The sequence below is a fragment of the Sinohyriopsis cumingii genome, chromosome 1 (assembly GCF_028554795.1).
Source record: "Sinohyriopsis cumingii isolate HCF-2022 chromosome 1, ASM2855479v2, whole genome shotgun sequence".
Taxonomy (NCBI): domain Eukaryota; kingdom Metazoa; phylum Mollusca; class Bivalvia; order Unionida; family Unionidae; genus Sinohyriopsis; species Sinohyriopsis cumingii.
In genome coordinates, this window is record NC_142961.1 from 59105298 (window position 1) to 59219172 (window position 113875).

The window sequence follows — 113875 nt, forward strand, 5'->3', positions numbered from 1 at the left end:
AAACTTGAGGTCATCGACATGTTTGTCTTTGTGAATGTGATCATAACTGTGTAAGTGTATGCTTATATAAATGATCGTATTTGTTACGTGACAATCTCAATGACGTAAACGGAGGTAATTCTATAAAAGAAGTTGATAACTAATCAAGGTCTACTGCCCCACATGACTTTCTTCATGCAATGCGTGGGTGCCAGTTGGTAACTTTCACACGTGGGTGAAGCACGTGATATGAGCACAAAGTCCTCATATGGGTAGAAGGTTGTGACCTCGATCAGTAATAAAAATACAAAACCTCTGTTATAATACTACTTCTCGTGCGGCTGAACACACATCAGTAACTTGAATAGCTAATTATCGTTCATTGGCCATATTCTTTTTTGGGTCGTTACCATTATTTTGTCATATATCTTAGCTGGATCTACTTAGTGTAGATCCAGGTCAGTGTGTGTGTGTGTGTGTGTGTGTGTGTGTGTGATTTGGATTTTTAACGTAGCTTTAAAACAATTTCCTTCATATCGCTACGATGTCTGCAGTGTGACAGTTTATGGTGATGTCTGGCACTGGGGTATCATGCCGCAGACATGTAGCATGATGTCACATTATCCTGACACCAGGCCGACCAGTCTTAACACTAACCTCTTAATGCTGAGCGCCGAGCGAGGCAGCTGTAAGTACCATTTTTATAAGTCTTTGGTATGACTCGGCCGGGGATCGAACCCACGTCCGACTACTACTAGGCCACCGGAGCGGTGGGATCCAGGTCAAAATTTTTCCTTGTGAACATTTACTGTGCTTGAAAGAAGACTGTCCCAAATTATTTTGCAGCCATGCTGCTTTGCTCACTTTATTAAATACTGATAACCACAGCAGTGTACAATTGCTTTAATTGCAAATCCTACATATATTGAGTTTTATATTTCATCCATTCTTCTAATGTCAAAAGTAGCTTGTGCTTTTGGCAACTCCATCAGTAGTCAGAGATATGTCTCTAATATATATCACAACACGGTTAAAGCGCTGCTAGATTTCTATAATATATCGCTTATAGTACAAGAAAAGTCAATCAGTCATTTTGTCATTTTGTTTGCGCATATAGCTGTCTGTTTTTGTTTAGCAGCCTAGTTGTCCTTTGTCTTCCTATCCATTTCTCTATCAATAGACCACTACGGTGGCCTAAGTGGTTCAAGCGTCTGTCTCGGACGTGGGAGGTGGCGGGTTCGAATTCAGTCCGAGCCATACCAACGAAAAATCGAACTAGCAGCTGCCTCGCTAGCCGCTCAATATTAAGAGGTTAGCGTTAGAACTAGCTGGCATGGTGTCAGGATGATGTGACTGGGAGTAACAATATGCTATGTGTTTTGCTAGACATAACTATAAACTGCCACACTGCAGACATCGTAGCGATATGAATAAAATTGTTAAAGATACGTTACAAATCTAAATCACACACACACGCTCGCACGCACGCACGCACGCACACACGCACTATTGCATGGACACTTAAATATGTAGCATAAAGTTTACACGAATTTTGTATACTATGCTGACGCCGATCCCATTTTCCAGTGTCAGTTTGGTTCCGGCATTGTAATTGTAAACTCGGTCAAAACTATTGTAATGGACTTTAATATTCCGCACCCTTCCTATCAGTCAGTAAGGTAAACACCGCAGTCTGGGAATAATTTTAACGTCCCCTGAAGCTATTAATTATGCTGAAACGATAAGATCTCTACAGCGGTAAACGGCGCATTTTGTGACATTTTTACAATTACAGACCTCACCTCTGTCTGCGTGGGTTCGAGTCTAGGATTCGGCCAATGTGGGTTTTTGAGAAAGCTTGCCAGTAGCTTCTCGTGGGTCGGTGGTTCTTCCCGGGGTTTTCCTGGGTTCTTCCTCCACCATTAATACTGGCCGCCATGCATAGCATATCGTGTGCTGAAAAATGGCGTTAAACCCCATAACAACAACAACAACAACAAAAACTATCACATCCATGTAGGGTGCAGTAAATCTACCTACCACAGATAATTACCTTCACCAGGTATCAAATAACAGTAAAGAACTTGTTATAAATGTCTCTTAATCACTTAATGGCAGTCGTCTTTTATGCAGAAACACAAGATATTATATATATATATATATATATATATATATATATATATATATATATATATATATATATATATATATATATATATATATATATATATATATATATATATATATATATATATATATATATATATATATAAAAATAACATGGTTTTGAAAGTGTTGGTATAAAGCAATTTGATATACCAATACGTTTTATTTATTATGTAAATCAACATACTTAGCAATTCTATATCTTGACGATATAACTTATATGTATTTATAATCGGCTTCTGAAATCCAGAACCTACGACTACGTTAAGGATTCGGCGTTATTTTGATAATGTGAGATCGAATACGGCGCTGATTAATCGACTAAATTGCTGAGCCCTTTTGGGGGTGGGGGTGGGGTGGGTTTGACAGCAAAGATAAACTAATGGTAGTACATTTCTCCTCGCATTTTGAACCAATTTCAGGTTAAAATATTTTCAGCAGCTGCAGTTGATGTAAAGCAATTATTTCTTTTACATTATCCGTCTCAAGAACTCCAGACATACGGCTGTGTGATATTCACCTAGCATCCCTGCGGGTTCGGGCATGTAGAACGTGGTCGAAGTGTCCTCCTCTGCAACAGTGCATAGCAGCATACATTCACCCATCCGGGTACTCTGGGTCGTCGGTAAAAACACTAGTGTTTGAACTGAGGGTTGTAGGTATCCGGATGACACAAACATCACAAAAATCAGACCGGAAGCAGGTCGTGGCAATTTAAACTGACGAGGTGTGTTTATCCGTGGGTGTGTTTGTGTGATTTAGACTTTTAACATTGCTTGAACAATTCTAGTCATATCGCTACGATATCTGAAGTGTGGTAGTTTATAGTGATGTCTTGCACTGGTACATCATACCGCAGACATTTATAATCATGTCCTACGCAGTCATATTAACCTGACACCACGCCGACGAGTCCTAATACTAATTTCTTATTACCGAGCCCTTAATGTGCCAGCTCAACCGCTGATTTACGTAACTGATTCAGCAGTACCAGCTGGATTGTATATTCATCTTATGACTTCCACTTCCTTTTCAAATTCCACTTTCCTGAAAAAGGGTTTTGTCCACACCGTCAGCTTCACTTGCAGAAGACTTGACGTTCCTTGCACGCACGTTAATGATTCGGTGTTATTTTGATAATGTGAGATCGAATACGGCACTGATTAATCGACAAATTCTTGTCCTAAGCCACATTTTCAGGGCGATTCTTGTCTTCATCATGAACAAAGTGACTATATCCAGACGCTAGTAGTCCAGTTGGTGGGATCCGAGTTCTCATTCATTTATTTTACTTTCACTTTCGTCAGTTTTCTTAATCACAGCACTTACTTGGTTTCGAGTTACTGGACTATATCGTCTTCATTCTCTGTAAAATATTCATAGCCAACAGTCAGGACATGCCTCTTCACTCGCGTGTCCAATTCTGTAATTTCTAATTTCGAGGGAACACAATTTATCGACCAAGTCCTCACCTATTTAAGTTATGTATCCTTTGTTTCCACTAAATGGTGGTAAACTAAATAAACAGAAAAGAGTGAAAACCATCATGTTTTGTCAAATTCAACAAATAACTTATTTTCCTAAATACAAAGTGAAAACTTACAAAGAACTTACAGTATTGTGAATAAAATCTCAAATAGTCCCACACGTTATATCACAAGTCCCAAATGTATGAAATTCCAATTGAATTCCAGTAGTATTCCATATAAGTCCCGAATTTGAAAGTCTCAGATGTGCTAATGTGCCAGTGACTTGGAGTGTGGCGAAGTGGTAACAGTTTTTTGATATATTACAATAGTATAATCAAGAAATGTCGTTATCTGCATCCAGTATAATTCCAAATTTAATGTTCCAGTCCAAAAATATTACTAATGAGTGTTTCCAGTGAATACCAATTTGAATTTTAAAAAAATCCACCCAACTGAAAATTTAAACACAACAATTATACTAATTCTGCTTCAAGATGTTAAGCAAGCATGCGTAATTTTTCACGTTACCAACATTATATAAGAATCTAAGACATGAAAAAGATCCACCATGTAGGTCAGCTTCCTCTCTTAAACATTCAAAGTTGTCAACAAATTTTGGAATTTCCAAGTGAAAATCTGATGTCTTAGATCCAGAATAAATATGTTTACCTCCATTCATGATCTGAATATTTAATTCACACTAATAGATAAATACTAGCTATGCATTGTGTTGTTCACAAAATAAATGTCCCTGATCAGGTACACAGTGAACTTGTCTTTGGACAGGGTCAAGTACAAAATACGTGTGTATATAAAATATAATCATTAAGAAAAGGCAACTAATAATGCAAATTAAATGTATATAGCACCTAACAATAATTTCTTGTTGTTCACTGTTCCTGGTACATTCATTAGCTCTTCAACAATTATATTCTAAACAAGTATTTTGCATGTTTTCTTGCTTTCTTCTTTTTTAGTTTTAAAACAATCCCGCATTATTTCAATATCGTAACAATATTAACACAATAAGTCAGATCTACTACTGAGAGGTGCTATCGTTGCTTGGTGGCTTTATGATATTCTTTTTCATTAGAAGAAGCGTTGACTCATTTGTAATGGTTTAAAACAATATAGCCCTCATGTGCTTACACTGCAAATGATTAGTCCTTAGTATTTCGAACCCATTGCTCTTGTTCTGGGTGAAAAACTTTGAGGAAGAACGTTTACAAAAACATTCCAGTGGACTTTTTGCCTTGAAAAAAAGTGGCCAGATTTTGGTTGATTCTTGCCATCGGTCCAAAATAAGTTCCCCATTTATGTAAGAATTGATTAGGTCAGCGTATCTGCGACCTTATCTGATAGTCAACATCTTCTTTAAATCAGAACAGCTCTTACTGGCTTCTATTACCACTTGGTAGGCATTCAAAACAAGAAATTACGCAGCTGTAAATGTTTAACAATGTCATATCCAGAAAGGTATAGAGGTATATATGTCTTCCTTCACAAGATCAAAAGTTTGCAACATTATGTCCTTTTGCAGTGTACAACTTTGTCTATTTCCATCATTTTCAGTTCCTCCTGATGATACATCCCCTAAGTTTTCAGTCTCTTCTCTGCTTTTCGTTGATAGGTAAACTTTTACTCGTCAAATGTCTGTTATATCCTTCTACCTCCAACCTTACACGTCCTAGCTCTTCTTTTTCTTGTCTGTTGGTTTCACTGAGCGCTTCAATTTGCTATATGTTTTCTTCGCTTTTTTACAGGCTGCTCTCTCTCTCTCTCTCTCTCTCTCTCTCTCTCCGTTTCAACCCCCTTTTCTCCACTCATGTTTGTTTCAATGTCCTTAAATTGTATAAAGTTTGTTTGTCTTTTCATTCTTGACGTATCTGTTACAATGATTTATTCTTCTGCAATCTGATTAAAATCAAATCTCCGCAGTTATATATGAAGATCTGACAGCGACAGCTTAGGGGTTATGTTCTGGTAACCTATGTTATTACCATAATCGCTAATTTTATCTGCCAATTTGATAAAGTCTTATATCTTCGCGTTTGGAGACAGAGCAGTGTCGATGAAGAGCGTGAATGTGCATCGAACGATTTGATTCACTTTCAGATTTCTGAAAGCTACATTTCCAATGTCTCAATCAATGGTCACCAGAACAGAACCCCTAAGCGTTCTTCGTCATATCTTCGCGTATGATGTCATATCTGATTTTAACCAGATTGTGGTCTTCTACATCTTTCATCGCTTCACCAGTGACGATGCTTCCTTGGATTGCCATTGCAGTCCTATAATTGGTATTCATGGTTTATGTTCGCAATAGGAATATATCATGGTTATAGAGTATACGTTATGGCAATTAGCTGCCACAATGACCGTCATACAGTGATATTTCAATGCAGTCATTGCAAAATGCTTGAACATAACATTAGTATTTGTATCGTTTGCGCTAATGCACACCATGTTACCGTCAAACATTCACACAACTCCAGCATCCCACCGCTGGCACCGAAATATTTATGGAGTACAAAGGTTGCAAAGAATCACATCCAGTAATTAATCATCACTCATTCTATTGCAGAGAAAGACTGAATAACGGTCTTTTTGACAAAAGGGCTATAATTCTCTTGCTTTATGTGAAGAGAAAAATCTGTAGAAAGAAACAAAGTCCGGATTTATTACCAATATAAATATTTGCACTGAAAGGTCAAATTCTAAGTCAATTATAAGCCAAATTCTAAGCGCTAGCCTGATAATTTTGGTCAGACGGGCAGTACACTGTATTTGGAAATCTCGTCTAGCATCACTGTACGTTACTGCTTAACGTTATTGGAACTAATACTACCCTACAGAAGACAAGGAAAAATATTGACATCAACACATAACAAATCAACCTTTGAAACATCAAAGGCACAGCAGGGGTGAATTGGCTAATATGTTATAAACATACCTGTTCTTACCTAGGTCACAAGCTGAGGTTAGGTGCAATAGTTTTCTTCTAAGAAAGCAGTGTATATTTTTTACCTTTCCTATTCTACAGTAAATCTTTGTTATGTATATTTAATTTGTATTGTATGTTTGATTTTTTTTTCATGACTATAGGTTGCAAGGGCCTACCTGACTAGTAACATTTATTTTGTCTATCATTGTAGGTTACGTATTAAGAAACTTAAGTGTAAACATGTTTGCTTCAGCTTGTGTTATACATTCAGTCTTGATTCTGATCTTAGATGATTCCAGAAACAAATTTTCATTTGCGATGCAGAGAGTTTCCAGAAAATGGCAATTGGGACCAAGGTCAAGTGGATGGGTATATACAAATATTTACTTCAAGATTACTTGTTCCCACCTTTACATCCAAAGTGGACTCAGTCTTATTGTTCTGATCAGTTTTAATGTTAGAGTATTTATTTATTTATTTAAATTATTCACTGGAATTACACAGCGATCTTTGATTTTCGGAATAAATAACTATTTGGGGGTTATTGTGTAAGAACAGTCTAGATTCTATCATACTGATACATTAAGACTGTTGGCACATTAACAATTTCGAGGCTATTGGCACATCAGCAAGTTCAAAATTATAATGTATTCGGAACACCATTGGAATTTATTCGAACTCTTTACATTGGGACTTCTGATAGAACTTTTATGAATATTTGGGATTTAATTCACAATACTGTAAATTCTTTTTAAATTGTTGCTTTGTATTCTGGGGAAATAAATAATTTGTTGAATTTTATAAAACCTGTTAGTTTTCGTTCTTTTCTGTTACTTAATTAATGACCGTAGATTCGTAACAACTTAATATTTTGTTAATAACAGTACCAAAACATAGAGCAATGTTTCCACTCCATTCATTTATGGAGGATAGGGTTGGGTAGTATCAATGTTTCCACTAAATTAATATTTACGGTTGTATGGGGGTGGGGGTTGAGGGGTGTAATATAATGATAGTGACAAACATAATGTAAGAATAAAGTACATTCTTTTTGCATCCTATTAGTCAACGTTGATTTTCATAAATTATTGAATTTAAATAAATTAATATTCCATTTTTAAATGCACAGAGAGTATATATGTGAAAACCTTGATTCATCTATCTTGCATACATTATTTTTGGCGGGGGTTATAAAAGACAAAATGCAAGTGTTCTTTGCAAATTCAAAACAAACTTTTTACGTTTCATTTCCAATGAAAGAACACTTTTATTTCTTAAGTTAATGATATGCGAACTAAAGGAGCAGTGTGCTTTACCAAGTAAGTACAATGAATGAGCTTCTCTATCCCACTCAACAAACGGAACTTATGATCTTAACAATACACTGGGAACCTCGTTTGTCCAAGTTTAGGGAACAGGTGTTTTTTGGTGGGTTACGTTAGGAATTTTCAGTCACCCTTTACACACACACACACACACACACACACACACACACACACACACATGCATACACACACATACACACACATACATACATACGTACATACATACATATATACATACATACATACATACATTCTAGTACAGGCAGTGTCACACAAAGCATTAATATTTTACGTGTTATGTTAAACAAACTTAGCAAGCATATCATATATTGATAGGAACATACTAGCTTTGCTTTAATCGTTGGTTACAAAACCCAAACCCTGTTCAGTTCCTTACCTAAATGTGGGAGACTAATAATAATCACTTTTTTGTTTTTCGTTTCATTTCCTCTATTTTGTTGTCATTATAGCTCACAACACTTACGCATAAGTGAATGTCATTTATAATGTGAATTGCCAATTACACGTAGATATGCTTTATAAATGTTATTTTGTATGTGAATTGCCAATTACACGTAGATATGCTTTATAAATGTTATTTTGTATGTGAATTGCCAATTACACGTAGATATGCTTTATAAATGTTTACTCTACTCATGTTCATTTTGGAAGGATCTATTATCCTTTTCCCATCAATATCAAATATCTACTATAATATATCTTTGTAGTCAACGCAGCTCAGGAACTATTCAACAAATTCTGGTGAAATATTGTGTTTACATTATCTTTTAAACCTGAATTGACCTCATTTGAAATCCGCCTTGTCCACACATTTTGATTAAAATATGACCCTTGACATTTAACTTCGTAGCGCCACATCGGATGTTGCTAGTAACCAATACTTCTCTGTAGCTGTAACACATAACTGAATGCCATTTAGTAGGTGAATTGCCTATCACATGCACGTGTGCTTTAGACGGATTCGTCTCTTCAGGTCCAGTTTGAAGGAGTTGGGACCATTTTGTTTCTATAAATATCACATCTTCCAATCATCCGATCCTTGTAACCAGCACAGATCAGTAGCCATGCACCTGGCAGTGGACATTGTCTCCAGTGGCGTCACTCGGGTTGGTGTCACCCAGTGCGGTAGCTCATGGTGTCACCCCCATGGCCATCCTTCCGTAACAGACCATACAGAATCCTTAGTAATGTCATTTTGGTGTCACCCCCTCTGATGTTGTCACCCGGTGCAGTCCGCACCCCCCGCATCCCCCTAGCGACGCCACTGTTGTGCCTGCTAGTCATGTATTTAACTATGATCGGTTATCCGCTTATGAAATCCGACTAGACCGAGCAGTGTGTGCTCTGTAAAATTTGCAATTTTTCATTTTGGTGTCACCCCTCTGAGATGGTGTCACCCGGTGCGGTCCGCACCCCCACCCCCCGCACCCCCCCTAGCAACGCCACTGATTGTCTCATTGACCTAGATACTCCACCCCGTTTATGGTTTGTGTCTCGTCACGTGTCACTCTGGATATCAGTATGGCCCTTGACGTTAAACTGCATATCTTCGCATGGGGTGATGGTGTTTATAACCAGTACATCTCCGTGGCCGTTGCACAAAATTAAATTTCGTTTAGTAGGTTGTTGTTGTTGTCGTTGTAGGGTTTAACGCCATTTTTCAGCACACGATAAGCTATACATGGATGTCAGTATTAATGGTGGAGGAAGAACCCAGGAAATCCCCTGAAAGAACCACCGATCCTCGAGAAGCTACTGGCAAGCTTTCTCACATACCGACATTGGCCGAATCCGCGTTTAGTAGGTGAATTGCATCTTAGATACAGTTTTCCATTTTAAAAATTGCTTTCTCAGTTCCACATTGATGGAGTTAATGCCCATTTTCCAGCAGTTTTTATATCCACTAAAGCATATTCTTGTAACAATGTACATAACTGATGAACATACTGTGTTGCAATTTGATATGAAAATCTATCTAAAAATCCTAGATTTGCCTTTTATAGTTTTTATCTCAACAACTACATTTTGAATAGATGTATGATCCATGACAATTAATTTGATGAGATTTTACTTGTAACTAACGTAGCTGAAGAAACAATGAACAAAGTTTTACACAATTTGGCATGAACATTATCTCATATATATATATATATATATATATATATATATATATATATATATATATATATATATATATATATATATATATATATATATATATATGTGTGTGTGTGTGTGTGTGTGTGTGTGTGTGTGTGTGTGTGTGACTTTAGAATTAAGTATGATATATAAAAGCTACGGCTTCCTGTTACTCGCCCTCTAAATTTTATTTCATCAGGCTGACCTCACTTAAATATGTTGGATTTCAATACAATGTAGCATCAGACTGATGACACCCTGAGTAAATCTGATTTGCTGCATTTCATTTACTGGCGTTAGAGCCTCTGATTTCCCGTTTGTCTGACTGCTTTCTGCCAGAGAACATTACTAAGCTTTGATGCATTTCAGCCAAATTTGACATGCAGTTAATGATGAGACATTTAATGAGTGTAATTTCAATGATTCCACATATTTCTTGTACAAGCCCTATGGCACCTAGTTTTCAATCCTCCTCATCTTTCTTTCAGCACATGCATTTTATTAGAGAATAAGGCATGCGCCTTATCGATGGCGAGACCTTGAATGTGCTGGCTTTCCAATATTCCGCGTCATTTTTTCGAAGAACTATTGTCGCTGAGAACATTTTTTTTTAATGCAAAACTTTAGTGTTTCACCAAGTTTGCACGACAAATGTCGCTACCGCAACCAGTTACCAATGCAGGAAATAGATTGAAAGACAATTCGGCTGTGAATTTGTAAAAGACATGGGATTTACGTTTACATTTCATAAACATCCTGCCAAAGAAAGAGCCATTTCGATTTTTATTAAAGCCATTAAATATTAGATTCGTACACAGGTACACGTTCTTTGCGTTCGCTCCTCTAAATTGTATTGACAGTTTTGTTTCTAATTCAAGCAAAAATTAAACACATTAGCTTGATTTCTTAAGTTCTCTCAATGCAAAGATATAGTGAGTAACCACCTGATACCTATAAGATATAGTGAGTAAACTAACCCAAGAGCAAACAGTTTTAGCATTGTAAGCGTAATACTAGTTGAACTATTTTGACTTGTTTACTTCCTGTTGCATATTGAGTTTGGCTTTAAATCTAAACTAGAATTAAATAATCTGATTAGATGATTCGTTTCATTACCTTCAATGCTTTTTAATATTAAATTGATAAGTACTTATCAAATGGGCACCTTTTTTGCTTCACGTTCGTAAACATACCAAATTTAGTTATGTTATCTACCATGAACACCTACTGTGTTAAATACTTTTACATGCTAGCTCGTATCATATCAAAACGTTTACATATAAAAGTATATAGCTGTATATCTGATCTGTTTCGTTTTAATTTTTTTTAATTTCTTGTCGGTTCCACAAAAAACACGGTACTTATATTTGGCAGAGTTGGTTCATAGTAACCAAGTCTATATTTCACGTGGATATAGTTTACATTTTCACACTTACCAGACAGTGTGAGACAATACTAAAGACCGAATTTGGTCTCAACTTTGATCTCAGCTAATCGATGTTCAGCAAGATGTTATATATTTGTTCAAATGTATTACTTAAAATAGAGATCTTGTTTGGTTGACAAGAGTGAGTTATCCCAGACTTCTGTTGATATGATTATGGGCAATAACGCTGTTATTGAGATAGGGTCGCTTAATATTGGTCGTGTTTTATCGGAAAAAGCTCATTACTAACTACTTCAAGTAGATAAAAGATAAATATGGAATATTCATTCTATGAAAAATAAAGATATCAAACACAAAAACTTATTTTTGTTTTACCAATGAATTATCAACCTCGCATAATCTCCCCTCTATCAATTTAAATAAGAAAACTACAAAGGAAGTTTTCCATATGGAATCCTGGTAGGGCCAATCGCTCCTTCGCTCCATCGTCTGGTATTTGACCATGGCGATGAAGTGGTGGAGCAATGAAATTACCATCGCTCCAGCGCATCGCTTCATCGCTCCATCGCATTGGTAATACTATACGATGGTGCAAAAGCTATTGGCCCTAACAGGATTCCATACGTTCATGTAATACTGGTATTCATAGACTAAACTGACCTCTTTGACCGAAAGAGCGTAAATAATCCTAGTTATTGACATTTTCTTTGGAATTCCAGAACTGGAAAACCCCTGGTTCAGAAAAGAAAGAAAAAATGTTTTAATTTAATTAATTTGGCATTAACCTGACTGCGAAGATAGGGAGAAGTTTGTGTAGAATATCCAAAATGGCGCTGTTTATATTAGTTGCTTTAATCTTATTCTTTTGTCTATTTTCACGTCATGTGTTTAAAACACTGATGCAATGCTATTTAAACTTTATGATAATACTTAAACGTTCTTTTTTTGCTTCAAAATCTTGCCTCGATACAACAGCGACCTCAAAACAGTTGAAAATCAGCTAGAGTCCTTTTTCATACGCTTTTTGCACGAAATTAAAAACAACTTTTTATTGATATTGGACCCGGGTAATTCCACAGAGTCACAATTCGCTTCTGATTGGGCTACATAAATGTAATTTTTCACTCGCTTCTTCAAGGAATCATTCCGTGGATAGCAATGTGATTTATGGCAGTCAGATCAAGCCAAATAAAAAAAGATAACGGCTAAGATATTGGGTAATTATTCGTGATTTTCTGAATTACAAACACTAGACGTGATCAGAAAAAAGTACCATTTGAGCGATTGGACATGGCATTAGGTCAAACAATGTTTATTTAACAGAGTTAACTTAAAGAAGAACAATGAAACAATGAAAGCGTATCGGTACTAGCATGGCAAATCAGCGAAATCAATGTAATGGCTGGCGTATCGAGACCGCGACAGTAAATATAATGATCCAGTATTACTTCTCCGTTTTAGTATCGTGTTGAAATGTGCGTCGAAATTTATTTCATTTAGGATGTTAACTATATATCTACATACGAACACAATAACCTTTTCGTACATATCAATAAATTTCAATGGGAAATTTTTAATTTGCTTGAGGAAAATGTTATAAATTTATCATTAAGATTAATTTATCATCATGATTATGAAATTAAACTTTGATTTTAGATCAGATGCAGCTTTTAATGAGCGATGGAGTCTACCCAGTCTGTGGTGGTATATCGTATACCTATTGAAAACGACGAAGGTCGCCGATTTCCTCTTAGTAATTACTGCAGACAATTTATACACATTTTCAGCAGAACACTCGTATGCATAAATTGTAGGCTTACACCTAAAACCATTTTCACTGGATCATTGTCGTCGCACAGGTACTACTGGATGGAAACAGAGATTTCACTGGGCAAAAGTTTGGCTGTAAACAGAGATTTCACTTGGCCCAAGTTTTATAGTGGGCAATTGTACTGGATATATTATCAAATTAATATTTAAAAATCGAGCCATGGTGTATGTCGTTTTCATCACCAATATTATCAATAATTAGAGGTGCTATAAATAGTAATTTTGCCTTTACAAGTGCGAAACCTAACTGCGTCATTATTTAAAAGCAGAAAGAAAATAGTATGAGGAAACAAATCAGAAAAAAATAATAAAGGACTCATCGAACATAATTCACGCCGCTTGGAATTAAAATCTAGCAATCCCAGTGAAATAGTAGAAAAACTAGAGCTGAAACTACTGTTGAATGAGAAACAAATGCTGTTAACTATCTGGTTCAACAGCAACCAAGGATTCAACCACAAACGAATTAAGGTGAAATAAGGACCATGAATTCAAGCTTAAGACAAATGATACAATAACAGTGTGTTATCAATATAAACAAAATGAAAGGGTTGAGTTGGAAAATAGATCGCCTAGAACTAGTGTTTTCTACGTTTTCCAGGTTACAAACATTAAATGATGTTCTTGCATCGTATCTTTATCTCTAAACTGTCTACCATATGTAGTATTGCCACAGTAAGTCAGGCCTGGCTGTATTTGCTAACGTAAGTAACGGTAAGTAACGGTACATGCTACCGTAAGTAACGGTACATGCTACTACCTTTGACTATTGACCCAGACCGAACAACTACGCCAAGCAGTTACGCTCATTCATTGGCTGTCATTTTAAAGGACAGGGCATCAGTACAGATATAGGAGGCAATGATGGCCATGCATTGCATCCGGACTCGTCCCTAAACGTTTCGATTGCCGTGCCGTTGGATTCAAACAGACCTGGTCGGGGGGGGGGGGGGGGGGCGTGCTCTGCGCAATTTTTCCTCACTTAAATCCAACTCAGGCGCATTTCATGACATTTGACATTATTCCTCCGCCCCACCCCACCCCGCCCCCCCGCATCAATACCTTCAGGTCCTTTGATGATGCGCGAACGGCAAGGCAGCAGATCTGGATACACTTGAGCTATAACTGCAGACTTTGTATACAGGTGGCTCAAGGCATAGGGTCGTTTTTCAGTGGACTGAAACATCAGTGGAACTCAGCGGCCCACTGGGTAATTAGGCATCCCATTTTAGAATCCACTGCTCATCTCCATGTCACGAGGAATGAACAGAAAAGGTGCAGTAAACATTTTCAGCTTCACTTTAACCTTGATCAGCATAATGCGGCAGGCGGGGATCCCATTTTAACGGTCGAAAATCTGAAAAGAATGCAAAGATGTGGCAACTCACCATCGGTGCTTGGAACGAGCGCAACAGCAATGGACAGTACATCAGCAGATTGACCAGAGAGAAGAAAAACACTAGTTAGTTTCGAACTGCCCGGAATCATAATCCAGACAGCAGGCTTAAGTGAAACTCGCCAAGTTAAGGAAGGGCAACTACACTTTCTTCTGGAGTGGTCGAAATAAAGAAGAGCCATGGGAATCTTATTGCTTGGTTTGGCATCAAATCTAAAAAAAAGTCAGCAAAATTACAACTCTCCTAAAGGGTGTGATTGACTGACTAATGCAAATGTGACTGCCACCGTCTCGAAAAAGGTACACCACTATCATTAGGATAATGTATCCACCATGACCAACACGGATGAGATCAATGTCGATTTTTTTCTGAAGACCTAGATCTCGTATCGCAGAAGTACCGAATGAAAGCAAGCTTACCATTTTTGGTGACTTCAATGCTAGAACTGGCACAGAACACCAGACATTACCAGGTTCAATGGCATTGGCACATGCAACAGCAACGGACACCTACTACTAAGAACATGTGCTAAACACGCGATCTGCTAATCATCAACACAATCGCCAGAATGTGTCTTGAATGCACCCACTCTCAAAGCACTGTCATCACGCTGACAACGTCATTGTCCGGAGAAAAGACAGGCTGGATGTCCGAATGAGAAATGCATTGGAAGCGCAAAATGCTTGACTGATCGGATTGATAGTATTCAGTCTCAGTATCCAGACTCATCTCAGCAGACCACCACAAGACATAAAGTCCCCAAAAGCTTAATGTTTCCAAATTGAATAAACAGGAGAAAGAAAAATAGGCATTCGTCAAACAAACTGTCAAGCTAACTAAAAACAATCGATATGAACTCCGAGAATGTTGAAGAAACCTGGGTATCCAGCAGATACTCTATGTACTCAACTGCATCCCAAACCCTGTCACACAGAGACTTCTGCATAATATACATAGGTTACAGGAGGCCTTTTTAGAAGACAGCACATCATCATCTATGAAGGCAGTATCGAACAACATCAAGAGGACTGTCCAGGGCAGAGAGTTGATGACTGAGAAATAAGAGAGATTAATAAGACAGACGAGATTCTGTCTTATGCAGGAAGGAATGACACGAAGAACTTCTACGATGCTTTGAAAACAATCTACGAACAACAGTCATCAGAAACAACTCCAGTACGGAGTGCTGACAACATCACGCTGCTCACTGTAAAAGAAAAGCTAAGACAGGTAGAACATTTCAACAACATCTTCAATCAATAGTCAATCAAAAGTGAGGAGTCAAGTAGAAATCATTATATCATTTATTGATCCTCCAACGCTGACTGAAGCTGAGAAATCTTTTGACCCGCTTTCAGACGGCAAAGCAGCTGCATGCCATACCGGCAGAAATATACAAAGCAGGGGCACTGTATAGTTTTTGTTGAATCACATTAATATAATTCCAGGTTCGAATTCACTATAAATTCCGGTGAATGTCTCTATCCAAGAATAATTATCGCAGCACTTTTGAATTTTTTACCACAAAATAAAGGATTGATCTAACTACTTTATTGGCTAGATTACAACTCTCCCAAACAGGGAAAATATGCGCACGTCAGTTCTTACGCTGATGTTATCATAATACATAGAGTGACAAGAGAGTGTGGAGCCTGGAGCTGATCTTGCGTGACCTGTAACTGTCACATCATTTGTAGCAACAGGATGTTAGGACCGTATAATCACCACACACAAGAAAGAGGCGGAAAATAAACACGTGATTTTAAAGTAATTCTCACGAGAAACTATTATTTTATGCGCATCGCTGTCACGCAACGAAGCTACAATTTCCATTCGCTCAAGTGTATTTCTTGCGTTGTTCCAAGATACTTTCAGAGTTCGACTAAAAATGGCATCCAATGCAAACAAATTAAAAGAGATCCGAAACGAACGAAATTATCGTTTTATGCCGCATTTGTACAACCGACAGTCGATAATAGTATTGTTATCAAACCAGTGGAGCCTTCATCATCTACAGATGAGGTACCGGATACTCGTAAGAAAAAACGTAAAATTTTTGTGCAGCAGTAGTTGAAAACATACGCTGACTACGTTTTCAAGAGAAGTTAAGTCGAGTGGCAGCGAAGATCCCTAATGTATTGTCATATATGTACAGAGGCTTCAAAAAACTCTATGACCAAATGTGCACACAAAATAAAACTTTCAGAACAGTACACTGGCAAGGCATGCTTGGTAAACGTAACACAAACTGCCGATTGAAGGTCCACAACACCAGGCAGATTTTAATGCAATTTTACAAACAAGACATAGCAGTGAAAGTGCCACTTAAGTGTATACATTGGCTGAGTGTAGAAGACATCCATTTTTAAAAACACAAATCTCTTCTTCATTTAATACACGACTTAACGGCTGCAAAAATTGATGCCATTGGCATGTTGAAGAATTCTGCCAATCAGTATGACTCGCCTATTACCAGTTCAGAGGTACTGGAGAGTCTATCAAACGTTGTAGAGGATAGTCTTATACGTGACCTGCAAAATTCGTCATTTGTGACAGCAATGGCAGATGAAAGCACTGACATATCCAACAATAAACGGCTTGTCATATGAGCTCAGATTATTTCTGATGACATGAAACCATCAACATGATTTTGAACAAGTATAGAATGTTCGGATGCTTCTGGCATGGGAATTGCATTCAAGGATTTAATCACATAATATAACTAATATTTTTGTCATGCATTTAAACAATGTAATTATTTTTAAAAACTACTGAAGACTGATCGTCGGCTTGAATAAGACTCATATGTTTGGATTTTGACTCACTGTATTTTGCCTTGATGAATCAAATTACTTACATGAAGCCATTTGTGGATAAAACACTGGAAGTGTAATTATCTCATTATACCACTAGTCTATATGGCCCCATAAATGTAACTGTCCCAATTTTTAACGTCTATTTGGCCCCTGAAGTGTAATTTTCCCACTTTACTGCTAGTCTAAATGGTCCCTGAAGTTTAATTTTCCCATGTTACCGCTAGTCTATATATATTGGCATGTTTCAGGAGCATGATTCTCAGGCTTTGTGACTCATCATAATCAACAATACATGCAAAATGTAATGAACTTAAAATTAATTATTACATTCAGTTAGTTTGATGAGATTACTGTCGCTGTTGTTGAATGATGGTCTTAAAAAGTCCGAATGGATATAGTATATGCTGGCTTATATGCCATGTACAACTGCAAACAACACGACCACGATCTGCCGTAGCATAATACACCGGTAGATCAGGGTCAATACTGTTTGTTATACTAATTACTCCTAAAAAGAAAACGATCTTGCATTATGAGACGGCAGAGCATAGTCTTACAATTTGAACTTGGGTTCTACATAATAAGTGATTATATACGGTAAACAAAGGTTTATACAGAGACAACAAGGTTTGTAAACCTTGCTTATGTATAGACCCTGTCATTGGCAATTAATCGGTATCGCTTTGTGCTTTGTATTAAGAAGAAGGGGAAATCCTGTATTTATTATTTATTATTTAGGCTGATTGTAACTCATCTCAGGACAACCTTGTACTTGTCAAATCATGTAAAGTAAGTGGCATGATGTAATTAGTCGTGATATAACAGAAATACACAGGGAAAGAACATGTAACTGCATGCGTAAGAAAATAGTTAACATAATGATAATTAATTTTTAGATTTGAAAAACTCATTAAAATGTCCTTGAATTAAAAAAAATTAACGTCGTAAGTCTCGTTTTATGCCATTCGATACTTGTCATTCAACCTGTTTATCCCCCAGGAGATCGTTTTCTACGCAGTATAATAAAGGACACACGGTACTAATGATATGGAAAATGGGAACCAGTCTGGAAACGGGTGAAGATAAAATAGAATAAATATAGGTTTGGCTGGCCAGAATTGGTTGATAATTCGAGTTATATTTTAGGAAAAATAATCTTTTTGAGAGATTATCCTAATTGTAACAAAAAATAGAGACATTGTTTAACTGATGAAATTTCAGTCGTTTCAAACACATGTTGGTCCAGAAAATGCCGCGGCTCATATGATATCCTTTTCTCTACCCATGAAGCTGTCTTCCAGGTTGTGTGTGTGTGTGTGTGTGTGTTTTGGATTTTTGACGTAGCTTTAACAATTTTGCAGTCATATTGCTACGATGTCTGCAGAGTGGCACTTTATAGTGATGTCTAGCACTGGGGCATCATGTCGCAGACATGTAGCATGATGTCCCACCCAGTCACATTATCCTGACACCAGGCCAACCAGTCCTAACACTAACCTCTTAATGCTGAGTGCCTAGCAAGGCAGCTGTTAGTACCATTTGTATAAGTCTTTGGTGTGACTCGGTCGGGGTCATCCAAGCTTCAGCTATACTAATAAATATAGGTTTGATCATGAGCACTCAGAAATTTAAAGTTACTGCATTTTTAACATCAGATTCGACGTGTCAAAAGAGAAGGAATAGAATATATATATAAACCAATGTCATTAATAGGAAATAAGTGTATATGATAACTCTAGCTGGACACAGTGTCCGACAGAGATGAAATGGTTGGTATGTTTGGGTTGTCCATGTTTCTAATATGACTTTTGAAATTGTTCATTCTTTCACGATAGTTAATCGATACGCCTCTATAATGTGTGTCTCAAACCTTGCGCGTCAATGCATAAATGACGCTTCCAATGACCCATCCTAATGACTGGTTGTAAGTAACTCATGCAGATGCATTTTTTTTTCGCGCATTGTTTTCTATCACTAATGTCATAATTATTTGCCGTGTTTCTTTGCATTTACCGTTTGGAAAACCTTCCATACCAAATCTAAGATACACGACTCAATTTATCTACAGTTAAATCAATATAAATGTCAAAACGTAAGTGGAAACAAATATGATGTATTCGGTCTAGATACATATGTCAAACTTTGCTTATCAAGGAGGCATTTATTTTGATAATACTTGACAATTTGAAGTGTTTTTTTTTTGTTTTTAGGCTGGTTTTATACCATGACCTGCAAAACAGAACTTTTCAACACAGATTTCAATACCAGCTGTTCAAATGAAGATGACCTATCAACTAACATAGATTGCAGCAATAGTATTCCGCGTGTGAATGAAAAATTTTGAAGGTTATTATCTTCGACTTGTCAATGATATCTGTTTAATTTGGCATCGCTAGACCATAAACATCTAAAAGAATCGTCCGTTTGGGTCATGCAGTGAACAGATGTTATTACTTTATCTCAGCAAAATGATTGAAACATGACTGCTTTGTAAAAGCTCTATCAGTCATTAACATATGACTTTTGATATCCTTTCCTGTAAACTGTATGGAGATTTCGTGGAATATTCGCTTCCATGGAAAATCAAGATCCACATTCGGTAAATTTTTTGGTTTGTTTTGATTACTACCTTCTTACAAGTATCTACAAAACTTAAAAGTTCGTCTTAAAACCCCACCGTAACCCCGCCCCCATAAAAAATCAGCATCAGCAAGTCATGACCCCATACCTTTTCTTCTTCATACACCTAACCCAATCCATAAAAGCAACCCATCCCCCAAGCTTTCTCTACCACGCTCTGAGCGAAAGGCATTTCCTACCAAAACTTTATGGTCAACATGATGGAAACGTATCGAATTTTACCTATACTTTATAAGAGATAAGTCAGAAGTCATAGCATATAAAACAAATGTCAAAAGCTTTTTCATGGAGAAAATTTCCTTAAAGACGTTACCGTTATTGAAATTGCATGCAGGATAAATTAATACTTACCGTCAAAGGGATGCTTTATGGTTCCCTGATTATGTTTGAGATATGCAAAATTTGCTGCAGCACATGGGATTGAGCTTAGAACGAGGAGGCAGAAGCTTTTGAACTTAACCAAGTTCGCCGGCAGATATATGAACACAACAAACCTTGTATGATCTTTATTCCCGCAACATAAATTTCTAACTACATCAATTATATACCAAAATCCTATGAACAATGTTCCAGTGTTGTTAATACTGATGACATCAGAAACTAGCGAATGTCAAAACAAGCAAAAGTAGCGTGGTCATGAGAAAATGGATTTAGAAATGGAATAGCATGTAGAAAATTGCGTTGGTTTTGGTTTCCTGGCCATCCATTTATATGGGTTTTAGACGTATCACAGGACTCATTGGAGGATTGTTTTGTTGTCAAAGTCAAGTTTACTAACCAGACTTCAACAAAAGTACGCCATACACATAAAGTGACTAAAATGTTTATGGACTGCCTTAAACATCATTAAAATAAATTCGAAAGGAACTTTAGGCTTGAATCACAGCAATTAGTAAAATACTCTCTTTACATAATAATGTTTTTTCTTTTTAAAAAAAACAAATATAGTCTTATTTAATTTGATTACGTGCAAAGTATATATATATATATATATATATATATATATATATATATATATATATATATATATATATATATATATATATATATATATATATATGGAGTGAGAGAAAGATAGATATATAGACAGACAGATAGATATATATTATAGATAGATATATAGACAGAGATAGATAGATAGATAGATTGATATGATTTTGCAGCTAATAAAAGGAGAGCGGTGAAATAAATTTTCATTGTAAAGAAATTCAACTATTTCAGTTTCAAGTATTCTTAGTTATCATTAACAATGCATTCGTTTTCTAACTTTATAACGATTTATCACAGTCTTACATGTCGGACTTTGCACATTGCAATGAAGACATGCTTACTTTTCGTAATCGTCCGGTGTTTTCAGTATATATTTTACGTATGTTACGTATGTTTAGTCTCTAATAGTCACGTATTATTAAAGACAATTTTTTGTGCAACTGAATTTCATTCAATATTAAGAGTATTTTATGTTAAACCGCTAGCACATATGTTGTATTTTTTATTATCGAGTTCATATAAATGCGGCAGGAAGAGGCTTGTTGATGGGTGTGATAGCTCGGATATTTATATCAAAGTCATGCCTTTAGGAGAATGTAGCTTTCGATATAACATTGTCATATGTAAGTTTGCTTGAGATCACATAGATATTGCGTCATAAAAGAAAGGTAGATGGTGGTCTGGATTGCAATTCAATAATCTCGGTACAGAATACATGTTTCGAGCTATTTTTGCCTCAATAACAAGTTAAGGATTGTCTGACAGTTATATGGTCTATTGAGTTTACCTTGTATTTGGAAAACCTAATTTACTAAGAGGTTTATTTACGATCTTTTTTATTTTTGGTGTACGGAAACGTTTGCCAGGTTTAATGACGCGTGAATATCGTGGGCTTCACCGAATAAATTGACCGTACTTTGCCGAGAATGGCCATGATTAATCTACAGCCGGGAATTTCCCCAGCTTGAGGTGATATTTTAAAGACTAGAATACAAATTTATCACTGGATGAATTGGGGTTTTCTTTTCTTATACCTTGTACCATATTTGTATGGGGGGGGGGGGAGCCATCTATGATAGTACGGGAAGGACGATAGTGTATGGGAGCAAGGCAATAGATGCCGTTACTCGAAGCACGGGTTAGATTCCTGGTCGGAACGAATTATTGTATCTGACCTTTTTGATGACATCGATGTCATTCCATATAAATTTGGATTAATAAAATCGCTTACTCTAGCATACAATGTGGAATCTAGTGTTAATCGCTTTCCTGTCTCTTTGGTAACTGGTGTCGATTCAAAGTAATAATCTATGTATATACATTGTATTTCTGAATCCAGGTGATGTGTACATGTAATATTAATTTCCGACTGCTTAGCGAGTTGGTTCTTTCGATGGTTCTGGAGCAAAGAAGATAGACAATATGTGTTGGTACTCATATCATACGTTCGATTCCTGCTTTGAACAAATTATATCTCTTAACCCGCTAGATCATATCAGAGATATGCGTTTGCAAACATAGATAAATTTATTTTAACATTGATAGGATATAAATTTGGAGTACATTATACAAACGAAACAGAGCTATGCTAACAGCCAATGCTTTCGTATGCAGCAGCTCATGGCAACTTGATAATCAAACGCAGTGAGAAACTTTTATTAGAATCATGTAAAACAAGGAGTAATCAGTACATTTTAAACGGGATTGGAGAGACTTGTTTGTTTTCATGTTTGCAAATGATTACACGTGAACATAGCTGTCAGGTGACAAGTTTAACGTTTCAAAGCGTTTTTATCTGTTTGTTTTGCTTGTAGTTTTATTTTCTTTCCAAGAACCAGACAGTACATTGTATTGTTGTTGTTGTTGTTGTTGTTGTTGTTATTATTATTAGTAGTAGTAGTAGTAGTAGTAGTAGTAGCAGTAGTAGCAGTAGTAGTAGCAGTAGTAGAAGTTATGTGGTGACCATTCCATTTTCTGCGTGATATGCAGAGATTATCTCATTTAATTAGTCAAGTATTCTTTATTCTGTTTTACCATGTGTAGTATATAGTTCCTAACGCTAATTCAAGTATATCAGTGTCACGTTTGCTTAGACCCAGCTATAAAGTCATGTATAAACTAAAACTACTGTCTAGGAAGTATTACTGCGGCCATGTGTTTGACGTCTAAATATTGTCGCAGGCTAGTGTTAAACTCTTACGCAATGTTACCGTGACCCACCAGGGACCGGAAACTTGTTCGGAGAAGGCGACTGCTCGCGTCAGTAAAAAAAAGGATTGTCGTATCACACCTATGTGTTACACCTTAGTCCTAAGATCAGAGGGAAGTCCGCAGGGTGAGCGAGGCGTTTTCTTATCCGTACCTACGTTGACAAACAGCGAAAGGGACATTGTCTGCTAAGTTTGATTGGATCGGTTCACAGCGATATCCAATAAGAGTTGAGATAGAGGGTGTGTTTACAATACTGGCTGAATGATAACTTTCATAACTCTTAAGGGAAAATTTAGTTGCGCCGGGAAAGACAGCTGTGAGATAGGTTTTTTCCGAGAGAGCAACTCGTAATTTGGTGGTAAAACTTAAGAGAGGCAGATTCTAAGGAAAAACCTCAAGCGAGCAAATTTGCGTCAGGCAAAGTATTAACCCACGCCAGTATGAAGTAGGGGACAAGGCGTTGTTGCTGTTGCCCCAAGAACACAACCAACTAAAGGTTTCTTCGAGGGGTCCGTACGTCGTAACCGGGAAATGTCGGGGCCCAAACCTATCGGATACGGCTACCGACTAAGGAGAAGCTGTACCATGCAAATCTCCTTAAGAGATACCAAGAAAGAGAGACCGACATCGATATTGTCGTCGCATCGATCGTCACCGAGGGCGCCGAAAGCGACACGGAAGGTGCGAACACCGGCACGAGCTGTCTGTTAACGAGGGATGAGACATCATCGGACGTAGAGTATGACTCTATGTTGACTGCAGAGCAGCGGGAATAGATGGAGACGTTGCTGGCGGGGTATTCCGATGTGCTTACGGAAATACCAAGGAGAACGTCACTTGTCGGATTCGGATTAAAGCTGGTGACGACCGGCCAATACAGCGGAAACCATATCCTTTGCCCCACGCGAAACGACAAGTGGTAAGAAAAGATATCGAGCAGATGATTGCTCTGGGAGTAATTGAACCCGCCGATTCTCCGTACAGTTCTCCTCTAGTCTTAGTGCAGAAGAAGGATGGCACCCACCGGTTTTGTGTCGACTACCGGAAGCTGAGTCAGGTGACGATATTTCAAGTCGAAATGATACCTGACCCAGAAACGCTTCTGTATCGAAAGCGAAATATTATTGAAAGTTGGATTTGTACAAGGGCTATTGGCCAATTCTTGGAATGGAGGAGGATATGGCAAAACTTGCTTTTGCTACTCCCGATGGTTAGTCATCCCGTTCGGAGTCCAGAATGAGCCCAGCGTCTTCACTAAAATGATGCGCTAATTGTTGAAACCCTTACGTGATAGGGGTGTTCACAACTTCATGGATGACCTCTTGCTAGCCACCGAGACTTGGGGTGAGCCCCTCACTCCGCTAGCTGTCGTTTCGGAACGGCTAAGTCAAACGGCGTTGACGGCTCTTCCAAATGTCCCCTTGGTTTCCGGACGTTGGACATTTTGGGAAACACGCTGAGTCAAGGCACGCTGTCCCCAGAAAAATCGAAGGTAGAGCAGCTGAGAAATACTGCGCGCCCCACCATGAAAATTAAGATGAGGTCATTCGTGGGATTGGCCGGTTATTACCGGAGGTATGTGGCCATTTTCAGTGCGTTTGTGGTGCAGTTATCTGACCTGACCAGGAAACTGTCCCCGAGTAAAGTTATTTGGACGGATGCGTGTGAGCACGCTGTCTAACGCTGACGGATAGGCTGACATTAGACACTGTTTTCCGTCTACCGGATCTGTCCTAAGACTTTGTGCTCCGCACTAACACGTGTGACACGGGCCTGGGACCAGTATTACTGCAAGTGGACTAGCGGACGCTTTTTCCCGTACCATACGGCAGTCGGAAACTGTCTGTTGCCGAGATGAACTACTCCGTATCGGAGAGGAAATGCCTCTGAATCGTGTTCGGGATATCCGGTTCTAGCGGTACTTATACGGGCGGAAGTTCATATTGGAGACCGACCAGCAACCCCTCGCGTATCTCGCGCAGGTGAAATTGCCGAATGGACGCTTGATGCGATGGTCGCTGTTCTTACATCAGTACCAGATACAGATCAGATAGGTGAAAGGAACCGAGAACGTAGGCGCCGATTTCATGAGCAGGAACGCTGCAACGGCATAGATCGCGTAGTAGATATCAATATGTTGTGTGTATATTCGTGTTCGTAGTCAGTGTGTAGCTCGTTATGATTGCGTTTATATTATTGCGTGTAGTAACGCCCACTTGCATTTGGAACAATTTTGGGGGAATAAAATCCCGATTTTATTCTCAAGCGTTGGGGACTGTCACATTTGCTAAGTCCCAGCTTTAAAGCCATGTATCAGGTATAATCTACTGTCTTGGAAATATTACTGCGGCCATGTGTTTGATGTCTAAAGATTGTCGCAGGCTGGTTTTAAACGCTTACGCAATGTTACCGTGACCCACCAGGGACTGGGAACTTGGTCAGCGAAGGCGACCGCTCGCGTCATTGAACAAAAGGCTTTCGGTGTCACACCTATATTTTACAGCTAAGTCCTAAGATCAGAGGGAAGCCCGCGGAGTGAACGAGGCGTGTTATCGTCCGTACCCAAGTTGACAGACAGCGAGAGGGAAATTGTTAGCTAAATTTGATTGGATCGGTTCACAATCTTTTCAATGAATGTGATTGCGTGATGAAACGAGAGTGTTATGAATTCAAGTGAGTGATGAAACGAATGTGTAAAATGAATTGCACTGAGTGATGGAACGAGAATGTGCTATAAATTGGATTGAGGGATGAAACGAGAGTGTGCCATGAATTATGATGAATAATGGAACAAGAGTTTGCTATGAATTGTACTGAATGATACAACGAGAGTGTGCTTTGAACTGGACTGAATGATGGAAAGAGAGAGCGCTATGAATTGCGTCTCTGGTACTGCACTATGGCGACAATTTGTTATCTTCGACAGTAGACACCATTCACACCATATTTTTTCAAATCCAACTACCAGTGCTATAATATCTAAAAAGAAAAGAAATTTGGTAAGAAGTATTTTTTATTTTAAATTAGCAATGTGCAGTCCTACGAAACTATGGAATCCCTCTCGTACGTTAGCAAGATTTACAAAACTTGTTTGGCTTCATTAAAGTTTACTGTTTAAACTTTCAAACAGTGAATAATACTGGTACTCAAGTGATAGCCTATACTCGGCGACACATGCACTAGCATGACAGTAGCACTCCTAACTTGGTAATACATATACTAACGTGACAGTAGCACTTCTTACATACACTAACAAGACAGTAGCACTTCTAACTAGGTAATACATACACTAACATGAGAGTAGCACTCCTAACCTGGTAACACATACACTAACGTGACAGTAGCACTTCTAACTTTGTAACACATACACTAAAGTGACAGTAGCACTTCTAACTTGATGACATACTCTGATTTGGCAGTACTACATTTAACTGTGAGACATACACTGACATGACAGTGTTACATTTAACTGTGAGACATACACTGACATGACAGTGTTACATTTAACTGACACATACACTAACATGACAGTACTAAATCTCTGACACATACACTGACGTGACAACAATATATCTGTCACAATACACTGACCTAGCAGTACCACTTCTAACTTGATGACATACACTGAATGGACAGTACTACATCTAGCTGTGATACATCCACTGATGTGACAGTACCACTTCTGACGTGGACACTCATGTACAAAAATGCCAGTACCACTTCTAACCGTGCGACGTTTACACAGTCTTGACAGTAACACGTAAAACTTGGTAATACATACATCGACTTGACAGCGCCACTTCTAACTTAGCGAGACATGTCAGTGCTGCTTATAACTTGGCGACTCATAACTGACATTGCAGTGCCACCTCTGACTTGGAGGAGACGATTCTCTGTGAAAAATCAGAAGCTGTTCATCGCCAGGTTTATTGTTGTCTTTCGTTTACTTCTCTTAACGCTTCGATGTTTCTCGAGAATGTTTTTAAACACAAAATAGATCATTGATATTCATATATATTATTCTTCCTGTTGATTTGTTTCACACCACCCAAAAACAGTATGTATTGTAGATAAAATTGTAAATAGTTCAAAATATTTCTGACGAAATATTCAGTTGAATTTTTTGCTGAGCCATATACCGCGGTATATCGATTATCTTACTTTGCTGTATTGCTTAAGCAATGATAAATCCCAGGTCATGGGACGTACAGAACACTCGGTTATATTGTTTATGCAATGATAAATCCCATGTCGTGGGTCGTACAGAACACTACAGTCCATGAGACATATTACAGACGCGAAGTCTGGAGGTATGAGCTGGCACTGTCATTACAAGATGTTTCTATAATATACATAATCAAGACTTGATTAAAACAATGCAATGTACTTCAATAAGATCAGTTTCCAGTTACAATGTGTTGACATGGTTACATTGCAATGCTGCTAAACTTCTTCCTGATATTTTGCTTGAACATAGCAACCATAATATGTAAATGTTTTGTCATATCTAATTAATCATGTCAAGAAACTGCAACTATCTCGTTTTATTGACGTCAAAGACGTCGTCTTGGTCACAATACGCAATAGAACATTTCGCTATATCGATGACAGCTTTATACTTGCTTTCATAGTCAATGGGAGAGAGCGCAATGTACTTTGGGAGAAATTATGTTTGCCTTTGTACCCGGTGATGAGGGACTGTACGGTCTATTACACATTTACTAACATCATATGATGCTAGGCTTTAGAAAACCATTTGGTTTTGAAAGAGTGACAATAATCTACATTACCGTAAGTAATCATTCATGAGAGCCGTCAATTATTCATAATTGTTAATATCCTACTCTATGACTGAACTTGAAGCTAGTCTTGACACTAGAAATAGTTCCCTTTTGTTAAGATCACGATCGTCTGATTAATACTATCATGCAGATTCTGTTGTTTTTCTGGAATATTTTGTTCTTGACCTACTATTAGTAAATAAATGTCTTTAGAACATTTGTACTTTATGATACAGTTATGGTGTCAAACTGAACGATTGCTGTAAAGATCATGACATGGTTTTCATATCAGAAGAATAAGCAATCACCTTCGATCGATTAATTAACTATTGTAATCTAAGAATTCATTTCAAGTTTGTAAAAAGATATTTCGGTTAAGTAAATGTCCTCAAAATGAAAGCAGGGAGAAACTTGGAAGAAAAAAAAAAGGATAGCTACTGATAAGTTATTACAAAAGTATTTTCATAATAGGTGCAAACGTTTTAATAATTATGCTAGAAACATTCAGTTTGAACAATACGTTATTGAATGGCATGTTACTGAATGTTTTGCCCCAAATAACCGCAAATGGACTTCATTTGTTACCAATGTGTATCATCTCTTGGGTTTTTTTAGGGAGGTGGGTGGGTGGGAGTAGATCACAATTATTGTTCTTCCACAGCAAAAATTAGACAAAATCACCTCATGCAAAATTGGGATTATAGATTATCTGAGTCGTCTAGAGCCACATTACATAAAATGATTGCATATTTTGGCTTTTCTTCATATTTATAAAAAAAAATATTTACTCTTCCAAAGTTTAGAACAGCTCAGATTAGATCAAGAGTGTGACTTCTGAGAAGAAGGGACACTATGATACTGGAATACACTTTCAATGTATTCTGTCTTAAATACATATTACTGGAAAAGCATTTCTACATACATGTCATTAAATCAGAACCTGTGTGGTTTTTGTTCAACTAACCAAAGGTAAACATTCTTCCTTTTAGCTCAAACGACTTGTTTGTATATATGACACTTAACTGCTAATGATACTGTTTGCAACTTTTTTGTATAAACACATTGTGTTTTCAAATACTTGATTATGCATAATGTTTACGACGCATTTATTATGTCTGCAATCCTATGTTTTACACGTACTCAGATCAGCTGATACATGCATATGGGTTATTTTCATTCGTAACACTGTATTTGAGACAGGTAACTTTGTCCTGATTAACTGTGTGCACTAAACATTAGCATTCTCGCTAAACTGATTAAATGTGTACACTGCTGTATGTCTTAGCAATAAACTTCGCTAAATTAGAATACATTCTAAATGTTCTGATAATCATTAAGCGAGATAGATAGAAAATAAAACTTCCCGTCTTTCTGTCTAGGCTTAACAAAAACCTGCACCATCCTCCTCATTGTGAAGGATATAAATATAATTCACATCGACACAATGAAATCTGATCTTGACAATACTGTAATGTCCAGTATGAGATCCATGGGTCATTATCACACTTCATGTCGGGATTCCCAATATGTCAATACCCCAATTTCCAACTTGAAAGCTATGATTCATTATCATACGTCACGTCGGGATTCCCATCATGGCGATACCGTAATTTCCAGCTTGATAGCCACTGGTCATTATCACACGTCATGTCCGGATTCCCATCATGGCGATATCGTAATTTCCAGCTTGATAGCCACTGGTCATTATCACACGTCATGTCGGGATTCCAATCATGGCAATATCGTAATTTCCAGCTTGATAGCCAATGGTCATTATCACACGTCATGTTGGAACTCCAATCATGGTAATACGTTAATTTCCAACTTGATATCCATTGTCATTATCACGGGATTTCCCAGTAATCCTTCACATGCCTTTTTCCAGACATCATTTATCTTAATCGTCCACATTTAGGTATCATGTGTTAACATTTTTTTATCGTATTTCCCTTCAAACAAGTCGTCCATTAACTTCATAAAATTTGATATTTCCAAATGTTACTGTTTTGCTTGAAGATGCCCATTGATTCATCATACTTTAGTTATATGGACTTTATTTAAGTTTACGATCTTTTGGGGTCTCTAAAAGAGTAAACTATCTTAATTTTGAGTATTACAGGTGCAAGATAAGAAAATTTAAACATGACATGGATTACTACTTAAATATCTGCTTCTTGTTAACGAAGGTCATTGCACATCATAAATATGCAAACATAGATACTCAAATATCTTTTATTTGCACAGCTGTACTTTCCTGCGAATCTTTTAAGAAGTCACAAAATATCTAAGTAGACCTGTATTTGCTCATGTTCTCTGGTTACATTATGCATTTCATGCATGCATTAAACGTATATTTAATGCCTTAATCATCGGCTGTTACTAACAGTCTAAGTCTATAATAGTCATTGGATGTTACTGACTAGTCTAGGTCTATAATATTCATTGGATGTTACTGACTAGTCTAGGTCTATAATAATCACTCGATGTTACTGATTAGTCTAGGTCTATAATAGTCATTGGATGTTACTGACTAGTCTAGGTCTATAATAGTCATTGGATGTTACTGATTAGTCTAGGTATATAATAGTCATTGGATGTTACTGACTAGTCTAGGTCTATAATATTCATTGGATGTTACTGACTAGTCTAGGTCTATAATAATCACTCGATGTTACTGATTAGTCTAGGTCTATAATAGTCATTGGATGTTACTGACTAGTCTAGGTCTATAATAGTCATTGGATGTTACTGATTAGTCTAGGTATATAATAGTCATTGGATGTAACTGACTAGTCTAGGTCTATAATATTCATTGGATGTTGCTGACTAGTCTAGGTCTATAATATTCATTGGATGTTGCTGATTAGTCTAGGTCTATAATAATCACTCGATGTTACTGATTAGTCTAGGTCTATAATAGTCATTGGATGTTACTGATTAGTCTAGGTATATAATAGTCATTGGATGTTACTGATTAGTCTAGGTATATAATAGTCATTGGATGTTACTGATTAGTCTAGGTATATAATAGTCATTGGATGTTACTGACTAGTCTAGGTCTATAATAGTCATTGGATGTTACTGATTAGTCTAGGTCTATAATAGTCATTGGATGTTACTGACTAGTCTAGGTCTATAATAGTCATTGGATGTTACTGATTAGTCTAGGTCTATAATAGTCATTGGATGTTACTGACTAGTCTAGGTCTATAATAGTCATTGGATGTTACTGACTAGTCTAGGTATATAATAGTCATTGGATGTTACTGATTAGTCTAGGTATATAATAGTCATTGGATGTTACTGATTAGTCTAGGTATATAATAGTCATTGGATGTTACTGACTAGTCTAGGTCTATAATAGTCATTGGATGTTACTGACTAGTCTAGGTCTATGCCAGTCATTGGATGTTACTGATTAGTCTAGGTCTGTACTAGTTATTGGGTGTTACTAATCAATGTTCTTTAATAGTCTTTGGATGTTTCTGATTAGTCTACGTCTATAATAGTCATTGGATGTTACTGACTAGTCTAGGTCTATGCCAGTCATTGGATATTACTGATTAGTCTAGGTCTATATTAGTCATTGGGTGTTACTAATCAGTCTATGTTATTTAATAGTCTTTGGATGTTATTAATCAATCTAAGTCTTTAATAATCATTGGATGTACACTTTTCAATACATATTAGCTACAGTCGGCTATATAGCTGCTGCGCGTTATTTTTGAAAACTTATTCATAATGACTACATATCGCTGTAACATCACAGTTATATACAGATATTTCGTTGCTTCAGCGCCAAGTTTTCTCAGCGTTGTAGGACTACACGGCCTGACCTACTTGGATGACGTGAGAAAATGTATCTGAAAACCCATTAACTTTAACATAGGTCAGCACACTTCAACTGAAAATGAGATCACAAAAAGATGCAATTCATTTTACCACCAGAGACACTTGTATTTAGAAATGTTGAACTTGTGTTCCAAATTAACATGGTGATAGCATGCTCGCTCAGTTAATAACGCGTAATGCAAAATTGTACCCTGGATGACATCATTTTGTGGATTTCATACAAAAGGTGGAAATACATGAGAAATTTAGATCTGACGGATTTACATGCTCTAGCAAACTGTATACCATACTGTACACGTGTTTATCACACAATTATTAAATCATTTTAGATGGATTAGAATTTAATATCTGAAATTTATTTCATTATTTGCAATTATTTGTTTCAAAAGCGGGCGGTTTGTGGCGACTTAATCGTACGGATTTGCTGTATGCTAACGAAGATACGAGATTCACAAAACATGGAGCGGGGGCGGGGGCGGGGGAGGCAAGTGGTCGAAGGCGCTCGCCTTTACATATTACCGACATCACACTTCTGTCCACACGGGATCGAGTCTCAGGCTCGGCAATCATGGCTATGGATATTTTTCCAGGTTCTTCTTCCACCAGGTATACTGGCCTCCATGTATAGCTTATTGTGTTCTGAAAAATTTCTTTAAACCCCAAGCAACAACAACAACAAAACATTGATGTTTCAAAATATATTTCCTATTCACGCTCTTTCTTATAATTGTCGAATATGTGAAAATATTAAGTTATTGATCATCTGAATATTTCTGTCTTCATGTCGTTTTTATATTGCTCGACCATTTCACTTGTTTACTTTTGCGTCAAACCACCACCATCATTCCTTTAATAGTCTTGAGTTTGGAACATTCATTACTAAAATTAGCACCTGACTCTTTTGGTGCGGAATTGAAACCACATGTTTCAAACACCTGCAGGTCCAAAAAATGCTCATATCCTTTCCACTACACAGAAGCTGACATCCAGGTTTCTGGTAAACGATAAATGTAGGTTTGATCATGAGCACTCAAAAATTTTAAGTTACTGAATTTTCAGTATCATGGTGTTTGTATAGGTTTACTATGGGAACTGAATTAGTACCATGAGTCCTAAAGACTGTAACATAATTACTGTAGCAAAATTAATTTTTTTTTAAAGTTTCGATTGTTTACATTTGACCAATGTGCTGATTTATAATTCCCAATAAATATTATTATTATTATTATTAGTAGTAGTAGTAGTAGTAGTAGTAGTAGTAGTAAAATTGACTTTATTATTAACAAAAAAATCCCTACTCACCTTGTCAGCAAAAATAAACCATTGTGTTTATAACATTTTACGTATTAATTTCCAGAATATTGTATGCCTCAGCTTATGTTTAGGCAATTTTAGCAAGCTTTGAAAACTGCGTAATACGTGAAGTGGATGTTTACATTACAAGTGTATGACTGCTCCCTAGTGGTTGATTGCTAATAGTTCATTGGTTACGATTGTAACCACTCACCATTTGTGAATGAAAATGGGTGGCGTGAATGTTATACTGCATGCACACCATCAACATATTGCCCTAACAGCCAGCAACCTCATAAAAACACCATTGCCCTCAATCAGGCAATATCTCGATTTCTCACCACACCTGGATATTCGTTTGTGTTTATAAAAAACAAAGATATTAAAGGCAGTCATGTGTCATCTGACACCATCTATTTCTTACTAAACTGCAAGTGCTAGTTTTATCATTGGTTTCTAATTTATTGTCATCATCTGTTTGTTTGCACAATATTGGATATTCGAGTTAAGAATTCTGCCACCAAATTTAAATTTAATCAATATGAATAGAACGTTCCTTTTGTTGTGAAAACCTTTGTTGTAAAGGCATACATTTGTATGATTTGCTTGATATTGCAACGACCTCAATATTAACTATTGTGCTGGAACGCTTTACATTCTATGCTATACAAAGTCTTCATTGTGTTTGCTGTAGATAAGTACATTTAAATGCAAAATAAAGGTCGAACGATGTTTAGAGTTGTTACCTTTTAGCAAGGCAGGAATAGATAACAACCTACCCAAATCGTCTGCTTAAGTAGGTCAGTGATGAAATGTTTGTTTGTCTATTACATTTTTCATCCTGGATATAACATTTCCATCCTGGATATACTATTTTGATGAGCTGGCTGTATATTAAAACTTGCATGAAGTTACGTTCGAAGGCAATAGTGCATATAAAGCTTAATAAACGCTTTTAAATTTTAAAATTAATTTATAAATGCCGGGTGGGAATAAATATATAGTATGTACGCTGTATCAATGGTATACCATAAGATGTGTCAATTTTTCATTAAAAGACAGAGACAGACAGACAGACAGACAGACAGAGAGCGGCATTCGGAGATTTTCATATTGAATTATTAATATTCGATTTTTTAGAACATACTATATTTGAGAAACAACAACAACAACAAAATATTAAATGCAACATATTATGTGTACCACATAACAGAGAAATTTGCGGTATAATGTCGACATGATTTGCAACTTTGTATCATTTATAAATACTGTATATAAATCCCAAGGAAAGCGCACACATACCCTTACGACGAATCGTATTCTTGTAGCTTACATGGTGAAATTTCTATTTGAAGGTTTTAATCCAGCCCAATTTTCTTTTCTCTCTCGCTCAACATTTCTTCGTGGTTTGTCCGTTATACATGAGAGGGGAGGGGAAACAGAAACCAGAAAGGATTGTGATGAAAATGTATACCATATTAAAGTCATTTAGAGAACGGAGATTATAAATACTTTTAATCGTTATTTTCATACGTCACAAATTCATCATTGATCTCGAATCAACTACACATGGTCTCGTGAATGTGTATATATGTGTATTATTGCGCCATGGGCGGATCAAAATTGGCATATCAAATTGCTTTATACCAACACTTTAAAAGCCATGTTATTTTTAATGTGTGTGTGTATATATATATATATATATATATATATATATATATATATATATATATATATATATATATATATATATATATATGTATGTATGTATGTATATATGACGAAGTAAACTAGTTGGTATTGACCTATAAAGGAGAAAGTCAGCCGCCATACATTGTTTAATGTAAATTTGTGTAACTGTAAATTTTATCCCGGATATTACATTGTTTAGGTAATGCGAGCAATGATCATTGCAATAATTAACACCAAGAACGTTTTTAAAAAGAAACTGTAGTAATTATAAGTGAGTGAATGAGCAAGTAGTAAATGGATGAATAATTTAAAAAGTGATTGGTGTACGAACTTTATGATTTTATTTGCACGTGATTCTCTTTATTGTGGCCTTGGTCCTTGGCTTTTGCAGCTTGGTGTCAATGTTCTTAGGTGGGTTATCCAGCAAGATTCCTTTTTCCCCTGGTTTAGGAACTCTAGTTCGGGTTGTGATCAGTCGCAGTTAATGTTATTTCACTGAGAGTTTGGACAGGGTAGAGAAGTGTTCTACCCGATCAACCTTTTCAGTTTCGCTTTATTTTAGAAGGTAATTGCAGTTTGCTTGTTTAGCACTTTGTGTTGTCTTTGCTCTCAAGTCTTTGTCTTAGTCTCGATTCATCAGATTTTCAGAGAAGTCTTAAGACCTTTTTTTAATGTTTCATCGTGGAAGCAATTACTGCGTATCCTCTGTGCCTGACTATATGGAATGGTCCGAATGCAATGCTTTGACTAACAACTGGATGGGAGAAGATTAAGGTGTTAGTTAGTTGGTTATAAATAGTAGTTCGTGTGGAATTTTGTCTACTGGTCTGACTGTTATCTCCAGAAAGTAATGTTAGTGGTTAAGTAAGACTGTTGCTTTTTTGGCGAATTTACTGTAGCAGCAGCTTGTGTTTTAGATCGATAACCACGCTTCTGTTAAATAATAGCTATATAAATGATATAAATAGCTCAGAATAATCTAGTGCTTTAAATCAAAGCAGGTCATCTATAAATTTGAAGAGATAAGCTGTTTGATTTGGTTTATTGATCTCGGCATGCCAAGAAAAGTTAAAAGCAGAATATCGATATATATAAGCTGAATTTGCACTGGTCATTACAGAATTCGCTAGTAATGTGAACCACCCAATAGTATTTGTAGTGAATGTGCTGGAAATGATCTAATGGCGTATCTTGCAATACTAGCTTGATTATGGGACGGGACATCACGTGTTTCTCCAGGCGATTTCTTGACGTCAGATACGAGAGTTTTCATTCATCTTATCAACACAGGAAATGGTATTGGGGTTATGGCTTCTGACATTGAAATGCAACACTTGTCGATCGAGTCAAACTTTCTTACAATTTTTTGTTTAATAATTGGCATACAAGCTAGTCATTAATGGTTAAAATGTGAAAAAATGAAAGTCAGTTTGATGATTGTAATGTCGAATCTTAGCGTTGGATACGTGGAACGCATTCTATTTGAATCATATCTAAAACTGGTATAGACTGCACATATTACTTGAAGTTTAGAAACCTCACATGAATCCATGCTTAGAATTGGTTGCGTACTACAAAATTCAAAACTCTAATTCAAACAAGCACAGTTTAGACGAAGAAATGTCCTTTCATCAAATCAGTGACGGGGCCCCCGGGTGACCTAGTGGTCTAAAGCGCTCTCCGTTACAGATCACTGCCATCTCACCTCTGTCTGCGTGGGTTCGAGTCTCTGATTCGGCTAATATGAATATGTGAGAAAGCTTGCCAGTAGCTTCTCGTGGGTCGGTGGTTCTTTCCGGGTTTTTTTTCCCGGGTTCTTCCTCCACCGTTAATACTGGCCGCCATGTACTGTGTGCTTAAAAATGGCGTTAAACCCTTCAACAACAACAACAACAAATCAATGACCGTTGTATATATATGGCAACAAAACAGAATGATTCTCAAAATATTTTGAAGGAATTTACGAAGGTCTCTAACAGTGGCATTAATGTACCAAAGGACTGTAATAAAACAATTGTAATGTAAAAATTAAAACAAATCATTGACGGATTTCTCAATTAGAGACTCCTTTCCCCCTTTGATAAGCATGCATACCGTACCTCACCTCAAACAATTCATATGGCATCATGGAATATACATACCAAGTCGTATGAGAATGGTTGACATGCTTGAATTATTGAGACCCTTACTTGCACAGATTCCACGACCCCACCGGTTACCTACACTATGGCAACTGCAACTGCAACAATCACTAATAAAGCAAGGGTACATTAACAAAAATAATTTGCACATGAGCATAATATCCGAATACCAAGAGGTGCATGAAAAGCTGACATGTTGTGATATTAGATTAATATGAAGAAAATCGTCGTCGTATTGCATCTGCTGTTGCTACAGAAACGGCTGAGTATGTTCCTGCAAAAACACATCATTTACTTGCACCTGAAGTCAGATTTCATAGGCGTAGTGGTGGGTTAGGAAATCACATGGCAATTATGCCACCCACATATAAACCAGGTAAAGACGCTCGACAAATGTTAACAAATCTGATTCCTGGAATCTTAGCGGTGTCACTCTGGCGTTAAAGCAGACATAGTCTTAAGCACGCATTTGGTTATGCCATTTGACAAGAATGGAGTTAAGACTACTACATCGTGGATTCACAGTGGTGCCTGCGTAATCCTGAATCGCAAAGACAACAGCGCCATAAGTGATGAAAGTGACAGAGGCATTGAAACGATTTTACAAACGTTGGAGAAATACATCAATGCAGGATCGGGATGGATTCTCGAAACATATGGCCAAGTCAAGGTACATATCTCCTCGCATCAAACGTTTCGTGGATCCAGTGACATAGCAACATCAGCGTGGGCACCGCCAAGGTCATTTATAATGCTAAAAGACTTTGACAATCGTTGTTTTGAATGGACATTTGTATTGGCGTTATATCCGGTCAGTGATAAGCAGGACCTGCTTCGAAGATATCAACAACAGTGATATCGGAATTTTCCTTGCAGGCTACCAAAGTCACAGTGAGCAAATTTGAAATACTTAATCCATTTATGGATGTTAATGTACTCGCTTATGATAAAGGCTTTCATCTGTTTGTATTATTTCTACATGGACAGCATGGACTAACTCAGGTTGATTCATTACTGTTGAGTGAAATGAAAGAATCAGAATCGATAGCGCGTTACATATGGATAAAGAATCTTGCTCGACTATTTAATCGACACAGTAAGCATAAGGGTAAAATTATATATGGAGCTGTTGCATGCATGCTTTTAAGACTCAGCAACTGTTCACCAGCCATGACTTTTACTGTAGTGGTATTGGTGAAAAGCCGCTGAGAACAAAAATGTCAGTAAAACATTCTCAAACTTACCGCGGTTCAACGAAAGATGAATGTCCCTTATATAATTTACGCGGATTTTGAATGTCTGCATGTTGCAGATGCGAATGCGTCCAGCTCTGCTTTCAAAGAAACAACTGCTTCTGATATTGATCGAACAGTGCAAGTCGCTGAACAAATACCATGCGGGTTCTGTTATTTAGTAATTCGGTGTGATGGAGAAACAAGCAAACGATCCTTTATCGGGCACAGAGCGCTAACTCTCTAAACACAGTTGAGTTGTTTCTTAAATTGATGGAAGTTACGGCAAAATACATTCGATATCAATATATTTACCAGCAGTCATTCTTATGACGGATGATAATATTCGTGAAATTAACATCAGCCACTTATTGCTGGATCCGTGAAGAAGCTTTCATTTCCACCGATGCCAAAGTATGTGATAACTTTCTCATAACTGGTGTGTACAGATGTGTTGCACACAATGCATGTAATCTACAGTTGAAAATTTACACAAACGAAACAAAACTCCCTGTGCTGTGGTGCTTCATAACTTCAATGGGTACTTTTGTCACTTAATGATGCAAGCAGCAGCCGCAGCATCAGACTCACTAATAAGCGCGATCCCCAACAACATGGAAAAGTATGACATTTAGGCTTAGTCAACAGCAGTTCATATATTCATTACAGTTTATGAATTCGTATTTGGTCAAATTAACGAACAATTTGACGGCGGAGAACTTTGTAATCAGTCGTCGATACTGTCCTAATAATACGTATTTGATGATGAGGAAATGTGTGTATCCATACGAATATATGGGTGACTGCAATAAATTTGAAGAAACTCACTTGCCACCGATCAAAGTGTTTTATTCATCGTTGTCACGTGAAAGTATCTCAATAAAATATAACGAATACGCAAATAAAGTTTGGTCAGCAGTCGAATGCAGAAATCCTGGTGATTATTTCGATCTGTATCTGTGCACTGATTTGTTGTTGCTCGCTGATGTATTTGAGAAACTTCTTGACACTGTCATGCACTTGTACAAGCTCGATCTAGCAAATTACTTTTAGTCGCCAGGTATGGGTTGGGGTGCATTGTTGTCCAAAACCGAAATCGAGCTGGAATTGCTCAATGACATTGACCAGCATCTGTTTATCGAATATCAATGGCAAGTCACATATACGCTTTTGCCAACAACCCAAACATGGAAGGATATGATCACAATGACCCATACTTTATCTAGACGCCAAAAATCTTTATGTTGGATAATAATGTATTTCCGTGGATCGATCCGGCGTACATGTGCACGATTACAATATCAACAGTAAGACTGACAATATGTTGTTGCATATCACCACCGATGATGTATACGCGGATACGGCTAAAGGTGTTTTTGGGGATTGTGCAAAACGATCTCAAACACGACTTGTACGTGGGATGTCTTCGAGGCCGATATGAATTCGCATACACGGCAAATATGACACGGTTCCAACAACATCGCTTGGACGTTTACTGATTCACTAAAGCGAGTTTGTCCCTGCTTGATTCCAAGCGATGGATATTTCCTGATTCAACCACCACTTACACGTTTGGTACTTACGATTGATACAGGTTAGTACATCACCGTGTCAAAACAAATGCTGGTGGAAGTTATGTATTTGCTGGAAAAACTTGCAATTACTTTCGCAGAAATGCTCGGCTGGCAGTCTTTGGTCCACTAGGTGACGGTCCCAATCGGTAACGTGTTGGTTGTCCTGGAATATCAATCAATTCTGAAATCGTAAACACATGGAAGGACCATATTGGGTCAGTAGCGCGATGTTGTCCACCTTCTAGCTTTCCAGGTGCGTACCTATGTTTAACCTCTTTGCTCGACAGCGAACACAACTTTCAGTAATCGCTGCTCTTCCATAACGTGTTTGACCTCGAGTTGGATTAGCAATACGTGTTTTGTCATGACATCGCATACAATATGAAAACATCATTGTTTTAGATTTCTCTATTATTCAATGGCATTGCGAAAAAAGAAATTTCACAGATGCTTTTGGTAAAAACAAAGATTTGAGAAATATCGAAGATTTTTCCCTCATTGACTTTTCTGCACAAGCAACAACTAAATTCAGTCATGGCGATGTAACCATTTTTCAGTTTGTGCGTTAATCATTGGCCCAGCCGGATCAAGAAAACACAACTTTTGTAAAATAAGTTTTATGCGATCTTTAATACATGATCAGGTGTACGTGATTGCGCCATCGGCTTATGATTCCGTACAACCGATTTTCAAAACGCATTGAGTAATATAAGATCGTTGGAATGGTAACAAAACCACGCGAAGCGGAGCATCATTCGATTTCTTTTGCACCATCGACAAAGCACATACCTTTGACGATTTGGATGCCAATAAAAACAATCTTGCCATGTAAGATGATGTGATGCTTGAGAACCAAGTCAAACCCAGAAAAATATGTTCACGAGATCAGCACAAAAACACTTACGTGATTTATTTGACTCAGCCATACACACATGTGCCTAATGTGATCCGTCACAACTGTAACATGCTGATGATATTTCATGGCCTTGACGCGTATGGTAGTGTAAATATTCATTGGCTAATATATATCTCCTGTTAAGACACATACAAAAACAGACAATACTTGCATTATACTACGTAAGCCGGAGTTAACTAGAAAATATATAAAATTTGAGACACGTTTGCTCGGATCACCATGGAACCGTATAGTTATCCCACAATTGATTTGACAAGATCTTGCAATGGTAAATATCGAGCGGGTTTAGATGCTCCAATTTAATGATAAAAATAATCATATCAAATGTACACCAGTAATGTCATACTAGAGTATGGGAAGTTACACTGTAAAGCTGCTCAAGAATAGAAATACTTGATTCAAGATGTGATAGAGGGCTGCAAAAAGGTCCAACATATAGTTTAGTCGCAACAGACTGCGCGAGAAGACCTCACAGCCGAATTTGAACAAACATTTGCTTAAACCACCAAAGGAAATTGCTGAACGTGCTCAGGATGTAAAAAAGGCCACCACTTTGTCAAATGCACCACCTATTTAGAAAAGCCGCAATAGTGACTGCGTGGAAAACAGAGATGTTAGTGACGTTGGAAAAACCGTTGGTGTGCTCACAAAAGGTATCAGTCCACTTGATGAGGACGTTAGAGAGGCAGTGCCTGAATATCACATGCATCACCCGAATACAACCCATAGATGCAAGCGCAGCCTCAATTATTTACCGAAAAAGCTAGCAGGCAATGTTTTTAAAACCTGTATATGTCGCTCTTAACAGACCCGACAACTGGAAAGAATACCTGATACAATTTGCGATCAGAGACACGTGATACATATACTGATAAGGGAGGACCTAAAATGTTACTAGGTGAATTCATTTTGTTCAAACGTTTAATGCATTTATTGAATGAAGAATTTAACACGATGACGCGCTACGGAAAGACGTTTTAACAATTGTGACCAGTGATGCACCCACAACCACAACCACAACCACTTGCTAGAGACACCTATTCTGAATATGTTACGGGGGAAAATCTGCTACGTATGTAAAATGAACAATAAAGACGTGCTATATGTGTACCACCAAGACCTTGCCTTGCAATATCCCAAACCGTTGAAGAGTTTACTGGTATTAAAGAAATTCAGTAATGTATAGCCTCATCATGGCAGAGTTCAAATATATATCTGATCCAGTATTTGACATGTGCGCGCATGTGTTGGTGGATTGAGGCCAGAGAGAGTTTCAATATTATTCGTGGGAAGCCAAACACCCCAAATCAATTAAAACAGAATCGCAAGTGCAGGAAACATCTTGATTTTTCCTTCCATGGGAGGCATTCTTTGAAGTTGAGGGAAAACTGATATAGAATGATGTAGTTGATTACCCCGAAAATGACCAATTGGGATTTGTCAACAACGTTATCCTGGCGTTGTTCAACAGTGAAGGTTATTCCATGATGGAAAGGAAATCGGATAAAGTTTAAAGAACGCTCTACAATTCCCCTTAGTCACAATTTTGGGTTTTGAATAGATGTTCTAAAGGATATATTTGCAACCAAACAAACAGTCACTTTGTTTCATAAGAACTCCATCGATACAATTTGATGTATAAGGAGGTACTGATAGTAAAGTTGTAATAGATGCACTAACCTTGTGGTTGCCTGAGCTATCCCCTTCATTGACTATAGAATCACGATGGTATCGGGTATGCAGTCGGGAACCACTTCAACGTTGTCATTTCTTGCACAGAGGAATTTCAACCAACTGGTATAGCAGGACAGGTTACGTGGCAAATAAGTACCAAATATGGTCTTACTGCACCAAAACATGTATGATGTCGTTTCAAATGTACTTCGAGATAATAGCCAACCCATAGCAAAATTATGGTTGAACCCTTAGGGGTTACTGCAGTTCCTTTGCGGTCGTGCGGTCGTCTGTAACCCTCTGAAGAAATTCGGCTGAACTATGCAGAAGCCACTCCTCATATTGCATATGCATACCACAATATGTGTGTAACAAGATAACCAGGTTGGGATAGGATTTATAACGAAACACTAATGATGGTTGATACAAATACAATGTTTATTGATAAATGATTCAAATGAAGAAAAAAAGAATTATGAATAATACATGCGTGTATAAGATCCAATTATTGGACAAATCAACACAATCCGCACGAACCTAATAATATAATATAAATGTGAAAACAAGTTAATGACCTTACATAGTATAAGGACAATGGTTATTGATTCACAGTAAATTCACACGACGAAAAGAATGATGATTTTTACTCCATTAGTAAAATTGACGTACTTTGCTCATGTAGTAAAAATGACGTATTCACTCAAATAGTGAAAAATGATGTAATTTGCTCAAATTGTAAAATAATGTAAAAATGGGACAGCTATCATACAATGTATCTTTACAGTCCCACAACACTAGGTATAACAAACCCCAAAATTAGTCAACGGCTTAAAGAATATATGTATCGAGTTACACAAAACAATCCGTCACTAGAATACTTGGCTAACAGTCACGCTGGTCAATCAAGCAGTCAGCTTTACAGGTGATCATCGACCATCAATCAATCACTTGATTAATCAGGTAATCAGCGCCCACATGTCGGTCAGCAACGTCCGATCACCCGATACTCAACCAGAAAACACTGTTCAATGAACTCGACGGCTGCTATTCAACTAGCTATGTCGTCAGCTCTAACGTCAGCTATATGGCTGATATGGTCAGCCTTACAGCTGATATAGTCAACACTATGGTCAGCTCTACAGCTGCTACCCCACCAGTTCTGATCAGCTGAAATTAACTCTAACATCGTGTGCTAACAATGATACGGGCATATACCTTAACACGTAAAAACATTATATACGGTAAGCTATGCTAATTAAATTATTGGCACAACATTGCAAAGCAATAAACGGGTTCAGAAATGAACCTACCTGTGTCCGATAAGAATCCTATGGTAATGAACGTTTTTTTTTTAATAAAATGCAACTTTATGGCTAATATATATCTCCTGTTAAGACAAATACAATTACAGAAAATACTTGCATTATACTACGCAAGCCGAAGTTAAATAGAAAATATAGAAAAGTAAACGTGGTAGTAAATAGCAATAACCAACAATATACATAACACATTAACAATGAACTCACATACCTCTACAGCTGAAGATGTGCAAGTCCTTAAGGTAGACTGCTCATTGACAAGACGTTTCTGTAGTGCAATGTTTTCGACCTACGGTGAGGTATTTAAACTCAGACGATTTATCCATACATCATCTGTGCGCTTGATGAAAATCGTTTTTCCATCGAAAGCACTTCGCACGTGCGGCCTAGGATGAGCCGAACTCACTGTTTCGAAATATTGTACAATATACATAAATCACCCTCGGGTATCGTTCTACACAGAAAACGAAACCTGGGTACATGTATTTAACAAATAACAAAGGGATTTATACAATTCCTTGACAATGTGGTCGTTCAGCGATCGACAACAAAATATCGACACGGGTCTTCCAAATTCTTAACAAGACTTTCGTACGCTGTACGCGGTTTATTACTTTTCATTGGAACATCTTGCTTTGACAGTCTGAGGTTGACTTGTATTTTCATGCACATGTAGCTCCTTCTGCGGCTCATTACAGATGTTGTGCTGTGATACTTTCTGACAAGACTATGTTGTTGGAGGGTGCTGGTAGTTCAATGAGGGCTATAGATGTACCTGTTGAAAATTGATAATTAAACATGTTACGTATTTTAATAATGATGTCCAATCGCTATGTGATGGTCGACCTTAATGAAAATCAGTTGGAGAAAATAAACAACGCAATCAAATGCAATTGTGGGGTCACACTGAAACTGTCTGTGCAAAATTAAATGAAAATATCCCCGAGTGGTTGATCATAACCCGGCTAGCTCAGATTTATACAGCCGTTCATAATACCATCTCAGCGACATTAAAATTATCCTAGTCAAAGGTGAGGCAAAAGCGACTGACCAGTGGAATATTTGCATTCCTCGCAGCAAATCCAGCGTTGTTGGCACCAGCGGCTCTGGCGGCTGAAAGAGATACAGCGTTACGGAATGTTGGAATTGCGCTGATAAAGGTGGTTGATGTACGTATGAAATTGGCAAAGGCCCTTGTTTACCAGGCACGAGTCGTCGAATACCCTCGGGCAAAGAACTACGATTACCCGTGGTAGAAGATCACGCCGTTGACCAATCTTGATTTACTCACGATGGCAAAATCAATAAAACATTTTTCGTGGTGTCTTTATACAAAATGAACTTGCATCAGTGGTGTCACTTACTCGTGAAACCGACATTGTCAACCTGAATTCATCAGTATGGCCAAACATTAAGTGATGTAATGCTAATTGCAATTACTCTCAGCCCTAAATGGAATTCCGAACCAGGAACAAAAAGGCATCATAGTGGTTACTCCGCTCTAGAACATTGAATCCGTACACCAAAGTGCTGGAGGAGTCTCTAGATGACTTCTCTTTCTACACTGTCATAGGCTTTTTCGAATTCTAAAAATTCAAGTACAAGGGAGACTGGATTTCGAGTGACTGTTCGATGACGATCCTGAGAGTAGCCATCTGGTCTGTGCAAGACCTTTCTTGTCTAAATCCCTCTTATTCTGGGCGGAGTGTTTTTAGTCTACTGTCTTCTTTAGCCTTTAGAAGATGATGAGCGTCAGATTTTGCTTGGTACCAACAGTGGCATGATTCCATACAAGGAGTGCATTGTCAAAGGACTCCCTTCCTGAGTGTCTGATCTCGCTGTTGTGTTGAGGTCAGTTTTGAATACTTTTAGAGGTATTCCATTAGGTTCAGCTGTCATTTCATTTTTTTTCGGGGGGGGGGGGGGAGGAGGGGCTCGTTGTTGTTGTTGATGAGCACTCTCTCTCCGGATTACATGTCTGGTTTCTCAGTTGGCCGTGACCAGTTGAATAGTTTAATAATGTGTTTAGTCCATCTGACCCTCTGCTCTGCTTCCTCTGTGTCCACCTTTTCATACATGCTTTTTACTGGTTCGGCTTGACTCCTCTTGCCATATGTCAGTTTTATGACCTGTTCGATGGTCTTTGGATCTTTCTTGTCAGCTGCTGCTTCGGTTTTTGTTGCCTAATAATCATAGAACTCAATTGCATATTCACTGACTTTTTCCTTATTTCTTTATTCAGCACCAATAGTCGTTATATAAAATTGCAACAGTATAAGTAATGATAATTCTGTAAAATTACTATCAGAAATATTTTCATATGCTGGCTACTAAACATAGCAAGCATTTTTCTATATTCGATTCTCAGATCAACACAGACACGCATACACCTATCAGGAAAGCCCCAATAGTTTTATTTTACCTTCTTAGTTTCCTAACACCATTTTGGTTTGTGCCTGTATTTTTAGCATATTAAAATATCAACAAACAAGCCACCAGTATAGATGACAAAAACAAGCAACCAACATGCATAACATAAAGTAATAACCAGTATGCATGATAAAAGCAAACGAAATGAAAATTGGCTTTTTCATGTGTACTATGCCGTTTATGATACAATTCTTAGTAGCTTTATTAAACAAAGTCTTTAATACTGGTATGTCTCCTAGATCATGTGGAGAAATTATTATATTGCCTCTACGTAAAAAAACTAAATTGAAACATTCTAATAATTTCAGGAACATATAATTGATTAATTTTACGTGTAAGATCTTATACTTTATTTTAAACAATCTTTTATTCCAATGGACTGAGAGTAATTGTGTTCATATCCAAATTATCCTGGACTAAGATAAAAGAAACACCGGTGGCTCATAGTATCAAGTCTATTATGACTATGTTTTATTACCAAGGGAAATTTGGGTACATTGGTTGAGTAAATGCCTTAAAGTATTTCATACTATAGTAAGACTGATATGATGCTATGGTACTGAAAGTTCAGGGACGCGCGTATTCATTATGAATTGAAGTGTTCAAAGCCGTTTCTGCAAACGCAATGTGAATAATTATGTTGCCTTTGAAGAATTTGGCAGGAAACCGTTTTTGTGTTACATATTACTCTAGGTGTGTTAAATATTGGTGCAAATTGTTACATATGGATAGAAGCAGATACCCAGTAAAATGCTACAAGATGCTTAAATCATAAGATGGTTATGGACATGTTACGTGGGCATAACGTGTTAGACGTTTATTATTTAGCGTGGTTCTGGCTTCGCACGGATATCGCAAGATGTTGGAAATTTTAGTGTATTTGTGACAGCATTCTCTCGAAGAATGAAGGATTGTACTAGTCAAAACTGTCATGATAAAACTGAAGAGTCATCAGAATGTAGGTATTTTCAAAATTATAAAACGTCATTAAAGGTTGAGAAGTATATCCATTGGTTTACCTATTTGTGATTGTAAAGCTCATTCGAAATTCATGTGTTCTAATCGTAAACTAGTCTGCTTTCATAAAACAAATTGCCAACCAGTACGCATTGATAAACAAATTACAAACCAGTATGCATTGATAAAAAAATTACCAACCAGTATGCATTAATAAACAAATTACCAACCATTATGCATTAGATAAACAAATTACCAACAAGATGCATACTAATACAAATTACCAACTAGTATGCATTGATAAACAAATTACGAACTAGTATGCATTGATAAACAAAATACCAACTAGTATGCATTCTAAAACAATTTACCATCCAGGATGCATTGATAAACAAATTACGAAACCAGTGTACATTGTCTTATGTTACGTGTTTAGGCTCCAATAAATAGGAACACAAGAAAGAGTGAAAATAAGTTTTGAAAAATATAATACTTTATTTGCCTGGAAAAATTATGTAAAAATGACAACAAATATGAACTTACGGTTTTAAGAATGAAATCCAAAAATAATCCAAGAATAATCCACGAATAAAATTTTAGAAGTCCTAATAATAAAATGTTCTGATGAATTCAAGTTCGAGTCCCGACGAAGAATCCAAGATGGAAGACGATGACGTATGCTGTAACCTATAGTGTGTTTAAGTATACAGTTCCTTCTAGAGCCAGAAATATAACTCCGGTTTTGGAAATCCTAATAAAATTGTATAAGAGCTGTCTTTGTTCAAGAGTTTCGTATGAGCACACGTATATCTCCAGGATAAAAAAGAATTAATCCTCTTGAATCTAAATAATTTGAAATAACTCCAAACGACACAATACGGTCCAGTGTAAGAACCCAACTGAAATTATTTCTCCAAAACAAAAGTTACATCGTATTCTAAAATTCAGTTTCGAAAATCCCCAAGTTGAGAAATCAAAAAGGGGGTCACGTGATCGTGTTTATATCACGTACTCCTAACATGACCCTGACGAAAACCAATCATTTTACTCTAAGAAATAAATTTAAAAAGATTGTTTACAGCTAAATCACGTGACCCCATCATGACCTCGACAACAACTAATCATTTTAAAATACAAATATAACTATTTGTGTGTCTGCTACTAATTTTGAATCAAGGTCAGGATCTAGGTCAACATTTGGTGCTTAATCAAAGAACAGTCATGGTCAAACTATGTTCTGGAAAAAGTATAATTTCCTAGCAAACAGAACTACATTATTTTGACATATAATGAAATTTGAAGAAAATAAAACGCTTTTAAAACTTACAAACAATTAAATCAGATATAATAAAATCAAATATACATAACAATTGAGAAAACAAATTACCAGCCAGTATGCATTGATAAAAATTTACCAACCAGTGTGCATTGATAAAGAAAATTACCAACCAGTATGCCTTGATAAAATAAATTACCAACCAGTATGCATGCTAAAACAAATTACCAACCAACACGCATCGCATTGATAAAACAAACTAATAATCAGTATGCGCAAAAAGGCACGTACATTTAAAGAAAGTTGAGGTTCAAATGAATTGCCTAGAAAAGTCCAGCATATATTTGACTTTACTTAATTCTGGATATTCTAATCTCTGCATGCATAGACAGTATATTGTACAATACACAATACATGCGTTTACATTTACATGCGTGTTGAAAATATCACGATTTTATCTCGGGTTAATTTGGTTGATACAGAGGCTAATGCTGACTTGAAGGTAAATGCACCACAGCAGATCGATATGGTCTTGTAATATATAAATGTTACTAAAGCATAAAATCCAGATTATGAAGGCAGCATAATAATTTGTGAACTTGTATCTTAAATTAAGCCTTTTCTGTTTTTGATGTCAAGGTTTTCTTTCGTTGTGTCAGTTTGGAGTTATTTCGAATTATTTGGATTTAAAAGGATTAATTATTTTTTTCTGGAAATATACGTGTGCTCATACGAAATTCTTGAACGAAGTCATTTCTTAACAATTTTATTCGGATTTTCAACACTGGAGTGTTACTACCACTTCTGTTGCCTAGTGGTTAGAGTGTCCTCCTCGGAAACGGGAGGTCGTGGGTTCAAATGGCGTGCTCAGCGTTAAGAGGTTAGTGTTTGGACTGGTCGGCCTGGTGTCAGGATAATGTGACTGGGTGGGACATCGTGCTACGTGTCTGCGGCATGATGCCCCAGTGCTAGACATCACAATAAACTGCCACACTGCAGACATTGTAGCGATATGACTGAAAAAATGTTAAAAGCTACGTTAAAAATCCTAATCACACACACACACACACACACGTAAGTATTACTTGTGTTTCTACAAGGAACTGTAGACCACAAAACAATACAGATACAGCATACGTCATCGCCTTCAATCTTGGATTCTTCGTCGGGACATGAACTTGAAATCATTAGAGCATTTCATTATTAGGAAATTTTATTCGTGGATTATTCTTGGATTAATTTTGGATTTTATTCTTTAAACTGTACGTTCTTATTTATCCATTTTTACAGTATTTTTCCAGGGAAATAAATAATTTGTTAAAATTTTCAAAGCTGGTTGTTTTCACTCTTTCTTGTGTTATTGTTTATTCGAGCCTAAACACGTAACATAAAAGAACTAGATCTACTCCACACCATTGTGGCCCGGCAAAAGTTTAGGTTAGTCAAGATAAGTGTTCTGACATCTGATCTTTGAGCCCCATAGTTAAACGTGTATGTAAGGATCAATATACCAAAACAATATCGATAGCCTGAGTATGAAGCGTCCCAGGGGACAAAGGTTGGTCCAGTTATAAAGCAACAGTTGAAATTTCAATGGCGTATGTCGAAAAAATCCATTTTCACATGTTGAATGAAACTGTTTGTGTTGATCGTACGTTGAGGTTTTAAATATCCTTTTTTTTTTTTTTTGTTTTTTTGCTTGAAATTTGCTATGGTCAATGAGGCCAGCATATTTACAATGGAAAGAAATTAAAACATTTCGAGAATTTTCTTGGTTATAATTGGTCGACAACAACCAGAGTTAAACAGGCCACGACCAAAACTAATTAGCCTTCCTTTCACAATAATAAATTAGGAATAGCAGCAGTGCTCTCTGATAAGGAACTAACCTCTTATGTTATTTATATGTTGACAAGGAATAATTAATGGGTCTTTTTTGTTTATAAGAACACAATATGAAATTAAGCGTGAGAAAATATACGTGTCCCTGGTATTAAAACCAATTGGAAAATCTGCACTGCCTGCAGCAATCCGAATACGTCTCGCTCATTTCATATGTTGTACAACACCGATTTACCATTGACTTACCAGTTTTAGAAGATTATATTTAAGTATATTTAATACATTCAAATCATATTTGCGATGAACTTCATTTTTGCAGTTCACGTTTTTATAATTTGTAAAGATTAATAACCATTTAGCTATCATGCTGTAAAATGTATATTAGCTTGCGACTTTTATAGGTATGAAAGCGAGTAAAATTAAGGAATTATTTGCGTCATTGGAAAGAAGGCTTCTGATTTATTGCATTCCTTTAATTCCCAGTAATCTCTACGTAAACCACTAATGGTGCATACAATCTCTTATTGTCAGGAACGAAGGATTCTGACCTGAATATATAATGATTCATGCAGTTTGTTGTAATATCCAATATTATTTATTATTTGTTAGCTCAAAAAGGTATAAAGTTTCCTAGAATAAGAAGAAACATGCGTAACTGAAATGTTTACTTCTTTTTGTCCCTGAAGAATATCAGAACAAATTCTACGTTCCATCTTCATATGACCCCAAATAAATTGTTCACAATTATTTGTGTTTCCCAAGAAAACTTTTGGGGCGGCTGACAACACACAGCTTGGACTTAAGCTATTGCTATAAATGTCATTTCTGATTTTTCTGGATTCGCTTGGATGTTCACAACATTGAATTACTTATGGTAAGAAGTGCTATTGAAACTTCTGATAACATATATATTTTTTTATTTTTCATGTTGATTTCATTGAATTGCCGACAAGGAAATATTGGCTTAATTATACAAAAGTTAGAGCATAAATCTGACGTAAAGTTGAAAATAGATTTCGTAATGCAGTTACTTATGGTTCTAAGCATAAGCTATCATGTATAAATAATTTGTGATAGGAATACCTTTAATATAAATTAAAAATTAGCCTATGTACATTTGTTGGTTGATATTTGTTGTCAGCTTCCCCAAAAGTTTTGTTATCAGTACTTTCATGTTCCATAAGACATCTACCCAATCTGACAGCCGTTATGGCCATCATATGTTTCATCTAGGCTGAATTATGAACTGGGAACGTCAAGTTGATTTAATGAAAATCGCAGACATGAAAGCTGGAGAGACTTTTAGCTTTCCACTTCAAAGGATTACTTTCTCTGTTCTAAAAAATAATTAGTGCAAAATCTACAGAGAATTAGGGGGAAAATTCCTGTATAACGTAAAGGGTTTTAAAGGGCATTAATAAACCTAAAAATAGACTTGCTTTATCGATTTATTTCTGAACCTGTCAAGTTCCAGTATGTTTATGTGTATGTTTTTATATTATGGTGAAAAATGTCTAACAAGCCTTAATATAATTTTTTGTTGCTGAAAAAAATTATTTGTTGTTTTAAAAATAGGAAAGTTAAGACAATTTATGTTCCATGGTTAACATGTTAAGGACAAAAAGTATAGTGTTTAAAACAGAAGATATGTCGCCTAAACCATAACAAGCGAACCCACGTGTTAAACTATGCACACTCCAATGATGACGTACAAGTGTAGCACGTTTCATCCCTAAATATCATCAAAATTAATGATCGGAAGAAAAATTGTGAATGAAGTCCTAAAACATAAGGCTCTGACATTGATCTTGAAGGTAAGAGTCTTCTTGTAACTATTACAAACTTTTCAAGTACTTCAACGTTATAGAGCTTGATAAAAAGTGCAATGGACGGAAAAACAGATGGAAATACATGTTCAGTGTATATTGCTATTTTAAATGGAAAAGAACTAACACAAAAATATTAAAAACTTTCGGTAAGAATTTCCTTTTACGTAAAAACATGTGTATGCTAAGGAGGTTTACTTGTTGAACACTCGGAAATACTTTGACTTTATTTTCAAGGAATAATAAAGCCTAATTTATTTTGAGTTATCCAGATGTTGCCACTATATGGTGGCTCAGTTGATAACATGCTATGCTCTAAGACGGGGAAAACGAGGCCTTGGAGGATTTGATCATACTCATCACTTACCCAGTATAAAACCCAAAACAACGGATGTTTAATTGAACCAGGAAAGGAATCGACGTTTGACATGAATTATTTATAATAATAAATATTGCCAATCTGTGAAAAATTAAATATCAATGATTGGCTTACGATAACCGATCAATAATTGATTTTTTATTCGGTTGCATATGTTATCGGATCGTTTATAATGGTTTTGTTGCTTGTATCCTGTATAGGGAAATCAGATTGCCTGCACATTTGCCCTCTGTTCTGTTGTTGCCGCATGTGTTGTATTAAACATCAAAATACTATATTAACTGAAAACTGTTAACCACACAGTGTGTGTGAGTGCGCGTGTGTGTGTGTGTGTGTGTGTGTGTGTGTGTGTGTGTGTGTGTGTGTGTGATATCTGGATTTTTAACAAGTTTTCAGTCATATCGCTACGATGTCTGCAGAGTGACAATTTATAGTGCTGTCTAGCACTGGGGCATTATGCCGCAGACATGTAGTATAATGTCCCACCCAGTCATATTATCCTGACACCAGGCCAACCAGTCCTAACACTAACCTCTTAATGCTGAGCGCCAAGCGAGGCAGCTGTTAGTACCATTTTTCTAAGTCTTTGGTATGACTTGGCCAGAGGTCAAACCCACAACCTCCCGCATCCGAGGCGGACGCTCTAACCAATAGGCCACCGGAGCGGTCGTTAATCACACAGTACTTTTCCTGCACAATTCTGTGACAAAATTTCGAACAATTAAAAAGAAAGGAAAACTTTATTTTATGCTAAGCAGTGAATTACTTGATTTTCTAATTAAAATAATATTGATATTTTACTGTAGTGAAAAAATAACAATATTTTTAGCAGATTTCTTACGGTAATGTCCGCTGTTTACCGTTCATGTTCTACTGTATTATGTGTACCTGCGCACAAAATTAGTTCCACATCAGATTGAAAAAAATTAACTGATATTTCCAGAATAACAAACTACAAGTTTCAAGGATAACAGACAGGGATTATTAACAGGACAATGACATGTACATAAGGAATAAGAAGTTCACCGACAGAAAATCAAAGGGAGGTAAGTATGTTCGGACCCAAAAAGTAGTTCCTGTAGTGAAAAAATATTGAATTAGCAGATTTCTTACGGTAATGTCCGCTTCGCCACATGTGAAAATACTGAGTTTTTCATCCACTCGATGAAATATATCCGTTATTCACTCGTTTCAAGCAAATATCATCTCTATAATCTTTTTATAGTTTATTATGGAAACTCAAAATGAAACCCTTGGTAGTTTTCTGACCGATATTTAATCGTTTTATCGTCACACTATAAATATAAATAAATTAAGTTGCATTGTAAACATAGGTCAAAGTCAATTACAAAATATCAACACATACGGCTTTTCTCTGGTTCTTTAACGTGGGTGTGAGTCTTCATTCTGCAGCTTTTTCCGTTATCTACGTGATGTTATATATGCTTTATTAAGTACATTATTATTATTATTATTATTATTATTATTATTATTATTATTATTATTATTATATGTATGATTAATATGTAGCATGTGTATGTATCTGGGATTAGCCCACGTTCAGGTCCCTAACCTAGCCTCGGGCAGTTTGTTAGCTGGCCGAGTCTAAAGATTGTTTTGATGCATGTCTCCGTTTTTAGGCGAAGGCGCACTAATTGTTAATAATATAACTTTCATTATTTGAAATTTCATTGACGGGTGTGTTGGAAATAAAAGGCACTCGTCATTAACGCTTAATCGCCCGGATTTCTTTGAAAGCATGATCGATTAACTGAAAATGTAACACGCACAAGCGGTGTCTATGATCTTATTTACGTGATTATGAATAGGTGACCGATACGTAAATGCTACCTGGCAAACAATTAAATGGATAAAAATAAATGTTCTCGATCTCAAAAGTCGGCTTGTCAAATAGTCTGATGCCTGTCGGCGTTTTCAAGGTGACTAGATGATAACTGAGAAGTACATTGATAAAATCAGTGTTCACAAATCTTTCAGTTGCGAGTATAAATTACGAGTCTAGCTTTCATTATTCGTGATGTAATTGATGAAATGAGTCTGCCATATTATTTAGCCAAGAAAAGGAAACTTGACGAATTTTCTAGCTCTAATGAATCTGCTTTACAGAAAAAATCAACCATATTGAATGAATGAGAATCCATGGCTAAAATACCTGTCAGAAAATGATTTAATGTTTTGCTGCCATTGCAGAAAATATCCCAAAACTCCCAAAGCAAACACGGGATAGCATATAAATTTTCCATAGGGACTGACAATTACAGAACCCTATCAGATCCCATGATTTAAGCAGAGCGAGTATGTTAAAAAATTAATTGCCTTACCTACCACTTTAATCAAAAGATTCACGCAAATTTTCTAGATAACTGACTCAAAGATTAAAGATGCGTGAGTGTATGTCGCAAATGTTCTCCACCTTTTAATGATTCACCCAAGGTATGAAGTATTACGACTGTATTAATTCTGCACCATATTCGCTCAACCTCTTGACTTTGGGTCAAGGTCACATTGCTGTAACCAATTTGTTGATTGTGGATTCCACATGCAGACACTGTATTTTGAATTAAATAACAAACAGTCCTTGAATTTCTAACAAAAGTACTGATGAATAAAGTTCTGACTAAACCTTAGAGGTATTTCAAATTTGAATTCACCAAAATTCCAAGTAAATATCTCTGGCCAAAAATATTATTGAGGACTTTGTAATTCCAGAGAATAATAATTTGGAATAAATAGTTCTAGCCCAAATCAAATACTCATCACATCAAACTATTCTGCTTCAAGATCTTACAGCACGAATAAATAATTTTTCCAGCAAAAAATAATATATAGAAAAACTAAGACACAAAATAATACCCCTGATGAGGGCCAAAATGTTATTTCTAAAACAATCTAAATTATAATTAGAAGGTATGTTAAGTATACTAAATAACATACTAAATAACACGATAAATATGATAACATCTTTGTCTCAGAATAGGATAATGTTCTCAACTGTGAACGTACACTCACAGAGAAATATAAACAATGTATTAGTTGTTAACAGAAGTAAAAACAAATCAAAGATTCTGGTAAGATAGACAATGAATTTTATCTTGGGCACGGTCAGCTACAATTGCAATTTTGCAGAACTCACAGCATATAAAAAATGAAATCAAATATCACGACAATGCAAATTAAGCATACATAACAGAAGAAAACTCATCAAGTTGTATGGGAAGCACAAGCAGATAAATATGAAAACAAATTTGATATAAAAACCTTAAGGCGGGATTTATATTGCAGTGATCATAACCCGAAAGTGATACGGGTAAGTGTGCTTGTCATCAAATGAATTGTCTTACTTTCATAATGACCCTTCCCAGATATCAACAAGTCATTCAAGGTGTTGACGAAGTATAAGCAAACGAAAACACTTTAACCAAAACCATAATGTAAACTTTATATGACTGTGGCGTGTTGCCGAAGGAATTGCTTTAGGTTTTTTATATTTTCAAGTATGATGAGAAGCTTTCAAGGACTTTATGATATATTAGCAAATGCAAAAACTAACCAAAACCATATGGTACATTTCCAGCGACCTTGACCCCTAGGCAAAACTTGCATGTAAGCCTGTTATATAATGCGTTGTCTGAGGTAAATAATGATTCATACAATGCATAATGAAAATTTATGAAGCAAATTAAAAGCTAACTGTTACATTCGGGTTTTAAGGACACGCAAACACCAAGTAAGAGTCCTACAACTTTATGTAAAATAAAGTTAAGATCTTCACAAAAACAAAAACCAGTGTTGCTTACAGTACCAAGACCCATCTACATAACTGCCTGCACTCCCATTCTGCTATCGTTTTAGTTAGGGTTAGAGATTATGGTTCTTATTTAATTTAACATGTCTGCCTTATCCAAGGGCATGAACTGGTCCAGGTTCAGTTAGCCATGAGAAGATAAACAACAGAACTGAACCGGTTGACAGTCTTTTGTATCAAATATCCAGAATGCTGGGATTAATTTTCTGGCCAACTGTTACTACTAACAGCTAGAAACTGATACAAACACTGAGGGTGAAATCATACTGATAGCACTAATACCTCTACTGTTGACAGCGTATATGCTGCCGTCGGAAAAGTAACTACTGTGTCTTGCTTCTCACAGAAAGGGCTACAAAATAAAATCTGAGAAACGCAATAGATGGTAAAAAAGATAACAGTAGCCTACTTTCGATGATATTTGCTGTTCTCACCAAGATGCGTGCGTATACAAATGTGCAATACCCTGGGACTAACAATGCCTGAAGAATTTACCTAATTGAAAAACTAAACTGAAGTCACTAGTTTTTTTTTCTTCAATAATGCGGCCAGACTCTCATTTTAAGTCTGTCATCCATGAAGCCTTAACAAAATGAAGAATAATAAATTTCATTTGAGACCATGGAAAGCAATGTTTGGAAGGTTCTAGGCATGGATCAGATTGTCATCCCAAATAGCCCTGCAAAATACATGTAACGTAATCACACAGAATTAATAAAAAAAGATGTTCTAGCTCCCTGGTCAAATGTCAAATCCTATCACTTTGTGATTTCGAGTGTTTCTGGAAATGACCTTTCATGGGACGTGAAACAGTAATAATATATTTTTCCAAGCCCATCATGGAAGATATGCTGGCAACAGTTCAAGTCTGAATCCACCTTAAACTCTCTGTAAACATCTTGGTGCACTGTTGCAATCCTTTAATGCTCACACCAGACAACAAAGTTTACATAATTTTGCAAAACCTCGTGTGGATGTTAAGGCACTTGTCACTCATATTTCAAAACCATACGTTTATTGGAACGGAATATTTAAGTTATATCGATAACTTTTGTTTGAAACGAAACGCCCATATCAGAAAAACTTCTAGATTAAAAGGCGAAATAACGGATGGTCATTGTTTCCGCATCGTTTTAGTGAAGGACTCAAGGTGCTAATTCAGCTCCCATGCAAACGCTACGATATTAAAAATTCAAAATAACTTTTAATTCCTGAATGCTCAAGTCTATATTATCAATATAGATACAGCCTAGAAGACAGCTTCTCTGCAGAGAAAACCATTATAGCCGCGGTATTTTCTGGATCTGCGTGTGTTTGAAACATGTGTTTCCGATTATGCTTCAAAGATCAGGTGCTAATTTTGGTAATGAGATTTCCTAAGTCAGTACCGTCAAAAGACTGAAATTCATAAATAAAACATTGTGTCTATTTTTTGTCTCTTACAACTTGGATAAACTCTAAACATATTCTTTTTTCAAAAAGTTTTCGTTCATTATCGACTAGCCACATCCATTTATACTATAATGTTCGTCGATATTTAGACTGGTTCCCTTTCTTCCATGTCATTCGCACAGTGAGTCCTTACTTAAAGGAGACTAGAAATCAAAATTTTCCTTTTACGTATGTAATTCTCTACAGATTTTAATCCGACTGTCATGTTTATAAATTAAATATCGTAAGTGGGTAGTGATTTTATTGCATGGAAGATACCACGATTCCGTAAATTGCCGAGTTTTTCCGAGTTTTGATGAGACGACAGATCACGTGGTACCGTGACGCAATACTAGCCAGTCCTCGAATACAAACATAAACATTGGCGAGCGAGGCAGACGGAAGGAGACCACATTTGGGTTGCACATTCAAAACTTGAATCTGCAGTCTGATATAATAGTTTATGTTCTGTACTGGTCAGTGCTTAAAGAAATTTATTAGGCACAGGCCCCGGGCTGGTGACTTAAATAAACTCAAGCCCTGACTGAAATTCCACAAGCCCGGAGGAGTTCATACCTGTCAACTCTCAAGCCGGGAGAAAAACCTCCCGATTTTGGGGGTATTTCCTCATCTACATCCCGATCTCGTAATATCTCTAAATTTTTCGCAGCGAAGTCCCGATTTTTACATTATATCTGTCAATTTTTATTTGTCAGAAGAAAAAAACCCAACCCCAAACCATTTATAATAGATATAACGTATGCAATCCACAGTCTAAACTGCCACACTGCAGACATCGTAGTGATATGACTGAAAAAAAATGTTAAAGTTACGTTAAAAATTCAAATCACAGGCACACACGTCTAAATCCGGCACTGGACGAAATAATTAATATCACACTGTTCACACAACAGTTTTTTTTTTTTTCTTTTTTTCTTCTTCAGTAAATAGAACGTGAAAATTAAACATTATTCAAGTAAATTTCAGATGTTTTTAAACAACTACAACAATACTATAGTATAAAAAAATTAAAAGAATAAAATTGTTACCAATTAGCTTAAATGAATGATCACTGTGAAATTTTCTCTGCGAACAAAATCGCATCTCCATTTCCGCCGAAGAAACTCGGCCAGTTAACACCTGACATTCCTCTACCGTATATGTAAAGTTTAATTACCATGATTAAATTACAAGGAATAAAACAAAATATACCATGCAGTATATGTGGCCCTAAAGAACTAATTCTGAATAAATATTTTGTTCAACAAACAGTGTTACATGCATCAAGACTTAAATCTGAAGTCCATGGCATCGTAAGTAACAACAAAATAGGCATCGTTTATTTTGGCAATCAATTGCTGGTGCTTGCACATACACACACTGTCGAACATGGTTTCTTTGAAGTATGTCCGAAGGTCAGTCCTTTTCACAAGATCAATGCAAGGATAAGGAGTCTGTTCATTAGTCACACCGGCTTTATTGTTTGCGTACTTAAATTAAAACTTCAGCTATTTTGCAATTTAGCCAGAGCTGACCAGAATAGGCAAAATGGGCTTGTTCTGGGGGAATAATAAGGCGTATCACATGGAGAAAAGGTACGTCCCATGGGCGCTCGCACATTGGGGCAAGGGGTTGGGGGTTGGGTCAATAGTGTCTCCCCCGCCTCTATTGTCAGCCATTTAATGTGAAACTTTGATCTCTTTTCTTTTAATCGCTGCTATTTAAACTGCCCAAGGAATAGTTTTATATCAGTTCCAATCATTACAGATTACCGTTTATACATACTACATGTATACAATGATTTTTTTTTTTAAATTTGTAATTTTTATAAGATTACTGAAAATTGTGTTTTCTCGAAAGACGACCGGTTTAGAATATTATTTTTGGCAAAGCCTCCATTTGATCAAAATCAAATCTAAATTTCACCTTGGACAGTAGTGATTTGATTTTGATTGTGCCGTGTTAAGGCGTGTATGTCAACATCTTGAAAATACATTTACTCATTTCACCAGCGCGATCAAATTTTCCTCAGGCAAACACTGTTTGTTTCGACAAGCCTGACGGGCACCTCACTTTGAATACAGGATGGGCCGGAACTAAAACCAGACGGGCCCAGGGTGTCGGGCTATCAGATTGATTTTTATCACTGCTGGTGTAGATAAAAGATCTGTGAATTGATTGTTGCATTTTGTGGTCACTTACTCGGCCTTCTGCCTATTTTCGTAACTCGCACGTTTAACACTTTTCCCAGGATTTAAAATATTCAACGTTATGTCTGGAACAGCGCCAACTTTTAGTCTAGGCCTAGTATTTGCATATCCTTGACAGTCCTTTGAGAAATGTAACGAGCACATAGTGTTGCTTTGAAATCGACTCGTTTGTAATAATGTATCCATTCTTTCATTATGCCTTTATCTTTCGGAAAAGAAAAAACAAATGTTGTCCACAGGCTTTTCTTAATGTTCTATTACACCTGTAAGCAACGCAAAACGGTATTGTCTTTTACTCTGGCAACTCCTACTTGGGCTGCTGGAGTCGCTACTATGACGTCACATCCCGAAAGTAACCGAATAGGCGCTCAGATTTTGCATACGAGGTCACGGAAATTCAGCTCCTAGAAGATAGGCCAATATTTCAATATTGGCATTACGGTCGCAGATGATATTTCAGAATAAGGTTTTCTGCTATAGTACTTTTATTATTATTCTATATTTCCATTGGTTTCTGGTCTCCTTTAAAGACACCGCCAACGTGAATCCCCAGGAGCCCCTGCATTTTCAGCAGTTCCAGGGGATATTCTTGGCCATTTATCCGTACAGAAACTTACCTCCACCCCACCACCTTTTATGGATCCGCTTCTGGTAATTGTTTGCCTTTGTAAAAGGATTAGTTTTGAATTAAATACGGACCCATTTCGCCTTGAAAGTTTCTTATTTGCCATATGATACATGTCTTGTGTGGATGTGTGTTTAGTTGAAAGGGCGTGAAGGTGGACAAGGTTAGATTCTCAGAAGGTGAAATATTATAATTCTCTAACGTATATGACACTAATCTTTGTCTCTTTTATTTAGCATCATATTATCACGTATTCTCCTGTAGGATGCAGAGAAAACATCGTCCGTTCTGTTTGGTGTATATTTGTAACTTATAATAAGTACTTCTTATGCGCTGGTTTCTACCAAAGAAATCCGTATAAATGGTGCATTGAATGGAAAGTTAATTACTTGTTAACCAAGCGAGTGAATTTGCTACAAACGAACACTAAGTTCCATCCCGTTATGGAGATATGCACTTAGTCGAAACAATATGTGGGTTGGTACGTGCATTTATGGCGATTCAACTCGAGGGCTCATTTTCTGTGCTCAGTAAGGACCGAATTATAACTCTCTAACCTGTAATAGTGCAATAAACCGATGGAATGTGCTATTTGATTTTACATCTCCGTTTAAAGTTTTCTTAGATTTTAGTGATTATTTGAGCCCAGTAATTTCAGGGAACAGACGTGCAGTTTTCAAGAGGCTCTATGGTAGCATAGATTAATTTCGTAAAATAGACCTTCCATAATTTCATAATATAAGGAATTCTCAGGATATTCTAGTGTATTCGTGTTAAGTATTTTGAGATAGCAACTATTCTTTGTATTACGTATTAGGTCTTAGAGTCATATTTCGTGCTGTATCGAGTAAAGTACAAATATTTGGATTGGAAGCCTCTCTGATACGTAATGCCAATGTGAAGAAGAAAAACAACCCAAGCAAGTGTGAATCAAGATGCTAGGGAGTAAGGATGATGCCCCCCCCCCCCCATCCTGTCATAGTGCTTTGGTTATAGTTATCTAGGAGATGGTTTTGCCCGGTGCGAGTAATTTATAACATAAAATATGAAATTATAGGACGGAATAACGGAGACCCGAGCAAAGCTATAGAATAGAACGCGTGCCCCCGTACGTAAAATATAAAAATTTAATCAATTACATGAACAAAAATGTAATTGAACATGACATTTGAATATTTCTCTTAGAATTGAGTTACAAAATATTTATGCAGTCTCAGATTCTGTGCCTCTCAAATTCGTCCAATCCCCATCCCTTAGTCGATTTATTTAACAAACAAAAAATTACTTATTCATTTCCTTGATGTCTCTCATACTTCCTTTCGGCAGAAAAGCTTGGACTGACTCCTTTCGTCAGGGACATTACTTAAAACCTTCAAATGGCCCAATAATTTCATTGTTTTTTTTAGTATTCTATCTTGTCCTTCGTAATGCTGCCACTCTTTCGAATCACAGATGGACTGATGATGAATGTATCCGGAAAAAAATATGTTGGATACTACAGAACACATGGCGAATTTGTCTCAGACCAAGAACTAAAGTTTATAAGTATCATGTTTAACCTAACTTGCGTCATTTTCTTTCCAACCATAGTTGACTCGCCCCTATTAATATTAAGTGATTCATCATCATCGTCGTCGTCGTCGTCGTCTTCCTCTTCTTCTTCTTCTTCTTCTTCTTATTATTATTATTATTATTTCGTCTTTCCGCTACCTCCTCGTGTAATGCAAATAAGTTCATATCTTTGTTTCTGGAAGTGGAATATTTAGCCAGGATGTGAAAATATAAGAAGCGAAGCTATATATTAGTATATATGGCACCAAATGTAACCTGAAGTCCTCGCCATGAGGTAGGTGATTTGTCACGCTAAACAGCGCAAGCCAGTCATTACTCTAGCTTGCATCCGATCTGAAATTGTTTTAAATATTTATCCGTTGTATAACTAAATTCTTTAATACAGAAAAGTACATTAATGCATCCCTTCGAAATATTGGACTAGCACATGTACACTCTTATCGATCATCCAATTATTATTTTGTATTCACTTTTAACCACATGGCGGCTTTCACATCAGCTGCCCCTTAGATAATCTTTATGGGATTCGGCCAGACTTTTTACTTAGCCAAATGTTTTAATAGTAGTTCCTGTCTGATTTATCCTTTTGCATTTTTAAACGTATCCATCAAAAAATGCTGATCGTACATTTTATATATAGACAGCCTACTTCACGGTGAACTCTCGCATCAACGAATTTCTGAAATCTTAGAAGGTTAATATTATCTTCCAAAACTTAACGTAAGTCGGATTATGAAAAATTTACTTTCTGAAATATCTTGCTTTGAAAGATGCACTTCTGCAGAAATACGAGCTAACCGAGTAACGGTTTCGCAAGAAGTTTAAATATAGCAAACCCGAGAGAGGCGAGACATTCACTCAGTTCGTCATTAGCACGTGCAATTACTTTCAGCGATGGGTGGAATGTGGTAAAGTCGTTAAGCTATTTGTGCGTCTTATCGATTTCTTGCTTCGAGACCAAATATTGACAATTTGTGGCAAGGAGTTATATTTGTTCTTGAGGGAAAAGTCCTTCACGAATATATATGGCATGGTCACAGAGGCGGATTTATTCGCTGAAGCTAGGGGAGGTTCACAGAACGTCATCATGCGAGACAACAAAGATGGGAATCAGGTCATGGACCAGAAACCCCGGGAACCTGGAAAACCTGGTAGGGATAACCAGGGAAGGCCTAAGGACAAGCAATGTTTCACTTGCAAGGATTGGGGTCATATCTCCCCAACTGTCCTAAGCGGAAGGGACCAGTCCAGAGAGTTGAGGTAGCCATAGAAGGCAGACGGTCGGTAGATAGAAAACTTGATGTTTTATAGCAAGATAAGCAGGAAGCGGTGTACGAGCCAGTGGTGCGTGCTGAAATCGGTCGCGATGCGATCCAATCGATCGGCATGTGTATTTTCCCCGAGACACGGTACCGACCACAAATGGCACTGTCAACGGACAAGAAGTGACTGTTTTACGAGACACAGGGTGCGCTACTGTAGTCGTGAAACGGAGCCTAGTCCGCGATGATCAATTGCTTGGGTTTAAATCGCCTTGTATGCTACTAGACCAAACAATTGACCACGTTCCTGTTGCAAGGATAGTTGTCGAAACACCTTTCTTGACCGGAACCGTGGAAACTTTGTGCATAGCCAACCCGATCTATAAACTTACGATTGGCAACGTACAAGGATCTAGACTCCCGACCATGTCAGACTTCCGATTCCCGATCATTCAAGCATGGCAAACTAGGGCTCAGGTAAAGGAAGATAACAAACCTTTACGTAAATTAAAAGTACCGGAAGCCATTACTGATATAACCCGCGAAGAACTTCAGAATGAGCAAAAACGTGACGCGTCTCTACGTGCAACCGCGAAGAAAGTATTATCGGGTACCGTGAGGATGTGTAAGATCGGCTTGGGTTCCTCTAAATTCCTTTCTCGAAAAGGTTTAATGTATAGGGAATACTCTACACTTGATAGGAAGCTTTTGCAACCAGCGGTGCCTCAGAAATTCAGGTCGCATGTACTCAATGTCGCCCACGACTCGAGTATGGCGCATCATTTAGGCATGAAGAGAACAACAGATAGGGTATTAAGAGAATTGTATTGACCTAGTGTCAATAGCGACGTCGCGCGGTTCTGTCGCTCGTACGATGTTTGCCAGAAGGCTGTCTCTAAGGGCAGGGTAACTAGAGTACCGTTAGGTCAGATGCCCTTGATAGATACTCCGTTTAAAAGAATGGCCGTTGACATTGTAGGACTTATATTTCCACAGACAGATTGGAAAAATCGATACATCTTGACGTTGGTAGATTATGCTACTAGATACCCCGAAACCATAGCTTTGCCATCAATTGAAACCGAACGTGCAGCCGAAGCGCTCGTAGACATGTTCAACAGGGTAGGAGTGCCCGAAGAGGTTCTTACTGATTGTGGAGCGTAATTCACCTCAGATCTCATGGCAGAAATTAGTAGGTTGTTGTCCCTTAAACAGTTGCGCACGACACACTACCACCCTATGTGCAATGGGTTGGTCGAGAAATTCAACAGGACGTTGAAGCAAATGTTGCGACGGATGGTCGCGGAAAGACCTAAGGATTGGATAGGTATCTGAACGCAATTCTGTTCGCGTATCGTGAGGTACCTCATGAAAGCTTAGGCTTCTCCCCGTTTGAACTATTGTATCGTAGGACAGTTCGTGGTCCTATGCGCATTCTACGCGGACTGTGGTCAGACGAGGTCGCGGACGAAGAAGTTAAGACCACTTACCAATACGTGGTATAATTGCGCGAAAGATTAGAGAGTACATGTTGAATGGTGCAAGACGAACTCGCGAAATCTAGTCGTAGGTACGCGAAGTACTACAACCGAGCAACGCAGAGTAAAAAGTTTGATGTAGGCAATCAAGTGTTGGTGCTTCTCCCAACGAATAAAACAAGCTGCTAGTCCAATGGAAAGGGCCATACGAAGTCAAACAGGTGAAAGACTATATCATTGACGTGGAGGGTAAGTCCAAGATATTTCACGCCAATATGCTTAAACTCTACGTAGAAAGACCTAGACAAACAATTGATAAAGGGGTCTTGAATGTAGTATGCGTAGTGGTGACAGAGGATAGGTCGTGTGACGAATCGGAATTCGTCTCCAGTACAGAAATGCCCCTTGAATACCCCATTGACGTAGGGAAAGAAGGTATTGACCAGATCAATGTATGCCCGGATTTATCAGTGGGTCAGCGTGCACAGATCTTGGAGATTTTGTCCCTATACCCTGACGTGTTTACGGACAAACCGGGCCGTACTGTATTGATTCAACACGAGATCAAGTTGAATACCTCTGAGCCGATCAGGATTAAAGGATATCCAATACCCTTTAATGCGCGGGAGACAATCAACGAAGAAGTGGGGAAAATGTTAGACCAGGAAGTGATCTAACCTTCTAACCTTCCAGTTCCCCGTACTCGTCCCCCGTTGTGTTAGTCAGAAAGAAAGACGGGACGAACCGTTTTTGCATTGACTTTCGGCAATTGAACAAAATCACCACGTTCGACGCAGAACCAATGCCAGACATGGAAAGTTTATTTTCGAACTTGGCAGGTCATAAATACATTTCCAAATTAGACCTTACCAAGGGATATTGGCAGATACCAATCGCTGATAATGCCCACGAGTTAACGACATTTGCGACTCCCAAAGGCCTATATCAGTTTAAAGTTATGCCTTTCGGTTTAGTCAACGCCGGTGTGTCATGCGTTCGTCTCATGCGCAAACTGTTAAACGGTATGGAAAACGTCGACAGTTTCGTAGATGATATCTTTGTTTATGCACATACATGGGGTGAACATGTTAAGGTATTACGTGATCTGTTCGATAGACTTCACACTGCAAATCTTACAGCTAAGCCCACCAAATGTAGTACAGGGTATTTTAGCCTAGAATGTTGGGATATCTCGAAAGTGGACTAGGCCAGTTGAAACCTCACCCACATAAAATAGGAGCAATCAGAGATGCACCAAGACCAAAAACTAAAAAACAAGTAAGATCTTTCCTAGGTTTGATTGGGTTTTACAGGAAATTTGTCCCCAATTTTGCGGCTTTCGCAAGCTCATTAACAGACTTGACTAGGAAAGGGCAACCGAATAAAGTTCCCGAGGATATATGCCAGCAAAAAGCATTTAACGCTTTAAAACAGAAACTGGTAAGTGCACCAATCTTAAAGTTGCCAGAATTGAACAACACTTTTGTGATGAGTACTGATGCGTCCAATACGGGTCTTGGGGCTGTTTTGCTACAGGAGCAAGAGGGGATGAAATTGCCCATTGCTTATGCAAGTAGGAAATTGCTCCCTAGGGAGCAGAACTACTCCGTGATTGAGAAGGGGTGCCTAGCCTTAGTATTGGGGATAGGAAAATTCCATACCTACCTTTTCGGGAGGGAGTTTACCTTACATACGGACCAGCAGCCGCTCTTATACTTGAACAAAGCAATGGTCGCCAATGCAAGATTGATGCTTTGGGGTTGTCTTTGCAACCGAATAGTTTGCGGATCGAGGTGATTCGAGGATTGGAAAATGTGGGTGCTGATTTTTTTAAGTAGGGTGTAATTAGCATATCATTTTCGTTCAGCTTTCAAATTGGAAGTTTTGACAATTGTTTATGTTAACATTCCGTGACTTTTCTAAAAGTGTTGCCACTTTTTTTAGGGGGGAGTATTGTCACGGAATTAATTTCTTTTATTTATTGAAAATATGTACTCGGGTTTCGTTTTATGTACAACGATACCCGAGGGTATATTATGTATATTGTGTCGTATTTCGAAATAGTGAGTTCGGTTCATCACATGCCTACAATGCACAGACTATGTGTATAAATACCCCACCGTACGTACATTTCTTTACAATATGGATACATCTTGTCAGCCAGCAGTCTGCTTTAAGGACGTGCACATCTTCAGCTGTAGAGCTGTCTAATGTCCGAGGTGTCCGGAGTGTCTAATGTCCGGGGTGTCCGGAGGGTCTAATGTCCGTGATGTCCGGAGTGTCTAATGTCCGGGGTGTCCAGAATGTCTAATGTATAATGTCCGGAGTGTCCGGAGTATGTAGAGCTGTGTAAAGCTGTCTGGAGTGTCCAGAGGATCTAGAGCATCTAGAGTGACCAGAGTGACCCGAGCGTTCAAAGTTATGTGATCGGGGTCAACGTGGTGCAAGCTGTAAAGCCAACCACAGGAATTAATCATAGCAGCTGTGAAGCTGAACTGTAGCAGTCGTGGAGCTGAAACAAACTGTACTGATGACGGAGTGTATCTCCGTACATGTAATTTGTTAGCTGTGGGCTAATTTTGGGTTTCGTAAAACCCAGTGTATCTTTCGGGACTGTAATGATAAGTTGTATATCTGTCCCTTTTTTATCACCATAATTTCGCTACCTGAGTGAATGCATTTTACTACATGAGTAAAGTTTTACATCGTTTACTACCTGGGTAATCTATATCCATCGTTTCATTGTCAAATCGTTGTGACCCATTCACCCTTTGTCTTTGTGTCTGCTAAATTAATTTATTTGTATTTTGCATCATTAAGTCTGTGCGTTCTTATGTTAATTAAATCCAATATTTGGATTATATATACACGCACATATTCATAATTAATTGTTCATGCAAGTCATCCATTATTAAACATTGTATTTATATCATCGTCAAAAGTGTTCTGTTGTGAATCCGAAAATCCCACCCGGTTATCTTGTTACAGGTGACTGCAGCTTGTGTACGGAAATAGACAATTATAAGAGGCTCCGTGGTTGTTGTTTAATGTATGTTACTAGTCAGACAAGTTTAATAGAAAACTGTGATTTAATGACCAACTTCAAATACATTGTTGCATAATAGAAAGTTTCAGCTAATAAACATACATACATACATACATACATACACACATACATACATACATACTATACTATAACTGCACTACACTACACTACGCTATACTATACTATACTATCCTATACTATACTATACTATACTGTACTATACTATACACACATACACACACATACAAACATACATGCATGCATGCATACATACATACATACATACATACATACATACATACATACATACATACATACATTACGTTAGTGAAGGTAGTACCCCACAAGTTGCACACCAAAATCTCCAGATGCAACGTTTTCCTTTCTAAGAGAACCGATCCTTGGGCTGTTTGATATCATGATTTATTTACGAGTACTTAGAAAGGGATATTACCCTCTCCTTTATTTACATAGACCATACACATACGCACATTCGCGCGTTCGTCTTTGTGAACCCATTCGTCACATAGAAAATCATTTAGAGATATTATGTCTTTTAGCACTGTAAACTTAATGTTCTTCGCGGGTGTCTTTTTCATTCTTTTGCAAAATATATTTTTGCGATTGCTCAAACAAGTTGTTCTGATGTTGAAAGCGAGTTCGTTTCCTCACAGGAGAATGCTTTCTTTTTATATTGGCTATTTAAATATGTTGTTTGCAGCTGAAACATCAACAAAACATAACAAAATTGGTACCCCACAAACAAACGTGAATTGAAAGAATAGTCCATGACTGTGCATGGGCAAGGATACTTGACAGCATAGTCCATGTCCTTGTATGGTCAATGATATTGGATAGTATTGTCAATGACTGTGCGTGGTCAGTGATACTTGACAGTATAGTCCGTTTCTGCGCGTGCTCAACGATACTAGACAGTTTTGTCCATGACTGCGCCTGGTCAAGAAAACATGACCATAGGCATTGTCAAGTTCTTAGCTGTTCACCTGTATTCATAAATCTTCAGTCACATTACGTTAAACTTCTATTGTTTCATTATTTGCCACTCACGCACACTGTGATATTTTTAATAAGCGTATGCATCGTGTCAGGTAATCGTACGACCGTCTGTAAACAGGACAAACGTTCTGAACTTCTTACAAAGCCATTTACAATGGCCTCATTATTTTCTTGCAAATAGGTGTACACATACTTTATGTTATCATTTATCAGCCCCTTCATTCCTTCCAAATTTACATTTTTGTCATTTACATAAATCTGAAGGGTTTTGTTTAGAACATTTAAGACGTCCTTATTTTCAACATTGAGCTTCCAAGTAAACACAGACTCTTTTGTGTAACCCCTTTATTTCAATGGTCTATTTTAAGTAATTTTTTTTTTTTTTTTTAAAGAAAGGCTTATTTGTACAGCACTACCTGTAAATGTACCGCTTTACACATAAACAATCTTGTTTTCAAGGTCTTGCTCGGATAAACCTATTTTAAAACCATATTGACATTTTGATACGGGTATGCAGTCCGAGATCGAATTCAAGTATTAATCTATTATGTCAAATCAATTTCTTGATTATGGTGTAAATAATCTGATGCATGGTCTCAGCACGCCTATTTTCATACTAACCAAGTTGGTAAACTTGGAGAAAAATAGAATTTTTTTTAAATATCGGCAAAAAAATCAATTTGCAGTGATCGTATTGCTTTCAAAATATATCCTGAGATTTTGTACAGGCTAAAACAGCTGTACTCACGGCGCAAGGGACGGATTATAAGCACAAATTTAATGCCGCATTCACCTGCCAAGTATTACCAAAAAAAATCATAAACAATACACAAGTGAGGTCGAAAAAATCCATATTTGTGAATAACTATATTAAAACGAAGCATACGAATATTATTCACTTGAAAAGTCAATGGCAGTTCATAGCAAAAGAAGTTTATGCACCCAACCCCAAACTAATGCAATAAAGTTCACGTTCGAAGGTCATATTTGACACCATGTGATGCTCACAGTGCAAACACACGTCCATTTCCTAGGTAATACTACTGCAAAACAGTGTCCTAAACAGGTTGCATCCAACCCGTTGTTGAGATAATCTACTGGCCCAAAACCAACATGTTTACTGCTGTGGCTGGCTAGCACTTTTTCCTAGCCTACTATTGGTATTTCATTTTCTGCACACTGTGAAGTAACTATGGTAAATGCACATGCCTCACATCAGTTTCAAGAACAAAAGCCCGAATCACCTTATTCACAAATATATACATATCTTTAATTATTAAACAATAATAGCTGAAAAGTCACACCATAGCCTTAAGTTAACAAATTTGGTAGAGGCCAATTTACGAAACTATCCCCTATCACCTTATCATTGCTTGATTTTGTCAGGTATGGGCGTGGAGGGAACGTATAAAATTATACTTTCACGCAGCAGCCTATCTCCATAGCGAAGTCGTATTGCAATACACTTTATCTGAGGGAACCCTTTTTTTGTTCTCTGCTTCGTTTGTATACCATTCATATACACGCATTGAGAGTTTAGCTTCTTTAAAATAACCATTTGTCCTCATTTCGATTTCAACTTTATCGGGAAACGTGTACCTAAGACGGCTTATCTAGCTTTTACCTTAGCGACAATTGTCCCTTTACATCCCGTTATGTTCTTTACACAAGCCTCTCGTTATTTTCAGCATTCATCTTACTCTCGTGTAGTTAAACGAACGTTTATTTTCTTAAACATAAAATATAATCGTGTCCACATAATTTTCCTGCTTGTAATGCTAAATGCCTAGCGCTTCAGAACCGCTTGTGTGATGTGTGATTTGTATTTTTAACGTAACTTTAACAATTTTTCAGTCATATCGCTACGATGTCTGCAGTGTGGCAGTTTAAAGTGATGTGTAGCACTGTGGCATCATGCCACAGACATGTAGCATGATGTCCCACCCAGTCACCTTATCTTGACACCAGGCCGACCTGTCCTAACACTAACCTCTTAATGCTGAACGCCAAGCGAGGCAGCTGTTAGTACCATTTTTGTAAGTCTCTGGTATGACTCGGCCGGGGATCAAACCCACGACCTCCCGCATCCGAGGCGGACGCTCTAACGACCAGGCCACCGGAGCGGTCAGAACCGCCTAGTTTGAAGAATGAGAGAATCAATTTAGCGCGATGCTAGTCAGCGTATCTCTGGATACGATGAACAAAAGAGGCTCGTAAAGTATGCGTTGGGAACTGACGTAGTAACATTATTGCCTATGATAGTGTGGCCTAGATTTTAGCGAAAAGACGTTTATATTGAAAATTAAAATGGCCCCAAGGCATTCCAGTCATGTCACGCATCTTGTTTACTACTAAGCAAGATTTTTCGGTCTTATGCTTTCCTCTTCAGCTATGAAGTTTTTGTTTCATATTCTTCAGCTCATGGTACGTCCAGAAAATCCGTATTGTGTTTGCATCGTCAGTCAAATATCCTAATCATTTGTTGTGGTTGCATCAAATGTCTTTATAATTTACTGCTGTTGCATAGTCAATCAAATGTCCGAATAACTTTTTGTGGATGCATCGTCAATTAAATGTCCAAATAACTTATTGTAGTTGCTTCATCTCGCAGAATTTTTAATTTTGGTTGCATCATCAAGCAGGTGTAGAAAATGCTTCTTGTGCTTGCATCATCAATCACATGTCCGAATTTGATGTCAGTGATATGTAACAAATATTGTTGTCTTTCTTATATATTTTTATATTGTTGAAAGCAAGATTTTTTTTAATGGATTTAAAAAAAAGAATTTATATATAAATGACAGATTCATTCAATGCAGTACTGTCAGGGACAATATGGCTATAGTGACTTGTCATTGAAATTAGGTGAAAAGGAAAATAGTGATATTAGGAATTAAAAATCGGAATTTCACCCGACGGTCAATAGGAATTGAACTAGTTTATAGAGTCAAAACTAAGCATAGGGTGAAATGCATTTATAGGGACAAATGTTGATATGGACAAAAATAAACATATAGAAACAAACAAATCCACATCCTAACAAAGAAGATGCAAACACACATAAAAGAGGATAGAGATGTGCCATAGAGAGACTCAAAAATATGAATATGAGACTCGAAAAAGAAAGTCTATTTATTCAAGTATGTATATGGGCTCTCTGGACTGTGCCTTGGTCTAAGTAATATACATTTAATACATAAAAATGTGAACATGAAACAATCCTATTTACAAGTTATTTAGTTCTTAGGTTCTAGTAAACTACTTTTTAAAATTAAAGTTCATGCCTTCGAAACAACACTTAATATATAAAGTATTTACATTTCATAAAAGAATGTCATTTTGCGCCATCATCAAAGACATCTGGATTTTAAAGTATTACTTCATGAAAAGTTTTTCTCTCATGTGAGGTCATGTTTATGAAACCATATGCTAATGAATTTGCAAATAGCATATATACAAAGTCAGAAATCCTTTAAATGGTGATTTCATAAGCAAATAACCTATTAAACGGTCGGAATGATTAGAAATGCTCTTGTACTCTCTTTGTGGCAGCGCAATAAAGAAACTGGCCTACCTCCAATGCAATTGTTTATTCAGTTTTAAAGATGATTATAGGACAGATTATTTGAGAATTTGAACATGTAATAGATTGTTAATTAAGGATGGAAGAAAGACACATATGCTATAATTTGCGCAAGCATTAATACGTATATCATATTTTACACAGAACTTTAAGAGGACAGTCTGTCCTCACCAAATTTTATTTATCAAAATGTGTATCCAGTTTCACATGGACGTTAAATGGACACCGTTTGGACATCATTTAAATGTGTGTATTGGTTCAAAAAATTTATTCCCATTTCAGAGAGAACTAACAATATTTTGTATATGAAATTGTTTATCTATTTTTCAGAGAATGGTTTATAAGGGCGCCTGTTTTCATGATCAAATTTGTACAAATACTAAAATGTTTATCCCATTTTAGAACAAACTTTTTTAGGACACCTTGTACTCACAATAATTTGCATATAAATGTTAATTCAATTTCAGAGAGAACTTTATAATAACAAATTGTCCTCACAAGTTATCCACACAAAAACGTGCGTATCGAAATTTGTATCTTAAAATGATTTTCGTATGTCTAAGATAGCTTTATAAGTATACAGTGTCATCCTTATAAATTGTATATGTTTTGAATATTTGGTCCGTTCGAGAGAGAATGTTATGAGAACAAGTTGTCCTCACATAAATATGTATACAAAAATGTTTATCCTCTTTCAGGGGACCATTATAAGGACACGTTGTCGTAATACAAATTTAAATAGAGAGAAATGTAAGAGGATAACTTCCTTATATAATGACACAGTGTTAATATTACCTTAAGCATAAATCCATTCGATATAATTATAGGTGTTCGACGCATGTTCATCCCAGGATGCATTCATAGTGCAAGTTTGATTCTACCAGGCAAAATAGCTAATACAAGAAGAATGCATGTGCTGCACAAAGAAATGGATGAAAAAATTAAATCCTACACCCCAACCAGTGTTTGAATCTGGTAAATAAGAAATCTCAAATTCATGTGGCATGACAAAAGAGAATGAAATAGAATTCCAAGCATTTACCTTTCTCACGTGTGCTATGAATGTATACAGTATTCATATATCGCATTTATCTTAATTGACAGACTGAGACGGAATATGAGATTCGTGTATAGAAAGAGTTTGACTTATGATCAGGAAAATATTCACTTAAAATATTATTCTTTCAAATGACCATGACCTTGCCATATGTGTGAGGATATGAAAGTGCAATACTTACTGACTTTACACTTTTATATTCTTCCAATGCTTCAGGACTATCGATACAGAAAACCACTCATTAAAAAAATTCAATGACCATTCAACATGATGCTTCATTAATTAAAATTAATTAAAATCAATACAATGAACATAAAATTAAAGGACAGCAAATGACAGAATCACTACAGTACCAATACAATGGCGTGTAATGCGTAAATTCAAACCCTTCCATGCTATCTATAAACCAAAAACTAAACTTATAGTTTTTGCTTCTGGTATTGATTCATACCAATGTACCTATCCAAACCAGCTTATCAATGAAGAAAATTAAATGAAGCGATTCAGTGAATCTTTTCTTCAATGCCTACCATGGTGAAGCACAAATTTGTACAGTATACAGTCTTCATTGACAATTGTGACTCTGGCCTTGAATATAAGATCAGTGGGGAAAATACTATAGACATGCCCATGCTGAACGAAATTACGAAGTTCTAATATAGTACGTCTGCGGTGTCCTCCATTGGAAGTCGCCCATATGGTATCTCGGTAGCAATTGTTTGTCCATAGACCTCGATGCTAACGTTTGTTGTAATAAATATACTTTCTATCCTGCCTCAGCATGCGCGTCAAACACTGTCACGGAAAGAAATGTTAGATTGTCAATTAGACAAGGACATTACCTGACACTCTTTATTATTCAAGAGAGATAACTCTGTTAGAACTAAACATGGGTAAAAGTTATGCATCCACTTTTTGATATATATATATATATATATATATATATATATATATATATATATATAAATTGTTGGCAGAGCAGGTGCATTATCTGTAAAATGTTCATTGTGACGTTTTGGTATAATAATAATAATAATAAGAAGAAGAAGAAGAAGAAGAAGCACATTTAGTGATATTTCCATGTTTTAAATGTATACTTTACATACTGGCGCATGTATGTTTGTATGTATTTGTCTCTGTAAGAAGACGATTTAATGCATGCAAGAACGCACTTTCCCAGGTTACAGTATTAAAGGAAAGTACATGTTGATTGGATCATTTTTTAAATGTCATCTTTCACAATTTACTACATGGTTATGAATAAGGGATCTAAATAGTTTCCAAGTATTGTCCCCAGATTTAAATCCCGCGGTTGGGAAAACATGTTAATGATAAGAATGATCTGATTTTCCCTGTCAATAAATATATATTTGGTTTGGTCTTAATACATTTCATGTTATAAGCCAGTTGCTAAGCTTTCAAGATGGTGAGAAATGTTCCCAGGCCAAATGTTATTACACTGTTAATTACACAAATGAATTTAACTTTTCACACACACACACACACACACACACACACACAGAGTTACATACATACTTCTAACTAGATGTTAGCCGTGCTAACTGTAAAGTCCCAGACTCTACAGGCTTGGCTGCCGTGACTCCCTTCCATATATGTGAATGTTGGCAGAAAATTTGAATTCTAAGGTTAATATTATTAGATTTATTTCGTAATAATCTGAAAATGAATCATTGTTAAGTTGCAAAAGATCAGTTGGTGTGAAATGAAGCGTAATGAAGACATGGAGAAAAGGCGAAATGAACTCAAACTACGATATCGTCTATTATAAGTATGAACACATGACTGTATCAATCCATGGTGATTCTATATCATTCATATCTACATGAAGATTTCAGAGAAAATTACTACAAATGGTGACAAAGAAGAAAATATTGATCTTGAATGTCTGGTGCGCGGCTCATATGTTAAGACCGCTGTTAATAATAACCATATAGCGCAAACAAAACCACTGGTAAAGGCGCAATCTCAGCAGAGCTGTAATTTTGGAAGTTTCATGGAGTCTTTGCCCATAAAAATGTTTCTCATGGAGACGCTGTTTCATGCAATGTTAATAATAATCAGGAATTATAGAGAAGTACTATCGCCAGACTGAAAAGATAAAGAAATAAAATTATGTAAAAGCAATAGATTTTCAAACATTGTTTATTAGCGTGAAGAGATCATTCTCATTTCTGTTTTTGGTCTCAGATTTGTTTAAAGTATGATTTTAGCTATGAGTGTTATTAAATAAGACAACTTGTTTATCTTTTTCAGCATTAAACTTAAAGGAATACTTCTGTTGTGAATAGCATTCTTATCATTGATTTCCGATGGACATAATAATCATGTTACTGTTGCTTTTGTACCCTTGCAGGGGTCAACCAGCATATTCAACGCTGATAAATTGCTGTAATTAGTTTATCAATTACCAAGTCGTTTTTAATCAGGCTCATTTCCTAAACCACTTACGATTGTTAAACCTTACGCGCATAATGCTTGACCTTCACATTTCATAATGACAATCATTGTCCTCAAACCGTCTTTATTCAATTAGAGTTCATGCTGTGTTGCAGCATGCATTTATATTAGAATGCTAACTCCACCTCTTATTCCACTCCTCGTTTCGTACATCGCCTAACTACCTGACAGCGGAAATCCCCTGATTGACAAAGTTTATTCACCGTGTCAAGGCGACATTAAAATCTTAACAAAAACCTTTTTTCTTTTCTATGCTTACGTACACACTATCACACATAACCCAGGTAAATGCAAGAGACATTGTTGATGCATCGATGATATATAAAGCTAGTACTCGTGTGAGAAGAGCGAAATAGGGATAGATAGATATAATTAAGGATGGAATACAAGGTTAGATTAAGGTGGGCCTAGGGAAATATTGGTAGACGTAGTATATGTACAGTCATCTTTCACGGACATGTTTATTCACTTAGCCGCTAAATATGTTGTATTTCCATTTTATCCATAATACATTTTATATGAAAGAAATTCATTTTAAACTTTAGAGGGATGATTAGTCAAACTGTGACCTAACTATATATTTAAGACCTGTTGTTGTTGTTGTTGTTGTTGTTGTAGGGTTCAACGCCATTTTTCAGCACACGATAGGTTAAACATGGCGGCCAGTATTAATGGTGGAGGAAGAATCCGGGAAATCCCCGGAAAGAACCACCGACCCTCTAGAAGCTACTGGCAAGCTTTCTCACCTACCCACATTCGCCGAATCCGAGACTCAAACCCACACTGACAGATGAGAGATGGCAGTGATCCGTAACGGAGAGCGCTTTAGACCACTCGGCCACTCGGGGCCCCTATTTAAGACCTGTAAGAAGAGGAATGCAAAAACACATCTATACATGTCTATTGTGCTATATTGTGGATTCCTAGTATCATGCATATAAAAGTGGTAGATGTACTAGTTAGGTCACAAAGTTTCTTATGCGGTACAATTGATCTCTTTCCAAGGAGAATGCATCTCACTGTCATTAGAAAGCATGGCTTGCATTCTGCTAAAAATATATACTACATACAAAAGATGTATTTAACTGCAACACACACCTGCGTTTGTTCACCCCATATCCTGGTTTAAATGCACTACATCTACTCATAAACACTGTAGCCTGGCCAAATTTTAGGTTAATCGAGATAACTATTCTGACGGCTGATCTTTTATTCAAATGGTAGAATGTGTACATAATGATCACTGTACAAAAACATGTGAAATAATATCGATAGCCTAAGCCAAACATCTAAGCATCAAAAAATGTAAAACAAGTAATTGAACATAAAGAAGAATTTATCTTTTTATTATTAATCCAGTCACTTTGTGCAAATCTCTGAAGATTCAGAAGTATAAATCACAAACTACATTTAAAAAGTTTTCGTCTCTGCAGAAACTGAATCCGAAAGAAATTGTTTTTGAATGAATCAACTGCTAACAAGAGAATAATGTTTTAGCCTGATAGAATCTACAACTCTTACACAATGTACCAATCACTGCTAGCTGTGTTGTTTATTGCTGACTATAATGTTACCTGCACATTAGGCTCCGACCCCCACCCCCGGGGCTATTCGGTTGATACCGTTATACCATATATACTATCACATCAAAATGTAGTTAAAGGCATTATAATCATTTTGATCAAATATATCTGCCTCCTCATCTTCTCTTGGGCTTACGCCAGAAAGAAGTCTTTCATTTTTGTCCATTAAATGTCTTTTAGACAGCTGCATTGGGATTGTGCCTCCAAAGGTCTCATGAATAGCAACCTATTACCCAATTAGCTGAAAATCCCCTGAGTGAGAAGGTTTTGTCACCGTGTCAAGACCAGATTCATATATCTCAACAGAAACTTTTCTTTTCTTTTTTTTTGTACCTAGGTACACACGATCACAACATCGCCCAGTTAAATGATGGACACATTGTTGATGCATCGTTGATAGAATAAGCTATTACTCGTATGAGAAGAGCGAAAATAGGGATATATAGATGTAATGAGTAATGGAATATTAGGTTAGATCAAGGTAGGTCCTGGGGGAGAATCACAAAATTACGGACATGGTAGGATTCGAATGCATGTACATTCATCTTTCACATGCATATTTATTCACTTAGCCGCTAAGTTTGTTATTGTTGTTTTATCCATAATAATTTTTATATCAAAGAAATTCATATTATACTTCAGAAAGTTTATTAGTCAAACTGGGACCTAACCATATATTTAAGACCTGGTATAATAGCAAGAGACAAACCCATCTTCACAGGTCTATTGTGCTATGTTGTTGATTCTTATTATCATTCTTATAAAGTGGTCAATGAACTATTTAAGTCACATTCTGTTTCCAAGAAGAATGCATCTCATTGTCATCAGAAAGGAAACTACATAGCTTGTATTCAGCTCAAAATATATACTGTAACATACACCTGTGTGGGTCACCCCATATCCTGGCTTAATTGCAATAGATACACTCTACAACACTGTAGCCTAGAATATTTTTAATTTAATCGAGATAAGTATTCTGACATTCGATCATTTAGTCAAAAAGTTTAATATGTACTTAAAGATCAGTATGCCAAAACATGTGAAATAATATTGTTAGCTTGAGCCAAGTATCTAAGAATTAAAGCTGTAAAACAAGGAATTGAACATTAACAAGAATTGTATATTTTCATTAGCATATAGTCACTTTGTGCAAATCTCTGTAGATTCAGAAGTATAAATCACAAACTACCTGTAGAGAGTTTTCGTCTCTTCAGAAACAGAATCCGAAAGAAATTGTTTGATATGTAGCTTGGCTGATTTACGTCTTTTTTCATCTTTCTGAGTGTGCACATATTATATATCCAACAGTAGCAATACGGGTGGATGGGTGTGCGTGTGTAATTGTATGATTTTATTAACCAATGAAAATTGTCATACACTTACAATACTATCAATATTTTGTACAAATATGTAGTATTGCTACTGTATGTTGTTTTTCTTTTCTTCAGAAATTGATATTTCTTGCTGTTATGAAGGATACGAAGTAAATCACAAATCCAATGCAATGTAGTGCAAATGACTATTCAGTGGTATTTCATGTCAACATAGAAACCGTGGTTGTGTTGGACTCGTGGCCCCCGTGACGTTATGTAATAATGATAATAATAATAATAATAATAATAATTATAGGATATTTACTGATAGTCCCAAGATTAAAATGTATACTTGATATAGTAGGTATATAGATTTGAATGCATTTGTCTCTATATGATGTAGATTTCATGCATGCAAGAACGTACCTTCTAAGATTGCAATATTAAATGAAGTATATATGCTCGAGATAATTTTTTAACATTTCATCTTTCACAATTTCACATATGGTTTTGGGGAAGGGATCTAAATAGTTTCCAAGTACTAAACCAAGGGTTAAGTTCCGAAGGACGGAAAACATGATAATAATGAAAATGAACTGATCTTTCCAATGATCTTTAAACAAATATATCTCGGTGGTGGGTGTCTTAATTTCTTTCAACTTCTTAGCCAATGGCTAAGCTACCAAGATGGAGAGAAATTGTCCCAGGCCAAATGCTATTACACTGTCAATTACGGAAGTGAATTGATTACTTTATTCTCTCTCTCTCTCTCTCTCTCTCTCTCTCACACACACACGCACATACACACACACACACAAGCCATATATCACTGAGGTGGACAATGATCCCATAAAAGCCGTAGTACAATCCCCAGGTGCAATATACTGCATTTGTCTCTATACATATGTACCCACGTACAGTCTGGCTGTCACAGTATTCACGGACTCCTGTAAAAGCATGGGGAAAATTGTAATAATAATGTAATATTTGTATAATAATATCAGCAATTTGATGCATGTTTTTGAATCAGTATATACCCAATGCAGTCATAAAATTAAAGACCAAAAATACTCCCCCACACGCGTTTCTTCCTTTGCAAAAGATGTATGTTTCATTCAAAACAAAATCAACACGCTAACAAGTGCAGATGGAAAAAGGCAAATATCCTAAATCCTCATATGAATACAAAAATGCCTCACTCATTTTCTTTTTCTAGCTTATGCATGTTTTTGCAAAATAAATCCGACAAAGTTTGTAAGAAAAATCAATACTTTTGCGAAGTTTTCTGACAGTTGAAACAAATGCAGAAACAAAGCTTTAAATTAGATGGGACACATGCGGACACCAGTCGAGAAAGTAAACTCTCTCTATTCTTTAAATAGTCAAACTAATCATAAGCTTTATCGTTTTTTTTTCTGCTTTTAAATCCATACTCACCCTCATCATCATCATCATGATCATCATGATCATCATCATCATCATCCAAAGCTTTAGCTTCAGAATCAAACGTGTCCATGGCTTATTTACCTTTGCTTAGTTTGCTATAAAAATAAGTGAGGATAACTAATTCCATAAAGAATATTTGTTTTGTTTGGTTTAAATGATCGCAAAAATATGTGTTATGCTTTAAATGCAAGAAATAAAGGTCTCACAAGCTTATATTAGCATTTATGTAGTGCTAATGTTTGAAAAGAGAATTTAACATGGTTTTATGAATCTCGTCTGGCATATATTAACCCTGTTCATGAATAAATAGTAATGGGAGGTGTTACTATTTTTAGAAATAGTGTCAATATGTGATGGCGATCAGCATTATCTGCATACAAATGAAAGTTTATCACTCGAAGATACTATCTTTCAAATTTAGTCAAATTCTGTCTGGTAGATAAAGAGAGAAAATTGCTACATCACTGTTATATTTTCTAGTATCAGTGGCCATCTTTCGTAGTAGACATGGGCATCAGTTGTCTTGAGGGCATTTAATCCCACAATGATACCCCTGAAATTTGTCACATATTAGGTCTTCTGGATAGCAGCTATGATTGTCAATGTCCCTCGCTGAGACACTCGAGTGGCCTAACAAACTGTTGTACAAGCCTGTCCTCCCAAACAGCAACATAAATGTTCCAAAGGTCTCTTTGAATTTTCATTTGGTAAATACAAACTGTAATGTGATTTAAACTGAGTAGCCCTGTCAAACTGCTATGTAATGTCTCAAACGATCTTAGTTATGCATCATATATATGTCAAAATATGTCACACGCTTTATGCCTTCGTAAGAACAGAAGCGTATCTCTCTCTCTCTCTCCAAGTCAAGTCCATGGAAGTGACTGACATCGACATCAAACGAATTTCTAGGAATTTAAGAGAAGACTGTATCTTCTTTTTAATCGTAGTGAGTTTAAACAATCTTCGACATCCTGGAGCAATACAATTAGGTTTTTCTTTCTATTAACCTCTGTGGCAACAATACTGGTAACTAGATGCAAGCGATGCTAAATATTAGGTCCCATACTCGACCGATTTGTCTGACATGGATTTGAATGTTAGCAGTATCATTTGAGTTCCAAGGCTTATTGCATCATAGGTATGTGATAATAAATGACGCTCCTCGTGAATCTGAAAATAAATCAGTGCTAAGTTTCAACAGATATACTGCCTAATAAAGATATGGCGAAAAGGTGCCATTAACTCAAAACACTGTCTCATAAACAACAAGAATGAACGTAGAAGCGCTTTAATCCATGGAGACCTTTACATGCCTCTGCTCTACATAACTATTAGAAAGAAAATTACTGTAAATAATGTCAACGAAGAAATTATTAATGTTGAATGTTGGACACATTGCTCATTTGTTACGAGCGCTGTTTACCATAACCACACAGTGTATATAACCCAGTAGAATGCTAAATTATTAAGTTGAAGTGGATATGGATCATACAATGTTAATAGTCATCTTAAAGGAATTATAGCGACGTACCATCGTTAGATTGAAAAGATAAAGAAATATAACTACGCCAAAGAAATAGATTTTCAGTCATTATTTATTACTGTGAAGAGCTTATTCTCGTTTCCTATTTTGGTCTCAGATTTGTACATTTGTACCTGATAGTGGAAATCCCCTGATTGAGAAAGTTTAATCATCGATTAATATTTTAACAAAAAAACTTTTTTCTTTTCTATGCTTACGTGGACACTATCACACATTCCCCCAGGTAAATACAAGAGACATGGTTGATGCATCGTTGATAGATAATGCTAGCATTCATGTGAGAAGAGCGAAATAGGGATAGATAGATATAATTAGGGATGGAATATAAGGTTAGGTTAAGGTGGTCCTAGGGAAATATTGGTAGACGTACGCGCAGCGTATGGTTCGAGTATATGTACAGTCATCTTTCACGGACATGTTTATTCACTTAGCCGCTAAGTATGTTGTATTTCATTTTGTATCCATAATACATTTTATATGATATAAATTCATTTTATACTTTAGAGGGATGATTTGTCACACTGTGACCTAACTATATATTTAAGGCATGTTGTTGTTATTGTTGTTGTTGTTGTTGTAGGTTTTAACGCCATTTTTCAGCATGCGATAGGTTAAACATGGCGTCCACTATTAACGGTACAGGAAGAACCCGGGAATACCCAGGAAAGAACCACCGACCCTCTAGAAGCTACTGGCAAGCTTTCTCACATACTGACATTGGCCGAATCCGAGACTCGAACCCACGCAGACAGATGAGAGATGGCAGTGATCCGTAACGGAGAGCGCTTTAGACCACTTGGCCACTCGGGGCCCCTATTTAAGACCTGTAAGAAGAGGAATGCAAAGACACATCTATACATGTCTATTGTGCTATATTGTGGATTCCTAGTATCATGCATATAAAAGTGGTAGATGTATTAGTTAAGTCACACAGTTTCTTATGCTGTACAATCGATCTCTTTCCAAGGAGAATGTATGTTACTGTCATTAGAAAGCATGGCCTGCATTCTGCTAAAAATATATACTGCATACAAAAGATGTATTTAACTGCAACACACACCTGCGTTTGTTCACCCCATATCCTGGTTTAAATGCACTACATCTACTCATAAACACTGTAGCCTGGCCAAAGTTTAGGTTAATCGAGATAACTATTCTGACGGCTGATCTTTTATTCAAATGGTAGAATGTGTACATAATGATCACTGTACAAAAACATGTGAAATAATATCGATAGCCTAAGCCAAACATCTAAGCATCAAAAAATGTAAAACAAGTAATTGAACATAAAGAAGAATTTATCTTTTTATTATTAATCCAGTCACTTTGTGCAAATCTCTGAAGATTCAGAAGTATAAATCACAAACTACATTTAAAAAGTTTTCGTCTCTGCAGAAACTGAATCCGAAAGAAATTGTTTTCGAATGAATCAACTGTTAACAAGAGAATAATGTTTTAGTCTGATAGAATCTACAACTCTTACACAATGTACCAATCACTGCTAGTTGTGTTGTTTATTGCTGACTTTAATGTTACCTGCACATTAGGCTCCGACCCCCACCCCCGGGGCTATTCGGTTGATACCGTTATACCATATATACTATCACATCAAAATGTAGTTAAAGGCATTATAATCATTTTGATCAAATATATCTGCCTCCCCATCTTCTCTTGGGCTTACGCCAGAAAGAAGTCTTTCATTTTTGTCCATTAAATGTCTTTTAGACAGCTGCATTGGGATTGTGCCTCCAAAGGTCTCATGAATAGCAATCTATTACCCAATTAGCTGAAAATCCCCTGAGTGAGAAGGTTTTGTCACCATGTCAAGACCAGATTCATATATCTCAACAGAAACTTTTCTTTTCTTTTTTGTACCTAGGTACACACGATCACAGCATCGCCCAGGTAAATGAAGGACACACTGTTGATGCATCGTTGATAGAATAAGCTATTACTCGTATGAGAAGAGCGAAAATAGGGTTCGATAGATGTAACGAGTAATATAATATAAGGTTAGATCAAGGTAGGCCCTGGGAGAGAATCATAAAATTACGGACATGGTAGGATTTGAATGCATGTACGTTCATCTTTCACATACATATTTATTCACTTAGCCACTAAGGTTGTTATTGTTATTTTATCCATAGTAATTTGTATATCAAAGAAATTCATAGTATGCTTCAGAAAGTTTATTAGTCAAACTGGGACCTAACCATATATTTAAGACCTGGTATAATAGCAAGGGACAAACCCATCTTCACAGGTCTATTGTGCTATGTTTTTGATTCTTATTATCATTCATATAAGTGGTCAATGAACTATTTAGGTCACATTCTGTTTCCAAGAAGAATGCATCTCATTGTCATCAGAAAGCAAACTGCATAGCTTGTATTCAGCTAAAAATATATACTGTAACATACACCTGTGTGGGTCACCCCATATCCTGGCTTAATTGCAATAGATACACTCTACAACACTGTAGCCTAGAATATTTTTAATTTAATTGAGATAAGTATTCTGACATTCGATCTTTTAGCCAAAAAGTTTAATATGTACTTAAAGATCAGTATGCCAAAACATGTGAAATAATAATGTTAGCTTGAGCCAAATATCTATGAATTAAAACTGTAAAACAAGTAATTCAAAATAAACAAGAATTGTATTTTTCATTAGCATATAGTCATTCTGTGCAAATCTCTGTAGATTCAGAAGTATTAATCACAAACTACTTAGAAAGTTTTCATCTCTTCAGAAACAGAATCCGAAAGAAATTGTTTCATATGTAGCTTAGCTGATATACGTCTTTTTTCATCTTTCTGTGTGTGCACATATTATATTTTCAACAGTAGAAATCCTGGTGGGTGGAGTTGGGTGTGTGATTGTATGATTTTGTTACCACCGAAAATTGTCATACACTTACTATACTATCAATATTTTGTACAAATCTGTAGTAATGCTGCTGTATGTTGTTTTTCTTTTCTTCAGACATTGGTATTTCTTACTGTTATGAAGGATACGAAGTGAATCACAAATTTAGTGCAAATGACTATTCAGTGGCATTTCATGTCAACATAGAAACCGTGGTTGTGTAGGAACGAATCATCAAGAAATTTTTATCTTCAACATATCCATACATTTTTAATATGAATCGAAATATATTTTATCCTGTAAAAAGAATCAAGGTTCCAAACAAAAAATCGCAGCAGAGAGTGTGCTTCCCTTTCTAAACAGCGAAACAATAAATTTGCAGAAAAAATGTGTGGAAACGAATTTACACTTTTAAATGCATGAGAATAAAATTTAAGTTTACTTTTAAAATTGCCGATTGAAACTTCTGCGGATGGATTATGTTGATTTCATCCCAAACGTCACATACTGGTACCGCAGAACTAACCATGAGTTAGAATTATGCACACAAAACGGAATCATTTTCAATTAGGTGCATCATATTTTATATTTAAAAAATTAAAACTATACAAAATATTATGTACGTATTAATTAACACTATCTCAAATGTTACCAAGAGAATAATTTTTTAGCATGATAGAATCTACAACTCTTACATAATGATAAAATCTTCAACTCTTACATAATGCACCAATCACTGTTGTGTTGTTTATTGCTAACTTTAATGTTACCTACACATTAGGCTCCTAACCCCATCCCCCTACGGCTAATCGGGTCTTACCGTAATACCATATCTAATATCACATGAAAATGTAGTTAAAGGCATCACAAACATTCAGGCATTCACGTTTTGAACAAATCTGTCTGCCTTTTCATCTTCTGTTGTGCTAACGCAAGAAGGAAGTGTTTCACTATTGTCCATTAAATGTTTTTTAGACAGTTGCAATGGGATTGTGCCTTTAAAGGTCTCATGAATAGCAACCTTTCTAAGTTCTAGTCAGAGCAGGAACATCATTTATAAAATGTATATAGTGACTTTTTGTAATAATAATAATAATAATAGGATATTTACTGATAGTCCCAAGATTAAAATGTATACTTGATATAGAAGGTATGGATACTTGAATGCATTTGTCTCTATATGATGTAGATTTCATGCATGCAAGAACGTACCTTCTTAGATTCCAATATTAAAGGAAGTATATGTTGAGATAATTTTTTAAAATTTCATCTTTCACAATTTTCCATATGGTCGTGGGGAAGGGATCTAAATAGTTTGCAAGTACTGTCCCACGGGTTTTGTGACTCCTGAAACAAATGCAGAAACTAAGCTTTAAATGAGATGGAACACATGCAGACACCAGTCGAGAAAGTAAACTCTCTCTATTCTTTAAATAGTCAAGCTAAATATAATCCTTGTCGTTTTTCCTGCTTTTAAATACATACTCACCCTGATTATAGTCATCATCATCATCATCATCAACCAAAGCTTTAGCTTCAGAATCAAACTGTCCAAGGCTTATTTACCTTTGCTGAGTTTGCTATAAAAAACATTTAAGTGAGAATAACTAATTCCATAAAGTATGTTTGTTTGTTTTGCTTGTTTCAAATGATCGTAAAAAGTATGTGCTATGCTTTAAATATAAGAAATAAACTTCTCGTTAGTTTAGATTTAGAACACAAGCTTATATTTGCATGTATGTAGTGCTGATGTTTGAAAAGAGAATTTAACATGGCTTTATAAATCTCGTCTGGAATATATTGACCCTGATCACGAATAAATAGTAATGGGAGGTGTTAATATGTTTAGAAATGGTGTCAATATGTGATGGCGATCAGCATTATCTGCATACAAGTGACAGTTTATGACTCGAAGATGCTATCTTTGAAATTTAGTCAAATTCTGTCTGGTAGATAAAGAGAGGAAATTGCTATAGGACTTATATTTTCTAGTATCAGTGGTCATCTTTGGTAGTATACATGGACATCAGTTGTCTTGAGAGCATTTAATCCCACAATGATACCCCTGAAATTTGTTACATATTAGGTCTTCTGAAAAGCAGCTATGATGATCAATGTCCCTCGCTGAGACACTCGGGTGGCCTAACAAACTGTTGTACAAGCCTGTCCTCACAAACCGCAATATAAATGTTCCAAAGGTCTCTTTGAATTTTCATTTGGTAAATACAAACTTAATGTTATGTAAACTCAGCAGCCCTGTCAAAGTGCACGTTAATGTCTCAAACGATCTTAGTTATGCATCATATATATATGTCAAAACATGTCACACGCATTATGCCCTCGTAAGAACAGGAGCGTCTCTCTCTCTCTCTCTCTCTCTTTCTCTATCTCTCTCCCAGTCAAGTCCATGGAACTGATTGACATCGACAGCAAACGAATTTCTAGGAATTTAAGAGAAGACTATACCTTATTTTTAATGGTGGTGAGTTGAAACCATATTCGACATTCTGGAGCAATATAATTAGGTTTTTCTTTCTATTAACCTCTGTGGCAACAATACTGGTAACTAGATATAAGCGATGCTAAATATTAGGTCACATACTCGACCGATTTGTCTGCCATGGATTTGAATGTTACCAGTGTCATTTGAGTTCCAAAGCTTATATCATGATAGGTATGTTGTAATAAATGACGCTCCTCGTAAATCTGAAAATTAATCAATGCTAAGTTTCAACAGATATACTGCCTAATAAAGATATGGCGAAAAGGTGCCATTAACTCAAAACACTATCTCATAAACCACAAGAATGAAAGTAGAAGCGCTTTAATCCATGGAGACCTTTACATGTTTGTGCTCAACATAACTATCAGAAAGAAAATTACTGTAAATAATGTCAACGAAGAAATTATTTATGCTGAATGTCGGACACATTGCTCATTTGTTACGAGAGCTGTTTATCATAACCACACAGTGTATATAACCCAGCAGAATGCTAAATTATTAGGATGAACTTGATATAGAATATACGATGTTAATAGTCATCTTAAAGGAAGTATAGAGAAGTACCATCTCCAGACTGAAAAGATAAAGAAATATAACTTCGCGAAAGAAATAGATTTTCAGTCATTATTTATTACTGTGAAGAGCTTATTGTCGTTTTCTATTTTGGTTTCAGATTTCTACATCGCCTAACTACCTGATAGTAGAAATCCCCTGATTGAGAAAGTTTAATCACCGCGTCAAGGTGAGATTAATATCTTAACAAAAAAAAAACTTTTTCTTTTCTATGCTTACGTGCACACTATCACACATTCCCCCAGGTAAATGCAAGAGACATTGTTGATGCATCGTTGATAGATAAAGCTAGTACTCGTATGAGAAGAGCGAAATAGGGATAGATAGATATAATTAGGGATGGAATATAAGGTTAGATTAAGGTGGGCCTAGGGAAATATTGGTAGACGTACGCGCAGCGTATGGTTCGAGTATATGTAAGTCATCTTTCACGGACATGTTTATTCACTTAGCCGCTAAATATGTTGTATTTCATTTTTTATCCATAATACATTTTATATGATAGAAATTCATTTTATACTTTAGAGGGATGATTAGTCATACTGTGACCTAACTATATATTTAAGACATGTTGTTGTTATAGCTGTTGTTGTTGTAAGTTTTAACACTATATTTCAGCACACGATAGGCTAAACATGGCGGCCAGTATTAATGGTAGAGGAAGAACCCGGGAAATCACCGGAAAGAACCACCGACCCTCTAGAAGCTACTGGCAAGCTTTCTCACCTACCCACATTCGCCGAATCCGAGACTCAAACCCACGCTGACAGATGAGAGATGGCAGTGATCCGTAACGGAGAGCGCTTTAGACCACTCGGCCACTCGGGGCCCCTATTTAAGACCTGTAAGAAGAGGAATGCAAAGACACATCTACACATGTCTATTGTGCTATATTGTGGATTCCTAGTATCATGCATATAAAAGTGGTAGATGTACTAGTTAGGTCACACAGTTTCTTATGCGATACAATCGATCTCTTTCCAAGGAGAATGCATCTCACTGTCATTAGAAAGCATGGCTTGCATTCTGCTAAAAATATATACTGCATAAAAAAGATTTATTTAACTGCAGCACACACCTGCGTTTGTTCACCCCATATCCTGGTTTAAATGCACTACATCTACTCATAAACACTGTAGCCTGGACAAAGTTTAGGTTAATCGAGATAACTATTCTGACGGCTGATCTTTTATTCAAATGGTAGAATGTGTACATAATGATCACTGTACAAAAAACATGTGAAATAATATCGATAGCCTAAGCCAAACATCTAAGCATCAAAAAATGTAAAACAAGTAATTGAACATAAAGAAGAATTTATCTTTTTATTATTAATCCAGTCACTTTGTGCAAATCTCTGAAGATTCAGAAGTATAAATCACAAACTACATCTAATAAGTTTTGGTCTCTGCAGAAACTCAATCTGAAAGAAATTGTTTTTGAAGTAACTTATTTGATATGAGTAAGTTTTTAAAATTAAAAAAATCCATATGCTGATTTGTGCAGATATTACTAAACGTTATATTTCCAACAGTAGCCATTAAAACACGAAAACTGTCATACACTTAATAAATTATCAATATTATTTTTACAAATTTCTAGTAATCCTACTTGTTTTTCTTTTCTTCCAAACGTATGGTTTATTGCTGATCCCACATAAGTCTCAAGTCCAACGCAATGTAATGCAAATGACCCTACAATGTCTTTTCATACGTCAACATAGAAACCGTGGTTGTGTAGGAAAGAATCATCAAGAAATTTATATCTGCAACATATCCATGCGTTTTTAATATGAATCGAAACATATTTTATCCTGTAGAAAGAATCACTTGTACCAAACAGAAAATCGCAAGAAATAGATTTTCAGTCATTATTCATTAGTGTGAATAGCTTATTCTCGTTTCCTATTTTGGTCTCAGATACGTTCAATGTATTGTTTTAGCTAAGAGTCTTAGTTAAAAAAGACAACTCTTGTATCTTTTGCTATTAAATTTAAAGGTATGTATCTCTTGTGAATAACGTAGTTATCTCTGTTTTCCGATGTACAAAAGAGTCTTGTAACTGTTGCTTTTGTGTTCTTGCGTTGACAACCAGCATCTCTTAAGCTGATAAATTGTTCCCATCTAGAATAAGTTTTTCTAGCACTAATTGGTTTCCAATACAAACAATATAACAGTCATCAGATAAGCTGGGCAAATATTTATCTGTTATTTTAATTAATTATCAATTACCAAGTTAGTGTTCCCAGCAGGATATAATTGCTCGTTTCAAATACCAATTACGATTGTTAGCTCTTACATACGTAATGAATGACCTTGACCTTTGATAATTACTATTATTTTTATCTAACCATCTTTGTCCAGTTAGTATGCATGACGTGTTTTAGCGTGTTCTTATATTATTATTATTATAACTCCACCTCGTATTCCACTCGCATTTATGAGTAACTTCTATTAACTAGAGCTTAACCACTAAAATAATAGCGGTTAACAGCGTATATTGCAATTGAACCTGTATATTTTAGAGATGCCGGTACCAGATAGCTGCTGATCTGTATCTGGAATTTTGACTCGTTTTGTACATCGTATAACTTTAGTCAGTTAGCTGAAAATCCCTTGAGTGAGAAGGTTTATTCACCGTGTCAAGGCTAGATTCATATATCTCAACAGAAACTTTTTAAATTTTTTTTTAACCTAGGAACACACAATCACACATTCCCCCAGGTAAATGAAGGACACATTGTTGATGCATCATTGATAGAATAAGCTATTACTCGTATGAGAAGAGCGAAAATAGGGATAGATAGATATAATGAGGGATGGAATATAAGGTCAGATCAAGGTTGGCCCTGGGAGAGAATGATAAAAGTACGGACGTGGTAGGATTCGAATGCATGTACATTCATCTTTCACAGACATGTTTATTCGCTTAGCCGCTAAGTTTGTTATATTTTGTTGTATCCATAATAAGTTGTATATCAAAGAAATTCATATTAGGCCTATACTTCAGAAAGCTGATTAGTCAAACTGGGACCTAACTATACATTTAAGACCTGGTATAATAGCAAAGGACAAACCCATCTTCACAGGTCTATTGTGCTATGTTGTTGATTCTTATTATCATTCATATAAGTGGCCAATGAACTATTTAGGTCACATTCTGTTTCCAAGAAGAATGCATCTCATTGTCATCAGAAAGCAAACTGCATAGCTTGTATTCAGCTAAAAATATATACAGTAATATACACCTGTGTGGGTCACCCCATATCCTGGTTTAAGTGCACAAGATATATTCTACAACACTGTAGTCTGGACATTTTTTAAGTTAATCGAGATAAGTGTTCTGACATCCGATCTTATAGTCAAAACGTTTATTATGTACCTAAAGATCAGTATGCCAAAACAATGTGTTTGTCTCATGCAAACTGAAAACGTAAGAGGGTCTTTACGGATACCAGACGTTATTAAAACCGTTATAATCTATGAACCGATTGCAGCCAAACTTTGCGATACTTGAATCCTTACTCGAAGAACTTTGATTTCAATCCCTGTTTGACAGTTAGTAAAGAGTAATCAATCCCAACAGTAGGAATCCTTAGAAGAAAATTAGTCGAGACGATTTCAACGAATTCGTGGTTAAATAAAAGAGGTCGAGGACAACACATGCGATCAGAATATTATACCTTACGTATATAGTTGGGCGGGCCTCTATTTCTCCTCTTTATAGAGTTCTGACAATGGACCTTCCTTGATATTTTATCTCTGTGCGACAGAGTCCACCCACGAAGGAAGTCCTGACGAATATCGTCGATAGGAAACAACGATGGGTACCAGGTATAAAAAACACTAAAATATTCATAGATTGTATCAAACATTTGCGCTAACTGAACCTCTACTAATAACATTTTGATTACAACGCCTCTTGGATATTATGTAAATAACAGAAAGAAAAAGTGGAAGAAAACACCTCGAGCCAATTTCGATAAATTCTCGGCTAGATAAAGTTAGTCGAGCACAACACATGACGAAAAACTTTTTATTACGTTTACATTTGAGCTAATACGTCTCCTCCAGATACAGTTTTTACACAGACCTATCCTTGATAATGTAATAAATTGAGCATCAGCGATTTGCTCTAAATGTTAAGGATTTCATAGATTTAAGTGATCGCATAGTTGATTTTGGGAAGTCGGTGTCCTCAGCCCGACTAATTAGCCAATTGCTAGGGCAAAACATCACAGACTGCGGTGTTGATGAGATTCCAGGATGGATGGTTAAATTTCAAAGTGAGTGCAGGTCAGAGTACCAAAAGTGTCCCTATTAAAACCCAACCATATCTAACGATTATGTGAGTGCATGTGCAGTATTCGTGATGAATGACATGCAAATTGTGCAATAGAGTAATTCAGAGGAGACGGTTCCGTTGTCTGGAGACGTCTTGTGTTGATGTTAAAATGGTAGACATGGTGGAATGTTATGGGTGAAATGTGGCCTAAGAGATTAATTTGACAGGCCTGAGGAGGCGCAGGTAAAATAGTTCCCTGCCTAGGTGATTGAGTTGTATATTTTCAATGCGTGAAATACTATCGATACTTTGCGGCAATGGAATCAGTGGAAACAGTGCAGCTGTGAAGTTTTCGCGAAAACTGCAAAATAAGGGGCACCATAGGGGGTACCAGGTATAAAAAACAAGCAAATGTTAATAAACGGTATCAATAGTTTGTACTCATGGGAACCTTACTTAGAGAATTTTGATTTCAATGCCGCTTATACTGTTTTGAAATAAGGCCCTTTTCTAACAGCAGAACAATTTTAAAGAAAATTCGTCGTGCCGATTTCGAGAAACTCGCGACTAAATAAAGGAAGTCGAGCAGATCACATGCCGTAAGATTATATACATGTGAGCCATTGTGTCCCCTCATGATACTGTCGTGACCAAACAATTTCGTTAATCCTCAGTTGGATTGAATAAATTTACGTCAGATAATTTTGGTCATGTGGCGGTCATAGTGAACACATAATGACGTTAATGCATATGACATAGTCATTGTTTTGCAATTACGTAGCTCGACATTTCTCACGTACTGGTTTATTTTCGCCAATGCGCTTAGGAGGTCGTTGTGTATATCTCTCGTAGCGTTGAAACTGTCCACCGGAATGGCCTACATTCCTTAATCCGACCTGTTTCAATAAACAGCCTCGCAGAAACAAATCCGTCGACATCAGCGCACCTGACTTCAGGTCGTTATAGAGCGCATTTGCTATCCTTTTTCGGCCCTTCAGAATTTTCTGAATAGAGTGTAGTAGCCGACACCGCGGGCAAGGCGGTGGTACGCGCCTATCCCTACGATCCAAAACCATCGTATATGTCACGCAGTTTTGCGAGTTGCCACGGTTGACAGTGCCGACTTTTGTACACCTCAGCGTGGCAGATATTCCAGCTCGTTACTCACGAAGTGGCCGGATAAGAGTTTTCGGGATGGGCGTTTCGGAGCCGTTTAAAGTTGGTGATGGTGCTCGCCGTCTCCCCAGGCGGTTGATGGACTTTAGGGCCACACCAGCTAAGGCGCCTAATGGAGTACTTGATGGTAGCTAATTGCACCGCGGTCACCGCCGCCCTGGCAGCAATAGCCAATGACGTGAGACTAGCAAATTTGTGAATCGAAAAAGATACCGACTTCTTTGTGATTTAAGACGGCAAGGAAGTTTGCTTTGTTGGACACCGGTATGCGAATATCCGTGGCCAATTTTCCAGGTTGCGAGTTTCTCCATATGTTAGAGGGTGAGGACTTCACAATTTCTTTTTGTAGGGCATCACATGCATGTATGTGTCATGGGTGGACTTCAAATCATTTTTGCGGCGGCCGATTGAAAAACAGTTTTTAGTTCTCCACCGCAAAAGAAGGACTGAAGTTGTGATCTCCATATGTTCTTTGTTATACATAACATATATTGAAATCCATATCTCTAGAAATCGGCTCTATAAATTTTCAATAAATTTATCAAGTGATGGAGCAGATCCATAGACAGAATTCTCCAAGAGGCGCTGATATCAAACTTCTCGCAGTACAGTATCTGTAGGTACACAATATTGATACAATCGACAGCCATAGAACGTGTTTTTCATATCCGATACCCAGAAATACCTCCCCCCCCCCCCATTTCACTGATTCCTCTCACTTCGTCAAGATTTATTTCGTGGTTTCAACATATTACCAGACATAAAAACTCAAAAATGGCCAATGTCAAACTCTGTAAAGAGGTATTCATGGGGCTATGTATATATATTCGATTTAATCAGACACCTGTTTCGAAAAGTGTTACTAAAATCTGCTAAAGGGCTGTAACACTCCACTACTGTGGATATCCATAACGACTTTCCCAGTAATCACTTTGTTCTCGATTGATGCAGTTAATATATCTTGTAGGAGTCAGACATATCCATATGTACAATCTTTCAAAAGAAAGATCGATCACGGGGTCATTTAGGCGAGAACCGTAGGATCTAGATAAGGATAGAAGAGGCAATATCCTAGTGGTCATCGTTATAACGATCGTATAATGAGCTCCTTATTTATCGTAATCAGCTCGAAATTCTTATTTAAATATTTTCTACTGTTAAAATGTGTCCCTAACTAGATACTGTCCAACTGTCACCGAAACCAAAGTCCTCTAAGTAGGGGTACAAAGTATTGGGATAATCTATGCTCAAGGTGGGTGTTTCATCTTTAGTACCGAAAAAAGCGCCTATTATTTCTCTGATTCGTCTCGAAGAAATTTGTTAATGCATACTTCGTGGGTCGATTCTACAACTCTCTCTCTCTCTCTCTCTCTCTCTCTATATATATATATATATATATATATATATATATATATATGTGTGTGTGTGTGTGTGTGTGTGTGTCAAAGAAGGGCCCATGTCAAAGATGCTTCAAAAGGGGACGTAAGGGCCCAACTTGATACGCAAAATAAGACATTCTAACGGCATGTGCTGTACCGGCCACATTTCTCTAGCCGAGAATTTCTTGACAGCGGCTCGACAAATTATTTTTATGTTTTCTTACTGTTGCAACAGATCCCAAGCTAGATACTGTCCAAGAGGCTTTGGAATCAAAATCCCCTAAGTAGTCGTCAAATTACTTCAAATTATTGATATATTATATCAGGGCTCGCAAACACGCGACCCGCAAGGCCGTATCCTGTGCCCCGCAAAATGATTGGTGTCACAAAGTGTCATGAGAGATAACAAAAATGGTGCCGCCCTTGGGCCATCAAAAATCCCCTAATACGGCCATCAGGGTGGTTAGAGTTTGAGATCCCTGTATTAGATGTACATTGAGCGTGTTTTTCAAACCAGGTACTCACAGGGTGCCCCTTAATTTGCTGATTCCTCTCGAACAAATTCGTCGTGGGTCGACGCTGACCCATAGAGATTAAGTGTCAAAGAAGTGTCTATGTAAAAAATGTATTTAAAAAATCTTCTTAATGCATGCATTGTATCCAACACCTTTATCTAGCGGACAATTTCGTGAAATCGGTTCAATAAATATTCATCAGACCTTTCCTACAGTTGGAACACATACATAGCTATGCATTCCCGAAGAGACGTTGAAATAAATTGTTTATAAGTAGAAGTTCAGTTAGTAAACATGTATTGATACAATTGATGCGTGTTTCTCATACTTGCACCCGCAAGATGATCCTTATTTCACCAATTCCTCTTCACGAAATGTATTAGGACTTCCTTGGTAGGTAGACTTCCTCCATTGTAAATAGGGGACGTAATGTCTCAACTGTATACATCAAATAAAATCTTCCAACGGTATGTGTTGTATGCGACAAATTCTCTACAAACTTTTCCTACTGTGGGAACTGATTCCAAAGTAGATGAAATCAAATTCCTCTAAGTCATTTTATAATTAGATCAAGTTTTAGCTCAATTTGATCCACATTTTGCGTGTTTTTCACAGATGGTACCTCCTAAGGAGCCCCTTCATTCCAGTTTCATCTCCACGAAATTCGTCAGGACTTCCTTCGTAGGTGGACTCTATCTCCTAGAGATAAAATATCCATGGAGGGTTCATGTCAAGACTGCGTAAAGAGTGGATGTAATGTGGCCCACATGTATATAATCTTAACGGCATGTGATCTGCTCGACATCCTTTCTTTAGTTTCTCGAAATCTGCTTGACTAATTTTCTTTACACTTTTTCTGCTGTTAGAAAGGGGTCTTATTTCGAAACAGTATAAGAGGCGTTGAAATCAACATCCTCTAAGTAAGGGTCTGATAAGGACAAACTATAGATACAGTTTATACACATTTACGTGTTATTCATGCCCGTTACCCCCAAAGGCGCCCTTTATTTTGCAATTTCGTCTCCACGAAATTCGTCAGGACTTCCTTTGTAGGTGGACTCTATTTCCTAGAGATAAAATATCAATGAAGGGTCCATGTCAAAACACTATAATGGGGGTACATAATTTCCCAATTGTATACGTAATATAAAATCTTCTTACAGCATAAGTTGGTATATATATATATATATATATATATATATATATATATATATATATATAGACGGTACAACAAAGCGCTCTAACACTTAAAATTAAACGTAAACGTTAATGAAAATAAAATTAGCTTATATGAAACGAAAATTACTTCGTGGATCGCCTCTACCACCTATACATAACATGTCAAAGAAGAGTAAATGTCAGAATTCTTTAGGAGGGTACGTACTATCCAAACTTTACATGTAAAATATGATATCCTTACGGCATGTGTGACACCGAACTTCTTTTTCTAACCGAGAAAATCTCAAAATCGGCTGTCCAATTATTTAACACTTTTCCTCATGTTGGAAACGATTCTGGGTTAGATATAGCTGAAGATGCGTTGAAATCAAATTCCTTTTAAAAGGGTTTAAATATTACAAATATTTAACGAATCTGTCCACATTGTGCGTGAGTTTTCATACCCAATAACCATAGGAACCCCCTAATTTCGCTGATTCTTATCGACGAAATTCGTCAGGACGTCCTTCGTAGGTCGCCTCTATCCAACAGAGATAAAATCATAAGGAAGGGTCCCTTTAAAAATTCCTCAAAGAGTGAACGTAATGTCCCATTTGTATACGTAATATATAATTTTCTTACGGCGGGCAGTGTACCCAAATCCGTTATACAGCCAAACGTTTCTCGGAATCGGCTCGACTAGTTTTCTTTAACATTTTCCCACTGTTGGAGCACTGTTGTTTATATTTGACTTAATTTATATCTTATTTAATTATTTGTCAGCTTTAAAATCGTTTTATTTTTTAATGTCATTATATGTCAAAATAATGTAGTTTCGTTTACTAGGAAATAGTATTTTTTCCAGAAAATAGTTTGACCTTGACTCTTCATTTTTGTAAACATAAAGCTGACCTGTTTCTCGACCTTAATTCAAAATTAGTAATAGTCACGCGAACAAGTTATTTTTTTTTTTATTGTGGGAATAATAAGGTTGAGATCGTGGCTGTTTTGGATATATGACCCTCGACTTGTAAATAGCTTTTAGTGAAGTAAACAACTTTTATTCTCGGAGTAATAAGGATACAGGGGCTACGTGATATTTTATATATAAACATGATCACGTGATCCTCTATTTTGCAATTAGACATTCCCAAAATTGCGCATTACTTAGATTTAATAGTGATGTTTAGAGATCGATCTCACAGTATGGGCTTAAAAACGCTTGATGTAAAGTCGTTTCCTTCTGTTGTAGCCAGTTTTTGAATTATATGTCAATTTTTCTTCAGATTATTTGGATTCTAAAAGATTAATTCGTTTCTCTGGAAATATTTGTTGTGCTCATACAGAATTCTTGAAATAAGACATTTCGTAAAAATATTTTTGGGATTTCAAAAACCGGAGGATTATTCCTTGTGTTTCTACAAGGAACTGTAGACAACAACATTGAACTGGATACAGCATACGTCATCGCCTTCCATCTTGGATTGTTCGTCGGGACTCAAACTTGAAATCATCAAAACATTTTATTATTAGGACTTCTAAACTTTTATTTGTAGATTATTCTTGGATTTTTTTTTTTTGGCTTTGATTCTTAAAACCGTAAGTTCTTATTCTTTTATTTTTACAGCATTTTCCCAGGGAAATAAATTATTTGTTAATTTTTTCAAAGCTTGTTGTTTTCATTCTTTCTGCGATGCTGTTTATTCGAGCCTAAACATGCAACATAAGAACTGGGGGCTCATCCGGGATTTTGAATTTTGGCTAAGATATTTTAGAAAACTTTGTTGTCTTTTTTATTTGAATTCCCTATGTTTTTGAAGTCTTAGTGAAATTGACCAACATTTTCTACAACGTCAACAAAAGTGGAAATCTTTCTTTCAAATCGTACCCAGGAACAATAAGATCTTTTCAAAAAAGATGAACTGATTCAACTTTCCAGAAAATACGATATTTCTGAGGTAAAGACTTCCTTAACGAAACAAGAAACAAGAAATATTTTGGTTCAGCATTAGGCAGAAAAGAATTTTTTGGATAAAAATGCTTTGCTTTCGATCATTAAGTATGTATCAGACTCTGAAATAAAAGTGAAGGAATTAGAATTAAAGTACAATATGGAATTGGAGTTGAGGAAGCTGGAGCTTCAGAAAGAATAAAGACAAAAAACAAACGAAATTACAAGCGGAAAAAAGAGAAAGATGGACAAATGCAGTTACAAGAAAGAACAAATGCAGTTACAATATGAGAGAGAGAGAGAGAGAAAACGTGGAAGCGTTGTGCATAGACAACCCGATCTATGAACTTACGATTGGCAATGTACAAGGATCTAGGCTCCCGACCTGTCAAACTTCCGATTCCCGATCATCCAAGCAATGTAAACAAGTGCTCAGGTAAAAGGAAGATAACAAAACTTTACGTAAATTAAAATTACCGGAAGCCATTACAGATATCTGCCCCGAAGCATTTCAGAATGAGCAAAAATGTGATGCGTCTCTACGTGCAAACGCGAAGAAAGCATTATCGGGTCCCGTGAGGAAGTGTAAGAACGGGGTTCCTCTAAATTCCTTACTCGAAAAGGTTTAATGTATAGGGAATACTCTACACTTGATAGGAAGTTCTTGCAACTAGTGGTCCCCCATAAATCCAGGTCGCATGTACTCGAGGTCGCGCAGGAGTCGAGTATGGCGGGTCATTTAGGCATGAAGAAAACAACAGAGAGGGTATTAAGAGAATTTGATTGGCCTGGTGTCAATAGCGACGTAGCGCGGTTCTGTCGCTCGTGCGAAGTTTGCCAGAAAACTGTCTCTAAGGGCAGGGTAACTAGAGTACCGTTAGGTCAAATGCCATTGATAGATACTCCGTTTAAAAGAGTGGCCGTTGACATTGTGGGACCTATATGTCCACATACAGATCAGAAAAACCGAAACATCTTGACGCTGGTAGATTGCGCTACCAGATACCCCGAAGCCATAGCTTTGCCATCGATTGAAACCGAACGTGTATCCGAAGCGCTCGATGACATGTTCAGCAGGGTCGGAGTGCCCGAAGAGGTTCTTACGGACTGTGGAGCTCAATTCATCTCAGATCTCATGGCAGAAATTAGAAGGTTGTTGTCCCTTAAACAGTTGCGCACGACACCCTACCGCCCTATGTGCAATGGGTTGGTCGTGAAATTCAACGGGACGTTGAAGCAAATGTTGCGACGGAACAAACTTAAAGACCTAATAATGCTTCCTACCTTAAATAAACTCAGCATGTTTTTGTTTCTTCTATGTTTTCTAATTTCATAGTGTTTGTGTTCGTAATCTTATCATTATATATGTTTTTTTATCTTGTAGGTGTTGTCTAATGTTGTAAAGCGCTTAGTAAAGATTAGGCGCTCTACAAAGTCCTTATTATTATTATTAGTATGTATGCGGAAATACCGAAGGATTGGGATAGGTATCTGAACGCAATTCTGTTCGCGTATCGTGAGGTTCCTCATAAAAGTTTAGGCTTCTCCGCGTTTGAACTATTGTATGGTAGGACAGTTTGTGGTCCTATGCGCATTTTACGCGAACTGTGGTCAGACGAAGTCGCGGACGAAGAAGTCAAGACTACTTACCAATACGCAGTAGATTTGCGCGAACGATTAGAGAGTACATGTCGAATGACACAAGACAAACTCGCGAAATCTAGTCGTAGGTACGCGAAGTACTACAACCGAGGAACGCGGAGTAAAACGTTTGATGTAGTCAATCAAGTGTTCGTGCTTCTCCCAACAAATAAAAATAAGCTGCTATTCCAATGGAAAGGTCCATACGAAGTCAAACAGGTGAAAGGCGAAATGGACTAAATCATTGCAGTGGAGGGTAAGTCCAATATATTTCACGCCGATATGCTTAAACTCTACCTAGAAAGACCTAGACAAACAATAGATAAAGGGGTCTTGAATGTAGTATGCATAGCGGTGATAAAGGATAAGTCGTGTGACGAATCGGAATCGTCTCCAGTACAGAAATGCCCCTTGAATACCCCATTGACGTAGGGAAAGAAGGTATTGACCAGATCAAAGTGTGCCCGAATTTAGCAGTGGGTCAGCGTACACAGATATTGGAGGTTTTATCTCAATACCCTAACGGATTGATTCAACACGAGAACAAGTTGAATACCTCTGAGCCGATCAGGATTAAAGAATATCCAATACCCTTTAATGCGCGGGAGACAATCAACGAAGAAGTGGGGAAAATGTTAGACAAGGAAGTGATAGAACCTTTCAGTTCCCCGTACCCGTCCCCTGTTGTGTTAGTCAGAAAAAAAGACGGGAAGAACCGTTTTTGCATTGATTTTCGGCAATAAAACAAAATCACCGTGTTCGACGCAGAACCAATGCCAGATATGGAAAGTTTATTTTCGAACTTGGCAGGTCATAAATACATTCCCAAATTAGACCTTACCAAAGGATATTGACAGATACCAATCGCTGTAATGCTCGCGAGTTAACGGCATTCGCGAATCCGAAAGGTCTTTATCAATTTAAAGTTATGCTTTTCGGTTTAGTCAACGCCGGTGTGTCATGCGTTCGTCTCATGCGTAAACTGTTAAACGGTATGGAAAACGTCGACAGTTTTGTAGATGATATCTTTGTTTATACACGTACATGGGATGAACATGTTAAGGTATTACGTGATCTGTTCGATAGACTTCACACTGCAAATCTTACAGCTAAGCCCACCAAATGTAGTATAAGGTATTTTAGCCTAGAGTGTCTGGAACATCTCGTGATGGATTCGGTCAGTTGAAATCTCACCCAGACAAAATAGGAGCAATCAAAGATGCACCTAGACCAGAAACTAAAAAACAAGTATGATCTTTCCTAGGTTTGAATGGGTTTTACAGGAAATGTGTCCCCAATTTTGCGGCTATTTCCAGCCCATTAACAGACTTGACTAGGAAAGGGCAACCGAATAAAGTTCCCTGGGGAGTGTGCCAGGAAAAAGCATTTAATGCTTTAAAACAGAAACTGGTAAGTGTACCAATCTTAAAGTTGCCAGAATTGAACAAAACTTTTGTGCTGAGGACTGATGCGTCCGATACGGGTCTTGGGGCTGTTTTACTACAGGAGCAAGAGGGGATGAAATTGCCTATTGCTAATGCAAGTAGGAAATTGATCCCTAGGGAGTAAAACTACTCCGTGATTGAGGATTGAGAAGGAGTGCCTAGCTTTAGTATAGGGGATAGGAAAATTTCATACGTACCTTTTCGGGAGAGAGTTTACCTTACAAACGGACCATCAGCCGCTCTTATACTTGAACAAAGCAAAGGTCACCGATGCAAGATTGTTGCGTTGGGCGTTGTCTTTGCAATCGTATAGTTTGCGGATCGAGGCGATTCGAGGATCGGAAAATGTGGGTGCTGATTTTTTAAGTAGGGTGTAATGAGCAGATCATTTTCGTTCAGTATTCAAATTGGAAGTTTTAACAATTGTTTATGTTCACAGTCTGTGATTTTTCTAAAAGTGTTACCACTTTTTTTGTGGGGGGGGGAGGTATTGTTACGGAATTAAATTCTTTTATTTATTGAATACATGTACTCGGGTTTCGTTTTTTGTTACAACGATACCCGATGATGATTTATGTATATTGTGTCGCATTTCGAAATAGTGAGTTCGGTTCATCCCATGCCGCACGTGCGAAGTGCTCTCGATGGGACGAACCAATGCATATAATGCACAGACTATGTTTGTGTATAAATACTTCAACGTACGTAAGTTTCTTTGCAATACGGAATAGTCTTGTCAGCCGGCAGTCTGCTTCAAAAACTTGCACATCTTCAGCTGTCGAGGTATGTAAGTTTATTAATTTCTAGTTTATAAGCTATAACTACTGTACTACCACGTTTATTTTTTAATATTTGCTATGTAGATTTGGTTTACGAAGTATAATGCACATATTTATATTCTCGTTTTCTACTTAGCAAGGGATTTATATCTGTAATGAAAAGCTACATTTTCTCAAAAAACTGTTTAATACAGTAGGATTCTTATCGAGCAAGATTAGGTTTTTTTTTTTGAACCTGTCATTTTGTAATTATTGTGCTGATAATGTAATCTATATAACTTACCGTGTATAACGTCATTACGTTATTATGCCCGTGTCATGTATAGTATACGGTATTGGATATATTTTCAGCTGTCTGTGACTGGAACGTCTGTGACCGAAGTGTCTGTGTCTGTGTCTGTGACCGGAGTGTCTGTGTCTGTGACCGGAGTGTCTGTGTCTCTCTCTGTGACCAGAGTGTCTTGTGTCTGGAGTGACCAGTGTCTGTGTCTGGAGTGACCGGAGTGTCTAATGTCCGGGGTGTCCGGAGTGTCTAATGTCCGGAGTGTCTAATGTCCATAGGGTCTAATGTTCGGAGTGTTCCGAGTTTTTCGAAGTGTTCCGAGTGTCCAGTCTGTAGCAGCTGTGAAGCTGAACTGTAACAGCCGTGGAGCTGAAACAAAGTGTACTGATGACGGAGTGTCTCTGTACATGTAATTTGTTAGCCGTGAGCTAATTTTGGGGTTCGTAAAACCCAGCGTATCTTTCGGGACTGTACAGATAAGTTGTATCTGTCCCTCTTTTTATCACCATAATTTCGTTACCTGAGTGAATGCATTTTACTACTTGAGTAAAATTTTACATCGTTTACTACCTGAGTAAACTATATCCATCGTTTCATTGCCAAATCGTTGTGAACCATTCACCTCTTGTCTTTGTATTTGCTAAATTAATTTTTCATTTTTCATCAAGTCTGTGCGTTCTTATGTTAATTAAATCCAATATTCGGATTATATACACGCACATATTCATAACTAATTGCTTATGCAAGTCATCCATTATTGAACCTAGTAGTTATATCGTGGTCAAGTGTTCTGTTGTGAATCCGAAAATCCCACCCGGTTATCTTGTTACACCATGGTGCGCCCTTATTTCGCTGTTTTCTCTCGACGAAATGTCAGGACGTCCTTGGTTAGTGGACTTTATACCCTAGGATTAAAATATCAAAGAAGGGTCCATGTAAAAACCTAATAAAGAGGGGACGTAATGGCTCAAATGGAGACGTAAGATATAATCTTACAGCATCTGTAGAGTTCTGATTGCTTTATCTAGCCGCGATGTTCTAGAAATAGGCTGGAAAAGTTTTTTTTCTTCTAATTTTTATACTGTTAGGACGGATCACTACTTTCGTACTGTTCAACAGGCGTTGAAATCAAAATCCTCTAATCAGAAGTTCAGTTAGTACAAACTCTTTGATTCAGTCTATTAATCTGTGCATGTTTTTCAAACCTGGTACCAGTAGGACGCACCTTATATCGCGGTTTGCTATCGACGAAATTCGTCAGGACTTCGTTCGAGAGTTCACTCTATCCCCTAGAGATAAAATATAAAAAAAGGTTCCATGTCAAAACGGTATAAAGATATAATGTTCTCACGGCATGTGTCTTACTCGACTTTCATCTAGCAGTAGATTTCTCGAAATCGTCTCGACAATTTTTTTTTATATAAAAAAAACAAACTTTTAGAACGTGTACCTAGTTAGATAATATGCAGGAAACGCTGAAATTAAAATCCTCTTAGCAGGTGTTCAATTAGTACAAACTATCGATGCAGTATATTAATATTTGCGTGTTGTTGTTTTTGTTGGGTTTTTTTTCGGGGGTGGGGGTGGGGTAATACCAGATACCCATAGGGCGTCCCTTATTATACTGTTTCCTCTCTACGAAATTCGTTAGGACATTTTTCGTGGACGGATCTCTATCCCCTAGAGATAAAATGTCAAAGAAGGGTCCATGTTATAATCTTACGGTATGTGTCGTACGAGACCTCCGTCATCTAGCTGATTTCTCGAAATCGGCTCAACGAAATTTCTCAGGACTTCTTTCGTTACTACACTATCTTCTAGAGATGACATCTCAAGAAGGGTCCTCGTCAACTCTCTTTAAAGATGATACTTAACGACCAAACTGTATAAGTAAGATATCGTCTTCTTGCGTCATGTGCTTTACCTGCCCTCCACTCCCCTTTATAACCCCAATTTCTGGAAATCGGTTACAAGGATGCTAAGTTCCCCAGTTCCAAGGACTTCAAGACAATATTCAAGTCAACTGAAGGCTTCTTAAACTCGTAAATACTCCACATAATTCTCCTCTAAGGACATGACGACCACACACGAGAAATCTCAAAGTTCACACTTGTATGTTTTTTTTTTTTTTTTTTTTTTGTGGTTTCCCTTTTACTTGAGTCATTAGTAAGCTTTTCGAACCCGAATACTAATATTTAACGCTATGCAACACAAGACACGACCCAAATGCCTAATTAATCCTATATCAAATTACAAAACACGTGTTCCTATCAATATCCTAAACGATTCCTACATATAAACAGTGATCTGTCTATATTTAGCTTCATATAGCACTCTCCAATCAGGTTAGAATTACACCACTGAATGCCCTAAAAAGCTTTAATCTGCAATAACTAAGTGGTAACCAATTAGACACTGAATTGGGAATAATGAATAAATAAATATAAAAATAAACGTGTGAATAAGGAATAAGTATTAAAATGTATGTGAAAATATTTGAATCGGGAATAAGTAACTGGTTACTTATTCCTTATTGAATCGGGAATAAGGAATAAGTAACCAACTTGATTTCGCTTAAAATATAAACCAGAACAAATATGACATCGTGATATATCAATGCAAAGGGGAGATTAAATCCACATATACAATGTTGGTTTCTTTTTCTTTCTGCAATCAGCCTGTCAACTCCCAAAAACACGATTGATGTGACCTTTCAACAGCGATGTAGTGTGTTACGTTGACAAAACAAAGACAAGACATTAAAATGTGGGACACACACGATGGTGAAAGTAAAAGTTCCTTTTCATCTAAACAACTTGACAGTTCATTTATAAACCGTGATAATGGCTTTTTCTTCTTCTTCTTCTTCTTCGGCACTAATGTTTAATGTTTAATGTTTGAGTACCCACTTTAGGGTAAAGCTAAAACATGTGCGGATAATATATTAACGAGAAAAGAAAGAAAACAAACAGACGCTCATGATTTATTGAGTCTGGTTGGTTGTTTTGAAGTAAACTCTCATACACAGTACGATGATTACAGAGGGAATCTGAGGTAGAAATGTCAAGTTCATATTTGATGAGCAAGATAAGATTTCCTTGAATGTGGTCTTCCCAACAACAAGCCATTTATTATATTAATATAATGTACCAACATACCGCCTGTTAAACTATGGATGTTCAGTCTGACCGTAACCGAAGAATAATAATCAGGCAAGACGTCCGTGTATAATAACGTTCATGTTTGATTTATTTCATGTATCAGCCAGTCAGATGAATCAAGTAAAAAAGGAATTGAGATTCCAGTCGTTGTTTAAATTCAGTTATGTCCCTTAGAAGCCACTGTGATTTGAATGTCACACATGTGTTGATCTACGTCCCTCTGTTTTACGGAACAATCTATCAATGGATTTATCGTTCATAGCACTATCGTTTGACCAGCCAGATTTGATTTTTGAGTACACTTGTTCATTGAAAGATGCAACTTATTTATTACTATCTTCCTGAATCTTCTACTGCTCTGGGTCTCGAACGATACATCAGCGGTGCCGCGCTCATCCTATGGACCGATCATTTAATTATCTTGTACCGCTCCGGTGGCCTAGTGGTTAGAGCGTCCGCCTCGGATACGGGAGGTCGTGGGTTCGATCCCCGGCTGAGTCATACCAGAGACTTAAAAAATGGTACTAACAGCTGCCTCGCTTGGCGTTCAGCATTAAGAGGTTAGTGTTAGGACTGGTCGGCCTGGTGTCAGGATAATGTGACTGGGTGGGACATCATGCTACATGTCTGCGGCATGATGCCCCAGTGCTAGACATCACTATAAACTGCCACATTGCAGACATCGTAGCGATATGACTGAAAAATTGTTAAAGCTACGTTAAAAATCAAAAAATCACAAATCATAATTATCTTGTGGGGGGGAGGTTGGTTGGAGGTGGTGGTTGGTTGGGACTGGAATTTTCTTTTGAGTCGTCGAGAGACCGTCGTCTAAAAGCTGGCAGAATGTGCGCTATCAACATGAAATAAGCTTTAAACATCAAATTGTGATTATGAAATAGCATATCTCTACATGTTTCAACTGAGACGATTACATACTGTACGCTTTAATAAGCTCTAAATATCTAACTGTGATTATGAAATAGCATATATCTACATGTTCCAACTGGGACGATTATATACTGTACCCTGTAATAAGCAGATATTGATTTTCGTAATTGTGACCGTCTTTTACAAGCGGTTATTAAATCATGGCATGATAACGGATACGTGAAAGCCGATAGACTCATGCACTATCAATCCCGAGAGGAGACATTTAACATTAAAAATGAATAAATCCATAAAGGATTTTCCTTTCTTTCTAGATCTAACACATAAATAGTTTCATATAGATATTAATTTTGCAAAAATTAGCTTCCTATCAAACTTGACAACAACTATTTTAGCTTCTTATCAACGACGTATGTTGGGTCATGAAATATGGTTAAGAACAGACTGTTATGTTTGTCAAAATTATGTATTTCGACTTTTTTCATGTATTATTTAGACACAACAATATAAGTAATTTCATCAGATTTTTTTATTAATATTTAATCAGATCTTTGAACCCCATATTTATATAGTTATTATTCAAAGCAGAGTGTAAAATATAAGTGAACAATCCTTGTATTAATGCTTCGTTTAATCCTTAGCAACACAAATGGGTCACATAATTATTGAGTGGCATTGACCTACAACCTAAAGCAATCATCATCTGTTCAGTTGCTAAGCAGGTATGCAAATTGTTATTTGTATGTCAGGCTTTCGATTTATCCAGTATATTGTTTCATGTTCTATCTCAATTTCATGGTTTAGTAATGAATTTTCTAAACAAAACCAATCATGCGCATTAAGCGTTTGCATTGGTATCCTTATTAACGAGTAATTTTTTCAAATGATTACATTGAAAAGGAAGTTACTATACAATTCTTTACTCGAAAATGTAAAGAGATATCAAAATCAAAATAATGGATTATCAAAAGAGTAATTTTGTTACTGACTGCCTTATATGATCTTTGACATATACATATTTATAATCAATTTTAAGAGTTAAAAATTCATTCATTTATATCTAAGAAAAAGAAATGAAGGAATCAATAACTTTTACCATCCACTGTCTCCTAAATAAGACAAAGTTTGAATTGATTATGTGCAAATATTAGTCCGTTTCCAGACGAAATGGCTATGATGCGAAGTTTTCAATATTCTGACAATATCTGCATTGTAACTTTAATTCATCACATCATGCGGTGCCTTTGTTTCACAACAACTCTGTGTCTTCATCATCGTAACGTTGCTGCTTCGTTCCTTCGCGATGAAGCTATGGGACAAAGTTGTCAGTATGGCAACACAATGTCACACGCAGAAATTAATTGTCATAAACTTTGCAATTTTCAGTCTGTGCTAAAATATTTACCCTAATTCCTACTGAGCAATTGACATCATATAATAGTATATATTGACACTAATTCCAACAGAGCATTTAACATCACATACTACTTTGATTTGTATGGTGTGCTATGCCAAAGAGTAAGCGTGGATACTACTGCTCTGGCCATAGGTCATTAATAGAAAGCAGACCTGGTGATATATGAACCAGTCAGATAGGACAGAAATAATGGGAATTTTATGATCTGCATTTGTTTAACGTAAGACTGAGTGCTAATCTATCTCTCTCTCTCCTTTGCATGCACATTGTTGGCTCTAACACCTGTGTTATATGGACACCTAGTTCATGTGGAGTTGAAACATACTATCGTTGTTTTTTGTTGTTTTTCTAATTGTTTTTTATTAATAAGTCCTTGCCTCAGATCCTCAACTCGTAAGTTGCAGAATAATGTTTGTAATGCATTTTAGAGACAATTTTATGAAGACACGTTTTCCTCGCCATAATTGGTTTAGTATATTTGTCCCATTTTCTCTACATTTAACGGGTAATTTTCCTTATAAAATTATTAACTTAGAGCATTATTCCTTTGTTGAGGACACTCTGTAAGAATTATCTCTATATCTAGACAGTTATCTGATTTCAGAGACAAAACGTTGCATGAATGTATATTTCAAACAATAGTTCATTGTACAGACACACCAGTCTCTGTAATTTTAGACATCTTTATATATTTATTTGAGGCCAGATCCAGGTTATTGCATGGCTTTAGGTAAATTCCTGTTGGCGGTGCCAGGATGTCTCACAAAAACTGTTCAAACCTTGATATATAAATTAACTTCAAAGTTCAATCTCTCAAAGAATTCCGCTTCGAAACTCCTCAAACTTGGCAGTTTTCTATTTTGAATAAAAACAAATTATAGGTGTATAACTTTTGATTAAATTGCAAACATTTTCTAAAGCAAATATGCGAGTGAAATCTGGGCTAAATCTCTAAGCCACGTATTTGTCAAATAATACGTTGAATGTCATTGTAAAGAGACCTTTATAATGACATATTGTCTTCATAATTAGGTACATGAATATATGTACCCCATTTTAGATAACTTTCTAACCACATTGTCTTCATAAATAGGTACACGAATATATGTACCCCATTTTAGATAACTTTCTAACCACATTGTCTTCATAATTAGGTACACGAATATATGTACCCCATTTTATATAACTTTCTAACCACATTGTCTTCATAATTAGGTACACGAATATATGTACCCCATTTTAGATAACTTTCTAACCACATTGTCTTTATAATTAGGTACGCAAATATATGTACCATATTTTCGAGAGAAATTTCTAATGACAAATTGTCCTTATAATTAGGTACACGAATATACGTACCCCATTTTAGAGAGAAGCTTCTAATTATATCTTGTCTCCCTAATTAGGTACACGAATGTATGTATCACATTTTTAGAGAGAAAGTTCTAATGACACCATGTTCCCGTAATTATGTACACGAATATGTTTACCCCATTTTTAAGAGAACCTTTCTAATGACACTTTGTCCTCATAATTAGGTATACGTTTTAGAGAGAAGTTTCTAATGACAAATTGTCCTTATAATTAGGTACACGAATATACGTACCCCATTTTAGAGATAAGTTTCTAATGACAAATTGTCCTTATAATTAGGTACACGAATATACGTACCCCATTTTAGAGAGAAGTTTCTAATTATATCTTGTCTCCCTAATTAGGTACTTGAATATATGTATCACATTTTTAGAGAGAACGTTCCAATGATACCATGTTCCCGTAATTAGGTACACGAACAGAAGTACCCCAAATTAGAGAGAACTTTATAATAACATCTTGTCCAGATAATTTGGTACACGAATATTTGTACCCAATTTTAGAGAGAATCTTTAAATGACAACTTGTGCTAACACTAATATATTGGTACGTTTTGATTCTTAGTGCTATGTATAGTCAAGTTCTTCATTAAAAAACAGTACATGGGTGCATCCCCTCAAAGTACTCCCCGTATTCATGTACGCACTTTCTCAGTCTATTTGCTTTGTTGTTGATGTCTTGCTCGTATCACTTCCAACCGCACGGCGGCATTCAATTCGTCTGCTCCTCTTAGTCACAACTCACTAAATCAGGACTATATAAATAAAGTGGCAAAGTCTGGATGCAGTGCTCACTCAGAAAATCAGTCACAACGGCAGATTTATGCACCGGAATGTGGTCATTGAGCAGATGGATACATTGGATAATGGTGCGCAGACGGGTGCACGGCGATGTTGCACAATGTCTGGCAACATGGATAAATAACATAAAACTCTCTAGACAGTCGAACTACATCGACCGATTTCTGAACCCTCCTCATTTTCACCAGTCCAAAATATATTAATTTCTCTTTCGTCCGGTTCAAAAGAGCAAACCTGTGTTTCGTCACGTGTGACAGTCTCATTCAAATGACTTAGGTCAATCTTTTCATATTTGGCAATTTGCTATTTGGCGATTTTAACCCATGTCTTTTTGTCAGCCATCTATATATGCAGTACCCATCTTGCACAAGTCTTTCTAACTTCAATTGGTTCTTCGGTATATTAAAATTAGCTGATTAATTAATGCCCGTGATAATAGAATATATGAACAATCATCAATTGTTTCCATCACAGCAGCCACTTCATTTTCATCGATCACAGACAGTATTCTTCCAGAACGCGGATCAGCTTTTAGGGACTCCAGACCAGCTTTTATGGGATTCCAGACCAGCTTTAAAACGACAAAACTGCCTCATAATCGTAGGATACGATAGGTAATTAAATCCGTTAACTATATTCAGATCGGTGTCTGAACCAGTCAGAGATTACCCTACGAACGCCCGATATTTTACACAATGTTGCTTGCACACTAGCAGAATTGTTTTCCTCATGCGACATTTTTAGGTTACTATCGTTTACCCATGTTATGTCATATGCATATATCTGTAGTTGTCCGAAGTGCTGCACATCATTTTTAAGAATGTTAATTTGTCTATCGTAGGCGTTTAATTTATTGACAGATTCGCAAATGAAGAAACAAAAGCTTATAACAGAATATTCTTAACTTTTCAAACACCCTTGTTTGTACATGAATATGTTCATCCCATTTTAGAAATAACTTTATAGTAAAGTGTTATCACATTTAAGATAGAACTTTGTGAGAACACGTTGATCGTAGGATAATTGAGGTAGTGTATAAACGTAGGTCATGTACTTTTTGTATATACGTCTTCCGTTTATAACTTTGTCGAATTTAGTGATTAACTTTTTATCATGGGGATTCGCTGTTGAGAATATATTTCTCAGTCCGAGTAATTAGCCAATTTCTAGAGAAAGACGTAATAATATAATATAAAGTGACTTTGTGACATCATGGACTAGTTTAGTATCATCCCTAGATTCTTAACATAAGGAATTCTCTGGATATTTAACGTCTTTAGTAATTCTGAGATATGAATAATTCCTTGCATTATGTGTATGGGCCGTGTTTTCTGTTGCATGGCACGAAGTACTAATATTTGATTCAGAAAGGCTAACGAATCTGTCTGTTAGACAAGAGAAAACCATGCAAGTGTGAAATTAAAGTTTCGTGATGTGTGGTCATTTCGTGATTATTTATATATTTTTCATATCTGCACATTTAAGACCCTTTCACTTGACAAGGACTGTTCTGTGGAGGTACTTCGAAATAGAGGAGGCAATCGGCAATAGAGAAGGCAATAGAGAAGGCAATCGGCAATAGAGAAGGCAATCGGCCTCAAGCCAGACTCATGCAGGTGTTTGATTAGCTTGGTAGAGATACCCTTACGTGTACGCGTATTATCTTTTAAGTCTCAATTTAGAATTATAACGGCATATTGTCCTCATAAAAACTGTGCATTAAGAAGATTTCGTATATTAAAATGATTATCATATTTCAGAGATAATTTTAGAAGTACACCGTGTCTTCATTTTAAATTGCACATGTATTGAAAGTTTTGTTCCATTTGAGATAGAATTTTATTAGAACACATTGTATTCACAAAAATGTGTACATCAAAATGTTTATCCAATTTCAGGGGACCTTTACAAGGACACTCTGTCCTAATAATAATTGATGTTGAGAGAACTTGATGAGAATACCGTGTTCTTATGATAATCACCTAGTGGTAATAATACCTTAAGAACCATGACATAATAATAGGTGTTTGACGCAAGTGCAACATTTTCACTTAAAACTTAATTCTTTCCAATGACCATGACCGTGCTTAGAGAGTGAGAATATGAAAGTGCAACGTTTGCTCATTTTACACTGCAAATATCGTTCAGTCTTCCAATGATCCAAGACCGTCTGTACAGAAAAACTTTCATCAACGGATGTATGAAATGATGATGTTTCATTAACTAAAATAAATACAATGAACATAAAATTAAAGAATATCAAATGACAGTCGCACTACAGTGCTAATACAATGGTGTGTTACGTACAAATATTAACCCCTCCATTCTATATCTGAACCAAAAATTAGCATTAATATTGACTGCTTCGGGTACTGACTGATAAATATCAATAAACATTTTTGTCTATAAAGAAAATGAAATGAAGTAGTTCAGTGAATCTTTTGTTCCCTGCCTACAATGGTGAAATACAAACTTCAGAAGTATACAGTCTTCACTGACGATTGCGAATATGAAGCCAATGGCAAAATAATACAAACATTTACATGCTTAACGAAATTACAAACTTTCAATGCCGTAAGTCTGCGATGTCCTCTTTCTGACGTGGCCGATATATAATATCAAAATGAAATGGCAAACATTTATTAAGCGATTCAGTTTTTGGTAATATCTTTCTGCATTTTCTTCTTTTTTGGTCTAATGCCAACACCAGTTATTTCACCTTTGTCCGTGATATGTCTTTTAGACAAATGTATTGGGATTGTGCCTCCAACACGTGGACATTTGATATTGGTTTCTTTAATTTTGTCATGTTTCTTACAAGATCAAAAAGATCGCAGTATCTTGCCACTTTTACTTTGTTCTATCTAAAATAAAAATGCGTCAAGAATACCGTCACATTTTAAACTGTGCTGTGATCAAAGCAGGTATATTATCTAAAAATATGTATTATAACTTGTGTAATAATAATAGTAATAATAATAATAATAGTTGGATATTTACTGATATTCCCAAGTTTAAAATGTATACTTTATATCGTAGGATATGGATACTTGAATGCATTCGTCTGTATATAATGCAGATTTCAAAATGCACATTCTCCTCTCACCTTATGTATGTATGTATGTATGTATGTATGTATGTATGTATGCATGCATGCATGCATGCATGGATGGATGACGGACGGACGTACGGACAGAGGCAGGTAGGTAGGTAGGTAGGCAGATATACTTTGAGTAGTATCTATTTGATTATAGAGTGCTTACGTATCAGGAAGGTAAGAGATCCACTTTGTCCGCTTCAACCAATGATTATCATCATTTACAAAGAAAGAATATTTTTTCTTTATATTGTAATCATCTCGGGATTGTATGATTTTTAGCAAGTTCACTTCCAGGTAATGTTCCATTAAGATTTAATAGGTAATCTTTGTACACCTCGAATTTTAATTTTTTAAAGCATTTTATAAAATTCCTTTACAAACTCTCGTTTCACTCTAGTCCGCCTTAAGTGTGTGCATTATACGTCAGGAAGATTTTTGTATGTCCATTTGTAGTAAACCATATATGGTATTTTCCATCGTGTCATTTTAAAAGTCGTAAGGCTTTTCGTGGACGCATATAGCATATGTATCAGTTATTAACAGTCTACCATCAACCACATGGATATAGGTATCAGTCATTAATAAATCATCATCAACCACATGGATATA

At 36.7% G+C, this 113875-nt stretch overlaps 1 long non-coding RNA gene across 2 annotated transcripts; it reads left to right on the forward strand.

Moving 5' to 3' along the window:
* Window positions 1-26328: 26328 nt before the first annotated feature.
* Window positions 26329-105307, forward strand: LOC149806941 (uncharacterized). Of its 2 annotated transcripts, none has more exons than XR_016421363.1 (3): window positions 26329-28105; window positions 88016-88084; window positions 102595-105307. It is a non-coding gene; the product is annotated as an uncharacterized LOC149806941 (long non-coding RNA). The 2 variants fall into 2 exon arrangements; XR_016421364.1 differs by lacking the exon at window positions 102595-105307 and adding an exon at window positions 95885-96391.
* Window positions 105308-113875: the final 8568 nt, after the last annotated feature.